The sequence below is a fragment of the Ostrinia furnacalis genome, unplaced genomic scaffold (genome assembly GCF_004193835.3).
Source record: "Ostrinia furnacalis isolate ACB-3 unplaced genomic scaffold, ASM419383v2 OfSCF2422, whole genome shotgun sequence".
Taxonomy (NCBI): domain Eukaryota; kingdom Metazoa; phylum Arthropoda; class Insecta; order Lepidoptera; family Crambidae; genus Ostrinia; species Ostrinia furnacalis.
Window position 1 is genome coordinate 366,847 of NW_021132661.1, and position 144,179 is coordinate 511,025.

At 37.5% G+C, this 144,179-nt stretch overlaps 9 protein-coding genes and 2 non-coding genes across 18 annotated transcripts; 6 read left to right on the top strand and 5 right to left on the bottom strand.

Annotated features, from left to right (window-relative positions):
- The first annotated feature begins 8,865 nt into the window (after positions 1-8,865).
- Positions 8,866-8,937, top strand: TRNAA-CGC (transfer RNA alanine (anticodon CGC)). Its single transcript has one exon. It is a non-coding gene; the product is annotated as a tRNA-Ala (tRNA).
- Positions 8,938-12,891: 3,954 nt separating this feature from the next.
- On the bottom strand, positions 12,892-29,195 carry LOC114355597 (serine/arginine repetitive matrix protein 1). The gene is made up of 7 exons (XM_028308542.1): positions 29,118-29,195; positions 19,662-19,945; positions 17,519-17,763; positions 15,951-16,282; positions 15,279-15,487; positions 13,788-14,003; positions 12,892-13,012 (listed from the first exon to the last, which is right to left on the bottom strand). Exons 2-7 carry the CDS (start codon positions 19,929-19,931, stop codon positions 12,923-12,925), a joined length of 1,362 nt encoding a protein of 453 aa, XP_028164343.1. The 5' UTR covers positions 19,932-19,945; positions 29,118-29,195; the 3' UTR covers positions 12,892-12,922.
- LOC114355602 (U4atac minor spliceosomal RNA) lies at positions 18,258-18,390 on the bottom strand. The gene has a single exon (XR_003656121.1). It is a non-coding gene; the product is annotated as a U4atac minor spliceosomal RNA (small nuclear RNA).
- A 2,833-nt stretch (positions 29,196-32,028) lies between the features above and the next one.
- On the top strand, positions 32,029-48,400 carry Shc (SHC-adaptor protein). The gene is made up of 8 exons (XM_028308527.1): positions 32,029-32,417; positions 32,584-32,654; positions 32,860-33,258; positions 34,481-34,654; positions 37,527-37,627; positions 39,151-39,317; positions 45,005-45,127; positions 46,119-48,400. The coding sequence occupies exons 1-8, from the start codon at positions 32,322-32,324 to the stop codon at positions 46,242-46,244; spliced, it is 1,257 nt and encodes a 418-aa protein (XP_028164328.1). The 5' UTR covers positions 32,029-32,321; the 3' UTR covers positions 46,245-48,400.
- An 882-nt stretch (positions 48,401-49,282) lies between these two features.
- On the bottom strand, positions 49,283-87,262 carry Utx (Utx histone demethylase). Of its 3 annotated transcripts, none has more exons than XM_028308525.1 (12): positions 87,019-87,262; positions 86,350-86,455; positions 85,910-86,018; positions 84,659-84,767; positions 59,394-59,701; positions 57,869-58,094; positions 56,800-57,057; positions 55,684-55,879; positions 55,155-55,214; positions 54,919-55,039; positions 52,332-52,488; positions 49,283-52,206 (listed from the first exon to the last, which is right to left on the bottom strand). In XM_028308525.1, exons 1-12 carry the CDS (start codon positions 87,081-87,083, stop codon positions 50,685-50,687), a joined length of 3,237 nt encoding a protein of 1,078 aa, XP_028164326.1. In that variant the 5' UTR covers positions 87,084-87,262; the 3' UTR covers positions 49,283-50,684. The 3 variants fall into 3 exon arrangements, with proteins under 3 accessions (XP_028164326.1, XP_028164324.1, XP_028164327.1); XM_028308523.1 differs by having other exon boundaries at positions 52,332-52,491; positions 87,019-87,261; XM_028308526.1 differs by lacking the exons at positions 84,659-84,767; positions 85,910-86,018; positions 86,350-86,455; positions 87,019-87,262 and adding an exon at positions 76,561-76,856 and having other exon boundaries at positions 52,332-52,491.
- Positions 87,263-87,669: 407 nt separating this feature from the next.
- Positions 87,670-94,894, top strand: LOC114355578 (dual specificity protein phosphatase 13). Of its 2 annotated transcripts, XM_028308514.1 has the most exons (5): positions 87,670-87,825; positions 90,852-90,929; positions 92,229-92,359; positions 92,830-93,056; positions 93,555-94,894. In XM_028308514.1, the coding sequence occupies exons 1-5, from the start codon at positions 87,808-87,810 to the stop codon at positions 93,752-93,754; spliced, it is 654 nt and encodes a 217-aa protein (XP_028164315.1). In that variant the 5' UTR covers positions 87,670-87,807; the 3' UTR covers positions 93,755-94,894. The 2 variants fall into 2 exon arrangements, with proteins under 2 accessions (XP_028164315.1, XP_028164316.1); XM_028308515.1 differs by lacking the exon at positions 90,852-90,929.
- Positions 94,895-100,210: 5,316 nt separating this feature from the next.
- LOC114355587 (zinc finger protein 532) lies at positions 100,211-105,186 on the top strand. Of its 4 annotated transcripts, none has more exons than XM_028308529.1 (3): positions 100,211-100,365; positions 101,034-101,205; positions 102,976-105,186. In XM_028308529.1, the coding sequence occupies exons 2-3, from the start codon at positions 101,042-101,044 to the stop codon at positions 104,819-104,821; spliced, it is 2,010 nt and encodes a 669-aa protein (XP_028164330.1). In that variant the 5' UTR covers positions 100,211-100,365; positions 101,034-101,041; the 3' UTR covers positions 104,822-105,186. The 4 variants fall into 4 exon arrangements, with proteins under 4 accessions (XP_028164330.1, XP_028164332.1, XP_028164333.1 ...); XM_028308531.1 differs by lacking the exon at positions 100,211-100,365 and adding an exon at positions 100,693-100,725; XM_028308532.1 differs by lacking the exon at positions 100,211-100,365 and adding an exon at positions 100,746-100,831.
- A 1,440-nt stretch (positions 105,187-106,626) lies between these two features.
- LOC114355582 (mitochondrial ribosomal protein L42) lies at positions 106,627-107,114 on the bottom strand. Its single transcript, XM_028308521.1, has one exon. The coding sequence runs from the start codon at positions 107,029-107,031 to the stop codon at positions 106,699-106,701; it is 333 nt and encodes a 110-aa protein (XP_028164322.1). The 5' UTR covers positions 107,032-107,114; the 3' UTR covers positions 106,627-106,698.
- A 1,063-nt stretch (positions 107,115-108,177) lies between these two features.
- Positions 108,178-125,340, top strand: Rcd5 (microspherule protein Rcd5). Of its 2 annotated transcripts, XM_028308516.1 has the most exons (8): positions 108,178-108,385; positions 108,452-108,779; positions 108,958-109,176; positions 109,528-109,684; positions 109,800-109,911; positions 110,453-110,606; positions 123,354-123,569; positions 125,212-125,340. In XM_028308516.1, the coding sequence occupies exons 1-8, from the start codon at positions 108,282-108,284 to the stop codon at positions 125,299-125,301; spliced, it is 1,380 nt and encodes a 459-aa protein (XP_028164317.1). In that variant the 5' UTR covers positions 108,178-108,281; the 3' UTR covers positions 125,302-125,340. The 2 variants fall into 2 exon arrangements, with proteins under 2 accessions (XP_028164317.1, XP_028164318.1); XM_028308517.1 differs by lacking the exon at positions 125,212-125,340 and having other exon boundaries at positions 110,453-110,767; positions 123,354-123,526.
- Positions 125,341-127,247: 1,907 nt separating this feature from the next.
- LOC114355572 (protein PFC0760c) lies at positions 127,248-136,513 on the bottom strand. The gene is made up of 2 exons (XM_028308506.1): positions 136,424-136,513; positions 127,248-136,294 (listed from the first exon to the last, which is right to left on the bottom strand). Exon 2 carries the CDS (start codon positions 136,182-136,184, stop codon positions 128,268-128,270), a length of 7,917 nt encoding a protein of 2,638 aa, XP_028164307.1. The 5' UTR covers positions 136,185-136,294; positions 136,424-136,513; the 3' UTR covers positions 127,248-128,267.
- Positions 136,514-137,975: 1,462 nt separating this feature from the next.
- LOC114355583 (cleft lip and palate transmembrane protein 1-like protein) lies at positions 137,976-143,963 on the top strand. Its single transcript, XM_028308522.1, has 8 exons — positions 137,976-138,328; positions 138,400-138,589; positions 138,720-138,856; positions 138,942-139,224; positions 139,657-139,845; positions 140,360-140,565; positions 141,262-141,513; positions 141,968-143,963. The coding sequence occupies exons 1-8, from the start codon at positions 138,060-138,062 to the stop codon at positions 142,056-142,058; spliced, it is 1,617 nt and encodes a 538-aa protein (XP_028164323.1). The 5' UTR covers positions 137,976-138,059; the 3' UTR covers positions 142,059-143,963.
- Positions 143,964-144,179: the final 216 nt, after the last annotated feature.

Below are 144,179 nucleotides of genomic sequence, written 5' to 3' on the forward strand. Positions count from 1 at the left end.
TTGTAAGCGGTACATCAAGTATGAGTGATAAGATAAGTATAATCCTGTGGTGCCATTAGCTAATGTCGATTATAAACGAGAATTATCTCTATCCATACTTTTGCCATTTAACTAGAAGAATTCTGAATCACGTACCACACTTCTTATTCCGGACAACTAAATCAAAAGCATTTATAGACAATGGTAGGAATTATTATGAAAAGCGGAACCCGGACTTTTGCAATAATATCCTACAGAACTGAACCATACTGCATTGAACGTTTGTGAAAATTGTAACGGAATTTCTAGTCATGAAAACCACATTCGTTCAAACGGAAAATCCAATACAAATTCAAAGAATTAACGATAAATTACTATTTCATAGTTGGAATGTGCGTTATGCGTACATTGTATGGGTGATTTATAACATAATATTAAAGATCAAAAAATTTGTAAACTGAAAATAAAGTCTCTTAAATAATAATATCATACACGAAATCCTATTATCGGTTTTGTTTAGCAGTTTTCCAGAAAGTGTAATCATCATCAATGAATAATCTTCCACGAAAAGTAACGCACTTTATTATCAACCTTGGCAATTAATTCATATGACATCCTAAAGGGCACTGGAGCCGGCAGTTTCCATAATACATCAAACCCTTCTAGAACGAAAGACGTTCTCAATCCAGTAATGGGCCAGCAAGTGCTCAGGTCCAATTTCGATTAGGCCGCATCGCTGCACAAAGGAAGAGCATCGGGAGTCGGGACGCCCACATCCCTATTATCCCGCCTGCACAATGGCGTCTGTTATAAAACTCGGAATGTTCTGGAGGATCGTACGATCGTTACATCACCCGTTACCGCACGATGATAACGTTTGTCACAGCTATGCGTTATAGTCATATGCTATGTGAGTAATGCGACATTGCCACCTGCCAAAAGTTTGTACTGGAGGAAAATCAATCCTAAACTTCAAAACCCATTTTGTTCTGATTAAATTCGTTATTTACTGGGAGAACTAACTATTCCTTAACTTAACTATATAATTCCTCAGAACTCACTCTCCTTTTACGAGTAAGTTTTATCAAGGGTCAAACTGTACACAAGAGTTACAGTGGTAAGAAAAGTTGGGAATTTATTAGAGGTTGTGGACTTTCATGGGGCATCAGTCTTACTAATAGTGCCTTCTTACTGGAGGGATACAGAACAGCAAGACTTTAGTAGTCTACCGCTTCATTTAAGCTTTCTTATTAAGCTGCTTGATTTCACCGTAACCAATAGGTAGGTAGGTAACTTAGGTAAGTTGCAAGCACGTATCCGTAGGTTTCACACTCAAAAAGGCTACACAAAATAATAGCAAGATTTCCTCGAATTTCGTTACCATGTTAGGTCGTTGTTCGCTATGAACAATCTAAATTATAAGTGTCGTCGACACTACAAACCCTCGGCTTTCAGAGTTCGGTGACCAAATTAACAGCTTGATTAAGTATATCATTAACTAACTGTAATCAGTCGAAACGAATCTCATTAATTATATCAATTATAAATATATTAAATAGGTCCGAAGAAACCGGGCATGAGAATATCAAATTAGTAGGTACTTCCTTACGTACATACAACATCTGCATACCAAGTAGATTTAGGAGTGTAAACTAGTATCGTATTTTAAACACAACATCCTATTTTATATTTCGAAAAAAACCTAGAAAAAAAGCAGAAACCTCTATTACCTGCGTCCGACCAAAAGTTCTATAGCGGTAATAAAATCTTTAAGAATAAATAGGTAACAATGTAAACATGTTAATTAGGCGACATAAATGATCCATTAACGAGAGTAAATATATTTTTACAAAAGGAAAAGAGATCACTAAAGTAGGACTAGGGAAACTAAAATTACCTTTTTATAATTAGTACATTAGCTTTAGCACATCATGTATTTACGCAGAATGGCTAAATATAAACCATCTACTAACACGTTTTGGATAATCCACACCACTGGTCTTCCTTGAACACTGAATCATCTACCATTACCAGCACTAAAGAGAAAGGAACACACGGAGTGTGATATTTATTTTGCTAGTAGGACTTCATGGAAACTTTTCGTAAATCACATGATTTAAAAGAAAATATTAACTAAGTAGGTACTAACTACTAATCCTAAATGTTTTCTTAACCACTTCTCATAGACAGAGTTACTAACTAGGTAATTCAACAAAATGCACACCAAATAGACGTGATTTTTGTTGCAATATCGCAAACAACTACACAAGATGCTTTAGTGTTTAGCTTGGACTAGAATAAATATTATGATAATATAATCTCTGAAATGATTACAAAGTGTTAGGGTGAGTATAGGCTAGGGCATTTCTATATAATATATGTACCTAACGTTCTTACAAATGGTACAATACATGTAAAATGTACTTTAATGTACGACGTTTTGGTCGTCTAGACATATCGTAGAGCGACTCGTTGTTCTGTTACAAGTAAATACTCTATTAGTCTACACTCACCTTAAAACAAATGACGGCCAAAAAACCGTTTCATAGCCCGTGTGCAAATGACGTAACTAACCGAATTATCACATCTATGATTATTGGTACAGCAAATCGCAAATCCATAGATCCTGTGGAAAATTCATTGTCGCAGGTCATAAACGGCCAGAAATAGAAATTACCATACTGATGATTTTGATTCAAGACATTGATGATTTTTGGTGATTATCAAGAATAAAAGAAATGTTTGATAAATCATTAGCATGCAAAAATCTATGTCTTTAGAACTATGGTCTTAATTGCAGATATATGTTTATTGTTCTCAAACTACGATACATACTATTATCTAGTCTACCCATACTGAAAGATTTTTTTAATGAAATAGTATGAAACTTAATATACTTAGAAAGGTCAACACAAGCAGTCTGAGCGTATATAAATTTTGTTTTATTAGGCAATACTTTGTTTTTGTCATTTTAAATATTCGATTTAACTAAAATTTGAAATAAAGAAAGAAACATTTATTACGATGAACATTACTTAGTTAAGGACAGAGAACGTATACAGAAAAAAAGACTGAAATAGCACATAATACAAGGAAATAAAAATTTCTCACTTGAGCTGACCCAAACTTGGACGCTTCCTACATTTTATTATTTTTAACACTGTATTTTGTCGTAAGTGGGCACTTNACATCGAAAATTTTGCCTCCGAAGAAATACCCAAGTGTAAAGTAGACTCCAAAATTACTATCCCTTTCTGTCGGTCAAGGCCCACCACTTAACAATGGTTAGGTTAGATTGCTGAAAGTAAGTAGGTACGTACTGTACTGTACTATGAAACCGGATATTGCAGTGCGCTACATTGCAACCACTGTTAAATAATGGAGAATGAACGAACTTACTAGAAAAATTACAGCACTCATTACTGCAGTTAAACAATCTCATTTCAGATTCCAACAGAACCAAGAACGTTTGTGTATGCTTTAAATTTTACCGCAAAACTTGAGTTACCGTTGGTAGTTAGAGTAATATGTAATATTACACTATGTAGTAAATAGTAATTGACTCGAGATTATGAATAAATTAGGAAGTGTGTTGAGAAAATTCACATGACATTTCTCAACACACTTCATATACATACCTAATTAATTAATTATACAGTTTTGTGGTCCGAAAGTACGAATATAGCTATGCGATAAATGATATCACTTACGTTACTTACATTACATAAGTGGTGTAACTGCAACAAAAATACCAGTGCGAGTATGTATGCGGCCAGTTCATCAGATCTGACACAGTTCTCATGACAAAGCTGACTTTAGGTGGCAATACTACAACAATCGGTATACACGGCATTTACTCACGCTGCCACATATTGCTTAGTACATTTTGTAGAACAAACATTAATGATCTATTCATGCCTAAATAATTAATTACATTAAAGCGGAACGTTTATATTGAACACAGAAAAATCCAAGGATTACTGCTGCTAGAATGCATCGTCATGATGTTTGCAAATCCAGTTAAAATCGAGTTATACTAATCTGATAGTAAATATTACACTCCATTAATATTAATCTGACCGACCGGCTGTCAAACTGGTTGTGTTTGAAAATAAACAAATTATTAGACTACATCAAATTTTACCTATTTTCAAAAATTATAATTTGATTTTGTGGAAGACAAAGACGATGCAATATCACAGTCTAGTCGTAGACAAGGTCGTGGCAAAAGATTATTTTTTGTTCAAGTGACGAGTGTAGTTAAAGTGCTGCATCGATTGACTGCGAGTTCGGTAAGGGTACCCATACGTTAAGCAAGGAAAAAAATTATATGTATTTCAGTACTATCTAAAATGATGCTATAGTACGAGTATGAGTCTTGTGAAACATACCTGCCTAGTAGGGTGCCTTTTTAGTTTAAGTCCAACTAACTCCTGTTTTCAAAATAATTATCCGGGCTTATGGTTTTAAGTTGTTCATTTTGGTCTAATATTGATTAATAAATTACACTTGAACTGCTAAAACATTCCACACTGTAGGAAATCATCATCATCATCATCAACAGCCCTTTACAGTCCACTGCTGGACTATGAGCCTCCTCCACTATGGTGGAGGGATTTGCCTTAATCTCCACGCTTGGCAGGCGGGTTGGAGATCGCAGTTTAAAAGATTGATGTTTTTCAGAGAGCGCTGCTGCCCATTCTCTGTTTGTTGTGTAGTCCCTAAGTCGCCTCTTACGACACCCGCGGGAAGAGTAGGGAATAATGATGATATTTTATGCTAAGTACTGAGATACATAGTTTGCGTTCTTTCGCGATCATGTGAATGGCACTCGTTATCCAGTCGAGTCGAGAGTCGTTGTTTGTCTTTTTATACACAAAACTGGTTCCACTTGGCCACCCTACTCTATACGGACAAAGTCCACGACAAGGCATAGAACCAAAACAATGGATTCGCATGCATAAGCAAGCGGGGTCGGGTCAGTATTAGCTTTGAATGGCAGATGTGTAACTTCATAGTGCTAATTCTCCCGTTTCCTGATTTTAAAATATGTTTATTATGAAATTTCGAATTGAAATAACAACTGCATTAACAACATTCTTTGCCGAGTTCAAGCGGTCACGAGGATTTGTTGTTATTTACTGAAATTATAACCGCAAATAAATATATTGGCTTTCAAATGTGGATATTAGGTTCGTATTAACCTATTAGGCACTATTGTTTTGAAAATACGTAAGTCCTAGGTCAATTATTAAGAAAGACAAGTTAGTTAGTTAGTGAGTTTATACAAATTGAATGCCAAAGTACTATACCACAGTTTTAACAAACATTTTACAATATCTACCTAGGCACAGCTTTTACCAAACATTTTACTTACATGATAGACTCTATTTTGCTTTAAAAGCTAATCGCTGATGTTTTTCCCATCGTCATCATGATGGTCTAATTCGAGATACGACAAGGGAGAGCTCTATACGAGATCACTTACCTCTCTAAAAATACATAACCTTGTCTCTAAGCAGGATTATCAGCTTTAAAATAGTGATTACGTAAAAGAACCATTAGTGCTATTTATTGGCGCGATCATTTTCAAAAATCTTTGAATACAGTTCTAATTCTTTTCAAAAATAAAGGAATGTTTTCTTTGAGAAAAAAAATCTATCTACCATAATAAGAGTAGGTACTTTCCCTCCAGGTGGCATTACTAAAATTCCACCCTGTATATCTTGTTAAGTCGCAGAAAAGTTACAGTTACAGTAGGTAGGGCATTAGATTGTCTCTGGTATTTAAACATATTAAACATAGCCCTCGTAAAGTACTCGAAATCACTTAAAAGTAAAACTAATTAATGCAATTTTGTAGAGCTTCAGTTAAACCAAAAGAGCAACAACTGTAAAACTTTCATTAATAAAAGCTTTCTAAAAGCAAATAATTAAATTCTCACTTATCTTTACATTAACATGACAAACAATAAATTGTTTAAAATGTAATGTTACCTACATAGTAAGGGTCGGGAACTTTAAATAAATTAATGTACATAAAAATTAGGTTGAACGACCTGAAGTTACAGTAAACAAAGCAGTTTAAGCAAATGATTTCGATGAAATACCTGCCATAACATAACAGGCATAAAAAATCTAGTGTCAGGCAAAGTACACACTTGCATCGTAATATTTGTCAAGTTGATTAGATATTCTCTAGGCTAGTAGTTAGACCTGATTAGTAGATATTCTGAAGACCTAATTATTTACAAATTAACCTAGAAAATGTATTATGCAATAGATTAGATGTCCGAATCTCCTGCTATGCACTGTCGTATCATTTATTTGATTAAAATTGCTAAATATTAATTAATTTCAAATTATAATGAGTATGTAGTATATAGTGAGTCCGTATTTAAAAGAGATCTATTATAATAGATATTTTATAAAATACTGTAAAATTTTATGTAGTAATAGGTGCGATTTTGCAAGGAAAATGAACAGTCGGATGTGCTGTCGACTGTACAGTACCTACGTATGCTATGGCCTGTTATTGTAAAATGACTTGCTTACATCTTATTATAATAATTAAATATGAAACATTCTGACAATTCATTCCACTGACACACTTCCTGCACGGTCATTTTATGAATTTAACGTGACTCTACATTCATGCTTGGTTGTAACACCTTCCTTTACTTACCATATTTTATTAGTAAAAAAGATTTAAAAATGTTTGTTTTCGCTTATAACTACTCTAGTATGAGTCTATACCCCTTCTATGATCTGAGGTCTATACCTACCTATATCTCATTTCATAGTGATATCTTCATGTTTATTTTTTTAAGTGATAAAAATGAGATCTAGAAACAAATAAATATTGAATGCTTCAGCGGTTACGCAACTAGCAGTCGGTCGTATGGAGACAATTGATTTTTATTGTGTTTGCAGCTACGTCCAGCCTGCTATGGTATTATGCACTGCAGTCCGCAGGCGAGTGTCGAAGAATTCAATATTATCCTAACGAGCTGATTATTATGAAGATAAAGGCTTTAATTAGATCACCGTTTACTGCAATTAATCAAGATATGAGTTAATCATGATAATATTATATGAGCTAAAGTGTTATCTAAAGCCTGATAACGGAACGGATTCTTCAAAACTCTAGAATAAACTGTGTTTTTAATTACAGTAAGCCATCTCTACAATTACATAGGTAGGTGCTCAAATGCTTAGAGACCATGACAATTGGCATTTTGTTAGGCCTATACATATTTCATACCTTTTGTTAGGCCTATAGGTGACTAACCTCGTAGTTACGTCAACACATCAAAATTGATGTTCATAAAGCAGCTCTTCTGACCCACCGACCAACTGGAAGACAGCAACTCCTCTGCAAAATCTTTACCCACTTAATGCAGTTTCAAACGTAAGTGTTGAAAGTGGTGATTAAGCAACTGAAACGGAAACTGAAACAAGATTCACTGCACTGATCACAATTAAAATTCACTCTCGGTGTTGGAGAGTCGCCTACTAACCCATTTAGTTACGCGGCATTTGGCGTGGGTTTAGTACAGACTTCGGCATATCAGGATAAATACTGAAGCATCTTATGTACTTTTAAAAGGTGCTTTAATGCAATAAAGGTGGTGGGGTGGTGGACTGTACCCGGGTGTACCCGGCGATAATTACATGACAANGATGACAAATTATTCCTAGATCAAAAGCGACCGATATCGTTTTAGATCAAAAGTAAAAAATAATTCAACATGCTACTAAATACTTACCGAGGAGGCTGTAAACAATTTTCATTTTGGCACATTGTGTCATCATCATCATCTATACAGGGTGTTAGGTAAATGGATATATGAGCCGACACTAGCCCATGTTAACATACATATTTTCATACAAAATATTTTTTTTAAAATCCGATTTGTATGAAAAATAAAATAATTAAAATGAAGATATCAATTTTCTGACTTCACCATACCATTTATATGACCATGTTAACATGGGCTAGTGTCAGTTCATATACCCATTTACCTAAAACCCTGTAGATTTCGATGCGATAATATGTGTTGTGTTGTGATGATTCACTTTTTTTATTAGTAGCTTGTGGACGATGTAGTGGCGCGACCACAATCTCAAATCTTCTAAACTTTTAGCTCCTAGTTAAAAAAATAACCTACATACTTATATCGTGATAAAAAACCAGTAAGACGTAAGTAGGTATAGCGATCGTATGTAGCAGCGTAAGTATGTATACCTACTAATAACTAATATCTATAAAATCAGTAAAAATGTTGTCAAATTTAGTACGTACGAGTACTTACGCTCAATAAATAAATAAATAAAAACCTATTGACCTGATTTTATTGAAAATATACAATAGGTTAGTACCTACTTAAATTATAGAAACTACCGGTATATTAAATTTAAGATCAATAAGTGGAAACAAGTAATTAATATTTCATTTTATTTATTGTTCCTTGTTTCCTTTATCCATTAGTACCTAATTCATTACTATGTTTTTCTAAATTAACTGCGTAGCGAATCTTAAATTATTGCCTGTAACTTTTTATCTCTAAACATGCGTTATTTTACGTAGTAAGTGGTACCGACAACAGCACATCCAGTCTCTTATTTATTTTTATTGGCTATTTTGCAACAAAATGTATAAGTAGACTAATATAATACGTACGATTGTATGTTGATGCACGCATGACCCGATTTCGTCGTTCGGTCATATCACGCAGTAACACGCCCATAATACATGACCGCTCCACGTGAAATCATTCATTGAGGACAACCAACTCCGAAACTGTGTCCGAAATAGATTGTGGCGTGATCTTCTCTACGTCATAGCTCGGAGAACCGGTTAGCTAATTTCGTCGAGTCAGGTATCGGGGGTGTAACTCAGTGGTAGAGTGTCTGCTTCGCATGCTGAAAGTCCTGGGTTCAAATCCCAGCTCCTCCACTATTCACTTTTGTTTTTTTTTACATTTAAAAATAATTGAATAACGCTGCGTCTACAAAATACTAACCAGTTACATATTAATTATTCTTTATTCTCTTCTAAAAATTACGTTAGTTAATCCTTTTAACTTTAATAAAACCTTTTTAATGACTAAAGTTCGATTAATATAAAATTTCATTCTGCCTAACTGAAAAAGAATCATTTTTCTGTACGACAAAAAGCATAAATAAAATGTAGAGCTAGGATATTGGAACTTAGAAAGTTATCGTCCACGTATTGTAGAGCGTGGGTGCATTTTGTTGTACATTATGCGATCAATACTCTCTGAGCACGAGTAGCGCCATCTATTGGTTGTGCTCAGTAATACATACCATCACAAACATTTGCTAAATGTAGAGCGGACATGATGATTAAACCAATGAAAGTTACCAGGCAAAAGTTTACCGTGTAATGTAGCAGAAATAAAATTATGAAGCTTTAAATATTTTTATTTATCAAAGACTGATGGATATGACTTAGATTTTAATACTTATTTATGCCCCAGGGAGCGAATGTGGATGCGGTAGGGCATTCCGTCCTTAAACAAGGTTTTAACTCTAAAATGTATCAAGGTTGAATAAAGTATTCTGAAATCTTAGTCTCATTGCAACATTATTCAACTAAATAAATATACCAATAAATATTAGAATCACCCTAGGTAGCACTGTATGATTTCAAAAACAATGTAGAGACGACTCAAATCAATAAAATAAAACTCAATTTCCGTATAATATTTTAATGAAAATTCAACTAAACGTATAAATCTTATTTATACTTACAGTAAACAGTTAATTGGATAAATATTTACATTATTCAGCTGGGGGCGTGTGGTACACTCCGGCCCCCAAAATTGCACTAACAAAAATATTGGACCCACGGGGTCCGGGCGACCCACCGGCATTTGGAACGGTTATTAAATTCTTCACAAAACCCTTCTTTCATTTTAGAAAATATAAACATTATCAACATTATTTAAGTTAAAAAATGCGAAAACAGTAAAATGTATGTAGTTTACCCACTTGGAAAACGCGTAAAATACTCAAATATTGTAACGATAATTCTTAATACGAATTTAACATTAAAACCTGAAGTAGCGCGCGTGAGTATTTATTTAGTTTTAATTTTCAAAATGGGTAAAGTTATACATTGATTTTCCTTAAATACTTAATAAATATCAAATGGTGACACGTTGACTTAGCTTACAATAAGTGATAAGTCAAGCATTAAAATAGCTTTGGTCTTTCTCTACCATAGAGTTGGAGAACTCCACAGTATACACACATCTATAGTACGCGACAAAGCAGTAATGCGGTTGGAACCGTACATTTCGACCGCACTTATACTTTGTCACGTACTGTATTTTAGCGACTTTTCCCAACTATAGTCCCAAACACCGGTAGATCGCACAATTATAATAACGAGTATTACAGTGTATACGCAGTCTTTACTAGCGCCTCACCTCTAGCTAGAGACCGCTCTACTACTACGGTATCTATGTATAAATCCGCCACACTACATTTGACCTTTTTATTGCACATGGAAATTGATGGAATATGTAAAAGCAACTAGAGCGAATGAACAAGAAAATAGTATTTATTGTCTATCAGAACCACTAGGTTCCTGTAAAGATGAAAATTAGCACAATGCAAGGGAATATCAAGTATTAATTTGTTTGAAATTCAAACCTCATAAATCACCTACCTAATCCCACAGTCATAGGCGAATGTATGAACTTATAATAGAGACGCATAACAATCATAACATAGGTAGATTTATTTCTTAGGAAATAAGAGCGGCTTTTACAGGACAAATGCCCCACTGTATGTACTCTAGAAAGTACAATGAATATACGGAAAAACAAATTGAAATTTTACACAATTTGCGTGTAAATCCTATCATACTCCATCAATTTTGAGTTTCGGTCAAATGTTACATTCGGCGCTAGGTACGCTACATGATACACGCTACCAACCTCTAACCTGTATGCGTGGGCTGCTTGTCTGTCTGGGTATTCGGAAAATTGGAAACTGTCTTTACATCCGTTTCATTACTACAATCGAAAGCTTGCCAATCTTCCACAATTTTTATTAATAGATATTTTGATTAATATGAAACATAATCAAATGTTGAAAATCCATCGGAGATTAATGTGTAGTGTAGGGTAGATTGACCTGCCGTTCTATGTACGAGTATAAGTTCTTTGAAGAAATCAAAGACAATGAAATTGAAAACACATAATAAATATAGCATTATTATGACCTCTTTTGCAAATGAGATAGGATTCAAAACTTTAACTAATCGAATGAAAGACCACGACATCCTGTTCCTCATTCCCGCGACAAACGCACAGCCTTACCGACTATACTAACTACGATAATAAAATGACGCTACGAATATTACTGGAAGATGTAAAGTGGCCTCGCCTATAATAAGTAATAACGGTAACAACTACAGACACATTATCCACTAGACGAGATCTGTGGAGATAAGTCACACGGAGATGATAAGAAGGAAACCGGTACATAAGAAGGTAGATAACCACAATTTTCCCATTCAAGTCAATCCATTTGGAGTCGTAGGTATTAAGATATTAATTGAAAGAAACTAAAGGTAACTTCAGTCTTCACCCAAAATCGAAGACATAAGATCCTTATCTATGTTCGATGTTTTTTTAGTTCTGATTTCAGTCAGAATTATCATTTTTTGTACCTAATCTGAACTCTAAACCCAATATTTCCCATTTTCTAAAAACATGTTGATAAAAAGTAACTAGGGGTGCCAATCTTTTATTCTTTCGATTTGAGTTAGTGTGTCATATCATGGCACGTAGCTCGTCTAGTAGTTAATTCACATTCACTACACTAAACTAACGGGATTCTAGGACAATGGAGGGACTAGACATAGTGGAAGAACTACTGGCCGTTGCACCCGCTGGGAACTCGCAAAAGAACCCCCACTTTTTATTTCAACAGCTTACCACGTTTTGTTACTCTTAATTTCCCTTTATAGAAAAGGAAAAGGGTAACTGCTGGATGATTTAATTAAATGCGACATGCTGGGTTCAAAAATACGACTAGTTGATGTGTTTAATTTTTTAGAATAAAGTCAACCAACTCTACAAAACTGATATTCAATAGTTTACGTTAAATGTTTCCAAGAACAATAAAATTCAAGTTAACTTTTAACAAGAAGGTACTTCCACATTTTCAACTTTCCTAAAAGATTACAATACTATTCAAAATATCGCAAATGTTACAGCATAGAAAGATTGTAAATATTAGAAAGTTTCTCAAAACTCATTTTGAAGAATTTGAAAGAGTAGAAAATCTAAAGTTTATAAGTGGAGTATAAAAAGTTGAGCTACAAGATCCACAAGAACATTCATCGTAGACATTTCATGATATAAATGAAGTAGATACTTTCCTCAGTACCAATATCTTTGTTAGGTAAATATTTTATCAAAAACAACTTAACTTATCAGAAAAAACTGGAATAATTGACTAACCTATTTGGCAAGTGTAACGGCCGCTACTTTGGACTAGGGTCTAGGAACAAACGAAACGGGTCTAAGCTAAGGTTTGGCAGGGACGGGAGGCGATAGTGCTGCCGACAGCCACAACTATCGATAACCCATCGACATCGATGGGGTAACATAGTTGGAAACTTTAAGAAACTTCAATATAACCAATGCTCTCAAATCATTATCGGAAGCATAGCGAAATATTGTCAGTTTTACATGGTTTAACAACGCCACCACTATCAATAATACTGAAGTTGATCCTGAAATGCAGCAGATAAACAAATATAACGTGAATGTCCGCGTTACAGAATCATCGTCAATATTATAATAAGTTCATGTTGCAACATCGACAAGTCTTTTCAAAGATGCTTTCCTTGTTGAAATATCCCCCTGCATCGAAATTCGATAGATGATGGCCAGAGGCAGCTATAGGGAGTCGAGTCGCGTGCGCTGCACAGCCAACAACGCTGACTGTTGCTGGAGACTCTTGCGCAGCCCTTCTAACGTTTGCAACACCTGGAAAAAAAAAGTTTTAGTCGCATCTCTTGAAACAGAAGAATATCGACTTACGTTAGGGAAAATCATGTACAAATTGCTACAATAAATCGTTTAGCATTATGTAAGAAATTAGAACTACCGTCATTAGTTTTCCCATTACTTCGTCAAAAAACATTAATTTCATCATGACTCTTTCTTGACCTCTATTAAATGAGATTTAACGATCTGTTGATTAACTAGGTATTATGTTGATTAAACATCCTTTGTTAATTGACTTTTAACGACATAAGCAATTTAAATTGCGTCTGATATTAGAAGAATGTGGAAATATTTGATGACGTTTGATGATTGCGTAATACAAGAGGTAAAGACTGATGTCAAGGATATTCCTCGTTCCTGTTTTTTTTTGGTCATCGTTTGTACCTACCTATGTAAGTATTTAGGTAGGTAACTTCTAATGTTATAACTAGCTGTTTACATTCATATTTGTGACATTTTCTGTCCAATAGACGTTATGGCAATGTGTCGCAAGCAGAAGGAAGTATCTTGAGACTTTTGTCCCTTAGTGAATGGATCTTTTCAGTCAAATGACGTCTACTGCTAGACAAAGGCCTCTCCCAAAGATTTCTACAACGATTTGTTCTGCGCTGCTCGCATCCAGATACTTCCTGCGGCCTTCACCAGATCTTTGGGACACCACGTCTCCCAGCCTCGTGGTCGCCCCTCGAGAACTTTTCTGCCCCAGCGGTCATCATCTCTACGAGCTACGTCCCCTAAATACGTTAGCGCTTACCTCATCTCTGGCATACGCCTTTCTTTTCGGTGGTTCCGAGTGCGGCCGATCCGTAGGCGAGGGGGGGTGCACCCGGGGGGCCACGGGCGGGGGGGCGGGCGCGGCGAGGGGGGAGCGGCGGGCGACGGGAGACATGGTCCTCCTCGGTTCGGGGGAGTTGGCCCTCATGAAGTTTGTGATATGTGTGCGCTCTGGACTCCGGCGGGGAGCTTCCACCTTGGGTAGGGAAATGGGTTATGATTAGTGCTGGGTTTCTATGTTTGGTGGAATAAAAATGAATAGGTAAGTCAAAAAAAATAAAATTATTTATCTTAAGCAGCTGCACAAGTTCAAAAATATTGTACCGTCTCTTCTCTCAGTCATCATAACTTTTTTTTTTTATTAACAACGAGGCAGCTCTTGGCCTGTATCTCACCTGATGGTAAGTGATGATCACTTAGAAGACGCAAATCGTTTTACTTTAATACTCATTGTTTATTACAAGCTTTTTATTACATTCACATGTTTCATTATACTTATCTGTTTTATTTCATTATATCTGTAGGTCTAATAATTGGGATGATTAATGTATAAAAATAAATATAAAAATGAAAACCATAACGTGGAAAACAATAACCAACGCCCAACCAATATGAACTAAATAAAAACACCAACTTCCGGAAACACTACTTCAACGGCCTCGTTAATTAACAATAGACATTGTGATGCGCGTAATTATTATGATAATGTGTGGCAGTAGACACAACAATGAAGGAACAAAAGGCTTTTCATGCAATACCAATTTCACTTATCAGTCATCCATAATAATTATGCAACGCCAGGGACTGAAACCAATTAGTGGAATTCAAGTACGTAGTTAGTTACACACACATTATCTAGTATTTAAAATTCATTTGAAGAAAAATCTTCTTTACCTAGATCAGGTAGGTACTAAAACTTTAGGTACTTTAATTCCTAAAACCCGGAGATTCTCCACTACTTAGACTTATACATCAATAGGCGCAGAATGTAGGCGGTAACGTATGCAAACTCATGCAACCTCACGGCCCAAAATTATGGTCATCATCATCATCAGATCATTTATTCTTCAACGCAGGAGGACGACCCTATTTAATTGACCACATGCAAAAGAAGGAAATGCATGGTGTATTAAATCATCATCATCATTCCCATCATTTCAGTCATAGGACGTCCACTTCTGAACATAGGCCTGCCCCAATGGTTTCCATATTAATTGGTAGCGGCCTGCATCCAGCGCCCTCCTGCTACCTTTATGAGATCGTCAGTCCACCTGATGTATATGTCACCGTAAAATTGTGAATTACGTTAGATTATAATTTGACGTAGTTAGATTACAATCTAACCTAACCTTACCCACTGTTAGTTTACAATCTCACGCGTTATATTATAAACGGAGTTCCCAATTTCACGTTGACATATTATATATTATAATACATCAGGTGGACAAACTAACCATAAAATATAGCTTACCTCAGTAGCCCTCAGCTCCCTCACCCGAGGGTTGTGAGGCGGCTCCAGCGGCGCCCTGGAGACGGTGACGAGCAGCTTCTCGGCCTCCCTGATCAGCTCCCGGTACTTCCTCTCGGCCTCCCGGTCGGCTTCTAACAGCGGGTCCCGCTCCCGCACGGGAGGGGCGGAGGGAGCGTGGTTGCGCCGGCGCACGCGAGGTGGTGTCGCCCCTGAAGTAATACGAAACAAATTATGTATTAATTTACATGCTTATCTATCTTATTTTCTTAGATATTTTGACTTTAGAATTGAGGACTATCGACACAAGTTACCTACCTAAGTTTCAAAAGCTTCATTTGTTGTAATAGCAATTGAATTAGATAAAAAAAAAATAGGACGAGCGTATAGTTTTGTTATGATGATCCTTACGTTTTGAATGTGACACATACAAGAAAAAGATCGTGGGGTCAATACAACAATATGACCCATGAACCCACCAGCTTTACGTTTCATCCAAAGCACAGAATCATTTATAACTTATGGTGGTTGTAAATTGATGCAAGACTACATTATCCTTAACAAACTGAAAGCAGGCAGAATCAGACAAAGCGTACCTAGAACTTTTAGTTCGGAATTTAACTTTGAATAATAGACCATGGAAATTTTCTCAAATAAAAAATAAGCATTATCCACCTGCTGAACGAGGCGGTCGCCTCGGCGGCGGCCTACGTCGCCTCGCCCTCCTCCTGCCAGGCGAGGCGGTCTCATCCGGCTCATCCTCATCCCCTCCATCCAATCCCGTGTCTCCGTCCGAATCTATATCAGCATCCGATAGTATCGCAGTCTCCCGGCCCCGGGGCCTCAGGCCCCTGCATTCCTCGTCGCTGGAGGCCCCGCCTCGGTAGTACGGAGACCGGTGGGGCTCCGGAGACCGGCGGGGTGAGGGACGGGGCGAGAGACGCGGCGAGAGGTGCGGAGATAGATGCGGGGACAAATGCGGGGATAGGTGTGGAGATCTGGGTGACCTTAAACCAAAAATACACAGCAATTAAAAAAAGAATAAATTATACACACAATGCACATCTTTATCATCATCAAGTCATTTATTTCAAGCCTCCCCTAAGATGATGACGGTGTCTAATTTACCAGAGACAAATGGAGTGTTTGGCCTACACTTCAAGCCAGTGAGACCAGTTGGGGGCCCTATGGTATCCGCATATTTTTCTCTCAATCACCACTTACATTCACGAGAAGGTGGAAAATTTTGCACATCCCTAGAAAAATACGGCTTCAACTGTAATCGGACTAAACACACATCGCAAAGCCTCCTCCGCTTTACACAACCTATTGACCCAAATCTTGCTTCTTTCACACGCGGCATTCGCGATGCCATTCATAATAGGTAGCTACCTCGACGGTACAATTCTACTGAAAATAAACAACTCACTAATCTATTGTCCAAGTAAGGATTCACACGTTCCGTAAATCTTATGTACCCAATTAATCAATGCCATTGTTGTTAGTCAGGTAACTAAACTTAGGATAACGAGTAGGTATTAGTAACTAGATACATTTAAGCTTAATGATACTCGTAGATTTACTCGTAAATATTTAAATTCAATCGAAGGTTTGAATCTATGATCGAATTTGGTTCCAGTTTTGTACTTCGTTTCATAATTCATCATCATCATCATTTCAGCCATAGGACGTCCACCACTGGACATAGGCCTCCCCCAATGATTTCTATAATGGCCGGTTGTAAGCCTACGACGATGGACGTAGGCCTACAACCGGCTTCATAAATCAATGAATAGATGTACCTAGACCCGTATCTCGCAGGGTAAGAATCTAGCGAGTACGGCGCATGGTGTAACTGCGGCGGCTGAGCCTGGGGGCACTGCAGGGACTGCTGGTGCAGCAAGTGGGGGGCCCGCCGGCGGCTGGGCGACGTGGCCCCCAGCCAGGGGTAATTTTGCTGCTACAATGCTTTTCCATTACCTTAACCCTTATCTCGCAGGGTACTAGTCTAGCGAGTACGAACTACGGCGCATGGAACCTGGGGGCACTGTAGAGACTGCTAGTGCAGCAAGTGGGGGACCCACCGGCGGTTGGGCGTCGTGGCCCCCAGCCAGGAGTTGGTCTTGATGCGGCAGCGCGGCCGCGGCGAGAAGTCACGCACAGAATATAGGTACCAGTCGAGCGAATACAGTGCGTGTTACAGCTCAGATTTTTGTTTTCGCTGCTACAACGCTTTTTCATACCTTGACCCATATCTCGCAGGGTAGGAATCCAGCGAGTACGGTGCATGATGCAACTGCGGCGGCTGAGCCTGGGGGCACTGCAGCGACTGCTGGTGCAGCAAGTGGGGGGCCCGCCGGCGGCTGGGTGACGTGGCCCCCAGCCAGGGGTTGGTCTTGATGCGGCAGCGCGGCCGTGGCGAGGGGGTCGCGCAGACCGGAGCCGGCTCTGGCGCGCACCGACGGGAGTTGACGGTGGAGCGGCGTTGCTGGAATGATAAAGATTTTGATTGGACACTTATGGAAATAAATAAAACCACGCAATATAAATCACAACAACCAATAGAAGTGCAACAAAAATAAGAATTCATTTTAAATAGATTATTTTAATTAAGTTTTATTTAATTTATTAGCTTTCAGTGGAATGCAATCATTTTAACTGGAACCTTTTCACATTTTTTTAAATTAATAGATAGGTAAATAAACGGAAACGTAATTTCTGACTAATCAATTTATTGTTCTATTTTATAATACACCTTAATGGCGTCGACAACCCTATTTTCTGAATTAAATTTATTGTTCTCTGAACAAATAAATAAATACCAATACTGTGTAAATACCTATGTAAGTAATCACATTAACATCGTTTTATTATTGCCCTCGCCTCAATACTCCATTTTACAATCGAGAATTTCATTTTTGTACTTGTACTATTTTCATTTGTGTTTCCAATTTCTTTCAAGCCCTCTGTAAAGTAAGAAGGCCTTTCAAAAATTGCGCTCGGACTCCCTGACGGCAGCCGGGCGCGGGCGTTAAACAAGATAACTTGCGGGTGTCAGCATCAGTGCTCTCACTTTACGATCACTGCGCACTATGCTCCCCGAGACAAGGAAGTGTTGGCCGACAGCTTGGCAGAAACTAAATAAACGGGAAAAAAACAAATCGAACCGCGATTCAGGGTACACCCAGCGCCATCTATTGATAGTTGTTGACATTAACAATTTGTGCTTTCATGGTAAGCAACCGTGGTTTTTAAATGCTAAAAAAATAGTTTCTGCTAAATTAATAAATAAATAAGGAGTAGAAGATGTGTTTTTTAATATCTTTATTTTACAGCTACTGAAAAAGTTCAATTTTAACTAGGAGAATACCGAACCGAAGTATTAAAGTTTAAAAGTAGGATTTATATTATTCATTAAATATGTAATGAATTAATTTTGATTTAAAATACGATATTATTTTTAAACATGACCCGAACAAAAACAAAATGGATTAAACAACAAACTCGTAACAATTAGAAGCGGACCTACATCAAAACGCTTAAAAACCAAAACGAGGTGGGTTATTGTGTTTCGGAGCCATTTTAAATCCACATAATTCTTCCTATGTATAGCGGGCAACGGCTTAACAGACAATGGGCGATCAGCAGGCTTTATTTAGCTCGGACAAAGGTCCACCCCATCAATTTATACGGTCTAGTTAATTAATAAAGTAAAGCCGGGCCACATGAACGCCGGTCGGCTATTGTTAGCACAAACGAAACGCAATTATGAAACCGAGTTTTAATGAATTTCACGAAACGTGATTTGCAATAATGTTGATCGAATAATCGAATAAGACCTCCGAAAAGTTTACGTCCGAATGTTGGAAACAAAGCGTCACCGTACGCACGCACCAGTTAATGAATTCCGAAAGTTTAACTGTGCGATAGGCGATCATGACGCGTTTCCTCTATTAATAATCGACTACATTACCGCGGATAAGGGCATCCGATTTAATTCGTCGAATAAATTATCGGCTAACATTTATGAAAAAAACAAATATTCTTGAGCAAAACCGCCGATTTAGTGCAAACTTAAGTACTTTCTTGTTATTCTAATAGAATAGAGACTCTATCGAGTCGATTGTACCAGTAATAGATGAGTTCAAGCTTGGCGTGGGACTTTATTACTAGCAGTCTTCACGAATTGGCTTTATTGTCCCAAATGGGAATCGAACCCAGAACTTCTGGAGTCTAGAAAGTTTATCCAATTAGAATTTGCATTAACAAAATTTGAAAAAGTCGATAGTGACCGACGAGTAGTGCCCCAGCGAGGAGGTTCATGGAAAAGTGGCTTTGCGGTAATCCAGCATTGACTGAATTTGACTGTTTATGAAGCTGCCTTACCTTTGCAGGTTCATGGTAGAGATGTGTCGTTGGCGGCGCGGGCGGCGGTGGTGGAGCGACCAGAGGCGCTGCAAGAGGCGCTACCGGCGCTCCTGGTGATGTCCCATCGGTAGAATAGCCAGTGCTGTATGCACTCTCCGGCGAAGAAAGGTGCGGGGGTGGTAACGGGCTGGTCGCTGGCGCTGCTGGGAGCCGGCATTGCTTCTGCTTACGCTTCTTCGCCCGGCCCAGCTGAGCTTCCATCCATGACTTCAGCCGCGCCCCCAACATGCCGCTGGCGGCAGCTGTGGGATAAAAACTATAGTTAAGCAATGCACAATTAACACTTTTTTAGCTATGCCTGACTGGGTCGACATCAATCTATATTTCTCTATCTACTATTACATAATACGACTTTTATTTTATTAATTATGCAATAAAATATTAAGTTGAACTTGAAAGTATTTGGCTGGTTTCACAAAAATGTATTTTAAAAATCATAAGAGATCCCAAAACAACGGTATTCCATCGCTCCCATCTTGAATATTTCGTTGGAGTCTAAAACAACAACAAAAGACAAGCAAGAGGCAAAAATTCAAGTGGGAAAAACGCTCCTGTCGAGTGTCTGCGGCGGCACAATCCTACCTACGTAAATATTCATACGCGAGCTTCCCACCCTCATACACACAAAAGGCTGTTCATTATAATATCACGTGCGTAAACAAAAGATTTCGCGAACTGCGTTAAATGTGTGACAGAATTGCTACGGCTGCATCACGTTTTCCTGTCGTCAAAACTCGCGCTTTGAAGTAAACAAAAGTGTGACATAAAATGTTTTATCGCGTTGTCATTTCGTCGCGGCGAAAGGCGGCCGTTCTGCCACAATGCGACCGTCTGCCAGTGGCCCTCGCGGTGTCGCCTTTCAAGTAACTCTAGATGCCCGTAAAAGGGAAGAGCTCCCCTAGCTTCATTTCCATCACGAGAAACTCTCGCAAACGCATTACGACTTTCATTAGCGTAATATTGTACATTGAATCCAAATCAGACATTCATTTTGATACTTTGAATTGAGATAAGTTTCAATTGAAAAAGTTTCTCGGCCCGTCTTGTAGAGTTACGCCGAAGAAGCGTTAAGTATTCAAATAAGAACAATTCGTCATAGAAGTGCTTTAAAATGGAATTTATGAGAGATATAAGTATGAAAATATTCTCCGACTTCTAAAAAGTTAGAGCCGTATTATAAAACTTGCAAGTTATGTACAGCATCAGTTCCTTTTCAGAGAAACAAAAATGTAAGTAACTTTATTTATGTATCGTCATCCATCAAATAGTTTTCCTGGTGCGCAGCTGTTTCTCACAGCCGGAAAGCAGCGTAAAAATTAACTGATCTCATAACGGAGCTACTCTATCATTTACAACTCATCATGTTCCTCAGCCTCTCAGCTCAGCAATAATAAATAGAGCGGTCCAATACAAATTGTTCGTACAATTTGTGCATACTGCAGGTATTTTCACCATCGTCCTTTGAGAATTCTACCATAGCAAATTTCAACTCGAAACTGGTTATTATTCAGTGGAAATTGACACTGCATCGCTTCACTCCCGTTCGATAACTTCATTATTACTCGGAGATTGCACTTGACCCAACCCAATCAACTATCAATCACAACGCCCAGTATCCCTCGGATTAGGTTTAGCGTTACCCTAACTGTACATGTAGCACTTCACAGTTTCAACACCCCACCCTCCTCCGGGCCTGTGGGAAACGTATAGCTGCAGAAAAGACGGATGAAACGGGCTTATCCAGTGGGGAGGGGCGAACTTACGAGATTTAGCTAATATTAGCAATCCATTACCGAGCGTCTTGCAGCGAGCTTCCCGGAGCGATCTAAAATTCAGGACGCCTGACTTATTGATGAAGTGGCTAGATCGACCACTTTACCTACCCCAAGACTAAGTGCCGTCTTGTGAAAATTTAAAGCGTGTTTAAGGTCTTACTGACATCAATTGATTATAGAGGATGTCCTGAATACAGGTTTAGTTTGGTTCTGATAAGACAGGCATCCAGATTGAACTTTTGATCGAACTTTACGGTCCACTTATAGGTACGAGTATTACGGTTTCACAATCGTAAAAATTGTCTTACATTATATTTATGATCGCATGTTCCTGACTATGAAGTGAAGCCAAAATAGAAGCCCATTTCAAGGTTTGGTACTAACCATTCGCAATTTCTATTGCAGAAAAGCTATAAATTTACTATATTACCTGCTACGCGAGCGACTGGTAGAACCGATCAACGTTTATCCCACTCCCTTTTATCGTAAGCATGTTCGTTCGTTGGTTTAACAAAATGGGCACGCATTAAAACAGCGGCATAGCAAAGGGCTATACGTTATCCTCGTTTGTGATCCGCCTGCGCTTCATCTCACCCTTTTCACGAAACGGTGCCATTAAAGAACAGCGTGAAGTTTTGCAAATTGGCTTTTATAAGAGCAATCTGTCTGACACAGATATTCTTTGGAGCGAAAAGCGTATTTCGTGTTGTATGATCTTGCTAATATATTTTAATATGGACTTCATTTCTACCTACTTACTTAGCTATACTGTTGTAGATATAATTCTCATAGAAAAGTCAACTATTCTAAACGTGATTAAATTACAGTCAATAGAATCATATTGACAATAAATCTAGTTCTTTCCTAATCTCTTTTCGTTCTTTCATAATCTGTAAGTAACGTAACAAAACTTTACGTCAACATAAAAAGTGGACAATAAAATCGTCCCCCCCGGTAAGCCTTTCTAGGAGTAATGAATTGAAGGCAAAGTAATAAATTGTGGTTTCGGGACAAACGATCCTACTTTCGTGGTCGGGCTGAGCTATTGAGTTAGGCTGCCAACGGTTCCACATTATACAGGGACTCTCCTGTATTTGACATCCTACTTTCGATGTAACATCAAATGTTTTATTTATTTTATTTGCTGGAATGTCTGAATGTATGAATTTTAGTTGCTAGAATTGTCAAAATTATTGTAGTATATTCAATAGCTTTACAAAGAAATGTTAAAATACTATCTAAGAAATATCCTTTGTAAAACAGCGTGTGCTTCGAGACAAGATAGTGTGACGTGACCCACAAATCCTTCAAAAATAAGCACGTGGACATAATAAGCTGTGCATTCTAAGTTTCAGGAGGACTTTGCCCGTCAGCAAATTCCGCATTTTTGGATCAAATTATCTCTACTTGCAGTTGATTGTTACATGAATATTGCGAACTCGTATCTCATGTAAAGACCACGTTTACGTTTACTTCTGAGAAACCGTAGCGTAGTCCTGAAGTTTCCGTAAGAAAAGTCAACCCTTGTATTGACACCGGGAATGAGTGCGACATAAACAAATGTGGAGGGTGGGCGTTATCAATAAAACTGCCGAGTTGCGGGCACACTTACCGCGTTGTTTGGCACCGAAGTCGTCAACAAGGAAACTTTGGGTTGCATGTCAGAAAATTTGAACGTACAAAAAGTATTGGTTAACTTAAATTGCCGCAAAGTTTTGTTACGAAGTTGGTAACGAGCAGTAAAAATTACTTTGATGTTCTCGAAGCGTTTTGACTTTTTCATAATTTTGTTTTATGCGAGCGCTATTATAGGAGCCTACCCTTGTATTCTAATCAATCTAAAGGAATGACTTTAGAAATTAACCAAATAATTTTAATACGCCTGAAAACGTTTTGAATAGTTCAGGAATTAGACACTGTCTGTTTGAATATTTCTAAGACACGCAAAACTGAAAAGAACTGGTACAAAAAACTCCCTCCAAAAACTCAACATCATTTCAACCAATACACATTCATCAAAATAACGCGCGAGTATATCTAAATGGATCGTTTGATAATAATAATAACATTTGATCGTTTTATTGGGGGAGGCTCGCCAGTTTGTGTAGCCATAATCTTATTTTGCAAACCTATTATATTTATCTTAATGGAAAATAAATACTTTGGCTTCTTATTGCTCGCTAACTGCTACTTGCTTACATTTTAAAGATAATAGAGGCACTAAATTCAAGAATTGAGTAACATCAAAAGATAACATCAAAGCTTTTGATGCAAAAAGGAGAGCATTGCTTGGTTGGTTCAAAACATTTACTCATTTCCTATCTTTTACAACTTATCAAAAACATGATTAGGACAAAGCTGAAAACAGAAACTTCATTGTTACCGCTAAATTGTTATTCTTCGGGTTGCTGACGTTAATAGAGAGTCAGCAAAACGTTTATCCGCACAAATAGACACGAAGAAAGGTGAAAAAGCCACGCGCGCTGACGCGGCTTAATTAATAAATCAAATATTCATTTATGCGGGTTGTTAGGGGAGAAAAATAACATGAACCGACGGGATAGGTAGCTTAATGTTGCTCACCTGTGCTTCCTTATTTTAAGATTATATTCATGAATGGGAGAATAATTTTATGTTCCATTAAATGACGAAAAGTAACATTATTGAAGTAAAAATATCAAGCTTGAAAACAGTTTGAATGTTTTTGGTGTACTAACTAGAGTAGTAGAAAAGTAGAAATTACAATACTGTAAGATATTTTCCCATACATCTACCGTTTTGCGATCACGAAAACGAATTTACTACGCCAATCAACAGTAATTTCGCCTTTCTTCAACCCAAGTAAGCAATAAATGAAATTATTGTCTTATTTGCCTGACTACCTGAAAAATATGAAAAAGCTCTCTTCATTTAAGAATTTCGAAAATAAACGCTTTTCCCAGTCTAATCTGGCTTATGGAGCAAATAATTGAATCAATGTCCAAGAGGGTCTTAATTCTGTATATCAAATTTTGAAAGCATTTTGTTTACAAAATCCATCCCCGACGGTTCTGCCCTCACTTGTATTTTATTTTTAATCACTCCGCTTTGCTCAGAGAAATATCTTTTGAGCAAGCTTAACAAGTTATCAGCGTTCTTTACAGGAACAAGGTAAAATGAGAATTTTCTGCTCCCCTCGTCTCGACATAATTACGTTAATCTTAACATTAATCATGTAATTAAGATGGAAACGTTGAACGAAGTTTGACATCATAGGAACTTTGTTGGAGCCTACGCGCGCCTACGAAATGTTTCCTATTAATCCAAAGCCAAAGTCATTATTATGGAAATCGCACATAATTAACTTAGATGAAGTAATTTATGCTTAACTCGTATTTAAGCTAGGTATGTTGTACATACTAATTAAATACAATCTCTATTAATCAAAGCACATCATCGCCGTATAAATGTAAATTTAATTAATTTATATTATATTGAAATAATATCGTTTCAGTCGCTTCATAAAACAGTAGTGCCTACGTGTAGTTATCACTACAATAAAAATCTACGACCAGAGTGGGTTACCGAATAGTTCTTCGAAAACGCTAAGAAATTAGCACACAACACTCAGTTCCCTAGAGAAAATTGAGAACAATTTTCTTTCCATTAACAAAAACAACAATACACGTAAGCGTTTAACATTTCAGCCGTCCGTCGTGGGTGTGGATTAAAACTAAAACAACTATCTCTTTGAAACGTCCACAGAGCGCAGACGAACTATTCCCAAGTGATTTAAAAATTGCTCCGCTAGACGACAGCGGAGAGCGGGCTAATTGCGGGCGCTTTCAAGCGCTGCCAGCGCTGGCTGGAATTGCGGAAAAACGAAACTTTGAAAGGCGAGCTTCCCAGTTTCCCAGACGGCGATTGTGCCTCGTGCGCCGACTCGCTTGCTCTAAATGAACAGCTTGCCACAACCATACTGTAGCTGAACATTCAGCATTTTCTTAATTGTGAAGAACCTGAATTGACCAATATCGATGAATAGATAGCGATTTGATCGAGAATCACTAAATTGAATGAAAGTAACTCAAGATGGTATAGATAGAGGAATTGACATTTCGAACTTTAGACCAATCACAGGCTTGGTACTATTCTGGATTTATATTCAGCTGGTTTTCAGAATACGGGAACAAGTTTAGTCACATCACATACCTTCATACAACATTGCTTTGTAGTCAAAAATTAACTTCTATAGAATTCAGTAATAATTAACCTGTCGGCACCAAGCAATTTCAGTCACAATAGCTATTGTTGTTACTCTAATTGGAACTTGTGGGCTTCAAAACGTTTAAAGCCAGTTCAGCTGAACACATCTAAAAACAAAAAGGTCCAACCAAATTGAAAATGGAATGAGATTTGCCTGAACCCGTGGAGTGCACATATGAATACATCATAGCGTACCATAGCCGCACGTCCTCATAAATCCAATAAGTATGACGTAGACTGGCGTACCAAGTTTGTTTTTCCTCGAAATATGAAGTTCTTCTTCGAAGACGAAATAAAAGAGAGGTTACAAGGTAGAATTTGATACATGAATATAAAGCAAGGTGCAATTTGAATGTTGAAGTGGAAGAAACCTGTCTGAAAGCGTACGCCTTACGCCTCTGTTTCTATATGCCACGTCACTTGCCGTAAATGAACTGTACCTCTAGCATGAACAACTTTCGTCTTCGAATCGTTTGCGTATTCGATAAAATTCGATACTCAATCTTCGAATTAAACGATAACCTGACAATTTTGATTCTCAAAATAAGTTTCGTGCAACCACATCTCATACTAAGTTCACTTTACGACACGTTCACAAGGGCGCTGTTGTAGTTTTCTTACTAAATCTTTTGATGGCGATTCGAGTACGCAAACGATTTGAATTCGATAGTTTTTCGTGCTAGCCGTACTGTCTGCGACAGAGGCGTGAGCAAACTCTGCCGCGATGTAACAAAAGCTCCACATTTGCCAATTATTTTTTATTCACAGAAGTATAACGATGTTCCTCACAATCACAGTACNGACAGTACAATATGCACCTACTCTGTATGTTGTTACCACTGTTGTTACTTAATCGTACTTAGTAATTTTGATAAGTACCTATACGAATTGTAACTATGACCTATGCTATGACTATCAAGTCTTAAACCTTTTAGTATAGAACATTTCAGTATAGACGGGATCGGAGAAGGACTAACCTTTGTCCGCAGAAATAAATCTTACAGAGGATAATAGGGAATGAAAGATTGCATGGGCAACCAATTATTTCTCAAGTAAGGGTTCTGGAAAAAATATATATATAACAAGATAGAAATTGGATTTGACCGCGTGACGTGAAAACCATAATTTCGTGAATAAACGTCAACAACTGACATAGGTAAACTTGCTATAAAGGCTCTGAAATGGGTAAGTATAATTACGTTTTCAGAGGCCTTTCCTAAACATTATGTCCTTTTAATCCTAAAACAACATTAAACAATACGGGATTCGTGTCACTGTCGCAAACTACGGCAAACTTTGCGCCGTGTTATCGCAAATGACATTCAAGCGACGTCTGAGGCCTGTGTGCTCGCTAGCGACTGCGTAAAAAAATGACATTGATTGTATGACATATTGTGCAGCGCCCCTAACGGCTACTTTCAAGAAACAAAATCTTCATTGTCGGCCGTTTGGCGTAGTGGTTCGAAACGAACTACTATTCCGGAGGTTGCGGGTTCGATTCCCGCACAGTACAAACATTTGTGTGCATGAACATATTTGTTTGTATTGGACTGGGTGTTTTCTATTTATAATATGTATGTATTTACAAAAAAAAAAAGTATTTAAGTATGTTTATATCCGTTGTCTAGTACCCATAGTACAAGCTTTGCTTAGTTTGGGACTAGAAGCGCAGTGTAAAATGTCCAAAGATATTTATTTATTTATTATTTATTATTTATTATTATTATAGAGATTTTTGACGTATTCGCTAGCGAGCACACCTAACGTAAACTCATGGTAGGTACACTGATCTTAGGTACACCTTTGGGTAAGTAGGTACGTGTCTGGAGACTGTCGTGTCGCGAATATCAAATTATACACTTGTGTCTGTTGCACAACCCTATTCGCTATTATTTAAGGCTCTACGTGAACACAAAATTGTATCGGACGATGTGATGTGAATGTTTAGAAGGTCGGGTAATTTATTGGCAGTATGTTACTGAAATTAATGAAGTAGAACATTGAGAACTGTTTACCAAATAGCTACATATAATAATCAAATTGTCTAGAATAGTAGGTACGTAAATATGCAGACATATTAAGTAGTGTTTTTTATACTAGCATTTTAACGCGAAAGATTATTAGGACAAATGGATGTTACAGACTTCTGGAAGCAAAAGATACTGAATGGGTATTTGTGAAACTTCAAACATCTCAAACATTAGTCGTATCTTGAAAACTTTTTTTTTCAAGTGATATCTAATTTAATACTGACTCTACTTAATTCAGAATCATTAATCCGTGTCACTCAGGACACTTCAGCGCTTATTCAGGATCGGTGACATACAAGTGGCACTCTATTTTGCAAGGTTTCTTTGATTTCAATTTTGAAGCCCTAAAAATGTGAATATTTATTCGCGATCCCCTCTGTTATTAGTCGACCCTTATTTGAAAACGCTGATTGTGAAAAAATACGGGATTGGATTTTTCAGGATTAATGAGAGGATTTTATTTGAATGCGATGAACGTGTGTTTTTTATCTAATGTTTGCTATGTTCGCTGAAAAGTATACATAGTTCATCCAACTAACCAAGAATTATTTGTTCCTTGTTTCCTAAATGATTTAGTAGCAAAAACCTTTTAGCACTCAGAACAAAAATAGGAAATCCAAAAAACATAAAACGCATTCTTTCTTTTCCTCAATAAGGAACACGACTATAAATTACTTCCGGTCACTAGCAACAACCATTCGTCTTGGCATGACCAGCGCTTTAAGAAGTAGATTTTATGCCAGTTACAAATGAACGACTTATTTACTACTTACTCTACAAACATAGAGAAGGATACTTAACCTAATAAAACGTACAAAGTGACATCAAAAGGGACGAAACTAAGAGATAAGTCAGAGAAAATCCGGCTTAACTAGATTTATTGGGTTTACGTGATCTCCTGAAATAAGTCCCTACGAGTATAAGCACGTGTCATGCTCCTGTCCCATTGGGTCTAACCTCCTTAGCGTTAGTAAACACACAATAAATATGTAACCAAGGAAAACCCGCATGTAGAAAATAGTATTATCTATTCGTCAGAACCTTCATAAAATCCCTACAAAACAGCATGTTACGAGAGAACGGGCAGTTCACATCACATCTCTCCTTATTCAATACACGCTTATTAATTTGAATTCAACACAACCCTTCAGGAGGGATCACTCGGGAGCATCTTACAGGGGCAGTGGGCTATCGAACGAACCGCTCATTTGTTACTGTGCGTTGAGAGAGCGCCGGCAAATATGGATCCACGTGCGGAAGTGTTCAGTACAGATTCTACGAATGTTGAATAAAAAAGGCTGATTTTAATTTTGAGTTGACTTTGAGTTTTTAATTGAGAATAGTGATGGGATGTGTGTACTTACAGGGGCGCGCGATGGTGCGTAGCGGTGGAGGAAATGCTCGAGGCGCCGCGACGCATGCCGGGCGTGGTGCGGCGACGCGCGGCGGCCGCCGACTGACGCACGCGCGCCGCCCTGACGCTACGCGCTACGGCGCTACGATGGGCGCGTTTTGCCGTAGCCGCGTAGCAAATCATCCCCTTCTGTTACTGCCGATCAAGATAAATGTTTTTTTTTAATTAATTTTATTTTTTCCTTGTTGCAAATTTTTCATACGTTTTATTTATATTTAAAAAATAAGAAAACACATAAAGTAAATAACATAACCATTTCCTTATTTACTTTAAGTAAATATACTAGTGACATAGGTTTTGAACGAACTGCAGGATGCATAAAATCGATCATAACATAGAGTGACAGTCAATAGGGTATTTGACACCACCAATCAATTAAAGTACTTTTTAAAACTGTCAAAACGACACTCTCCCATAGATTTTGTACGGCAATACTAGCATGTGACGTCACAATTTTATGAACTCAATGAAAATACTTTTTTCAATTATAATGCAACCAAAAATCGTAATTTACAGGTAATTAAAAATTAACTAAGTTTTTAAGACCAGAAAGAAGTGTCTTTTTAAAAAAGTTGTGCTTTAGAATTATTGGGAAATGGTGTCAAATACCCAATTCCAGCACATATCAAGACTCGTAGCCTACCTTACTATTATACTAACTAACTTCTACGAAACTAAACCAACTTCCACACTGCTACGAAAATAATTTTTACCTGTTTGTCACGTAATTGTCTAATTGTTGTTATCAATCAAGAACGATAATTGCCTCCGTGTGTAATGTTACGCAACAGTCCGCAACCCTTACGTGTTAAGCTGTAGCTCAACTCTCCTGGCAGCTATTAGCCTAATGTGCGGGTTGGATGGGCGGTAAAAATAAACGTGCCCACCGCACGGGCCGCGGCGACAGGAGTCTAAACGGGCGAACTTTGTTATTCATGTTGCGTTATTAAAAACAAACAGCTCCCGGCGACCTTTACAACTCGGCCGCGCCCATAAATCACACTTGAATCTCAAATTTTTGTCTATTTCTTTGCGAAAGTTTGACGTTATTGAGGAAACTCCGACGGCGGCATAATTGCCCGAGGGATCGACAGAATTAAGTTACGGAAGAGGTATTTATTTTCTCAAAGCTTTGACTTAATACGAAGATTACGAAGGTATACAGTTAGCGTAAGTAATTCATTAAAATTACGATAAAATATTCCCTTCGAACCTTATACCTTAAAAGTTTCCTCCTTGTTATTATTTTATTATTTATCGATAAATAAACAAAAATATTTAGTTAACTTATGATTGTGCCGATAAACTAATTATAAGTTACCAACAAAAAAATGATACTCGGTTCTTGAAAGATAACCGTAAAACATAACAGGCAAAATTATCGAGGACTCTACATTATTTTTATAGTAACTCTAATTATTCAACCCTGTCCCAAGAGGCTTGCTTGAACGGATCTTATTTTTAAAGACATTTTTTTTTATTTATTTAATGGGAAAGATAAATAAATAAAAAATGTACTTACCTTATTTAACCTTAGATTTGACTAAAATAAAATAAGTATTTAAAACGTGATTTAATATGTTTTTAAGAATATCGAATAACCCTATGAAATGTTCTGTCACATGAAAAGTTCCGAGTTTTCTAATGGCATTTTTTTTCTCTTAACCCCAATGCAAAAAGAAAAGCGTTGTTACTGTGATAATAGCTTCTTGTGGTTGCAGAAATAGAGGTCAACTGCCTTACTGCACAGAAATGAATTGATGGCTTCTTATGTTGAACTTTATTGTGAGTAAAATAAGGTTAACTTCTACAATGCTTTGCAACTGACTGAACTGTGAAAACGGGGTATATGCGATTCCTTTTTTTGTGAATTCGGTATACTCTCATAGTGAAATATCCATCAGTAATGTGAAAACTAATTGGTAAGTAACGTACCTAAGTAGGTACCTAATAATAAACTGCATGGGCATTGGAAAAGTGACTTTCTGTCGTTAGAAACAAGATTGATAATGTTACTTATGAGTAGGTATGAGAGAGTATTTATCAGTTCCCGGGAATCCCGGGGGTTGAGCGATAAGTGAATAAAACCGCGGGAAAATTCTGATTTATTTAAGTATCTACCTACTTAGGGCAACTGTAAGTGGGGAACAAATTACAAAATAACACTCCTTATAGAACAAAAACAGAATATGCTCAACTGAACACAAAACAGCATTGTTTACAAAAAACTTACCAGGTATGGCACCGCGAATTTATAATAAATTACCACATACCATAAGAAATAAAGAAGACTTATTTATTTTTAAAAAAATCCTACACGACTTTTTAATTGATAAAGCATACTACTCAGTTAGCGAATTCCTCCTGGATAGATCCATTTAAAGACATTATTCTACATAAATTGTTTGTTTGACCTTGTTATTATCAAATCTATGTGACAAATTGACATACTAATGTAATATTAAATTCTATCTACTAAATTTGACATTGTTAATTATTATTGTGACATTTAATTTAATTCTTTTGTATAATTTCTTGAATCACGAAAAATTGATTCTGTTGCATGCCGATATGGTATGATGTAGCTGAACAATATATTTTTTTATGTGACCTATAATATGNATTCTAAAAATGTGTTTAATTTTGCTTTACCAATCCAAAAACTAATACTAGGTATTAATTCTAAATCTATAACAAAGATGGCGTTTATGTTTACAAAGGAAGAGAGAGTAAAAGACAGGTTCATCTTTTTTAACTGTTATTTACTCTAGTATTCAATAGATGTCACTGTTTGATGACAGCGACAACACAAAATACATTCATTCATTCAATCTTTCTTTCTTTCATTCATTCATTAGTAAAGTGTCAAAAAGTTGTGATTTAAGTTTGCACGAATATTTTTTATTAAATTTATTGTTTAAACCGTGATATTTCACACAATCTTACGGCTTTCTGTTGTTGAGTTTACGTTTCAATATTATAGGCTGTTAAACTTTGAAGAAAATTTTATATCGTGTATGTTTACATAAACCAAGCACCAAGATCGAATAATGATTTGAATCACAATGAAAGCGCATATAAAATAGCTAGAACTAAGCGAAGTGTGAAGAATATCGGGAGTGCACAGTAGTAGTTTAAGTGTGGTGGTGCGGATATGGCAGACAGCGGTTCTTTTGTCGCGAAACCGGTGCGAGGTTGGCTTCACCCAGATGCTGTGCTCGCCACCGACGGGGTGACATATGCGGTCCGGGTAACTATCGCATAATAAATATTTAAGATTCCCGTAGAAAATTCTGGACTGAATTAGGATTCGACCCTATATAATTCGTCATAGAGTTAAGCCTCTTACTGGCTGGAAAAGTTACATCTTTCCTTTTCAAGACAATTGCAATTGTTTAATTATTCGTTATTTTCAGTACATCGGTTGCATGGAGGTGCTGACTTCCATGAAGAAATTAGACTTTGAAACAAGGTCCCAAGTTGCCAAGTAAGTGATTGATTAGCACAAGCATTATTGTGTGTTCCTCTAATCAAAAGCATTTGTGTTAATTGGTGTTATTATCTTTTGGTTATTTGAAATGATTTATCACTATTATGGATCATTTAATTTGAAGCATTTACTCATTTTTAGTTCCTTGAACTAAATAACCTAGATTTATGTTTAAAAANTTATGAAATATTTAATTTTACAGAGAATGTATAGCTCGAGTGTGTGCAGCAGCAGGTCTGCGATCAGCGGATAAAAAGAGAAGAGTTTGTCAAGCGGCAGCCCGGGCCCTGGCACAAAGGCCTCGCATGTCCCACTCCGGAGCCAACGTCGCGCTCACAGTATCCTCCAAAGCCATAACACTATCAGAATTGGAAGGCGGAGAGACAGTAGCTAGACACGACATGCCCAGAGTGTCCTTTGCATCAGGAGGAGATTCCGACTCATTAGACTTTGTAGCATACGTAGCTAAATCTGCACCACCAACGGAATGGAGAGCATGCTATGTACTAGAATGTGGTGGGCGGTTGGCACAGGATGTAATTGCAACAATAGGACAAGCATTTGAATTGCGTTATAAAGAATTTTTGACGAAACCTTCAACGTAAGTATGATTAATACATAATCTATTATCAAATTCTTACTCATGAATTCTATTGGAATCTTTATGACAGTAACTGTTGATGATCAGCATTTTGTATGCCAATATTAAGCTTATTAACCCTAGAGTAGTCGCGCCTTTCCGTGAAACGCGAGTGCTCGCGTATGAGCATTTTGCCGCCCATACTTAAAAGTCGTGGTTGGGTTTCAAATTATATTTTAAAAATATGAAAATCAATTTAAAAGGATATAATAAAACATATACTTTTAGAAAATAGTATTTATCAAAGATTTGTAGTTAGAATATTTAAAAAAAAAAAATGTTTTTGGAAATGTTAGGAAATGTTTGTTAAAATTTTAGAAACGTCATTGACTTTACCTACCTATATCATGAAAAATTACTTATTAGCACACTTAAATGTTTTCTTCATTTGAAACATGTGCATAAGCAGAACAGTTCTGTCACTTGTGTAATCATTGTGCATAATAATGCATGTTGCACAGTAATTTTGCACAGCCATTGCACCCTTGGCACATCATGGTCAGATTCTGCCGCTGATTGTACTGTATAAGTATTATCCTGACTTTGTTCACTTTCTCTATAACTTTATTATAGTATTTTTCACAATGTTTGTGCACCAGCTTCTTTGAAATCCGACTCCTCTTCCTTGTTTATTCTTTTTATCTATTTTATGTGAATCTTACCGAAAAAGATATGAAATCAATTATCACCAATACTAAACATCAATGTTATGACGTTATTTATGTCAAAACAACATTATACGCAATGGAAACTAATAATATTTCAACTACACTAAAAACCAGTCACACAATTTTTACTTACGTCAGTAGTCGCGCAGTGAGCAATTTGCCGCAAAACGTGACATACGTTCAATAATCGTTCTCTATTGCGGTCACCTGCGCACTAAATTTCTTCTAATTTCTAACACATGTAGGTGAAGTATAGAGTAGAGGGGCAGCGACTGAAAAGCTTGACCTTGACGAAAGCATCGTGTAGAAAATAACCCGATTTTTTTGCCGAGGGCGGCAAAATGCTCATAGCGCGAGCACTCAAGTTAAATTCTTGTATGTATACCTAAGAAATCAATTATAACTTGTATCAGAAATGGTAATCACAATATTTATTTATTTATTGCACATAATAGATACATTGTATATTGTTAGGTATATTATAGGTACTTTATATTAGTTAATATTTAAAATAGGTTGAATATAAATGGATCTCGAGGGGCTTGCTCCGGGGACGAAGCGTCGTCGTCGGTGCCGCTGGACGACCGCGACTACTACAACGACATGCCCGACAAGATGCCGCCGGACGCCGCGCCCGCGCATCGCCACCCGCCGCCGCCGCCCCTCGCCGCGCTGGCACCCCTGTCCTCGTGAGTAATAACATGCCTGTTCATCTCCGCGAGTTTACATCGAAAACAAAACACGCACGATGGCCCACCTACAGGATACTATTCGACAAGGCCTCACATACGAGCGAACATTGTCTCACGCACGCGTATTCTTGTGTATGATGAAAGAAAATAAACAAAATGGTGTACTATACAGGGTGTTAGGTAAATGGGTATATGAGCCGACACTAGCCCATGTTAACATGGGCATATAAATGGTATGGTGAAGTCAGAAACTTGATATCATCATTTTATTTTTTTTAATTTTCATACAAAATAAATTTTATAAAATCCGATTTGTATGAAAATTAAAATGATTAAAATTAAGATATCAATTTTCTGACTTCACCATACCATTTATATGCCCATGTTANATATTCGCATCATTTCCTGCAAATAAAACTATAGTAAAGAACATAATTATTGTATCGTGTTCAATTTTAATTTGCAATAAGTATCAAAAGCCCCCAGACTCGTACTAATACTTTTGACTATACTTACTGTAATTTGTCCGTTCACTGCACAAACATAAAAATGTGGCTTTTTTTTCATTCTAAAAATGTGTTTAATTTTGCTTTACCAATCCAAAAACTAATACTAGGTATTAATTCTAAATCTATAACAAAGATGGCGTTTATGTTTACAAAGNAGTCAGAAACTTGATATCATCATTTTATTTTTTTTAATTTTCATACAAAATAAATTTTATAAAATCCGATTTGTATGAAAATTAAAATGATTAAAATTAAGATATCAATTTTCTGACTTCACCATACCATTTATATGCCCATGTTAACATGGGCTAGTGTCGGCTCATATACCCATTTACCTAACACCCTGTATACTGTAAAGTATTTAACTGCCTAAATAATAATAAAAACACAGAATGTACTTTTTTAAGTTGCCTCAAGACACTGAGAGGTAAATAAGTAGTTAATATTTTTCATGAGAATTCATGCTAAATCATGAATTTCCTCCGCCATTTTCCGCAGTTTGGCACCTCACGTCACATCATTTTACCGAAGTCAGCCCTATAGCTTCGGCGCAGTGCCGATCACTGACGTTTGTCAACAAAATGGTGCTTGACTCTTGAGACAGGCTAAATTACACCATATTGTTAATGACATTGAGCATACATTTTTTTAAATACCTTCGCCAAGTAAAACTTCTGTACGTAGTACTTATTATTATTCTGTGGTAATATCTACAGGGTGGAAACCATAAGTGAATCTCACTCGATTATTTCTAAACTATACAAAATATCAAAAAAGCTAGTTACTGACCCTGAAAGTGCTGCATGAGCTCTTTCAAATGGTATCAATAATAAGAAATATAAGAAGCTAGAAACATTGAATTTTCGAATAGTTCCAGTTTATTCTGTAACTTATTATTAGTACCATTTGAAAGAGCTTGTGAAGCACTTTCAGGATCAGTAACCAGTTTTTCGATGTCTTGTATAGTTTAGAAATAATCGAGTGAGATCACTTATCGTTTCCACCCTGTATACTAATATTATAAATGCGAAAGTAACTCTTCTGTCTGTCTGTCTCGCTTTCACGCCTAAACCACTGAACTGATTTTGTTGAAATTTGGCAGGGAGATAGTTTAAATCCCGGGAAAGGACATAGGATAGTTTTTATCCCGGTTTTTAAAACGGGGACGCGCGCGATAAAGTTTTTCTGTGACAGACATAATTCCACGCGGGCGAAGCCGCGGGCGGAAAGCTAGCATAATCAATATCTGAGATAGACTGCTGATAGATTGTGTTGGTGGACAATAAGCATGCCCGACAAGATGCCGCTGGAGGCTGAGACCTGATGATTCAAGACTATAATCCGGGCCTTTTTAAGGCGAGACTGAATAGGCACTTACAAGGCAGATATAGTTCCAAAATACTGGACTGTCCTATCGATGACATTGACAGTGGGGCGCCACCGTCAATACCAGATCGCTGGTTCCGATTTTTGCCATGTTGGAAACCATATAGTTGAACGATGGTAGCGCCCCCCTGTCATTGAGTTTGGTGGGACAGTTCAGCGTGGGTCATCTATATGTACCATCCTAGAGTTATATTGACATATTATTATGTCAAGTGTTAATTATGGAAGAAAGATTATATTTCTATTTGTTTATAAAATACATACATCCATAACTGTACCCAAATCATTCTGCACTATTCATCTTTGCATGTCGGTTTCGATTTATTGATCCATGAGTCATAGATTTACAAACAATGGACAACTAAGTAACTTGTCCTCCCGTATCTTCGTTTGCACAAGTTTAATTATGAGAGAGATACAGTTTCTAGTTCTATACCATTGTTATAAGTGCTTTTTTCCTGTGATGAGGATCTGGTCCTCACGCTACTAGTTGCACGCGTGTAGCCCGAGTAATAGAAAAACCATTTATTAAATACATAAATGCGGGTCTGTCCGCACGCATGCAGAAATCCGCATCACACGAAAAAGGCACTAAGATGATAATATATTTATATTTTCGTATATTCGACCGCTACGTCTTCCAGCCCGCGGTCGCCACTCGAGAACTTTTCTGCCCCAACGGCCATCGTCTCTACGAGCTATGTGCCCCGCCCACTGCCACTTAAACTTAAGACGATCTCGTAAAGGTCGCGGGAAGAGCCTGGATGCGGGCAGCGCAGTACCGTGCATTGTGGAAAACCTTGGAGGAGGCCTTTGTCCAGCAGTGGACGTCATTTGGCTGAAACGAACGAACGATATTCGACCGCAGTCTGTGGAGGAAAACTATCTGTGGTCGCGATCCTCATCAGTGAGGGACCAAGTAAGAAGCAGACGTGGGATTTCTATCAATACAATGATCATTTTATGATTTCTAGGTGCGAGGAGAGCGTCAGGCACTACGTGAACCAAACGCCGCCGCCGCGGACCCCGCCCACTGCCCTGTTACCGAACCATCACACCGACATCTTCGATATGCGTGAGTCATCGTACTTTAATAATCAAGAAAGCAAACAAATTAATGCTCCTATCAATATCTAAACTAACTAAAGCATTACTGACGTAGTAATAGTAGGGTCGATTCTGCAACAAAAATGATGGTCGAATGTGCTGTAAAAAAAGAGTATATTTATTTATTATTATGCTGAACTATCCCAGATACCTTTAACTATACCTGTCACAGGCCAAAATCTCTTTAAGAGAAATATTTTTTTATAACAGCTACTGTATTCTGAAACCCCATAAAACATTCATGTCTATATTAAACATTCATAGTACCACATTACCTGTATTGCGGATGATTATCCTGTATCCTGTTTTAAGTCACAAATACCTTTTCCTGATGTGTGCCATACGCTATTAAAATTACAGTAGAATCTCGATTATCCTGACTTCGATTATCCGGATATCCGATTATCCGGACTCATTCTTCACGGTTCTTATTACCGATTTAATGTCTGGACCCATCAAAACGGCAAGGCGCCGCCACCGTAACACGGTACAAACGTCGTCTTGGTTCATTGTTATAAGAAATGGATTCATCCAATGGTCTAAAATGATGTATTGAAAACTCGTTCTATTGTAAAAAGTTAATTATTGTTTGATTTTACTTTGAAATCGATTATCCGGAACACCCGGGTTTTAATTGATCGGGATTCTACTGTATATTTAAATTCAATTTTGATCATCATATTCTCATAATATTGCATAATACAGAGTTAATTAAGCAATGGAAATGTGTAACACAAAAGTAGAAAAGTTTCTTAACAAAAATTTATACCTCTAAATTGATAAATTACAAAGAGTTTTGTTCAAAAGACTAAATATAACATACAAATTCTACCCTAATTTTGGATAACGTTTGTTTGTGTAAATCCAACCTTTCCTCAAGACAACTGTTTGCAACTTCTCAAATTTTTCCTGATAAGTACAAATTATCATGTAACAAATGAAGCCTGGAAAACGTTGACTGACCTATAAAGTCTAAAGCGATTTTGCAAATCTTTTAAGCTTTGTTTCAAAACCCGCAAACTGTTACGTCGTGTAGCAACGACCGACTCGGAGTTGTTTTGTTTACAAACATTTTTCTTTCTTAACTGGAGGTGTGGCAATTATGTAATACTAAGTTATGGCATTAATAAAATGTTTTTGAGAATGTAACACAGATTACAATTTCAATTTTGTGTGTAACATTTGCAGTTTAGTCATAGGACCATAGGGCCTTAGGACCTCATTTTTAGCAGTTCAGAACTCTTAAATTCAATTCCCAATAACAAAAAATAAAATAGCTTCATGTGTTCCATATTATACAGTTAAAAATGGTCAGTAGCATACAAAATTTGACATAATATTCCTAATTGTGGCTCATTGATTGAGCCCTTCCATTTCCCTCCATTTTTCTGTCGTCTCTCGCCTCGTCAATTTATTGTAAAACTTCTTCATTTAAATACCTGAGATGCGTTTGTTTTACAAACATGACATTCTTTTATTTTATTCACCCAGAACCGTTCACCGCGACCCCCGTGACGTCATCGGCGCCGTCATCGTCCACGGCATCGGTGTCGTCACCTGCTGCTGACGCCGAGCCGCTGTCGCCGCAGGCGCAGGCCGCGCTGCTGGCTAAGGAGCCCTGGTTCCATGGACCTATCTCCAGGTCTAGAGCTGAGAAGGTATTTATCCCTTTACACACGAGAATAAAAAAGTGTCAATATTTTAATAAAACTTTACTTAGGGGTTATTTTAGAGTTTAAATAAGATTAGAAAAATACTTTAAAAAAATTTGAATTTTCAGTTTTCCTGAAAGTATGCCCTCACGATAGNTTTTAGACGTTGTTTGTTGTTAAACTAAGATGGTGCAACCCACCTTAGGACTGTTTTGACAAATCCGTATCGCGATGTCGTTTTGACAGCTAATTTGACAGCGAAGCATTGACGTAAACAGAGAGCAGAAAGAAGGAAGAAACTAATTTAAAAAAAAAAAGCTAAAAAAAGGAAAAACAATCGCAAAGTCATAGACATTTTTTAACTTTTATTCGATTTTGAATGAACTTTTATGTCGCCGCGTCGTTGGTGGTTCAATGTGCATTTTGGCTGCCATTTTTCGATCGAATCGAATTACTGGTGACGTGGCGACTGACATTAGTGAAAACTTCCTATTGGTTTGCGATGGCATTTTGACTAGACCCACTGGACTGTCCTGTCATCGACAGGACAGTCCAAGCAAAGAAGCAAACATCTGTGCACAACAACTACTGTGACTCATTTTTGTGCTACCACGTTGTATAGTCTAGTTATTTCCAAATTGTAAACGGCTATTAAACCAGCCCTATCGAAATACAGTCCACTCTTTTATTTAAGTTCCCAGTAGGACCCTTTTCATGCGATTAATTAATGATATTAAAATGTATTATGTAGAATCGCTTTGCCATTGACAGATACATCTGATGACAGAGCTTACATTATTTCTATAGATGACCCTTCTATAAATTGACAGTGGGGCGCCACCGTCAATACCGGATCGCTGGTTCAGATTTTTGCCATGTTGGAAACCATATAGTTGAACGATGGTAGCGCCCCCCTGTCATTGAGTTTGGTGGGACAGTTCAGCGTGGGTCATCTATACATGGAACGCATGCAAGCTTCGCTACTGCAGTGGCGAACGTTCTTTTTCAACATTAAAACGTATTAAAAACTAGCGGCCGCCCGCGACTTTGTACGCGTGGATCCCGTTTTACCCCCTTCATCTACGCGGTTTAGATTTTTTCATCTACGCGGTTTAGATTTTTTCCCGCTAACTCCCGTTCCCGTGTGAATGTTGTAATATCCTGTTGTAACTAAGCTTTAAGTTTACTAAGGTACCTGCATGCCAAATTTCAAGCGTCTAACTTAAGCGGTTTAGATTTTTCATACAAAATGATTTTCCCGCTAATTCCTGTTCCCGTGGGAATTCCTAAGTATACTATAACCTGCCCAGGAGTATGAAGAATAATTGTATCAAGTTTCGTTAAAATCCGTCGAGCAGTTTTTGTTTTTATAAGGAACATACAGACAGACAGACAAAAATTTTACTGATTGAATTTTTGGCATCAGTATCGATCACTAATCACCCCCTGATAGTTATTTTGAAAATATGTATATTTCATGTACAGAATTGACCTCTCTACAGATTTATTATAAGTATAGAATATACAGGGTGGAAACGATAAGTGATCTCACTCGATTATTTCTAAACTATACAAGATATCTAAAAATTGGTTACTGATCCTGAAAGTGCTCCACGAGCTCTATCCAACGGTATTAATAATAGGTTACAAAATAAACTGGATCTATCCGAATATTCAATGTTTCCAGCTTCCATACATTTAATAAAACCACATAATATTAAAATCTATACAAGATATATAAAAACTGGTTACTGATCCTGAAAGTGCTTCACGAGCTCTATCCAACGGTACCAATAACAAGTTACAAAATAGACTGGATCTATCCGAAAATTCAATGTTTCCAGCTTCCATACATTTAGTACTGCCACAGTCATGGCACTCATGTCTTGATGAATTATAGCAAGTAAAGCCTAAAACCAATATTTTCCATGATTAATTGTAAATTAGAATGCAATTAACGAGTTCAATTTAAGTGTTTATTATTTAATAAAAAAATTAACACTTCTAATATTGTGTGGCTGGCATACATTTAGTATGGAGACTGAAAACATTGAATTTTCGGATAGATCCAGTTAATTCTGTAACCTGTTACTTATACTATTGGAAAGAGCTCGTGAAGCACTTTCAGGATCAGTAACCAGTTTTTCGATATCTCGTATAGTTTAGAAATAATCGCGTGAGATCACTTATCGTTTCCACCCTGTAGATAGATGAATTAAGGAACACGATTGGACAAGAACGTCTTAATCATCTTACTTTGTTGAATATAGAGCATGATTTGCTTAAAGAAGTTGATATTGAAAGTGTTATCTCTAAATTTGCACACATTAAATCAAGAAAAGTTCATTTGTAACAGTTTTGTTTCATTTAATACCCTAAACTTGAGAACCTAATGCCCGTTTTCACCATTAATCCCTAATTTTTAAGTGACCCCTATGGTAACAAATAACAGGAATTTTGTTTACATAGGGGTTACTTATAAATTAGAGATTAATGGTGAAAATGGGCATGAAGCAAACCAAGGGCCCCTTGATAGAAATTTGCTACAGGCCCCGCGCTGGCTTAATCCGGCACTGACCATCCTAGAGTTATATTGACATATTATTATGTCAAGTGTTAATTTTATGGAAGAAAGATTATATTTCTATTTGTTTATAATACATACATCCATAACTGTACCCAAAAACATTCTGCACCATTCATCTTTCCATGTCGGTTTCCATTTGTTGATCCATGAGTCATAGATTTACAAACAATGGACAACTAAGTAACTTGTCCTCCCGTATCTTCGTTTGCACAAGTTTAATTGTGAGAGAGATACAGTCTCTAGTTCTATACCCTTGTTATAAGTGCTTTTTTCCTGTGATGAGGATCTGGTCCTTACGCTACTAGTTGCACGCGTGTAGCCCGAGTAATAGAAAAAACATTTATTAAATACATAAATGCGGGTCTGTCCACACGCGTGCAGAAATCCGCATCACACGAAAAAGGCACTAAGATGATAATATGTTTATATTTTCGTATATTATGTGGGCGGGAGTTTGCATCGTGCGGTCCACACAGCTTATGACCGCAGTCTGTGGAGGAAAACTATCTGTGGTCGCGATCCTCAACAGTGAGGGACCGAGGAAGAAGAAGACGTGGGATTTCTATAAATACAATGATCATTTTATGGTTTCTAGGTGCGAGGAGAGCGTCAGGCACTACGTGAACCAAACGCCGCCGCCGCGGACCCCGCCCACTGCCCTGTTACCGAACCATCACACCGACATCTTCGATATGCGTGAGTCATCGTACTTTAATAATCAAGAAAGCAAACAAATTAATGCTCCTATCAATGTCTAAACTAGCTAAAGCATTACTATTACGTAGTGATAATAGGAACGATTCTTCAACAAAAATGATGGTTGGATGTACTGTACAATAAAGAGTATATTTATTTTTTATGATGGACTATACCTGTCACAGACCAAAATCTCTTTTCAAGATAAATTGTCATAACAGCTACTGTATCTGTAAACCCCATAAAACGTTCATATCTGTATTAAACATTCATAGTACCACATTACCTGTATTGTGGATGATTATCCTGTATCCTGTTTTAAGTCACAAATAACTTTTCCTGATCTGTGCCATACGCTATTAAAATTATATTTAAATACAAATTTGATCATCATGTTCTCATAATATTGCATAATACAGAGTTAATTAAGCAATGGAAATGTGTAACACAAAAGTAGAAAAGTTTCTTAACAAAAATTAATACCCCTTACTTGATAAATTACAAAGAGTTTTGTTCAAAAGACTAAATATAACATAAAAATTCTACCCTAATTTTGGATAACGTTTGTTTGTGTAATTCCAACCTTTCCTCAAGACAACTGTTTGCAACTTCTCAAATTTTTCCTGATAAGTACAAATTATCATGTAACAAATGAAGCCTGGAAAACGCCGACTGACCTATAAAGTCTTAAGTGATTTTGCAAATCTTTTAAGCTTTGTTTCAAAACCCGCAAACTGTTACGTCGTGTAGCAACGACCGACTCGGAGTTGTTTTGTTTACAAACATTTTTCTTTCTTATCTGGAGGTGTGGCAATTATGTAATACAAAGTTATGGCATTAATAAAATGTTTTTGAGAATGTAAGACAGATCACAATTTCAATTTTGTGTGTAACATTTTGCAGTTTAGTCATAACTTTTTCCCTTAGGACCTCATTTTTAGCAGTTCAGAACCCTCAAATTCAATTATAGATGACCCAAGCTGAACTGTCCCACCAAACTCAATGACAGGGGGGCGCTACCATCGTTCAACTATATGGTTTCAAACATGGCAAAAATCGAAACCAGCCATCCGGTATTGACGGTGGCGACCCACTGTCAATGTCATGCATAGGACAGTTCAGTATTTTGGAACTATACCAATAACAAAAAATAGAATAGCTTTATGTGTTCCATATTATACAGTTATGGTCAGTAGCATACAAATTTTGACATAACATTCCTAATTGTGGCTCATTGATTGAGCCCTTCCATTTCGCTCCATTTTTTCCTGTCTTAGCCTAGTCTCTCCTCGTCAATGTATTGTAAAACTTCTTTATTTAAATATCTAAGAAGCTTTTGTTTTACAAACATGACATTCTTTTATTTTATTCACCCAGAACCGTTCACCGCGACCCCCGTGACGTCATCGGCGCCGTCATCGTCCACGGCATCTGTGTCGTCGCCCGCCGCGGACGCCGAGCCGCTGTCGCCGCAGGCGCAGGCCTCGCTGCTGGCTAAGGAGCCCTGGTTCCATGGACCTATCTCCAGGTCTAGAGCTGAGAAGGTATTGAACTTTACACTCATGATCTCAGTCACAGGACGTCCACTGCTAATAGGCCTCCCTTAATGATTTCCACATCGCCCGGTTGGTAGCGGCCTGCATTCAGCGCCTTCCTGCTACTTTTATAAACATTACACTATGACGTCATTGTGTCGCTATGATATGCCAAAGAAATGCCGCCAGAGCTATCAATAAAACCAGAGCTACGTAAAAAGTATTTCACCCTTTGAAAAGTGATGACATTATTGGTGTAGATTGGTGAAGATACAATTGGTCGTAAGACTTGTGGCGTACACAGTATGAAATCGTCTCTAATCCGGATGGGGATGATTTTTGTGCTCAAATGAAAAAAAAAGTTGTAACAATTGACCATTTAATTAATACTAGCTTTTGCCCGCGACTTCACCCGCGTGAAATTTAGGCTTGATTTCCTTTTGGGCTGACATCGGTGACCGACGTCAGCGGCGCGCACGATTACACTAGTTCTATGTAATCATCTGCCACTGACGACGGCGTTGCAGTGCGGTGCTTCATAGAACATTGTGTTTCTTCGTACGCTCGACCGATGTACGCGACCGACGTCAGCGTAGGAGGAAATCAAGCCTTAGTGCCACAGATTCGCATAAATTATAGCCTATACTATATGTTAATCTGGGTTACAATAATAATACTGTAACAAACATCCACACAAACTTTCACCTTTATAATATTAGTAGGATTTAGATCTACGTGAAAAGTCTACTTAACCCTCCATCAGACAATAAAAATATAACCACATTATTATGAACTTTCTTTACCTGTTTTAAGGTCCAATACCAATGTAAAAAACGAACTTTTCACTCGACTATACTATTTAATATCTTTTGCAGCTAGTGGTCGAGGACGGCGAGTTTTTGGTCCGCGAGAGCACGGGTTGCGCCGGGCAGTTCGTGCTGACGGGCGCGCGCCGCGGCGTGCACAAACATCTGCTGCTCGTCGACCCCAACGGAGTGGTGAGTGGGTCGATTGTGAACACCCCAGTTGGGGATATAAAGCCCAGTTTCCACCAAGGCGGCGCGGAGTACGGCCCGATCGCGAACGTCGGTCTGCGACGGACGCAGACGAGTCTGGGCTTCGCTTTGCGAAGCTCACACTCTGCCTCGTCGGCACGCGCACCGACGATCGCCAAACGGCTAGAGTACCTTCTGTACTCGCCACTGCCCGGGCCACTCGCTACCAGCGCGCGTCCCTTAAAAAAAAGGGCGCGGAGACGAGAGGTGTGCGGCGAAGCCGGCAGGCTATTTCCACCAAAGCGGAGCAGAGAGGAGGCGAGACGAGAAATGTGTGAACTGTCAACTGTCAGTCTATTGCTGTCTATGAAACGCCGCAAAGCACAACTCCACTCAGCACCGCGCCGCCGCCGCTGTCAAATTCTATAGAAAAACAACTGCGCTTCTCCGCTCGATCCATTTCCACCGAAGCGGAGCGGAGTGGAGATATGAAAATAATGAAATATGATTGGTTTGTTTAAAACACTTCTTTGCTCCGCTCTGCCTTGGTGAAGGTTATCCGGGGTGGAATCAGTTCCTGTTAGTTTCCCTGAGAAGTTCTTCTTTAACTTTGGTGTAAAATGTACCCCAAGTCTTCTTTTAAATAATATGTTAAACTGTAAAATGTGATGATTTTTAGCTAAAAAAAAGTCATAGGTAACGTCTTAATTAGTTTTGAATGTACATCCCGATCGAGCTAACTGCGCACCTCGCTGAAATGCGACTCTCCTTAGTTAGTACACCATCCCGCGTTCGCCCCGTCCAGTACCGAGCATCAATGTGACGTCATGGGCGCTAGGTGCGCAGTTAACTCGAACGGGTTGTGTGTGATTTTATTTTATTTGAAACACATTACCTCAACTTTTAGCCACATTACCTAAAAAGTTGTTGACAGCGTCAAATCACAATTTTTAATGCCAAGCCTTGGATTTAACTTGATAATTCTGTCCACCAGGTGCGAACAAAAGACAGCGTGTTCGAGAGTGTACCGCACCTGATCAAGTACCACTGCAGCAACGAGCTGCCCATCGTATCGGCTGAATCCGAGCTGCTTCTACGCAAGCCTGTGCCGCGCGTATAAGCCCCGCCTCCCACGCCGGACCATCCGATGACGTCACGCCGCTTGCCGCCGCCGGAACATCCGATGACGTTGAATAGGTAACCACTATATTTTACCGATAGTAGCCATCTTATTTTCTGATAGTGGTCATCATGTATGTCAAACATACATAATGACCAAAATTCTTACCAACAACACCAACATACTTCTCTTTTAACAAGAGCTGTTCTCTTGTTGCTCCTTAACGCCGCGGTATCTCGACTTCATTTTAATTGTCGGTGTCGTGAACCTACCTATTCGAATCGGTAATTTGACATCTGAACACATACAACCAAAAAGTGACGGAAGAACTTGCACCAAAAATTTATTGCCCTCATTGGCCCCATTTATGTATAACAAGGGCATTCACTAATTTCATTTGTCAAATTAATAAGATTAAGACATAAATATCTATTTTAATATTGTAATCCTTGTCTCTATTGAATTGACTGTATCGCAATAATTCACACCATGCTTTCAGTGCCAGCCAAATATTTTTGATGTGTATCCGAAGAGGCGAGGTTTACATCTACGGTGCGACCAAGCTATCTTTGAAATTATTTGTTACAAAAATAATAGACAATCTCCTACTTGACTCTAATCATCTGTGAGTAAAGTCGCTCTATTGTGAGAGAGGCTGTTGTACTGTAGCATTCACCTTTATTTGTTACCAATCATTCCACTTGGTCGCGCCGAGTTTTATTTTAAGATGTCACCATTAAAATTAAAAGTTTAGCCATTCATAACACTTCTTTAGCTTTGCAACAGTATATTTAAATACATCAATCAAATATTTAAAAGCAATACAGGCTAAAACCTTTAATTCCATTTTAACGCTGAACTTTTAAATTTAAAGGTCGATAGGTGAACGCCTACTCATCATGTCGACCTTAACGTAATTGAGAAATATCACTAAAGTCATGGGAATTATTTTATCCAGCATACTTTGTACTGGCATTAAATCGCATGGTCCCGTTTTTGTATTGTACTTCACATCATACCTGAATTTTAGTGATATTTCGCCGACATTGAGTGCTAGTGTGAGCAATTGGCCCCAAATTTTTTGGTACCATGTGTATTTGTGTCACCATGATACAATTTGAAAAATAATTAGCTAGGCTCTTATTTTAATCAATCTCTCGTTGAATATAAAATAAAATTATTTCGTAGTTCTTTATGTGTCAAATATTTTAAATAGACAGATAATGCATCTGCTAAATAAATGAAATATCAGTTGTTATGATAGATGCACTTATATTATTCGCAAATAGATCACAAGAGTATATCGTCGTTTCATAAAACAAAATATTAAAATTGTTATCTTGCACTCATGTACTTGAAGTGACGACGCGATGCGTAGTCGTGCGCTGCGCGTCCAAGCGTCCACGCACCGCGCGCTCTTGACACCCACTTGTATGATGTTGAAATATTGTCTAGCTAGTGCGTAGTTCTATGCAAATTATATTCCAATAAAATGTATTTATAATTATATTTTTTGATTATTTACTAAATGTATGTTATGGAATTCTAAGTTGTTTACCAAAGCCACTACGGACTTGATATGAAATGTGATTTATGGTAATGTATACAATTAGTTGAAGCACTTCAACAATGCACATTGTTGTAAAGTTTTATGTTAGTTAACTGCGAAAAATGCAATATTTGTTACTGTGCAATTACCAATACCAAACTAGGTATATGATGCTTATTCAGGAAATTAACTAATATTTTGCTATGAATTCTTTTACCGAGCCCACTCTAATGTAACCAATTTAAGATTTTATATTGCGCTCTCTCAGATTGTTATTGTTATTTTTACCGTGTTTTATTTTATATTTATACTCTTTTATACGCACACATCTGATTTAATACAATACCATACACAATACATACACTGATTTAATACAATATAGGTGCTATAATGCTAATTACAGTAGAACGCCGATTATCCGACTTATTTGGGACCGGGGTCGATTCGGATAATCGAAAATTCGGATAATCGGACTTAGACTGGTAATAGAGAAAAACGAACTTTCGCACATAGAACAAACTTTAATAAGTTTAACAAACAGACATATTTCTATTGAGCGATATTGTAGAACTGCTACAATAACGCTCAGTTGAAATATATCTGAGTTCCAACAAAATAAATTATCAAAAATTACTTGGTTTTAATTTTTTATATTAGGCTTAGAACCGATTCGGATAATTGGCGATTCGGTTAATCGGCGTTCTACTGTACTTACTTAAATATATTAATTATAAATGTTATATTATTTTATTGTACATAATATCATCACAAGTCGGTATGAGAATTAGTATGTTTTATTTTAAGACTGTTCGAAATTAGACTCCAAGTATATTACTTTGTAAGTGATGAAAAATAGTGTCATTTTAGTGCTTTAAATTCTCTCAAAAATGAATTTCTTTAGTTTTTATTGTGTAACCTAATCTTTAGTGACAAGTTGATGATGTTTTATCTTGTATCTTAAGTTATTATTATGCATTTTATCTAAGACGAATGCAATGATTATGTACTGCTTCCGTTGTAAATGCACATCCAATGTATGTTTATCGAAACTAATGTTGAGTCGTACCTCAACTAAATAAATGCTCTGCAACCAAATGTTGTTTTTGCTTACACAACCAAGTTTCCTCGTCTCGTTCTTATATTTTCCAACAACATCTACTACTCATGTAATATTCAGAGTCCGAGTTTTCCGACATCTGGGCCGGTCATGTATTTGGAATTCAAATTGGAACAAAAATGTCCCAATACTGTCGTTTTAATGCGAAACCTCTCAACCTATTTGTGTGATACTGAATAAGTGTTTTGCTATTTCTGTATAAGTTCTAGAAAAAACGATGGCCCATTTCATCAAAGTAAATAAATAAAAGCCGTTTTGTAATACAAAAAGTATTATTTGTGTGCCTAGTATGACAGCAAAGTAAAAGTAGACCTACAGACAGTTTGATGGAATTATTCAGAAGTTTGAAGGAAAAGTAAATAAAAAATAAGCTCCGTACTCAATTTTGTTTATTAAAATGTAATATTACAGTATAAACAGTAAGGTCATACATGGCAGTGATGTTATAATTACTTATAAATTATCGGCATTCGCTATACAAAATCCGACTATACTTCCTCTTTGCAAACCTTCGCTGACCGCCGCGACACCTTGGAACGCAAATACTTAACATTGAAATCTCACTAACACATCAATAAAACTTCAAGAGAAACAACAAACGACGGTGTCGCGGCGGCCGTCCCGCGTACTGCCAACCCTGAGCTTACTCGCCCTAATCCATTCTAATATACGCCAATCCTTGAAACGAGTTTAATTATGACTAATTTATATTCGAATTCAGACGAAAGAACAGTCAATTTAGTTAACAAACCTAATTTTAATGTCGAATCCCAAACATGACAAAACAGGCAGCAATAATAATGAGATTATGAGCCCGATTCCAGGTTGCTTAATTTAAACTAATAGTCAGCGTTTGTTTTCCCTAATATTAAATTAAAATAACCACCAAATTAGAACAATGAAATTAAGTTTAATATTATGTATGTAGGTCTCCATTTGTTTTATCGATCTTCAAGCAGAAATTCTTCTTGAGCAAAGACTTTATGCAAGTCAAATTGGTCCCTATTGAATGAACGTTAATAAGGCATAAATAAGCTTGAGTTCAATCTTTGCTCAGCAAGAAATCATGCTTGAAAACAGACATACAATATGGGGATTAGTTTTAGAGACAATAACAATCTCAGAATCGGGCCCAGTCAAATAAACCGTTTCATACAATTTTCCTTTAGTCACTTGCCTATACGAGTATAACATTCTTTGGGACATCGCAGCACTATTCTCCAGACCCTGCTAAAACGCAAAGTCCCTCACCGTGCAGTACACTTACAAACTACTAATTCACTATGAGACTGTACTATAAAATCAAACTAACGCAGTCACAGTACGATAAAAATAAATAAATATGCCTCTATACAAAAATAACACATTTATATCGCGGTGAACACCTAAGCGCCGAGACTCGGCGGGCCGTCCTCTCCCGTGCGGCCGGCGGCTCTCACGCCCGCCTCTGGCCCACACTCTACCCGTCTAGTGTCGCTAGCACTAGCACTACTCGCTACTCGCCCGAGGCCCCGCCATACGTCTCGTGCGCAACAAAAGCCGGCCACCGTCGCCAGGAATTGACTCTGTACATTATCTTATCTCGCACAATTACAAAAGTGATCGAGGAGCGTGTAAACGGCTACGTGTGTAAACATTTTCGCATTACAAAATTACAATTTATCACCAAAATACTCTATCGCGACCGAAAACGGGTCGCGCGGGATCGACACACGCACACGGAACGATCGAGGCGGTCGGCGTCTAATACTGGGGGGCGCCACGCGCGCGGCGCTCAGTCCGGCGTCAGCGGCGGCGGCGCGGGCGCGGGCGGCGGCGGCGCGGGCCGGTGCAGCGCGAACGCGTCGTACACCTGCGCCAGCTCGTCCACGTGGTGCTCCTCCAGGCACAGGAAGCCCGCCAGCGCCGGCGACGCGCGCCGCGCGCACGCCAGGCAGTGCACCACGTGCCGGCGCTCGTGCTCGCGCACCAGCAGCGCGTGCCACACCTCGCGCTCGCACGCGCCGCAGTAGTGCGACGCCTCGCCGCGCGCGCGCCCGTGGAAGCGCACCGCCACGCCGCGCGCGCGCACCGCCGCCAGCGTGCCGGCCGCCGCGCGCAGCGTCTGCGCCAGGCACGTGCGCATGGCGCGGTGCAGGCGCGGGTCCGACACGCGGATGTTGCGCGCCAGGTTCCACGTGAGGTGCACCATGGGCACGATCGACTTGAAGTTCTGCACCTTGTTCCACTCGTAGCGCTCGAGCGCGAGCGCGTACTGGCGCGCCGTGAGCGGGCCGACGTTCCAGGCGATGTTGTTGCACCAGCCGGTGGCCTGCACCCAGTGCACGCAGCCGGCGTTGACCCACACGAGGTCGCCCGGGCGCTGCGTGAAGCGGAACACGGGCACGCCGTGCGCGCGCAGCTCGTCGGGGTCCGGCCACCACGAGCCGTGCAGGTACGACAGCCCGTGCCGCTCGCACAGCTCGCGCACGCCGCCCCAGTAGGCGTCGGGCACGCCGAACCACTCGCAGTCGCCGGGCCCGATGTTGATGTTGATCGAGCAGAAGTTGTTGTTCTCCTGGTGGCCGGGCGTGCGGCTGCCGGGCACCTTCATGTACAGCTGCACGGTGTTCATGCCGAGGATCACGTGGCCGACGTGCGACAGCATGTTGGCGGCGGAGGCCACGCGCGCGAAGGCCGGCAGCTTCTGCAGCTCGGTCAGCTGCGGCCGCCACTTGCGCTCGTCGGACAGGTCGACGTTGGTGCCGAAGCGCAGCATGCGCGCGCCGCGGCGGCGCTTGGCCGGGCCGGAGCCGGACTCGCGGCCGTCGGAGTCGGACAGCGCGCCGGCCGCGGCGCCGGCGCCGCCGCGCTCGCGCTCGTCGCGCAGCGAGTCCTGGAAGGAGCCGGCCTGGTACTGCGCGTACTTGCGCACGGTGGTGTGCGAGCGGTGCGAGGCGCAGGCCCACACGCGGCGGCGGCCGGTGGGGTCCCAGTTCTCGTCGGCGGACTGCATGAGCTGCGTGCGCACCTCGACGGCGTGGTCGGGCCAGGCCTCCACGAGCGTCTTGGTGGAGAACAGGCCGAGGTCCAGCTTGAGCGCGGCCGTGAGCCCGCGCACGACGGCGATGGGGTGCTTGAGGCAGAAGTCCTGCAGCTGCGGCGAGAAGGCGTCGCGCTTGGACTCCACGTACACGAAGGGCGCGGGCGGCGCCAGCTGCTCGGGCGACAGGCGCGGCGGCGGCACGGCGGGCGGCTCCGGCGGCCCGCAGCCGTCGCCCAGCACCGACCACGCTGTGGGGGGGCCCGCGTTTTCCCTGGAAGTAATTAATATTCGTTATTTTCCATCACCAAATCGAGTGGCTCAAAGTAACTAACTGATATAAGTCAAATCAAATGACACTAATTAACTATGAAACAAACAGAAGTAATGAATACTGACTTGCAGGCGTCGAGTATCTGCTTCGCAGTCATGCCGCTGTGGAAGGCGACGGGCTTGAGCGGGTCGGTCTTGAGCGGCTCGAGCTTGACGACCGGCTGCCGCCCGCCCAGCACCACGTCGCCGCCCGCCCCCACGCACGCGCCCGCGCTGCCGCTCTCTGCTGGCAACACAACACCAGCTGTTAATATGTGCACTACCAGACACGCTAGACAGCTAGCTAAGGTGACTAAAGCCTGGTCCGTGAGCACGTAGAATTTTGTCCAATGACCCCTAGCTACCCATCCTTATNTATTGCTGTCGCGACTGTGTGACTGGCACCCGCAGTGAGTGTGCGAGCGCTATAAAAACATAATTACGCGCGAGCGATAAGGATGGGTAGCTTGGGGTCATTGGACAAAATTCTACGTGCTCACGGACCAGACTATAGTATAAATATTAGCAGTGCTGCCGTACTGATACGAAAGACAAATTATAATGTATTTCGAAAAGATACAGGATATAAGGATTCCTATCGCAGAATGATGGGCGAGGGCGAATAAACTATACGCAAATTCAAAATGTAATTTGACCAATCATTATTAGTTACTTTATCAATTTTCATCCCCAATTAGCGTACACAGACACGAGGAAAATCGTTTCCAGCTGGCGGCTTCACAACCGTTGAATGGTTGAGACTGAAAACCTACATACACGGCACGTGTATTTGACAATGTATGAGAATAAGTTCATACGGCTCGTTAACATTGAGGCAATACCGGGCCGGTGTTGGCGCCATATTGACCCTGATACCGCCAGCTGTTGGAAAATACGAGTCTAATTTTCATTTTCGTTTAACATAAATTAAATATTTAAATGAACGCATCATACATTCAATTCAGTTCCTTTCTTATGACATCAATGAAAATCATTCGACAATATTTGTAGCCTTTATTTGACAGAAAAGAAGGATAAATAAATATGTACCGTTAAATATATGGTCAGTATAGAACGTGAATAACAAAGGTATACAAAAATAACGAGAATACGTAATGTAACTTGTTGCACAATGAAATAAGACACGTAAGAAGATAAAGTCCTCATACACGAGTAGGAATCCACGCTCACGCACATAAAATGTATATGGAAATGCAAAGTATTTTGAATGCGTTACTCACTTCTATTACGCATCGTTACAAATAAAGATTACGTTATCATTGCACTTTTGCGGCTAAACTATTGCGGTTTTGTTGCATTTTGATTGATGACTTATTAGACAGCCACTTTGTCAATAAATCAAATGTGATTGACGGGTTATTACGAAAAAGGCACACCAAAAAGGTAATTAATAGTTTTTTTAATGAACTAATAAACTGATGTTACAGGGCAAAAGAAATATTAATTTATCTTATACAGGGTGTTAGGTAAATGGGTATATGAGCGTACATTAGCCCATGTTAACATGGTCATATAAATGGTATGGTGAAGTCAGAAAATTGATATCTTCATTTTAACTATTTTAATTTTCATACAAATCGGATTTTGTAAAATTTATTTTGTATGAAAATTAAAAAAATTAAAATCATGATATCAAATTTCTGACTTCACCATACCATTTATATGCCAATGTTAACATGGGCTAGTGTCGGCTCATATACCCATTTACCTAACACCCTGTATATATAAAAGAAAGTCGTGTTAGTTACTCCACTTATAACTCAAGAACGGCTGAACCGATTTAGCTGAAAATTGTCAGGGAGGTAGTTTAGAGCCAGGAGAAGGACATAGGATACTTTTTATCCCGTTCGAAATTTTAAAAAAAGTCTGCTTATTTATTGCCATTAAGGCGGAACAAAGTTCGCCGGGTCAGCAAGTATTTTATAAATGTTCAGTTCATGCAAACGATACAAGTCTGTTGCTTGTATAACACAAACTTACGCGGAAACCGACTTAACAATCTTATAAATTAATGCGAAAGAAACATTGTTTTGTCTTTCTTTTACGCCAAGAAAAGATTACTTTATGAGCGCCTGATTTTTTGTTTTGTTCACGTTTGAAGAATATCTAAAAAAAGTGTAAAGCAAAGCTATCATTATCCAAAACGGTACTGTATTGGGCAACAACAATAAAACTTGTTTACTCATCTTGAAACAATTTCCAAAGGGTTAACAATAAAGTTATATTTGGACCGTTTTATTTTTATTTATGGGTTTATGACGTAGGAGGACAAAGCGAACAACCGATTGAATATGGTCATGGACAGACGCCTAAATTACATCGTATATGAGCACGACACGGCCAGACGAGTCATATTATCATAAGGAATGATGCCCGCGAATTAAATTAATACGCATTGGAATTTGTATTGTACTATAAGTTCCAAGTATCTCAATTATTAAATCTGTGTAGCTGCATTTTGATTGGTAAATTCAGTAGCTGTTTCATGATGTTTTTGAGAGCTAATGATTTGATACATCGAACATTTGGTGCAACAAAGGGACATGTACAAAAAACATTACATTCAGCTGCTGTCTTTCATTTGTCGAAACGAACGTCATAAAGGTTCCTATGAAATAAATAACTATCTTTATTATTTTAAATAAATACTTACTTGTGACAGGTTCCTTCTTGATATCAGGCTGCGAGTCTGAGAATCGTTTCAACAGATCTTCGGCGAGCGACTCGGCGTTGTCGCCGGTCGACGCACTACTGCTACCTTCGCTTTTGGTCACCTGCAAGATAGACAAAAATATGTCACAAAATTGGAATGATATTAAGATGTTCTTATAAATATAGCCCTAAAAACCTGCCGCCGTAAGGAAGGGAGGGGTAAGGAAAGGTACAAACCGTACGCGCCCGCGCTGCCTGCGCGAGACGATACTGTGATAACAGTTGCTGCATCAACGCCTGTGAACAATCACAACATACTTTATTATTCTATTGGTTTACACAATTTGTAAAAATGATAAAAAACCAACCCGAAACGAGCAATCGCACCTAAGTGATAAATACAAAATATACCGAAATGGGAATTCCATCAGTAATAAATTATGGGTATTTTTGTCATTGATATCGGTAAATTAATTATTATAATCCATTTCCTCTTACGGAAATACATAATTTGCATTTATACGGAAAAATTAATACGAAAATACAAATTAATCACGGGGATTCTCTTCGATTTGATATTAATTCTGAGAACCATTTGTATTGGATGGGAATCGCGGGGCCCCAACAGGATAAGGAAGAAAGGAAGAAAAAAAAGTCAAACACGTGTTTCAAATTTGGAAGAGCAAAATATTTCGTATAATACGTCGAGTAGGAAAGGGAGGCGAAGTAGGTATTGCCAGTTTTAGACATTGAAACTTGTATGTACTTGTTGGTGCGGCGAGAGGTTGTGCGAGTTCCTTTGCAGGTACTGCAGCGTCTGCAGCTGGTGGTGCGTGAGCGGCGGCGGCTCGTCGGGCCGCTTGCCGGGGTACGGCGGCGGCGCCGACTTGGGCGCGCGCGACGACATCTCGGCAGAGATCGGCAGGTTCCACGCCTCCTCGATAGATGGCAGCTGCCGCCGTCTGCGGAGAAATGGTTAAACTTAGGCCCAGAACAGACGGTGAAACGCAACTGCAATGAAACTGCAACTTTCTGATGATTCTGATGAATGAAACTGAAACTGAAAGCTTCAAACTGGTCGCGTCATGTGTGGGCTCTCAACGGACGCTTTGGCAGAAACTTAGATGCATTTCAAAAGTAACTAGCAGTTGCAGTTTCGTTGCAGTTGCGTTTCACTATCTGTTCTGGGCCTTACACTATTTTCTAACTAATAAAAAGTTTCATGCGTGTTTACGATCTAAGAGTGGATTCGACCAAACAAGAGTAACTATTAATCTCAGAATAAATCGTCAGTTATTCGTCATTTTGACACATTTCCCATACTGAAACTGTCAATGTGCCAGACCAGGAGTCATTCTCGGATAAAAGTTTGGTCGAATCGGGCCTAAACATGCTGCTTGTTTGTACTGATAAAATGCTAAGAAATACCGTGTCATATCTGATACTATTAAAGTTTCGCACGATAAAGTCATTACCTTGTTGATGATATCACACAACACAGATTCAACAACGACGTATTGAAATCAACCAGTTTGTGAGTCACGTTGCAGTTTGGAGAATTAACAGTTTTCATCATAAAGACACGAATAAGATTCCTAATGGCAACTCGTATGTACCGTAAAACAACAGAACTATGAGACATTTCGAAGAAGTCCTCGATGTTGCTTAGTTCCCAGTAATTGAAGGCATCATAACGTGTTTCCCGCCGTAGCCGTTTAAATTACTCGTAAAGTGGTCCCATACCAGCTATTAGGCATTATTTTCGTAATACATATTAGAAATGCCCTTATCTAGTCTCAGCATTGGAGACCGTGACCGCCTAAGTACCACTTCGCAGTTAAATACTCCAAATTCCCACAAGAAATGCATAGTATGTACTCACTTCCCGGTGACAGATGGCATCGGCGCGTGCGCCAGATGCGCTCTTAAAAAGGCCAGCCTCTGCCTCAACGCCGCATTGGAGGCGGTAGCCGCCGTGCCTCCATTGGTGTAACACGCGAAGGCATCCCTGGGCATCTGGCAGCTCTCGTATAAACTTCCTAAGTTGGTCCACGCGGCCGAGTGGCCCTTGTCCAATTGCACCGCACAGATGTACGCCTGCAACGCGTCCATCGGCTGATTCTGCTGCTGATACAGCACCCTGTTGAATAATTAACGGTAATCACATTATGGTAAGCGACGGGGTCATTGTAAGTAAATTGCATAATTATGGGTTACCGTATATGGACACCGCGATTTGGCTTTTAGATTCTTGTTACTTATGTAAAAGTCAAGTTATTATTGAAAGAACCGTATTGCAATTGAATAAGACCTCGATTCGCAATTTTTATTCAATGCTTAAACCCAGGTCATGTTTGGTAAATAAAAACGGAGCGCAGATTCGTTCGGTCTCGTTTTTTCACTTGTACCGGAGATTGAACTCTGGGAAACCAGTTATTAAGTCATTGGACCAGCGAGGCGTCAATAAATGAGGACGATAAAATTGTTGAAATTTTAATCTACAGCTGTTTTTTTACATTGACTCTGAGAGGAGAGTGGATAACAATGCGGTGACTGCTGGTAATGACACCCATGTTGCAGATATTGATGATAAGATAATGGATAATTTACACCATTCTTTAATTTATAACATTGTTACAATATAACTTAATTGAAACGTAGATACATATTATGCAGTTTTCATGTCGTCGCGCGCTTGCATTTTAATTAATGAATTATTAAAAAATGTAAATCACTCATTACTCTTTGTTTTTTATGCAAAAACATTACAGTGCACTTGTGCACCGTGCTTTTTTCACATTTACAAACACACTTTTGCATAAAATGCATTACGAGTGATCAAAACAACAAGGTGATTATAATAAAACATCTAAGTAATCATACATACAATGTTGTACAACGTGCCACCTTGAGAGTTGGCTGCGCATGAGTATTATTATTGAAATTCTCACCCTATCGAGCACCAGGTGTCGGCGTTCCCCTCAGATTTCTCCACGGAGTTTCTGTAGACTATGAACGCGTCGTGCACCTTGCCCTGCGCGGCGAAGCAGCGGCCGAGGAGGTACAGGCCTGCGCCCGAGTCGGGCTCCGCGTTGACCGCGCGCTGAAGGCACCATATGGCGGCGCGCGCGCGGGCGGCAGGCTCGCCAAGGGACGCGCAGCGGTGGTACAGCCACCCTGATCAGATGGTTTACATGATACACACATTCATTTACATTTTTAACCCTCGATGCAGAGGGGCGTTAGAGTTTGATGTGTTTGTACCTTAGCTACATAAGGGTACTATTTTCATAAAGTTTTTTTAAAGGAATCTCGTTGGTTTGATATTTGGAAATACATATGTAAGTACACCTACGTCTGTCATAAGAAATTTGCAAGTATCTACTGCATACTGGCCAAACTAAACTGTCTGTCTAAACATAAATTGCTAAAATAAATACAGTAAACTTGTTGAATAATGTTTGATGCAATGTTAGAGTAGAGAGCGTGTAACACGCAAACAAATATCTTCCCAATTCTATTGGTTGGCAGGAAGCTCCAAATGTTTTAAGGACACGATTTAGCATAATATTATTCTTCAAGGTTCCCGTCTGGAAGCAGCTTGTGCACAAAAACCTTGACATCAATGACACGGGTCCTTGTCAATTGGAGCACAATGTATGGCTTTCGTGGTGCATATATTTACAGGCAGGTGCAATGTTCTGATATAGGTCCTTTATGTTTTATGGATATGGAACTGAATGTAAATTTCTTCATTATTGAAGCTAAATCTTAATTACATTTCAATTTAAATGTAATTCCAGAATGCATTACGTAAGTCCAAGAGACATTTACATTTTATGTCTCCAGTATGGGTTAAGCCAAAACCGGTATAGCAACCGAATAGAGTGAATTTATTTATACAACTAATTCTACAATACTCTCTGCATAGCCGTACGCTATTACTGGCCTCGGCTCTCTCATTTCCGATAGACTTCATTGCGAAATGACATTACAAATGCAAGATCGAGAAAATCTAGTTTCTGTTCAACTATGCAATAGAAACATCTAGTAATTTATCTGTATTTATGTATGTAATTAAAAGCTTTTTATAAGCTTCAACAGTCCACAACTACGATACCGGATGAATTGATTTACATTTACATGATGTGAAGTGAATGAATTGACGTCATGATGTAGGTTGTTGTTTTATTCAGTCTATACAGAAAATATTCTAATGTAGGGATAGCGACCTTATTTGTTAACGTGACATTTGTTTTGGAAATAAATTCAGTAAATTATACCATGACGCTATCGTCGATTATTTACTCAAATAAATTGGTAAATTTTATTGGCGTGCCTGTATTATTAATCGCGGGCCACACTACTACTGGCATTTGCCATTCCTAATTTAGTGCTTGGAGCAGTGAGACAGGGAAGTTAAACTTCTCGAGAACTTAGTGCTGCTATTGCTAAACAAAAGAAATTCATAGTTACCTAATTGCCTGCAGACGTCGGCCTTCAGCGCCGAGGACAGTTGCGGCTCCTTGAGCAGGCGCTCGTAGGCGTCCCTGGCCAGCTTGCGGAGCCCCTTCGCCTCGAGGAGATGAGCGGCGTGGAAGCTGAGCTCCAGCCGCGTGAAGGTGGCGTCCTGGTGCGGCGCGAGGCGAGCGCGCCGGAAGTGCGCCGCCGCCGCCGCCCAGTGCCGGCGCGCCTTGAACATCAGCGCCAGCCGCAGGTGCGCGTCTGCCGCCCGAGAGAAACCCGGCGACACGTACAGAGCCATTTGCAACGCCTTCGTCGCCCTAACACCAAACAAACCCACGTTACACCCGCCCCATTGTTCTGACACAATGAAACCAATAAAACGATTCGACGAATGCCTCATATTCTAGTGATGTCTAGAACAATGTCAGAATGAAGGTTGCATTCGTATCGCTTGCAAGGTCGTCTTTGAAATTGTCCCCGCTTAATTGCATTTCCAGGGTAAATTACTTTTGAAAAAAGTTGGAGCGAATACAAACAGAGCGCAATAAAATAAAGAAGCGGTAGTAAAAACTCTATTTCTTTAAACGTATCCCTATAGAATTGAACAATGCAGAAACGAAAGGTTTTTGAATTCACTCCACCTATCCCGTCCGAAAATCTAAACCGGTCTGCCTTTGTTGAGAAGCTTTGTAGTTTTGAACATATTGCATTACGCTTAGTGAATTTAATCGTATAAAAACATCTTCAGATTTTGTTGTGGATTTGTACATATAAATCCGTCCAAATTGTTGAGAAAAAAAAGATGAAGACGATTCAGGTAGGAATTTTTATAAAATGGGTCGAGCCTATGACGAATTTCTTTTAATTCTATCTTATAGGCACAATGTCGAAGCTTGATATTTCATTCTATCAGAATTCCGAAGAATGCGGCGAAGACGTCAAGGTGCGTAAGTTACACAAAAGACGAATCGAAGCGTCCATAATACCGGTAAGGTTATTGAGGAGCGCATCACCGAAGCGTAACGTCACCGATGCGCCCGCGGGGTCGATGACCGTCTGAGGTTCGTTCGTGCAATCGATCGGACGATGCAACGCAAGTAACGTCTAGACAGTGATCGCGATCGCGGTCCGAATCGGACGCCTACCACCTTTATTTAGATGACCTCCTCTGACATTTGCAAACCGAAACAAAGGAGCGAGACAGGTGGTGTCCGATGCTCACCTCGATAGTAGCGACGACTAAAATTAAATGATTACACGCACACACGCACCGTCTGCGGCGAGCCGAAGAGAGCTTTCACCCACAACGTCGCCCGAGGCATTGCTCGACATACATAATATCCTCACTCAACATTGCTTTTTATTCACATTCATTGTTCCACGGAGCTATGATTGCCAGCTGACACGCAATATTCAAAAGTATGATCGGAATCGAAGCGCTACATTCAGTGTACGGTCTACCCTTATTATGCCATATGACTTCCCCATTACGATTTGCTCCGAGTGGCCAGTTATTACATTTTTATTGTCAATGCTCAACCGAGGGAGTAACAGAAGTCGCCTTATCCAGAATTTCCTATTTTGTTCATTGAATATGCAGGAAGTTGTTTATTGAATGTTGGCAAGTCGTCATGTTATCAAAGTGGCTGCCAAAGGCGTCGTGGATCGCACGGTGAACTGCGGCGTAGAGTGCTTTGGTCTGATAGGCGGGGTGATTAGATTCGCCGTCCACACCCGCCCACGCGCTGATAACGCTCGGACATTCATTCTGATAACATAATGGCATCATCGATTGTAACAACACGGTCACACATTGTACACTAAAATACACTACGCTACGATGATATCAATGACTTACACAAAACGCATGAGCTTACATAAGCATAAGAAACAGCGAACAATGAAAACAAAACTTATTAATATGTATGAAACACCTTTTTAAATGTGAAGAAGACTCGTGTAAAAGCAGCACGAGTAAACATTTACATTGAGTTAAACCTACACGAAAGGACATTGNTTTAAAATATGTTTAACAATGTTTTTATTGCCACGTAGTCAGTTAATACAAGCAACATGATATTAAAACCGCGCAAGCATCGAAGGCCGCGAGGATTATCTTAGAATTCATTCTCACTTGTGTATGTTTACGACGAACCGAAACGTATACACATAAGAGAAAATAAATATGTATAATGTACCCAGAACCCCGATCGATTATATCCGCTCGCCGACCCAAGGCGCATTATCAGTTGGCTCAGGTAACCAAATTCCCTTATTTTCCTGTGTACCCTTGGCTGTTCCCTTGATGGTACAGTGGAAAATAAATTTTAACCGCTGTACCCTTGGCCGTAAAACCCAACCAACTTAAATTGTACACGTGACCAGGAGGACTAGCTTTTCTTGAATTTGGCCAAAAGACAAAAACAAATGAACATCGATAAAAACAAATGAAGTAACATGGATGTAGATAAAAGTAAAACCTAATTATAATTAATTAAGTACATGGAATAAAGACAATATTACGCCATTTTTAACCGACTTCAAAGAAGGGTACACATTTTTTTTCTATTTATGTTCACCGATTACTCCGTTAATTGTGGACCGATTTTAAAAATTCTTTTTTTTGTTCGATAGGGTACACTTCTGAGGTGGTCCCACTGTCACCCAGTCAGGATCTGATAATGGGATCCTAGGGAAATATTCAAGTATATGCATCTGGTAGTCATCATCTAATGTTGATGAGGTGATGATGGAAGGTAAAACTCCTTAACGATTAGGAGTTGGAGAATAATTATTTAAATATTTTAGGTACGTATGTACATACAGTTGTATTACTTCAGGTTTTTTAGGTGAGCTGATGATGAAAGGTCAAACTTCGTAAGTTAGGAGTTAGATGATACTTTTTAGTTGCCCATATTTAAAGTAGGTAGCCTGTATTTGTAGGGAAGATTATTTACACTTAAAATGGAAAACTATAGTCTCAATCTCATTAAACATAGGTACTGTCCATCTTCAGTGAGAATAACAAGGACTAATCAACTAAAAAACCTGAATTAAATTAATTTTACCAAAAAAATTAAAACCGACTCAAAAAAACCTGCACTAAAAAGTAGAAAATAATTACATTATTTATTTATTAGCACAATTTTGTTGTGAAATTTATCATGGAAGCTAATTGCACTGACGATGATATACCTTGTTTTATTGAGAGGAATGGCGGTATTGTTTTATTACATGACGGTTGATAGTACTACAATTTTGACATTTCAGAAGTGGTACAGGAAAATGGCGTAATATTGTCTTTATTCTATGTACTTAATTAATTATAATTAGGTTTTACTTTTATCTACATCCATGTTACTTCATTTGTTTTTATCGATGTTCATTTGTTTTTGTTTTTTGGCCAAATTCAAGAAAAGCTAGTCCTCCTGGTCACGTGTACAATTTAAGTTGGTTGGGTTTTACGGCCAAGGGTACAGCGGTTAAAATTTATTTTCCACTGTACCATCAAGGGAACAGCCAAGGGTACACAGGAAAATAAGGGACCAAATTTACGTACCGGCAAACATCTACGAACCCCTAATATTTATACAATTAAAACCCCGTTTGCTTATAGCTATTTAAATCCATAGCGAAAAATAATTGATTTGAAAAGCGTTGAATAAATGAACATCTGGTTTATCGCTAACCAACCAAGGAATTTAAACTATTCGCGAAATCGAATTTTGTACATGAATATACATTGCAATGAATACAATTCAGGTCAACATGAAAGAGTATTCCAACGTCTCGTTACGTATGGCACATAAACTTTGTAGATGACATATTACCAAATATTGTCCAATACAACAAAGGCTTATCACCAAGGCAAGCGTCTCAGAAGAAAGCAATACTGGCATTTGGTTTGTTTGTTTTTTTAAACTGACTCAAAACGATTAGAGGAAAACAAAGTAAAATAGTTTGGTCTGATGACGGATGCGGCAATAAAACGAGTAGAGCGCGACTCAAGAAGCCAGGATTAGACGAGGAAGTGTTTTCGTGGAATGTGGGCATCAGAGTGGCGTCGAGCGGCGTGGCGGTGTACGCGGCGACGGAGGGGAGCAGGCATGAGGCAGCTCGGCCTGACCTAGTTCTGCACTCGGCTCAAGGACGGATCGCCCGCTATAAATAGAGTTCATTCGTCGGTCGTCATAGCATCGGCATCGCACTCACTTTACATAACTGAAGCGAGTCGCTAGGTGCGTCCGCGGCACGTGATTCGCTGCCGGCACACCTAATGAACGAAGTCGTTCCCACGGAGCCAACAGCCGGCCAAGGGGAATGAAATACACGTTAATAATTCATTTACATATCGTGGCATGGGATTAGACGTTCCTCAATCGAGTGGTAACTACTTCAAAATTCTCAGCTAGCCCGATTCATAATGAACAGTTGTGAACCGGGTACCTATAAGCAAGCAGTAATAAATACCAACATTCTTGTATACAATTTTATGACTCAACGGGCATTTGTACTTGATAAGTACCTACATATTAGACAGCTAGTCGTGTGCTCGTGACGGCGTGATGCAATCAAGCGGTGCATTCAACATAAACCTGCAATTCACCTGACCGTATTGCATCACGACCTTGGTTTCATGGCAACATAATGCAACTAACTGCAGTCGCACGCACCACATAACAAGGTGCTGCTAACGCTCGCTATTGATTCCCAAACTACTTCACTATAATTAATATCGTTTCCGTACGATATCGGCAATTATGAAAGTAATTAAGAAGACACGCTTCATGACTTGGAACAGATCCAAAATCAGACAAAACAAAACATTCTTCATAACGAGCAAGACAATAGGAACATTCAAAAACACGTCAGGAATTATGATGAAACGTGACGTGAAATCTAAATAGTTACAGAACCAAAGAAACACAGTTCAAAATAGTAATGCAGAAATCGATAAGGACAACCTAGCCCCTTATTCATAAAGTTTATTTGATTTTTACTCTAAATTCGTAATTAATGTAGAAAGCGCAATTCGCATAGCAAATAGCAGCTGCAATATCGAAGGTCAACCCACAGCTGCCTTTAAGTTTAGATAGATATTAAACATTTCTATCCATAAAATTAGAAGCATAGACTGCATTGCGCTTTCCTAAACTAATAACCTTCAATGCACCATAGAACCCTTTACAGTCAGATGCACCGTGACCATGTATTCTAAAGCTCAAAGGAGTTCCCACATCCGTGCCTGGAATAATGAAACTAGAATAGGAGTTCGTCCACATAACAAAGAAAATGTTCTATAAACGCTGCAATATCTTCCGAGGAGTTCAAACAATCGGTACAACAAAAGTAAAGTAGCCTCGTGTTTTACAAAATTGATAATGTACGAGGGCTCATTTATCGCGCGCTGGCGTCATGCTAGTTGACCCACTTTCGGCCCATTCGATACCACTTATAGAGTAACCTACACGCGAATGATCTCACAAACGATAATACTAATTTATGCCAAGTATTTCAGTTCGCAGAGCTATTTGAGATTGGAATGAAATGCACACAAAATACAACAACACAATGCAACCAACCAACAGTTAACTACAACATTATTTACATTATCTTGGTTGTTGTTATTTAAATTTTCTTTGGGATTCGGCTCAGGAGCAATTTCACTAATTTAGTTAATTATTTGAAAGCTACGCGCTCGCAACAATAATTGCAATGCCTGTGGCAACCTGGACAAAGACTATGGTTGGAAACGATAGTAATCATATCGATAACAATCTTCATTAGTGCGTTGATGAGACATCATGACATCATGCGAAAATTAGTATAAAAAGTTTTAGTAGGTAGCGTGTAGGCTCGATAATCGTGTTGGTGTGCTGACGAACACTGAGGGACCGCATAATGCTCGCTGGCTGCAATATCTTTTGTGCAAAAAAAACGCCTCATTAGTTTGCCTTTGATCGGTAACACGGTTGCATGTTGTTACTCGAGATTTTTCTTCCCTGCGTAAGACAAGAGAACCAATTAATATTGTTAAGAAACGTAATCGTCTTGAAAACATATTACATTGAACCGATAAATCAAATAGTTTATCGTGTATTATGAAAAGTTCGTTCATTATTATTTGCAATAAGTTTTATTAATGCTCTTTCCGGTTTATAATAACGAATGTATTATTTAACCTGTTGAAGAACTGCACCACAAAATAACTAAGAGAAAATTCTCTCTGTACTTCGTGAAGTGTAAAAAGAATTATTTATTGATGAAGTGCCCTGGGAAACTGCATTTCTAAGAAATAGCTAGGTATGTTCGTTATTCATAAAACGTTGCATGTTACGCAGTGTTCGCTATGACGATATTATTTTAACCTTAAGTATCCTACCTATACCTGACCTTCGTGACGTGTCGTTGTTTTCTTATCAACCTCTGCATTATGCACTTGTCTACGTGCTATGAATGTTAAAAAATAACACTTCAAATTTCTGTGGTAAATTAGATATGTACATAAATACACAATATGTAAGTAGATAAACTTTGTCTAGAGGACGTCTCGCCCTTGGCTCGGCAAAGTCATCAAACAAAGGTAAAAAGTTCGTCACCCCCGAGAAAGTAGTGCCTACGTCAGTTATTTATTCAATGAGACTAAAGCTGAGTTGCACCAACTTCGACCAACTTACTTTAACCGAAACTACAACAATAACCGTTTTTTGTATGGAGTTTGACAGATTTTTGACATTTGTTAAAGTTAAAGTAAGATGGTGCAACTTCTTTGTAAATAAAAATCATTATTTTTTATTTATTTCTTTANCTTCTTTCTTCTTCTTTACTACAAACAAATGCTGCAAGTTGTTAGTTTAACATGTGGTATAAACAAGAGCAAGGCATGCTATGCGGAAGTGAGCGGCTGTCAGCTGCACTGCGCTGCACTCGCGCTGCATGCACAACACGACGCCAACAAAAACGATGCGCTCGCGCACACAGCGAGTTTATGCGACTCCATTACTGAACAGGTTCGCCTTGGGCACACTGCACTGCCCATCCGACTTATTTGCACTTTGTACTTGCAAAGGCCTAAGCATTGTTTATCCAGTTTAATGGACAGATTTGATAAAATATTTAAATGATAATATTTTATCAGAGAAATTCAAGAACTTGATGATACCATTGAAGGTGAAAGTCGTACTCTTAAAATAATTAGGTCATGGCTATGCTAAAATAATGTAAACAAACCGAAACACGCTAACTGCGCAAAAAGCTCCCCCTTCGCTTAAAGAATGGAACATTTGCACTATTATTACATTACAAGCGAGCGAGTGCCCTTGATAACTACCCCATACGATTCCGCCTCACAAGTGTCCTGACAAGTTCTATACTTATTTACATGCAGCGAAATTAAAAACTCTGCCCCATCCCTAACATTAGTGTTTAGAAGGGTTGAACCCTTTGTGAACGTTTTTTAGTTTCATTGAACAGTCGACGCACAGTGTTGCCGGTTCATAATAGGTAACGGACAAAATTATTTTCGATTTGAAATTACTACCTGTTGTCAGATTTGTATAGAATATAACTATATATAATATAAAAATACATTTTTTAGTTTTGAAATTGGTACATATTTTAGCACAAACTTGGAACAAAAATGAATGCAAAATATCATCTAACTTCAGCTTAATGATTAGGGTTTGTGGCTTTCCATAGCTCGATAGGCTTATATCATCCAAATGTATTTCTTGGTGCACCTTTGTAATGACGTTAAGTATGTTACCATGTGTAATTGACCGCTTGTTTACAGGAACTTGATCCAATTCTCAAACAGCGCCTCGGAAAAATTCTTAGTTTCGAGAATCGCTAAAAACTGCGCGGGTAGTATGTCGTAGCAAAATTTGTTTTTACAACATGAAAATTTAATATCTGAGGATAATTTCTATCAATATTTCGTTACGGAAAGTAATGGAAAGTACGTACTTTCAGCCATGTGAGTATAATTTTTAAGGTAGTTTTCAATCACTGATTTTGTTATTTTTTATTAAATAAATAGGCTTAAGTTATATAAACACTAATACATTTTCTAAAAGACAGTACCTTGAACTCTAGAACCCATATTTTTAATCGTGTAAATATTGTCAATTGACAAAACAGTGCCTAAATGAATAAAGCTACATTTTTGTTCCAAGGAAACCTTGTTATCGGACGTCCTACTTTGACCAGTCATATTTTCATTTCTGTTAGCAATCTATCCTCAATATTTTGCATTTTCACGACACACATATTCAGTTTGAATAATAGTTAATCAATTTTCGTTTACGCTCAGTTTCCAAAATTTGGTTTTTGTCCGGCCGTGGCAACACTGTGCGACGGCATGGATTGTACGCCAGACAATGGAGCTCTATGCGCACATACGCGCAAGTTACTTCACACGCATCCCATCATGCGTCGAAGTTGTACTCTGCAGGGCTGAGGGCCGAGGGGGGCGCGGGAGTAATCGCTCAATAGTGACGTAACAGCATCTCGCAAGCTTCGGGCCCTTTCCACTGCTCCCTTTTTGCGGTCACCGGCCGCTTTCTAATGCCCATTGTGCGTACAAACTGACAGCATGATCGTTACTATGCCGCGATTCGACATCCGTGAGAAGATTTCTTGTACGCTAATAACAGGCGCCTGTTAATTAACGGTAACGAGTTCATCGTCTGTGCGATATTATTAACGTACCCAACTCATTAATGAATTATTTATTACTATTATGTTTATTATTATCGTAATCAACGGAAGTGCGCCTTCGATCACCCACAACGTTTGTTTCACGAAACCGAAATCGCCAATCGAATTATAGTGCTAAAAAAATAAAACCGACTCCAAAAAACCTACACTAAAACGTAGAAAAATAACTACTAATTACCTACTTATTTATTAGGACGAATTATTCATATTTATGTAGAAATACCATGATTGATACTTCTGGAGTCGGTGCCAAGATTATGAAACATGTAAAGTTTGCCTGCACCGACTCCAAAAGTATCAATCATGGTATACCTACATAAATATTAATAATTCGTCCTAATAAATAAGTAGGTAATTAGTAGTTATTTTTCTACGTTTTAGTGTAGGTTTTTTGGAGTCGGTTTTATTTTTTTATATAAAATTTTACTTATTTCTTGCTTTTTAGTTAACTTATTATTACCTTGATGTTACCACTGAAGGTAGGCAGTAGGTACACTGAGACCAAAAGAAATTGGTTCATAATCGGCGGAGATATTGCGTATAAAAAAGTTCATCCCCAATTTTCCACCCTTGGGGGTGAAATATTTTCTTCAAATTCGCATGAAACCACCCTTTTGATAATACCTATTCAACAAAAAAATAATAGTTCAAATTGATTTATAATCGGCGGAGATATTGCGTATAAAAAAGTTCATCCCCAATTTTCCACCCTTGGGGGTTGTTTTTTTTATTATTAAATTTAAATGGGACCACCCTTGAGGTATTAGTAATACTAATTATTAGCGTTGCCAGACGTCCCGATTTTGGCGGGACGTCCCCTGTCCCGCTTTTCGGAGAGAGACACTCACTTCACCAGACTATTGTTTGAAACGCCATATTATTCTAAAGAATGATTTTTTTATTTCGATTTTTGTTTTTTTTTTTCTTTTTTTATTCTAAACACTGATTTAACGATAGAGTAAATCTGATTTAAAATATTATTTTTTTGTTAAAATACATTTTCTATGGCTAGTTTTGCTATCCATTGTCACGTAAACGTAATTTTAAGTCAAATAAAAAGATAAATATTTGAAAAACCTTTGATTACATACGTTTTTTTACTATGTCCCGCTTCTGACGGAAGAATCCCGCTATTTTCACTCAAAAAGTACTAAAGTCCCGACTTGGGGAAAAAAAAACTGGCAACGCTGGGTATTACCTATACGCCGAAAAAAGATTTGTTCAAATCGGTTCATAATTGGCGGAGTTATCGCGTAACAAACAGAAAAAAAAAAAAAAAACATACGGGTCGAATTGAGAACCTCCTCCTTTTTTGAAGTCGGTTGAAAATTAGGTAATCGTTTCCTCTTACAAGTATAAATGAACGATATCTACACTAATATTATAAAGAGGAATCAGTAATAAGAATGTTAAAGTAGGTAAGAATTAATATTAGAACCTTAAAAATTACAGTCTAATTTTTTAGAAATCAGCAGAAATGTCATCAAACATGGCCAACTGACATAAAAATATTTTTAGTCTGTGAACTAGTGATGCGACAAAACCTCTCGTTAATCGCGAAGTGAAATTATTGTAGTACTTGCGTATCATCGCCGAGTGATCGTCAAAATCATAAAAATATGCAACAAAGTCGCAACATTGAATGTGAACTGATTATGAAATTTTCGAGAACAGGAAACAAACTGTATGCACAGATGTAATAAAAAAACACACTGTGGACAGTAAAACAATCAATGATATCCGTAAAGTTATTAAACTTCAAATAGTTGCAAAAAGTTCTGTTTGACAGTGTTGCTACTAGTGACATCTCGCTCGCTCAGTCCTTTGTTGCTCTATTCCGTTAGGGAGGTATAGCCTGACCAGGAACATAAAAACCCTGGCATAGAGGCGCGTCAATTGCATTTGATAGTGCAACACTGAGTACAGTCGTACCTGTGTTAAATTAATAGGCTCACTTTATGTATCAGGATTCAGGATTACGGGCTAATTTGATATTTCCATAAATTAACGAAAAAATATTATTATAGGTAACCTGATTTAAATAAATTAAATAAAACCATCAATCGAGCTAGTAGATTTATTTTATTATTCATCAATAATCAAATTNTGATTTTAAACGTCAAGTCAGTTTGACAAGTCTCACAAATTATCATCGTCCACGTATTTTGCTAAAATAATTTGTTTCAAAGATTGATTTCAAACTTGTATAAACGTGAAAATAAAGTTGGTTTCATGGGCTTGTTAAATAATGTGTATGATATTATGAACACGTAAGTGATTATGGTGTAATTGTGTATGAAAGTGTTTGTTTACATCTCTGCTGGATTCTAAAAAATCAAGGTATACAATAATCACGTTTATGGTTGTCTTGTGATCCATGTTCGCCATTGTGCGTCAACAGCGATCTACTTGCTAAATAACGCCTCCTACCTACCATTATCACTAATCACTAAACATGTTACTGTGACGCACGTGTCAATTAAAGATAAATAATAACTCGGTTATGTAAGTATGTTATTGGTTATCTTTTAGATAAATCAAAACTCGCGCCATTTTGGTTTACTAATAAATTCTAACATCGTTTACTAACAATTGAAATTTATTCACTGGAAAATAGACAATGGAGTTTTAGAAGTTAGAAACAAGTAGGTACAGTCGACAGCACATCAGGCTATACATTTTTCAAGAAAGTTGGATTCCATTTCGCTAGCGATAGATACAACAGCTGGTAAAAGGCATTAAGGAGACCAGCGAGCTTGCATGGGTTGTGATGGGAAAGTGGCACAATATGCCGTAATAGGCTCGCTGCTGAGTGAGGAGCACCGGCCTTGGAGCGTGACGTCGCCCGCCCCTGGTGACGCGCCGCGGCCGCGACTCGTGACGTGCGATTTTTTCGCGGAATTTCTGACGCGGACATTGCTACCGGACAGCGCCGCGCACCTCAGGCGTGAGATCGGAGCGTAGATATCGATAAATATGTAATTGAATTTGCTGTATGTTTATTAGTACATACCCCAAGAAATCCTGATATTTAAACTATGACCCGAATAACACGTTTTTATTAACCTAAGGAATGCAAACGCGGAAAAGTAAGAGAGCTAGCTCAGAAGAAGCCTTTCCGCAAAAACAGAGCGCTTATTGCGAATATTTGGTGAGTCAACGGTTGGTGGTGCGTTTAATAATTTAACTTTAAGATACGAATCCGTGTTAAGCTGTGGTTAAGCTTTTGAGCTCGAGAGGACATCCAAATGTAAATAGATACAGTAGTGTAAATAGATAGATATTCATTTTTATACCAGATAGCTTAGTACGTGTACACATCACAATACACAATAGGACCTAACTAAAGTGCGCTGCGGTAGAAAGATTATGCAAACAAAAACTGCAGCTGCATCTTTCTTTGCACGTGTAAACAAAAACTCTAGTTAGTGTAAAAACTAGGGCATGCTGCTTGACACAGTTCATGCCCTACGTGGGTGGCTATCCTACAGATGTGGGCGGTTTACTTACGTAACACAAACAAAAGCCGAAGGGCACCCGCTTGCCACAGAACCTTTCGCAACGATGCCCTACGACTCGGGGAGTTAGATAGGCTCGAACATTTGAATTTGTAAGAGCAATATTATTGTTAGGTTTGGAAAACGTTTCGTGGAAGTGTCTCCTAAACGGGGAGGAGGTCATTGACAGGGTGGAGGCGTGTAGCGCGGATGCAGCGAGCGAGTGCACCGAGCGAGTTCCGGTGCACTACGCGGCAGGTATAAATAGCGATCCGTTAGTGTCGACGACCGCGCACCGTCACCACTCGCCCTGCTCTTAGCGCTCAAAGCCGTGACCCAGTTATTACAAAAAGGAAATATTACGTCACGGGATTCTGCTGGCGGCGAATTCAAAAAGTTCGCCCCCGACGGGGTGCAAGATCAATTCGATGGGAAAACGGGACAGAGGGTGAGGAGAGGCACGGGGAGGGTCAGGGGAGAGGAGAGAGCTAATAATGCATACGCCCTTCTCCGGGAACTCGATACAGGCTGCCGGAGCGGCTCGGGCTCGGCGCGGTGCGCAGGGCCCGTGCGTGAGGGCTCGCCCGTGCGTACGTGACGAGGCGGGGGCGGCCCCGCCCGCGCCCGGGCCCTGCCACAAAATATAACAGAAGGTAAACTCATGTATGTACCTCGCTTTGCATACCTCTCTCGCTGCACGCTCGGCCGTCGCGCTAGGGTTGCCTTGTCATGTGTTGCGTTTATTTCGTTATGATAGAAAAATGAAACTTTTAATACTATGGAAGAAAGACAATAATAACAGATATCCACATTATCCACGTATAATTACGTAGTTATGTTTAGTACGTTATTATTATAGTAATAGTTTGCAAACAAATACACGAGAAGGAAGTAGTATGACGTAGTATAGTAGGTATGTAGTTGGGTGGTTGACACTATTATCCAATAATTCCTAAAACCTCTTTAAAACACTTCGATATTCCTAATAATTGAGTTGGATTTCAATTTGTCAGCGTTAAACGAACTATTGAAATACAAATAAATACCTACCCGGAATCAATTAGTAGTTTAAAAAACGAAAATTTAGTTTTTAATGTTGTGTGCAAGCAACCATCTACTTAACAAATGTTATAATACCCCTTTTTTGTTGTTCACTCATTTTCGCACAAAAATAATAATTTCATAAACGCGTGAGCAGCGTCACTCAAGCGAACGCAGTCGCGCCTCGCATTCGTCCGAAACAGTCTTGATAACGCGTACGTGAGCGGTGTCTATGTGTGCGTGGCTCGAGCGCGCTTAGTATGGAGTTTACCTTCTGTTATATTTTGTGGCCCTGCTTAGATGCACTCTTCGGGTAGGGTCGTGGACCGCGTCCTCCGCTGCGCACTACGCGTCTACGCCACTCGACCGTCCTGTCGTAGGCTAATTTACATCGACGAGATTAAACGCAAGTACCGCTAGCCGTCGCTATAACTTCGCATAATAGAGCTAGGTAGGTGAAGCAATGCCGGATTCCGGTTATACTATTATGCTCCGCTATTCTGTTGTTGCTATGTAGCGTTGGCCGCGCAGCCAGACTCGCTTGTAATAATCTCGAACCTATTGTGACGTAACATACTATACCATACAATCATAGATCACCTATAAGTACTAACTTATTTACTAAAGTCATAAAGGTAGTTATTATAAATACATCAATTGAGGCTGCTAACTATAATGTCAATATGCATCTTTTTACTGTTAGTAAGACGGTAAGTTAAGGTGACAGAATTACCAGCTGCGTAGCAATGTGAAACCGTCACATTTCTGTGACATAAGACTAGATAATATCGCAAAAAAATATGTTTATAAAGGTGGTAAATACATAAATGTTATTCTTAAAAGTCAACCTGCCATTTAGTAGCATCTGCTAAGGTAACTAGATAATTGCATACTTTTCCTTGCGCTACAAGTAAGGTCTAAATATAAAAAGACAGCACACGCCATCCAAGGTGCATAATGCCATATAAATAACCGGTCGTCATAAACTCTCAATCGCAAAACTTGGAACTTTGCGGTTTAACGGAGGATGTTTAGTAGAAGACACTGCTCTATTAAGAGAAAACTGAACAAAATGAGAGCAGGGAGACGGTCCCGGTGCCGGAAAAGTTTGCCGGATGGTGAAATTAACTACCGAATGCAATTATCGCAGCTACGAGCGGACACGTCGGGAAATTTTATCGCTTTCTACGCGCTGTTTATTTACTACGAAACACGTAGTAAATAAAGCGCACAGCGATATCAAGTGATATGCGGCTTGTGAATGTTGCTGCACGCACTGCAAGGCAATACAATTACACACGATAACCAATAGAACCAATCATGCACACTTGTATTATTCAAATTTTCATTTCGACAATACTGATGTTCACATGAACTTACACGTGCGTTACGTTTCGAATTCAGCCACGTTCAAGTTTTTAATGAACCCATAAAAATTTAACTTAAACTTAATGATATCCCATTATCGTGGTCTTTACATTAGAAGTGATGTTCCTTTTAGAGCGATAGAAGCAGGCAACACATTGCGTTTTGAAAAAGTATAGGTAATAATGAACACAAGTGCATCCATAAATGGCAACCGGCCAAGGTGTTTTTAGACTTCCTTCACATTGATAGCGGGTGTGTAATGGCGTATATTTAGACGATATCCTTAGAGACAAAGGAAGCTAGCTCAAGGAGCAGCTGATGGCGAGACAGGTGTGGTGGCAGCCGGCGGACACCTGCCTGCCACGCGCCACGAGCAAGCTGCTCTAACAATTACACATTATTCATTACAACATTGCAATCGATATTCAACGACGTAAATTATCTAGGCACTAAAAGTCCTTTCATTACAAGCAGCTGCTAACTTGTTAAGCTGCAGAATAGATACCTACGTGTTCTTTGTAACAGAAATTGTTACTATATAATATTACCAAAGTAAATTATCGTGTACGTACATTTCTCTTGTGTAAAGACATGGCAACAACGTAGAACACACTGGGTGAGCGACTGAAAGCTTATTGCATGATCCAATCCAATGTTGTAGTAAACAAAGGATTACATATTAGATTAGTATCGAATTGTTATAATTCCAGAAAACATACGCAAAGAACACCAACCTCGGTAGAAACCAGTCAATTAATTATTCTTCAAAGCTTTCGAGTTACACCTTGAATAACAAGGAGTTACCGAGAAACGATGCTACATTATTACTACATTTTGGCAATACGTAACTATAAAACATCTGGCATCCTGGAGCAATCGACGCATAAATAGAATAAATGAATGACAAATATTGGGACGAAGTCAGGCAAAATTTATTATGAATTAATTTTGTTTTCCTGCGACAATGTCACATTTTTGGAAAAACAACTACGCAAATTGAGGGAATATGCTAATACGAACATGAAGCGAGCTATTTTGAATTCAGATTCTGCACGATGCGTTGGAAACACAATTTCCGGCTCGGAAAGCCAAGAAAGGACTAGGCGAGCATACTAACGAACAAGTTTGCGAAACAGGCCAGGCAAGTCTAGCCACTGGAGGGTTCCAGAGAGAATACCGTTACCGAGGTGGCTTGCTGTTGCGTAGATAATGCGCGGACCGGTCCACCTGATGCCAACCTCGTCGTGATAGCCAGGCCTGATCGACTGATAACGGTGATAAACTCCATCACAAAGAAGCAGACATGCCTACACGTGTCGCGTAATTCGAAGGCCAACTACCGAATAATGTTCGTTTTCTGGTAAACCCAATCTTATCGGTATTGTTGAATGAAGGACGTGACACCGATATTTTATTCAACTNTCGGTTTTATTTTTTTTTAAAGTTAATTTTATTCAACATAATATACCTACATTGAAGATGTCATGTTGACGTTGGGTTTTAAAATACGGAAAAGTGCGCGAAACCTCTATCGCTACGGGTATTCCGTGACGCATTAATTTTCCTGTACTCGCTCATATGTAACACGATAGTAGTGAGTGACTAACCACGCCAAGTTACTCATCACGTGAAATTTACGTTCATAGATAGGTAGGTCCGGTCCACACCGAATAAGTCGAGCACGTCTACGGTCTAAGCTCTACGTGAGTTCAACAAGCTACGCGTTTTAGCGTTACTTACTTTCTACTCAAAGCAAAGGGCCAAAATGATGTCGGCTGTCGATCATTTTTAAAAAGTTTGCCGACTTTCTAATTTCTTGTCTCGATATTGTCACCGATTGTATTGTGCAGTGTGCACCAACATAACGATCTTCATAATTAGATTACAAAGGGACTCGAGAAGGTCTAATCTAATTAGCCGAATGTTAAGGTTTAGATGAAATCCGGTTTAAAAACTTGTAGATATAGGCAACTACTACAGGCTAGGCAAGTATTAAGATTGTACCGTTATGTTAGTAGGTACTCGCAAGGTAAGTAGGTACGTGGTTGATTTAACAACGAGTCTATGCAACAGACATTAGCGGTGCATGAAATGCGCTAGCCATGGCTAGCGAAGGGAGAGGCGAGGGGCATCGCGTGCGCCGCGGCCGCGACCACACTCCACCGACCTACATTTTATGCGGCGACGAGCTCATTAGTAGGTACTAGCAGCCGCACACGCACCGTCCGCCCTCGCCCACACTACCCCCATGTCGACCATGTCATAATAACTTCCTTTTGAATTCGCGCGGTGAATGGGACGGGCCGCGATCGCCGACTACCTGCGAAAACACTGCAAAAAACATGCATGCACAAATAAAAACGCAACCTCTCGACGGGACCAGCCACGGAGTCCGGAGTCGTCGACATAGGTGTCTGCATTTCGGAAACAAAACACAATAGAAAGAGTCGCGTGCGAACGCGATGCAGGGATACGGGCGGCAGGTTGATAGAGAGAGGCGGCACGAGGGCCGACGTAAACAAACCGCGATCGGGAGCTTCGACCGCACTCACCATTTCGGGGATCCTCAGCTCCGAGGGTAAAACTGGCCGCCCGTCGAGCGGCCCACGTAGTGAAGAGCGGGGACGTCGTTACAGAAAACAGCACAAGCACTCAAAATTCACAGGTTGGTCCAGAGCAAACACTCCGCACGACACACGACAGATCCCGTCCTACACTACGTTCGCGGCTCGCGCCGATGCAGTTTACGTCACCGCATCCCGCTCCCGACTGGCTGAGCGCGGCGCGAGCGAGCGACGACCTCGCGCTGCAGCGTGCACCGTCCCGCGCCCCCCGCGTGCCCTGCGGCCCTACCGCGCCCCGCCCCCCGCTCGTCCTACGTCCGGTGAATCACGAATGTCGACACGACGACCCACGAAACGAACGCTTTCGGCCCAACTCCGACCAAAATTATTTAACTGAGGTAAGGTACCTCCCATACCAAGAGACGATCCGTCCGGTGTGCGACGATGACGAAACACGGAAAGCTCGTTAACATTCCTATTTGTACCTATTTACATAACGCGGATTTTATTTTTAAACTTGTGACACTAGGTAATTACACATGACTATTGTCTACAAAATAAATGACAAGTTTTTAGTAATAATAACGATTATATTGAATGTTAAATTAAGTTTTATGAAATTTAATAATTAATTAATCGTAATTAAGATAACTAACAAAAAATCATTTTATTACAAAAAAAAACATAAATTAAGCAAACTGATCAAATAAAAATAATAATGAAAAAAAAGTGGACGCCGACTGTGGCTGATCATTTCGCGTGAAATTCATTAATTATTATTATGTTCAATAAACATAGGTTTCGGAATAGGAAATCCAAATTCGTTCAGTAGGTATTTTTTCAGAATAACAAAAATAAAATACAATGTTTAACGTCATCATCAACCATGCTGACATACATACACAAGACAAAATACAATATCATTTGGGAAGTGAAATAAAAAATATATTAACTGGGAACCCTACTACTCAACAAACAAGATCCTCAAAGAAAGAAGATACCTAGATGTGAAAGAAAAAAAAAGGAATATGGAAATAAAGAAATGTCAATAAATAAGCCACCACCTTATTACATCTTGAAGAGTAAAATATGTTTGAAAAACTATCGGGAAAAAAAGTAACAGACAATAAAAGGAGTTTATAAAATACAGAAGTTACAAATATTAAAATAATAATAGAGAAAAAGGAGTTCCACAGCTATTACATTATTATGTAGTAAGTAAGACTGACTGACTGATTGATACTGAAATAATAGAATGAGACCCAGCCTAAACCCTAATTTTTTTGGCTTTTTGATAAAAACCTAATTTTTAGGTATATTTATTTAGCAGCCATATTTCGATAGTCAACCTATAGTAGATTTTTCTAATCATAATAAAATTGGTTTTAGCAAAAACTTGATTAGCGCTCTGATGTTGCGGCCAGTGCCGTATTATCCATAAGGCACTTTAGGCCAGTGCCTAGGGGCCCACTATGGCCAGGGGCCCACTATGACCAGGGGCCCAGCACTCCCGATAAAAAAAAGAAAAAAAAATGTTAAAGATTATTTTTATGCAACAAAACTCAAACCACCTCAAAACTTCGCCTTATTTTGGTTTACACATTCAATCGTCATATTTCGATATTGTGGAACCTAATAAAATTCATTTTCGTGACGTTGGCATTACTGCTTTGGTTTACATAACAGGTCGACGGTCGACGCCCTTCAGAGGCTAAAAAGACTCACTGCGGAGGCTAGGGAGAGGGCTGAGGGTGTGTTGGCTGTATCATTCGATATAGCCAACGCTTTCAATACCATCCCTCATTCCACTATACTCTAGGCACTTCAACATCACAGAGTGCCTCAGTACCTTCGAGCGCTGCTGGCCGATTACTTACGGGACCGCGAAGTCCTGTTTGTTAACAGAGACGGCCAGCTCAAACGGCGCGGTGTAGCCAGCAGGGTTCCGCAGGGTTCGGTGCTCGGTCCCCTCTTGTGGAACCTAGGCTTCAACTGGCTCCTCCGGGGCGTCCTTCTCGCGGGCATTAGTGTCATATTATGCTATGCGGATGACACTCTGGTCACTGCCCGGGGAAGACATTTGGGGCCGCGGCATGGCTGGCGTTAGCGGGCGGCATATTAGTTGCTCGCAGAATACGACTCTTCGGCCTGAAAGTCGCGCTGGAGTAGACTGAGACCCTCTTCTTTCCGGGGCCTCGCCAGCGCGCCCCTCCCGACGCGTTGAGGACGTTAGGGTTGACGTCAAAGGCCAGATGAGATATCTGGGCCTCACGATTTACGGGAGGTGGCATTTTAGCCCGCACTTAAACGGGCTAGCTAGCGCCACGCCTCCTCAAGGCAGCCGGCGCACTGAGTTGGCTCCTCCCGAATTTGGGAGGGCCACAAACGAGGAGCCGTCGACTTTATGCCTGCGTTCTGAGGAGCATGGCGCTGTATGGTGCCCCAGTCTGGGTGGACGCACTCAACAAGAGGGAGAATGCTGCCCTTCTGCGCAGACCCCAGCGGGCCATAGCGCAGAGGGTCGCAAGGACCTACCGCACGGTAGGGCACTCTGCGGCGTGCGTCCTCGCTGGTACTCCTCCTTGGGAGCTAGAAGCTGGGGTCTTGTCTGTCATCTATCACTGGATGGCAGACCAAAAGGCGCGTAGAAGGCGCCCGGCCCCGGAGCGGTGCCGCGCCGTCACGAAGACATGACTCGCGCGCAGTTTAGCCGCCGGACTCTGGACGCTATTGGTCCTGTTCTGGACCAATGGTTGGAACGACCGCACGGGTCCCTCAGGTTCCGTCTGGCGCAGGTGCTGACCGGGCATGGCTTCGGTTCGTACCTGCATATAATCGGGCGAGAGGAATCCCCGTGTGCCACAAATGCGGCGCGGCGGGTGACACGGTGCAGCACACCCTCGCGGTCTGCACAGGCTGGGAAGAGCAGCGCCGTGTCCTCACTGTGGTCGTGGGCCGGGATCTTTCGCTTCCGAGCCTGGTCATTGCCATGCTGGGAAGTGAAGGATGCTGGAAGGCGATCGCCTCCATTTGCGAAGAGGTCATTCTTCAGAAGGAGGCAGTGGAGCGCGAGCGGGAGAACGATCCTCTCGTCTCATCGCTCCGCAGGCGGAGAAGGGGGTAGAGAAGGCGGTTGTACGACCGTTCTACTCTGCCCCCAGGTGGCTGCCAGCAGGCCGGGGGTGCGGGGGCACCCTTGTCACCTTCGTCTGACGGGAACGACTTGGCGTTTTGGGCATTTCCGTCGGACCCCCTCAAGGGGGGCGTGTAGGGTCCGCCGTGTAGGCGAGCTGTCGCTGTAGCGTGGTGTCTCGGAAGTCTAAGGCTACAGCCGAATATTCACGACACCCCCACTCGGCCTACGACGGAACGCCGCGGAGGTTTTAGTGGGTATACCGCGTCCTTTTCCCTTTTTAGGGCGCCGGGAGTCCCACATACCACCCTGTCCCCCGGCAGTAGCAGTCAGCAGAACTGTATCATAGGGACAAGGACGGGACTATTCCCACCTCTCGTTCCCACCACTGCAACTCCTGTGTAGCCAGGATCTACAGCTTGACCGCCACAAAAACCCAACCAATGAAGGTCAAGTTTGTCCCGGGGGAAAGTTAAACTGTCATTGGACCCGCAACGAAATTAATCAGAAGAAAATAGGAGGAGTTCGAAATTAAGGTTCGACTTCCCTCCATTGCAAAGCGGATGACAGGTGACAAACAAAGGTTTAAAACCTTTAAGAANGTTTTGCTTAGATGTAACACCTTAAACTAGAATAACTATACAACCCATGAACATTTTAACCCAGTATTACATCCGTATCCTTACCGAAAAATCAAATTAAAAACCTTAAAAACCAAAATAATTCCCATACCTACTTGTGAAAAACATAAACTTTACCATAAACAATTACAATACGACTTTCCTTTAAAAACATATTATATCTACATGAATACAATTATTTTTCCGTTTCCAAAGTTCACAACTTGGAAACCGATCCCTCAAAAAAATACATTTTTTGCTCTAAGAGTGATAACCCTCGTGATTCCGTTAACTATAGACGTTTACCTATTAACCAACGTACTAACCAGATTGCTCCACAAACTTTGTAATATCTTTTGTCTACCCAACGAGATCTTAAATTTAAAAAAAATGTACTTACAAAATATAAAAACCAAAGTTGTAAACCAAGCTCGTTCCGCCAAACTAAACTACGGAAAGTCGCGATAAAACCTGTGCAGTGAGATCAATTTTAGTGTCTCCAAAAGAACTGCATTAGTACCCAGCCCGCTACTGTAAGTAACCCATTCTTTATTTACATCAGCAAGAACTTGTTCGTACCAATCTAAACCCGTTAACCTAAATAATCGAACAGTCTTGCCTGTGATAATATTTTCCTTTTTGTTACAGATTCCCTTAGCTCCGAGAGATTCACCGATTATCAAAATCATCTTGTTCCCGATCCCAGGTAAGTCCGTCCCTGTCCCATCGCTATTTCATTTAAAACTTCATCTTTTTTCTACTTCTACATTTTCTTGATACAAATCCTCCTTTCATTAGTATTTCATTCATTCCCTTGTAAATTTCTACCGCTTCTTCTAATTTGTCACAATCTGTCATACGATCATCTAGAAATACTGAATCTTTCATCATCATATCATTTATTGTTATCCCATCCTTTCCTTTACATGAACTGTCGCACATAACCCGTACTCGTGTGCTGTCCCTATCTTCCTGTCTTTTTACCGTGTTCCTATACAACTCTTCACATTTCATTTCTTCCTCATTCATCCACCTTTCATTCCTTTTCTTTTGCGCATTCTTCAATTTCCAAACTCTCTTCAAAGTCTCATTACCCTCAATCAGTGAATGCATCACTACCATGCTATTCGACTGCTTCCTTAAATCAGTTACCGTACCCGAAATTATCCATCCTAAACTGGTAGCTTGTGCAATTATTCCACCCGGTATACTCTTCCTAAACCCCTCTTGCAGAACCTGNTTTAACCTTACACTATGACGTAGACGTAGACTATTCCATGAACCTATGTACAAATGCATAGCCGAAAAGGTATTATTAAATACAGCCAGTTTTGCCAAATAGAACGTGTACATTGCGCGCGCTAGAACGTTAGCCTGACCGCGCTATATCGCCGATTGTGTCGGTCGAATGTGGATAGCTTCATGTCATATAACGCCGGCGCTAACAGTACCCAAAACTCTAACTCTATAACACGGCGATAGGTACACGTTCTATTTGGGAAAGCCCTTAAAAAAGTATGTCAATAGACATGTTGACACCACAGTCAATTGACGTACTTTTTAAAACTGTCAAAACGAAACTCTCCCATAGATTTTGTATGGCACTACAAGCAAGTGACGTCACTATTTTGTCAACTCAATTAAACTACTTTTTTCTTTTACAATGCGACCAAAAATCGTAATTTAATCAATTGACTGGTGATTCAACTTACACTCTCTTACTTTCTTGTCTAAATCCAGTTCCTCAACCTGGATGAGACTATTATAATAACTCTTTTGGCAAATGTGAAGTTTAATTGGTAACTCTTATGTGTGTTATAGAATGCTGTTTGTTTTCCTAACAATAAAATAAAAATAAATACGTTCATTTTGTAGCTGGTGGTCGAGGACGGCGAGTTCCTAGTCCGCGAGAGCACGGGATGCGCCGGGCAATTCGTGCTGACGGGCGCGCGCCGCGGCGTGCACAAACATCTGCTGCTCGTCGACCCCAACGGAGTGGTGAGTGGGATTGATTACGCCTTTGTCTGAGTAGTGTAGTGTCGAAGTAAAGTCGTGTCGATATTCAGTAGTGTCGGAGTAACGTAATGTCAAAGTAACGTTTGTCGAAGTTTATTTAGGTAGCCTTATCTAGGGTGGAATTAGTTAAATGTAGGGACTGATTATCACCTCGGTTGGGGATATAAGAGGTGGTATTTATTGCACTTCGGTGAAGGTTATCTGGGGTGGAATTCGTTCGTATTAAAGTTTCCCTGGGAAGTTCTTGTTTGTTTAAGGCCGGCAATACACGGACCGCTTGAAGCAGTCAGGGTCTACAGCTTCAAGCTGTCGACCGCCCGAATCAGTTGCAACTGCTCGAGCGGTTCGTGTATGTGCGTCCATAGAACTCTGCAGTTCACTGTGCAGTCAACAGCTTGAAGCTGTCGACCCTGACTGCTTCAAGCGGTCCGTGTATTGCCGCTCCTAACTTTGAGGTAAAAAAGACAATGCCGGAAATTGGCGTCTTTTTTTTTTCGCGCGGCCATCGACCAAACTTTGTTTTTTGATTACAAAATAGTGTAATAAATCAAACTTACTATGACATGTATACCTCTAAACTCAGTCTGAACTGAGTTACGAGCATTAGAAGTTTGATGATTTTCATACTAGATTTGGTTTTTGCGCGCAAAGTTTTGTAAGAAATTGCAACAAAATAGTGAGATTGTATGTGTAAACAAACAATNCGTTACAAACGTTATGAAATAGCGTTGCCGCGTTACAAATGTCAATAAATAATACCACCTTATTACATCTTGAAGAGTAAAATATGTTTGAAAAACTATCGGAAAAGAGTAACAGACAAAAAAAAGGAGTTTATAAAATACAGAAGTTACAAATCCCAACTAATCCCAACTAATATTATAAATGCGAAAGTAACTCTGTCTGTCTGTCTGTCTGTTACGCTTTCCCGCTTAAACCTCGCAACCGATTTTGATGAAATTTGGCATAGAGATAGTTTGAGTCCCGGGAAAGAACATAGGATAGTTTTTATCCCGGTTTTTGAAACAGGGACGCGCGCGATAAAGTTTTTCTGTGACAGACAAAATTCCACGCGGGCGAAGCCGCGGGCGGAAAGCTAGTATTAAAATAATAATAGAGAAAAGGGAGTTCCACAGCTATTACATATTATGTAGTAAGTAAGACTGACTGAGTGATTGATACTGAAATAATAGAATGAGACCCGGCCTATAACCTAATTTTTAGGTATATTTTTCTAATCATAAATAAAATTGATTTTCAGCAAAACCTTGATTAGCGCTCTGATGTTGCGGCCGGATCTTAGACTATATCAGCTATAATCAGTAATTGATTTGAAAATATTTTCATGAGCTTTTGAACCGCATAATTGCAAACTTATTTTTAGGCGATTTCGGTTTTCAAGAGTCACTTGTTTGATTCACGTAGACCGGTGGACTATTGTGGTTGAGATTGTGGTGGTGAACGCACTCCTTAGGATGTAAAAAAATATCTTAATGATAATACCTTCAATCGAAAGGTTTAGTTATGAAATGCCGTAATATCACCGCTTTTTGGTAGGAAACCAAATAAATCGAAAACAATACCATGAAGTTTCTTTTCTAAAGTATACTGAAGGGGAAAGTTGTATAATGTGACATAATATTTTCTGTATTCAAAGGAACAAAGTTTCCCGATCTATTTTCGTGTTCTTTTATTGCTTTTTCCCAACTTCCAAATTACCGACTCTAAATCTGATTGGCCCATAGGTTATGTGGGAGACCACGCAAGTATTAAGCAAGATTCGCAATATCAGACAAAATAATAATTAAACTATGTCGTATGCGGACCTTAGCCATCGCAAACAAAAGGAACGAACAAAAGTATGTCTTCCAACTTAGATAAAGTGAAATAAGATATTGGTCCTATAAAAAAATCAACTAGAGCCAAAATTATACATAACGTAACAAACACACAACTGGGGCATTCTGTTATGTTATGTATAATTTTAATTTCAATACTTTAAGTATAATAAGAATGCAACCTTCTCACTGACTGACCACTTCAAATCATATAATTGAGTGGTAAAACTTAACTTGTATACGGCCAATGCGTCATACAGCAAAGCAAATTGAGAAATCAATTGAAAAAGCCGGCGGTCTTGTGATCCTTGACGGAAAATCGGTATTAAAATGGCGCCACCGCCGGCGGTCTTATAGATATTCAAGGGGTTAATAAGTTCCTCATTATCTACATCCCCCTGTATACTTTCAACCTAACAAATTGTAAAAACAGGTTACTAACTTTCATTAAGAAAATTCTTGTATAGTTAAAGACTCACCATTCGAAGGCATTGTAGTGGTAATAACAGAGACCAAGTCCGTACAGAAACAGAGGATCCTTCCAGTTGTCTTGCTCCAGTGCGTAGAACTTCTGGTATGCTGACATAGCTGTGAAACAAATAATCCGTAAGACATGGTTTTTACATTCATAAATACCTACTTACAAATATTATTTCAGAGTGAAGTTAAAGAATTAATAGACATGCCTGTTTTCAGATGGATGACATTCAATAGTAAACTGAAAGTAACATGCTAACATTTTTAGGTGTGTACTGACCAGCGTTGCCAGACGTCCCGATTTTGGCGGGACGTCCCGATTTTTAAATAAAATTTATATGTCCCGCGCGGGACAGGCTCGGTCCCGCTTTTCGGAGAGAGACATTCACTTCACCAGACTATTGTTTGAAACGCCATATTATTCTGAAGAATTTTTTTTTTTCGATTTTGGTTTATTTTTTCTTTTTTTATTCTAAAGACGAATTTAACGATAGAGTAAATCGGATTTAAAATTATTTTTTTGTTAAAATACATTTTTTATGGCTACTTTTGCTATCTATTGTCACGTAAACGTAATTTTAAGTCAAATAAAAAGATAAATATTTGAAAACCTTTGATTGTATACGTTTTTTTACTATGTCCCGCTTTTGACGGAAGAATCCCGCTATTTTCACTCAAAAAGTACCAAAGTCCCGACTTGGCGAAAAAAAAAAACTGGCAAAGCTGGTACTGACAGCAAAACTTAAATAAGTCTTTGTTTTCACTAACTGAACACTGAAGTTTAAAAATGTTAGTTCAGTTAATTTAATACATAATTTCCTCTTTGTAAAAATACTTTGTACCTACATTGAATTACAGTTTTGAATTTGTTCTATGTTTGCATAAAACCTAATAGTTTTAGTGAACATTCATGTCCAGAACATAAAGCCTACATCAATCTGCTGAGAATTTGAATTCACTTGTTCATTAAGCTGTACAATTGGAAAAATAATGTATGTGGATCCAAAACATATGCAGCAAGTAGTCAAAAATCATTACTAAAGTAATAAATAAATGCTTCTTAATTACATTACAGCAAAGTTGAGTTTCATTAATCAAGAACTGAAAGTAACAGAAAAGTGTTGTATTTAAAATTATGATTGTTTCAAATACATAGGTAATTTGTTCATTTTAGGTATTATTACATGTCAGTCAACTGCAACACTTTTGTTAGAGTGTGTAGTATTGTTAAGTCAAGAAAATAAAAAAGACACCTTTAGCATAATCTTCCAGTAGAAGATGGAAGTGTCCCAGTTTGCAATAAGTCTTAGGATCAATGCAGATGTCCCGCCTGGCTCCTGGGGAACATGCTCGCTCTTCTTCCTGAAAAAATAAAGTACACACTGTATTAAGGAAAGCATTTAGATATTATCTTTAGAAAAACAGTAGTAGGTTGTATTGGATTGGAGTATTTATGCAAATTAAAAATAAATTTTTTGGTTAAAAATAAAAATACATTTATATGATGAAATGATCTCATTTAGGTACCACTTTTAAGTAAAAAAGTTATATATTCGTGTATTTCTTTTTATCTACAATGAATGATAGGACATGTATATTGTATACAGAGTTTTAGTTTGAAGTGGTACAAAACCGAATCACCATCTTTCAAGATCTTTCATTTATTATTATAATTGAATACAAAACTAAATACCTTGACTTGAACAAGCATGCCTTCCAGATACTTGACTGCTTTAAGCACCAGAGCTCGAGTGCGGCCATGTTCATTCCCACGGAGTTTCAGGAACCCAAATTGGCGGCTGTAATCAAGTAAAATTGTGAATGAGAAATAATGAGAATTTGTCATCATTAGGTTCAGTTGACAACACATCAAACTATACATGTTTGCTGGAAAATTTAAAAAACAACATAAACACCAGTGTTTAGCTTAATGAATTCTACAGGGTGTTAGGTATAATGCTACTGTATTATCTCATTAATACTACTTGTGAATCCCTACTTAGTTATGGAAGTATTTGTTGATGTAGGAGCAATGTCAAAGTCAGGTCATGCGTGAAGTCATAGCCTTTTTAATAATACGTAAGGCAACTGAAGCTTTACTTTATCACACTTACACAAGTCAGATAAACAATTTAACTCTTTACTCCGGCATTCCACCTAGTAATTATTATTACTGGCTACTAACTAGACGCCTTTTTGATGCAGTTACAAGGGCCCAGGCTAACTACTGTCTTCAGGCATGAACACATTAGAAACTATCTATACATCTGTTGAATTAAGAAGAACACGGAATGATAGTTTAATTAACTTCGGTATGTGTTTGAAGATTTAATAAAAGTTATTGCCTGTATTTTCAACGTACCTGTCAAGTTCCGACAAAACTTGCAATTCTTGCGAGGTTAGATGCAACTCTTCTTTCTCATCCATGATTGAGAGATACAACAGATTAATACCGATAATTATCAGACACTTAAATAAGGCATATTTGAATAATTTGGAGCTCTATGTATTTAGTAACATTTCTTATTTTCTATGTTTGTAACTTGTAAAACAAAATGACAACTGACGACAACACTCCCACCATGTCATTTTTCTTGACATTTGACCACAGTCAAGATAGACAAATTTAACTCTATGCCATCCGAGCTTGCACAGATAAAATAATAGGGGCAAAATCAAGCACTCGATTTAAAAGGAAAGGCGCTAGTGGATCTTTGAAATTATTGTCTTTCGGCTTCGTTCGAGGGCTAGGAAGAAACCCAAAACTTTTGGCAGAAGCATGCTCTTTTATTTAATGTACGGGGTCACACACAGATCTAATTTAATTTGTTTTAACCTAAAACAAATATCCAACAGGAGGATCTTACTCGCTCAGTATGCGCTCAGTGCTGCAGTGGCGCTAACTGGTAAGCGTAATATGATAACCCCTAAATACTCAGAATCGACACGGTTCGATTTAAATTTAATTTGGTAGTAGCTGTAACATCACTAGTCTTGTCATTTCAGGCTGGTGGACTGTCATGGTGGCGCGTAGTTTGTTAAATTTTTAGCGGCTGTGTACAGTGTCGACATTAATATTTTGAAATAATTAATTAAATATACTTGTTTTTCTTTAAAGTCTGAGTGTTAATAAAAACACCAATCAAACAAAATGAGTTACAGGGATTCTGTAAGTAGATAAAGACGCTTTCTTAATTTTAGAGCATTTAATTTTGTTATTTTTTCATTTATATTAGTTCTTGAAAATACTTTTGTTAATTTTTGCCTAAATTTGGCATTCGCGTTCATAATGTAATATTACTGAGTAATATTTATAGAACAGTATCGAATTTGCAAAAGTTATTTTCGTTGAATATTATTCATAGGCTCAAGGTCATTCGTTTGTTCCACCTACACATTATTTACTACGACGTAAGAAAAGTAAAGAAAATATGTGTCGTACGTATTATGTACGTTCGCATTGATTTCATGAAAAAGTTAAATGGGTGTTTCTCTGCTATTTGGAAAATCGTCCATACAAGACTGTCCTGAAGTAATTGTTATTAAATGTTGAGAAATTTTGTTAACGAAATTCAGGGCAATAGTAATTTAAATACATATCTAAAAAAAGCCCACACATTTTCCCCTTAGTTTTTGAGTTATTGGCGATTTTTCGCAAAATTGCGACAGGGGACTGTTGCAACCACCCAGGGGAATGTATTATGGACAAAAACAATTAGTATTTTTCTTTGAGTAAACAAACTCTTTATTTTTCTTTGCCATTATAAAAATATGTAAGTTTTTGAAACAAAAAATATTATTATTAAAACAAATATTACTAATTTATAATGACTTTTCTTAAGCCTAATAACAGTAGCATTAAACTTAACTAACAATTAAGTTTTAAGACTTAAATTGTATGACACTAAAGTCAGTCTTTATAATAATCAAAAATGTAGTATCCTGCCTTTTAAAACAGAACCAAAAAATACAAAAAGTAATAAACTAAAAACATTATTACTGCTAATTTTTGTTTTTTGACCCCGTTTCTGGTAAATGTAATATTGAAACGCTATTCTTGTTATTTCGTGTTGGGTCAGATGATCTTAAAGGCGCCTGATGTTCTTCTGCGAAATCTTCTGAATCAGATGTAGGTATTTTCCCTTCCGAAATTATTTGTTCATTATCATCATCATCATTTCAGTCATAGGACGTCCACTGCTGAACATAGGCCTCCCTCAAAGACTTCCATGTTGATCGATTCGTAGCGGCCTGCGTCCAGCGCCTTCCTACTACCTTTATAATGTCGTCGGTCCACCTTGTGTACCGTAAAACGCAGCGTGGGACGTCCACGCGGCCTCCACTACAGAACCTTGCTGCCGATGGGCCATCAGTTCTGCGTACTATGTGCCTTCCTATTGCCACTTCAGCTTGCTAATCCGTCGGGCTAAGTCACCGACTTTAGTTCGTTTACGGATCTCCTCATTTCTGATTCGATCTCGTAAAGAAACACAAATTATTTGTTATGTCTTCATGACTTTCTTTTTTGCACGAAACTTAGCACAGTGCTCCCTCCAAACCTTTTTTACAGCCTTATGCTCACGACAACTCATATCTTTAACTGATTTTATTTAAAGTTTTTCTTTTTTCTTCTTTTTTTCAATTTTTCTTTTAGGGTAATGTTTCAAGTCGATGATATCATAATTGCACAGCTATACGTTTTTGTTCTAGAAATTCTTCTCATGTTTCGCGTAGCTTCTTTTTCGGTGAAATTTTGAGATAATACCTACTAAAAAGACGTTATTTTAGTGGTCAAAACCTAGGAAAACAGTAGTATGAACAGTCCCCTGTGGTATGAACAGTACCCTGTGCTATGAAATGACAGGGGAATGTTCGCCAGGGGAATGTTATTTTTACGTGAATACTTCATAAAACAATATCATTTAAAAACATTAAAATAAACGCAACTTATGTGGCTACATACTAGAAGATTAATTAATTTAAACAAATTGTCGTTATTAAAACTCTTAAAATAGTAAAAAAAAGGCTCACCAGGGGAATGTTTTCACTGACGGCCGAGACGCGTGGTTCACCAGATGACGCAGTAGTAGCATTAAACAAAATAGCGGCTGCCCACTAGCTACACAACTGAACAACCTTAACACCTATTGCGTTCCGTTTTGCGATCTAAGTGCTTTGCGCCAAAACTAAATATGACTTTAAACCGGTTTTAAAATTTTAACAGGGGAATGTTTTAATAATTTGAGGACAGCATTCTCAGAAGGATATTTTGATTAAAATTATATTGTAAACATTGTTTGTGATGTATTAAGATGCTAACTGTTATTGTTAATGTATTTGGATATTTTTTATTCAAATATCAACAGCAATATAATAAACATTTGTAACAATATGTGTAATTCTGGAAAAGGGACGTACCAGGGGACTGTGATTTGAGACGTTTGAGGTTATTTATTCGAAATATTCCATGATTAAATTACTAAATATGCTATGTCATGCTAAGAATACCTAATTCTATGTCGGTATTGATACAAAAACCTGAGAAATTTTAAGGTTTACTACATAAATTTAGCTTGGGACAGCGATTTTCCATTTAGTGGAGAAATGCCCAAATACAGTCTCTAGTAAATATTTTCTTTGAGATCTAATTAATAATTCATTTAACTACTTTTTTAATAATTTTATTAATTAATCTGTAATCAACCGCATTCAGGCACCGAAATCTTTGAAGCCTTGTAATATAATTATCTATTCACCAGGTCAATGGTATTTTTTGGTTGATTGCCAAAACATCAAGGCATCTTGTAAGAGTTAATGTAAACTTTTACTTTTTGTATTACATTGATTAAAAATATTGTTGTATTAATAATTATTCATTTCATTTATGTAATAATTATTTAGGTTTGATCACCAGTAAAATAATAATAATACCTATTTCATGTTTATTATTGAAATAAGTCGAATGAATTTTCGCTATCTGCTTTTCATTGAGCTTATTCTAACTAGCATATTTTTTTTGCGTATGATGCTTAAACTTTTCAATGGATGACAACATTTGTCCTGTTGTGGCTTCTATTAATGGGGTGTGACTGGAATAATGAATGGGATAATTAATTAAATGTATGAAAATAAAACGAATAACTTCGTAATCATGTTGAAGCTTCTGACTACATCTAATCAATGTCTTATCTGCAGTACTCACTATTCCCAAGATCCTATTCATACTGCGCAGCTAATGAGCAGCGCGTAGGATCTTACCTAAGGACCCTAATGGTATTTATCACATTCACGGTGCTGTAATTTTTGCTTGAGCTGTATGTAAACCCATACTAACCCAAATCTCATAAATGTACGTACATATTTAGTGCTTAACTTTTCGTAAAATTATATGTATAAATAAAAATTTCTTGTTTCTCTCAGAGCAATCACTTGAAATACCCAATTATATATGGTCCTCCATGCCGTGATTATCAACAGGAGAGATAAAAATAATCTTAATATTTCCACCACAATAATTATTGGTTTAGTTAAACAGTGTTGTCAGATAACAGGCTCAATTAGCAAATCTTAATAATAAGATTATATTTTAAAGTAGCAATTAATACAACGAAAACAACACTTGTTTCATATCATTGTGGACTATTATCAGTTAGGTACTTGAAAGTCTTGTATATTCTTTAAAGTGCACATACTTGCAGCACAGATAATAATTCTGAACCTTGTTTAAAATAAAAAATATGTTTTTATTTTTTGAGGCATAGTTCATGTAAAGCAATGAAACGTCCCTTTATCAAACAATTTTCCGTTCTAATGCACAGCCTGTTCAGTGGCCGAGTTTTACCACAGCCGGCTGTTTAAGAATTTGAATTAGCCAAGCTCTGTAGGGTGTAGGCTTTCCAAGCCATCAGTCACGATTGGACCGTTTTTCCAGAAACGTATACAACCTACGCTACTTCTGTGTACCATTTAAAGCATAGAGTTATTAATAACTCTATGGTTTAAAGAGATAAATCAGCGATATTTATTCAGAGCTGCAGTTAAAAAGACGCCAAAGACAGAAACCTATCGTACCTACCTACATCATGCTAAAGTTGCACCTTTACTAAACTAAGCTGGTAGTGGTGATACTCGGCGCGACTAGTAATCAAAAGTAAATCGCAGCACTTAGTGCGTCTATTCTGTCAATAGGGGGCTTCTATTAACGGAAGCAGCACATAATAAAAATAGATGGACAAGTCTCACGAAATAAATCGATTTCTTAAATATTATGTCGATGATAAATTAACTTTGTACTATAGTATAATTGCACAGATTTGCCTATTTGCATTGGAACTAATACCATACTGGCAAATGTAATTATATTGTAAATGATTCTTATCATAAACTAACAACCACTTATCTATTTGCACTTTTGCAGTGATATTTGTAGAATTATTTGTAAAATGACACCCAGTAGTACTCTGAGAATCACTGGTGTTATAGCATGTACTAACTGTCTGGTTTTTGTGCATTGTCTTTTGGAGAATGGGTCAAGGATTGTGTGGTTGCCTGACGTGTAGACCGCGTTCGCAGAGTTTCGGGTCGACGCCTTCTTCGGTGCTGAGCTCATTGTCGTCGTTCCGGTCGAGGCCCTTCGCTGACATCTCATACAACCCGACGCCCGACGTGAATGAGGTCTACCCGGGTTTATATGTCGGCGATGCGTAAGTATGCTATTTGAATACTTACCTACCTGCATGAGATTTACAAGCGAGATTCAATGACATGGTCGCAATAATTGAGTTAGCTGGCATTTTTCTTACATGTCGCGGTTACAATTCCAACGCCTAATAGAATGTTTAATACCAATTAAAATAGGGCCCAACTATTTGGCACAGGCTAAGGGTGCCCTAGCCAACATTCGATTAAAGCTTAATAGGGTTTGTTAACATCCAAACAATTTGAATTTATGTCAAGGTTTATGTTAAATAGTACTCGTATTTTCATTATTTTATGGTTAAGCTTAATTGTATGATGAAGGTTTTAGATTAGTTTAAAAGTTAGCCTACCATTTTTATTTTCTGCTATTTATCTAGACAAAGCGAAGCATGTAACGCGTAGTAAGTCTTTGAATACACCCGTAAGCTTTTAAAATTGTGCCACCATAATTTGCAAAAGTTTCTCTGTCATACAGAGTGGCGGCCAAAGATAAGGCATTTTTGCGCCGAATGCGGATCAACTACGTGCTCAACACGGCCGAGGGGAAGCGCTACACGCAGGTGGACACCGACCACCTGTACTACCGCGACTGCCCCGGCCTCCGGTACAAAGGCTTCCAGCTCATGGATCTGCCCACGACCGATATATCGAAATACTTCCATATCGCCGCCAACTTTATCGACGAAGGGGTCTCTAGCGGAGGTACGTTCATCGTTCATCATCATCATCATCATCATCATCATCATCTCAGCCATAGGACGTCCACTGCTGAACATTGGCCTCCTCCAATGCTTTCCATGTTGATCGATTGGTAGCGGCCTGCGTCCAGCGCTTCCCTGCTACCTTTACGATGTCGTCGGTCCACCTTGTAGGTGGACGTCACACGCTGCGTTTTCCGGTACGCGGCCTCCATTCCAGAACCCTTCTGCCCCATTGGCCGTCAGTTCTACGTACTATGTGCCCTGCCCATTGCAACTTCAGCTTGCTAATCCGTCGGGCTATGTCGGCGACTTTATCGTTCCAATAAACTAAAAAAACTTCAATGTTTCCAGTATTTTATACTCGTTTAGTTTTCTTCCATCAAGTTATATTTGAATTTTATACGTTACACTGAAAAGTTTACGACAATCGTGCAACACGCGATGCTGTGCTGCATAATATTTTTCTACTTTGTCAGGGCAACGTAACGTTCGCTTTCAGGTCGCGTTCTGGTTCACTGCCTGATGGGGGTGTCCCGGTCGGCCACGTGCGCGCTGGCCTTCCTGATGATCAAGCGCGGCATGTCGCTGACCGAGGCGCTGGCCACGGTGCGCTCGCGGCGCGACATCCACCCCAACGAGGGCTTCCTCCGCCAGCTGCAGCTGCTGGACCGAGAACTCCGCGTGTCCCGCATCCGCTGACCTCACACCCCCCTGCAGCCCCGCTACAGTTTCTCCTTCGAAATTGGATACGGTCGGAATCGGGTGCGCAGTCTGGATCGCGCGTACTCGAGTCGCTACTGACCGGTGCGGTGACTCATTCTCTTTTGACCGCGTCTAATTTTAACATAACTGTTGGGCTCCAATGAAAGAACGTTATTTCGATGACTTTTTAACATAACCTTGGCCATAAACCTAGTGGACGATATTTCGTGTTTATGTCCAAAGATTATTTTTAAATATTTACGAATAAATTGGATATAGGCAAATATTGATTAATATAAATAATATTCTGAACAAATACATATATTTTATGAAATATTTGAAACAAATAATTTACAATATACCGACAAACACGTAACTGTCTTCAAATGAGTTGTCTAAGAATGTGTATTTTTAAACATAGAAAATTGGATACTTACTGATAGTTCTGAATGAATTCTATATTCTCGTGTGCCATTTTGTTTTGTTGAATTCTATATTCTTGTAAGACAAAACGGGTGTTTATCTTGAACTTGTTAGTAATAGTATTAAGCGAAGTTAAGTCCATTTAATAGGTAATTTAAGATGTTAAAGCTTTTAGTGGATAATTGAAATCTCTTAACTATAGTACAATTCTCTAGCCTTATAGTCATGTGATGACTTGTATCATGTTTCTGTCTGTAATCTTCGGTCAAGGTGTGTAGAGTAGAATTGTTTTAAGTTGTTTTACGAAGACTGGTACGATAATGGTTATGGCACTTGTTAGCTGTTTCGTTCGGTAGTGGTACGCTTAGCATTTGTGTCATTGCCGCGCACGTGTGGCGAGTGCGCGGGCGCACGCCTGGTCTGGCGTCTGCCAACATGTGATATTTGGCTGCACATTTGTGTCACTATTCAAAATATTTCATTGTGAGAATATACTTTAATATCATTTCTCTCACCACGAATCAAACAATTACCCTGTCTGTTAATACATAGTAAGAAACTTGGCAGAGAACATTTATTAAATATGTTAAATCAAATCAGAAGATAAAACTTTGAATCATTATTTTTTTATAGTGATACTGTGATCATTAAAAGCTAGTCTGCGTGTAAGTGCAATATTTAGATGTGATAAGTACCAAAGGAAGCAAATATTGTGATATAAATGNTATAGCTAAATGGATGATTAGGTCAACATATTAGAAGGTTTATTAACGATTATTTGATGTGATCATGCTTTTATTGAATGCTATATTTTTCAAAGATATTTATTAAATGCAATAGATATTAAGCTAAATCATATTTTATTTATACATGTTACAGTAGATTAAGTAAGGTGTGTCCTAGATAATTACTTACCTATGTTTCGATAAAATAGTTTAAACCGATCAGTTGTTAATATCATAAACTTTGTTGTAGAAATCGATGAGAAAGAAATAAACATATAATAGTATTTTTTTTTAAATTATGTGATAATTTTCGGTAATATCTGTTTATGGAACTAAAAAATATAATTATCTACTTATCAATACAGTGTGAGTCACGTTAAAGTGTACATATGAAAATAGATGAAACTAGACCTATTTTTATCGACAAAAAAGAGGTCGAAAAATTTTTGAGATTTTTTTTTTAATTTTTTATAGAATTTTTTTTCTTCCAATTTCTTATTGTAAAGAAAACGTAATAACTTTTTAACTAAGCGGTATATCCTGATAAAATAAAAACAGTAATAATGCTAAATAACAGGCGATCCTAAAAAAATACATAAAATACACAAAAAATGCCAAAAAATAATATAAAACGAAACTTTTTGAAAAAAATCTGCTTAAAAATTCGTGTTTTTTTGGTTATTTGATAAATTTCTCCAAAAAATGTCCCTATAACAGGTGGTTTTTATTACTTTGTATTATTCTCTATCGTATTATCTTTGTAAACCAAAAATCGCATGTCTCTATCCCTAGCACAACATTTGCTAGGATCGTTTGAACAAACGCCTGCCACAACATTATTCTCCGCTACAGGTAGAGACAATTTTAATTTTAACTAAAATGCTTATTTTACTTCGAAATCTTTTGTTTTTATTTGAAATCTAACTTGTCTTTATCAAAATTACAAATCTAGAGCTATTTTCAGTTTCGTTGTTAACGAAGCGTTGAATGGTGCGCTCGGAGAGGCTTAGTTCAAACGATCATTGCAAACGTTGTGATCGGGATAGAGACATGCGATTTTTGTATTTACGAAGGTTATACGAAAGAGAATAATACAAAGTAATAAAAACCACCGGTTATAGGGGCATTTTTTGGAGAAATTTATCAAATAACCAAAAAAACACGAATTTAAAAGCAATTTTTTTTCAAAAAGTATCATTTTTTATTATTTGTTGGCGTTTTTTGTGTATTTTATGTACTTTTTTAATATCACCTGTTATTTAGCATTATTACTGTTTTTATTTTATCAGGTTATACCGCTTAGTTTAAAAGTTATTACCTTTTCTTTACAATAAGTAATTGGAAGAAAAAAAAAATCTATAAAAAATTAAAAAAATCTCAAAAAAATTTTGACCTCTTTTTTGTCGATAAAAATAGGTCTAGTTTCATCAATTTTCATATGTACACTTTAACGTGACTCACACTGTATATGTTTATTACCTTCACCATGCTTTGCATTATTTTCTGTCCATGAAGTTACGTAAAGTAAATAAGAGAGATATATTATTTCAAAAGTTACTTGGACTCTAAAGTGAATAATTGTATGGACTTCTGAAACAACTTAGGAAGGTTATGACTGTATGATCGTGACAACATTATTAATCTGGCACCTAGAATTTTTGGTGTAAGTTTGAATCATTGTGCCAACTAAAATGAAACAATGTTACCACAAAATAGACTTCGAATTTTCGGGAAACTTAAAACCAACAAATCGCAAAAATGTCATAAACTCAGGTTTTAGTTTCTTAAAAATTCGCTGGCTATGAGATCTTGATGGGACTTGTAAAGGGAAGAAAAGGCATCTGTGGATAAAAATTATATTGTTGTAAGATACCTTTGATGGCTACGTAGATGATTATCATAGTTGTGTAGGTATAAGTTGTATCCTTTAACCTTTAATAAACTGCTAATAATTTAATCCAAATATGTTTAAGATTATAACACCATCCAATAAAATGATATTTACAAATTTGTTGTTCTTTTTTATGATTTTAAGTAAACTCCATTGTGCCTTCGTGATTAGTGTACAGACAGCGCCATCTAGTTTTGTAGGAAATTGAACAACAAGTGTTGAACTATTTTTTTTTTTGGCTTAGTTTTATTAGACCACTGATTTAGATAAAAGGTATAGAGATAATAAAATTTGAGTTGAGACCCAGGGAAAATCATAAGTTTTTATCCCGGTTTTAGGAAGGAGCGAGGTGATATTATTATAAACAGACTAACAGATCGAGATGTACACACGGCCACACTGTTAACTATCCATTTCCGTTTTTGCTCTCGATCTCATCAAATGGTGATTATTTGCGATAGAACGAGACTACATGACAGGTAATGGATAGTTAACACTGTTGCCGATGGTACATTGGCGGACGAAGATGCAGGCTGAAGTTCGTAAAAAGTAGGTTGAAAGAGAAAATCTATCAGAAATAATAAATATTGTAAATTTTCGTTGCAAAATAGCACCATTAAAAAAAGTGTTGAAGTGCGTCGCGTTGTGATCGTGTAACGATCTCCCTCTATCCTACTATTAATGTATAGCGTCGTCCTGTTCTTTCCTACTACAGATTAAAAATGCACCTGACTATAATCGAGACATAGAATAAAAAATATTCGAGTTGTAAATTCGATTCTGCAAATGTCATTTCCGATATTGTCATTTTCCATAGATCCATCTGTGTCATTTTCCATGGTGCCTCCAAAATAGGGGTGCTCGTCTTCTTCCTATCAATTTACTGTTAGGAAGAAGACGAGAGATTAGGTAGGTTAGGTACTGTGTATTTCTAAAATTATTCGGATTTTGGGAAATTCCATGTTTCAGTTAATTAACAGATGGATTTTTTTTTCGTAGAAATAACCAGAGAAAGCCGTAATGGCATCGACTGTGGCCAAACTGCTACAAAAATCTTTCTTTGAAATCTATTTTAGTTGGTTACAAACTTACAGTTAGTTTTTACATCCGGATAATGACATGTCAGATCGTTTAATCGATTTGTTCCGGATCAAAGGGTACTTTGCAAAGCCAGCTCGATAAAGGATGATGGGCACTTTTCTATGGAATTTGGGCGTAAAACCAACAGAAATGTAACTATAGCCTGACCAGGAACATAAAAACCCTCGCCATGTTGCGGAAAACTAATGGTACTATAGCCTGACCAGGAACATAAAAACCCTGGCATAGAGGCGCTTCAATTGCATTTGATAGTGCAACACTGAGTACAGTCGTACATGTGTTAAATTAATAGGCTAAATTTATGTATCAGGATTCAGGATTACGGGCTAATTTGATATTTTCATAAATTAACGAAAAATATTACTAAAGGTAACCTGGTTTAAATAAATTAAATGAAACCATCAATCGAGCTAGTAGGATTTATTTTATTATTCATCAATAATCAAATTCAGAACTTGAATATTCAACTGCAATGTCTGCTCATGAACGCTTCAAACTCGGTACTTCTTTCCCAATTCCATAAAATTCAAAACTTAGAAAGTGACAAAAAACTTTAAAATAGGTAGTTGAAACAGACTACAGCTAATTTTCATAGTGGACTGTACTATACGATAAACATGTCAGTCAATTTGACAACCTTTGTCGGAAACATTATTCAATGAAAATATTGTCCGAACCCTTAGTATTTCTCTTCGACAAATACATTAANCCCGTTGAACGCTAAGACTATGACTACCGGGGACGTTGAAACACTTTTTCCCATCCACCCCGTTGACGGGGCAGATCCACCGGGGCCGTTGGGACTAACCCAAAGAAAAGTGGTTCACGGTGTGTTAATGTATTTGTCGAAGAGAAATACTAAGGGTTCGGACAATATTTTCATTGAATAATGTTTCCGACAAAGGTTGTCAAATTGACTGACATGTTTATCGTATAGTACAGTCCACTATGAAAATTAGCTGTAGTCTGTTTCAACTACCCATTTTAAAGTTTTTTGTTACTTTCTAAGTTTTGAATTTCATGGAATTGGGAAAGAAGTACCGAGTTTGAAGCGTTCATGAGCAGACATTGCAGTTGAATATTCAAGTTCTGAATTTGATTATTGATGAATAATAAAATAAATCCTACTAGCTCGATTGATGGTTTCATTTAATTTATTTAAACCAGGTTACCTTTAATAATATTTTTCGTTCATTAATGAAAATATCAAATTAGGCCGTAATCCTGAATCCTGATACAATAAATTTAGCCTATTAATTTAACACATGTACGACTGTACTCAGTGTTGCACTATCAAATGCAATTGAAGCGCCTCTATGCCAGGGTTTTTATGTTCGTGGTCAGGCTATACTATTATTTGTTAGGACTTGATATCAGAAATATATTTTCATATAAATAACTACCAAAAACTCCCGGGTTTGCTTGGAAATTGACATAATGTGTAATAGTAATAGGTGCTTTATTGCGCAAACAAAAAATATTATTAATTAATATACTTATCTACTTACATTTTAAATACATTAAGTTATTTATCCATTATTATGTCCAACAGTTCAGGAGTGGGGCCAACAAATAGTATATTTAAACCATGTTCTACATTATAAGCGTAGGACCATACCTAGGTACCATTTAGAGAAATGACATGAAAACAGTCATGTTTCAATGGGATTTCTACCAGTTAAGTTGTAGTGTTGTCGCATAATCGATCACGGATCGATTATTAATCGATATTGCCAAATAACGATTTATTGATTAACAATTCGATTAATCGATTTTATTGATTTCCATCATTAATATCATTTGATTGTTAATTCAATTCCTTATTTTCAGCAATATAATCGATAATTGCAATCGAATAATCGATTATGATTTATTCGGTATACATACTTACCAAATCGATAGAATCGATAGTAAGGTATGATACAATACTCTCAATATGATCGATAAAAGCAATCTATAACTATTTTTATTACCCTAATGTGATGTAAAATACTATGGAAACCTTGCACGTTCAATGACCTCTATCTCCGTATCCCCGCGTATTTCAGGATTGTTGTCATACTATGAAATAAAGTACTAGTATTATGCTTTAATTTAGTATACTTTTTGTTTCTGTTGGTTTAACGCCCAATATGCCCATCATCCTTTAAAAGTGGTTTTAAAATTTTGAATCCCCACAATTTTTTCTAACTTTGGCACTAGATTGAGAATCCATATTCCATACATAATTTATATATCGATTTTAAATTACATTAAACAATATTCTGTGAAATGGTAATACTAAATATTTTTTTTATCTTGGCAATACATAATTCGACGTCCATGTTTTCCTAAAAAGACGACGTTTTAGAAATTTTGTCTTCTGTCATTAAATTTATTTCCGTCATTCAATCGAACTCTCAGAAATTGTTGAAATGGAATAAATACCGAATTGCTTGCCTACAAAAACCAACGTATCATATTCAAAGGTATGTATGTATCAATAAACTTCTTCAACAATGTCTATTGAACTGTGTTGCCTAAGGTGTTGCCATATAAATAATATCTAATAAGTATCACCAATGCAATGTTCTATTAATTTAATAATAAAAGAAGTAAAATAATACCTACTAATTATGTGATTAGGTACTAAAATATTTCCACTATTTGTTAAACCAAATCTGAAAAGATTATGCTTTTAATTTAAAAGGTGCTCTTGAGCTGGGTAAATTAAGGTTTAAGCAAGNTGTGCAAGGCAAGTGTGGTCAAGGGACTGGTGGGGGGCGGGGAGGGTGGGGGGTTATGAGGGTATGAGTATGAGATTATCTTTTGAAGAAATTGAAATTTGTGTGGGTTTTATTTTATTTTATTAGGTCCTTGTATACTTAGTTTATAATTTAATGTAAAAATTAGAGCAATACAGTTTGTTCTAAGGAACTAAAACTAATTACTTAGGTACCTATTATATTCTTTATGATCAATTTGAATTTGAACAGAGCTTCTTCTCTCTTGATTGTTGTAATAAAGTAACTAGGTACCTAGGACCTACGAAATAGGTTTCCCTCCTTCATTAATTGTTAATAAACAAGCGATTATCTGATTATTTTTGTGTGTTTATCAAGAGATCATTATAAAAGTTATACCAATCCATTTTCAGATAAATAGATGGAAGGGTCATCCACTGACCAGAGCTGTGAAGCTCTCGCAGAAGAAGCTTCAAAGAAATACAGTATCAAAAATCTATTATTTTATCGAGCAATTCCCAACTATCAGATACCAGTGAATACAAATGGCTACAATGTTTACAGTTGTAAAGATTGTGGAGATGGGTAAGCAATAAAAACTTTTAGTTAATTGATTTTGTCAATGGTGCATATTTTATTACTATATGATGCAAACTGGTTTCACGGATGGCAAGTGAGTAGCTATATCACGGTGGATTTTGATAAGTCTTGCCTGGTAATTTGACTTTCTTAATTGGTCCTAACTCACAGGCCCTTTTCCCACAAAAAATATGTTAAATAAGTTTAGTGGGGAAGTCCCTGTTTATCATACAATTTCTAACACTTAGGTAGCCTACCTACTTACAAGACTTGAGACTTCCACAAATAAATATTTTTGACTCTGAATGTCTAAGGCCTATAAAAAAATCCTGTTTTTTTATTACACAGGATATTTTATAAAGTTAACATTATAAGCCATTAACTTGGAGAGCTGTTGTTCTTTTGTGAATTTAAGGAATTGAGTTAGTTTCTTTATTTGTTCCAAGTAGAAATGTAATGTTTCACTTCGAATTTAAAAACCTACTTATCGCCAATACTTTAGTGCGGTACTATGGCGGTACATAATAGTTACAGTTCTGAAAATCTGCCTTCATAAACTTGTGGCACTGGCAAAACGTGACAGATAGGTAAAGGTATAGGTAATACCCTAATACCGAAATCCTTTCACTCCAGCGCATGGGGGAAGTCGCTGTGAAGGAGCTAAAGGTTCAGCTAAACCAACCAATGCCATCAGCCTGCATGCGCGATGGCGATGGCGATCAATCGCCATGGTGCACGCCGCGCTGCACGCGTTCGTTTGGCTGAACCTTAGTCAAACTATCTGACTTAAAAAAATGTGTTTTATAATTAATTATTGTTAAATTACCTACATCTGTCACGTTTTGCCACTTGTCTATGAGGCTGGTAATTCCGAAATCTCTTCGCTTCCGGCTGTTTTTTTAAGTAGGTAGGTACTTACCTACTCCTTACTTACTCGATCTTAATTGTACGGAAATTTTCAAGTAATTTTTATATTTAATATTTTTTATACGTTTGAATTACGAAATATTGATTTTTTTTTATTCACATCATGACAAGTAGGTATAAATCAACGTATGAGGCAGTGAAAATGTTTTTTGAGACAGCGTCGTTCGCGACTAAGTACAGTACGGCTAGCATGAAAAACTTTCGAGTTCGAATCGTTTGCGTATTCGAATCGCCATCAAAAGATTTAGTACGAAAACTACAACAGCGCCCTTGTGCGTGTCGTAAAGTGAACTTAGTATGAGAAATGGTTGCATGAAACTTATTTTGAGAATTAAAATTGTCACGTTATCGTTTAATTCGAAAGTTGAGTATCGAATTTTGTCGAATACGCAAACGATTCGAAGAGGAAAGTTGTTCATGCATGCTAGAGTAACTACAGCTTTCAAAACTAGTGTAACGCAGTAGAAACGAAATTCGCTACAGCGTTCGTTGCAACAGCGGTATTCGAAACTACGTAGACAGGGGACCCGAATACGATCACAATGAGACGGTCATTCGCACTTAGGACTCTGATCTACTTTATTAAGTTAGGTACATAGTTTTATTTTAATGAATGATGACTTCTAAAACTGCATTAACTAATTCTAAACTATAGATGTTAGGGATTCAAATAAAAACGCATTTCGCCTTAAACAATTCAAATTTTGTCAACTTTCTTTAAACTTTAATTTTCTTTTTTATTTCGAAAGTTTATATTGTGTATCTTCTTACTTGAAAGGTACTCCAGGGTTTAACAATGACCTTATTATTTTCCGCATGTTGTGTTATTGTTTCTTTTTTTTATTACAGGTTCCTACTGGAATCGAGCTACAGAAACCACATTCAGAGAAAATCCGTTCTGATTAATTATCAATGTCGCATTTGTGTAAGCTCACGACGTCATTTAATATTCTATAATCGATGCAATTTGTTGTCACATATAAGATCTCATACAGTGAAGACAGCAACTATTAACGTCTCAGATTTATCGGTCGATCCCCTGCCATCAAATTTTTTCAAAACCAAGAAAAATAACACAAACCCCCCGATGCCACCAGCTGTACAAATTACTTCAGCACCTTCAGATAAATCACAAACAGATAATCAAATGAAAAAGATTTCTCAGAGTGGTACCATTTGCAGTGATTGTGGACAAAACATAACTATGACTACTGGCGTTTTATATAAAGACCGTGCCAGTCATTATATGCAATATACAAATCAAGTGTATTCTTGTCCCATTTGCTTATTTAATTTACCCACAGCTTGTGGACTTAAGGCTCATTTACGTCTACACCTCAAAAAGCCACCATTTATTTGTCCAGAGTGTGGCATAGGATTGAATAATAAAAGCGTAATTTATCCTTACAATCATGGGTGTGAAGGCTTTAATATGATGAGAGCTACTGCTCGATGTCAGTGCCCTGCTGAGAAATGTAAAATTTTTCATCCCAATTACTTTAAGAATCATATGACAGCAAACCACTTTAAAGTAATATATAAATGCTCTAGTTGTGCAGTTGCTTGTTTCAGTGAGTCTACTATTATCAAACATGCAGTATCCCAAAAGCATGATATAAGCCCTAATCGGTTTTATCAATGCGATTTGTGCCCTGGAAGACTTGTTATGGTAAATCAAACTAACAGACATATTAAGAGCCACAATCAAACCACTATCTACCCATGTTGGACTAAAACTTGCATGAATATTCACTTTAAAACAGTTAACGACCTCATTATCCATTACATCGACAGACATTGTCAAAATAACTGTGAACTCAGAAGATTGTTACTCAGTAGTTTACCACCTGAAGAGGGTTCTCTGCAACAAGACACAAGAATGTATCGTATTTTGAAAAGATGTGATCAGTGCATGCGAAGTTTTACTTATAAATGCCAATACGGAGTTATAAATGCTTTACCAAATACATGTCCATTTAAATGTGTAGCTGGTGCCAAGTCTTCATCGAATAAAGTAACGATTAGATGTCCCTTGTGCTCGATGAATATTGACCAGTCTTGGGAAGTTATAAAAGATCATTTTGCATTACACCATCAAGAACATCGTTGTCTCGATGCTAAAATATCAATTACTAAATTATCAAATGCTAAAATATCAGCTACACTGAATAAAAAACATCCTGTGGGTAATAAAAATAAGGTTATTAACAGGGCTATTAATAAACGTTCCACTAGAAGAGCTAGACGAAAGGCCCCAAAAAGTCGGATTGACGTTGGAACTATTATACTTAACGAAATAACAGGTAGATCGAATAATTACGTTTGTGGCAAATGTCAACATGAAAGTGAAACTAAAGAATTGCTAGAAAAACACATTTTAACCCACAGAGATCAATGTATGGCATATCAGTGTATGGAATGTGGAGAATGTTTTGTTGTGAAACAATCATTTTCAACTCATTTACTTTTGAATCATGCCATATTCAACGTCGAGGAATACATAAATAAAAAGAAATGCTTTAACGAAAACGCTCTTACCAAATGTGTCAAAACTGTTGTTGAAGAACCTCTCAAAGAAAACCAGTGCAAAATTTGTAGAGAACAATTCGAATGTTCTGAAGATTTGGAAAAGCACTTTAGAACTCATGGCATGGCTTTCTTGATCAAAAACTCTTCTAGTAAATCTAATTCATAAGTTATAAGTAGGTAGGTAATTCTAAAGAGCCTCTGACTGACAATGTTACATGTTTAGTACATGCGTGGGTGGGACGTGGGACATTAAAATAGTTAAATCGTTATCTTGCGCTGCACTCATTTCTCGCGTTTCCTCTTTTGACCTTAGTTGATTTTGAGTTTTTCACTATCTTAAAAAAATGCTTGAGTTTGTAGTTTAATTGTAAGTAGGTAGTTTTAAAAAATGACCATTCACTTTTGCGACATCCATAAGATTGTCAAAATAAATAGGTAGGTACTTTGCTTCTCTGTTACCACCACTGTTTTTATTGTTAAGTTTTGACCAATTACTTAGTCCTTAAAATAAAAAATGAAACGTAAGAGTTGGTAGACTGAGCGAAAATGAACCAGAAAATTATAAATTTTTAAACTGCATGCATCCGCAATAATAACGCTGGACGGAGATTTAATAAGACAATTTACTGTGTAATAAATGCTATTTTTTAATTCTTGCAATAAGTAGTAGGTACTTAGTTAAGTTTTTACGAATTTTGCCTACCTTTCATGTCCTTATTGAAGTCCCTCTAGACTAGATAAGTGGCAAAACGTGTAGTTCTAATTTCGATATGCCTTCGCTTCGGCGTTTTTTATGTCCTACCCACTTAGTTAAGTAGGTACTTCACTCTCTGAAGGGATTCGAATTTGGGAGCGATCAAAAAGTGCCACTTGTCTAGGGGGGCATTAGTTAATTTAATATAAAATGTAACCTAATACAATGTATTTCGTAAATATAATAAAAAGTATATTTAAGAGGTGTTTCATTCTTTAAACCCGAAAATTAAGGGATTACTTAAAGTAAGTACAGTTCATTTTTGCAACCTAATCAATAGATAGATACTTTATGTAGGTAATGCCTGGGGAAAAATGAACCGTTATTACCTACTTATTTTTGAAATAATTTATACAGGTTTTAACGCGATACGCGGACAATAAATAATATTGAAATATTTACCTGCTAAGTGCACATTTAAATCTCAAACCAGTAGAAAGTTGTAGCTATGGTAACCTCCTCCTCCAAATCTGGTAGATCCGCAGAGAATAGCGTATACATTACTGGACCTAGCACAGACCCTTGCGGGACGCCTTTGATGTCATGGAAGTTGGATGTTTGTTTCTCCCGATTCCTTAGCCTGAAAAAATCTCTCTGTTAGGTAGGAGTGAAGAACTTCTTAGTAGCTGTGAGGGAGACTATTTTTTATTTTGATAAGCAGGCCTTTGTGCTTGTCAAAAGCCTCTTGGATGTCCAAAAAGGCTGCAGAACAATACTTCATCTTCTTGACTTGTTTTCTTTTGTCGTCTTTTTCTTCTCCTCTCCTTCTTCTTTGAGAGATTTCAAGAAAATGAGAAGAAACTGAAGAGGAGATGAAGAAAAGAGATAAGAAGAAGACAAATAAAGAAGAAACGATAGAGTAGTAGAATAGAAGACGAGAAGAAAAGTGTTTAATTTTGTAAGGATCTATTCAATTTTAGGTATGATTCATGGGAAGAATAGATTTCCGTGCAAATCATCTGCTGTAGTCAAGAGAAAACTGTGGGCATCTTAAAACAAATATGTGTCGCGTTTTGAGCAGAGGGCATACCTACCTAGCCTAACAAGTTACAAAACGTGATTCTGAAATTGCTTCACTCCAACGTTTTTACTTCGCTCTGTGAAGCAGGTTTTCCAGTTGCCCCTGGAGCCAACTGGGAAAGTTCTTAGTAATACTTACAAGTGTCCCCTAGTCTCCAGTCCAGGTATTATAAAAATGGAAAAATAAAATACCTATATACCATTAAGCTATTTATTTTACACTAGTTACTAACAGAGTAAGTATTCCTAATTAACAAAAATACGAAAGTTTATAAGTATGTTCTGTTCATCTCAGTTTTTTTGGCTTTCTTGTCACGAGCCCTCGGGAACCAACGGTGTTGCGTGGTCAAGGTTAGGGTTGATAATTGTTTACGCGCTATTTCTGGTTTCATATCTTTGAAAACTCGTCGAACTTCTTCTAGATCACTCATTTTTAATAGCGAATTATCTTGAATTTCCTCTGGAAGCGGTTTTGAATGCTCATATGGAAAATTTTGTTCACGATGTAGTGAGACGATGGTGGAGCCATCGTTAGTAATGACAATTTTAGAGAAATTTCTTGAAATATTTACTGGTTTAAAAGTGCGTAAAAGTAATGCCATTTTCTTCGATTATCTGAGTAATTTAATTACAAAATCTGATTAGAAAAGCAACTTCCTGCCTGCACTTTGTTGACGTTCATTTGACACTGACAGTTCTTTTTTCTTTACTTTTTTCCTAAATTGCTAGTGCTTCCGAAACTGTCTGAATCGAATTAAAATTACGGTTTTTGGATAAGTAGATGAACACTAGCGCTGTCATAATTGTTGGCAAAAGACTTATCTTCAAACAATAGAAACCACAAAAAAAGTAAAAAGTCATGATGAAAGAAACAAAAAAAAATTGTTTGATGGCACAGTGGGTCTAGACAAAGTGCAAATTATAATCGCAAACCAGTCGAAAAGTGGTCGAAAAGCCCCTTTTTTGTATGGAGTTTTGACGGATTCGATTTTCGATTCGATCAAAAAGTGCGTTTTGTCTAGGGGGGCAGATATGGATAGATGCAGCATGTGTCAAAAATTGTATGAAGACGAGCGTGCCAATTTTTAAACGTCATTAGTGTCATTTTTGCGAATTTTAGTGATTGCCGCAGCGTAAAAGTAATCGTATTATCGTACTGCATTTGCAAAGTCATCGAATGATATCGTGTGACTCGATTCGAAAATTAATTAATTCCGATAAAACTGATAATTTGTTAAATACAAAACCAAAAACATCTTTATTTACCTTTTTAAAATAAATTAATTCTTACAAATCGTCAAATCTCGTTATTTTTTTTACCCTACCAGCGTTTCAAGACATAAATTTGTCAAGTGCATGAATGTCATGGATCAGTGTGTGTCTTATTGTTATGAGTAAGTACGGTTCCTTGGGATCGGTATGAGTGCACCACATACACGGACCATAGTTTTAACTCTTAAGAGTACATCTCAGGATAATATGTATTAAAAACAATGCTACTTTATACTTCTACTGCTACTTTATTCTAATTAATTATTTGTTACTTGTGCTATTAATTACATTTCTCAATCCGTAAAAATAATTTCTTCTTTCTACCGTGTACGTACTACTGTCCTCGTAAAATCATCGTGACCGATTGTTGTAATCGGATTACATGAACATCACTCGACCATGTATGTCCATTTGGACATATCGGAATGGCACGCTTTGACGATCAACTTGCTGTATCTACTCTAATCCATATCTGTGTTTGATGGTGATTTGGTGATTACAGATTTTGCAAAAAGAAAAAGTTATTAAAAGAAGAAGATTAATTAATTGAAACGGGAAAGATTGCCAGTACCTTTATAATATGGATTTCCCAGCTACTCCATCTAATGCCTCAGATAGCAATGAGTATCCCGGAACTACAGTTTCTCCTACTGATACGCCTCAAGATAATAACAAACGACGCAGGTTGGTATGAATAGATCGCTCTTTGGATAAAATTAAGGCTTTTTATTAAGTTTTGTTTATGTACAGTTCAAACAGATCGATAAAACGTCGTCGCTTTGACGATGAACTGGTGGAGTACAGTTTGGGTTTGCCTGGTGCGTCGTTGGGTAAAGGAGATAAGAGAGTGCGTACGCAATCCTACACAAGCCAGTTGCCAGAATTTCCCATTAGCACTCCTACTCCAGTGGCAGCTGCGGGTCCCGCTCAGGAAAGAAGGCGAACGTCAAGTAAAATATCGTATGGAAGTGTTGCACGGAAGTCGCGTCGTAAAGGACAGCTTACCCAACTTTCGACAAAAGATCTTGGACGATGGAAACCTACTGATGATTTGGCTTTAATTTTAGGAGTACAACAGGTTAGTAGATCTTATTTGGCTGTTGTAATCTTATAAGACTAAACCTGCTTGTTGGGAAATTCACTCAGCAATTATTGTATTTGTGGTTTACTAAAATCATTGATCAGTCAAAGGGGAATGAAAACATACAGGTAAATATTACATATAAATATTTATGATCTGCAAAAAAATATTACAGACGAATGATCTGCGCATTGTTCACCGCGGTGTAAAGTTCTCGTGCCGCTTCACTGTGGGTGAGCTACAGTCACGTTGGTATGCACTGCTGTACAACACTGAGATATCCAGGGTGGCTGTGGCTGCAATGCGCAACTTGCACCCCGACCTGATTGCCGCTGTCCAACAACAGGCATTGTACTCTACAGCAGAAGAAGAGCTGCTAGGAACGTTAAGTAGTGTAAGTATATAATTTTATTTCCATTGAGATATTAGTGCAAGCCTACATGAACTATGGTTTTTAGCATAATAAAAAAAGTTATCAGCCTATTATAATTTTTAATTTTCATACAAAATAAATTTTATAAAATCCGATTTGTATGAAAATTAAAATAATTAAAATGAAGATATCAATTTTCTGACTTCACCATACCATTTCTATGACCATGTTAACATGGGCTAGTGTCGGCTCATATACCCATTTACCTAACACCCTGTATACTAGTTTTCCATGCTGGAATCATACTCCTTTTTAAGGATTTTTTAATAAATGAAACATTTACCTTATGTTTTTCTTACATTTTACTTTCAGACATCACACCCGACGATTGAGAAGTTCCAAGAGTTGCTTGACCAGAATCCGCATGTATTCTACCCTTTACGTACAGCTAAGACCCTAATGACACATTGGCAGCTATTGAAGCAGTATCAACTATTACCAGACCAAACAGTACAGCCTCTGCCGAAAGGTGAGTTTTATGGTAGATGACGTAAAGGGCCAATTTTTAAATGATCAAAAACATAGAATAATAGTGTTTTTATAAAATTGAATCATAAAACTCCTAAGACTTTTTTGTTTTTCAGTTCTAGGCGATAAAATAACATCATTTTCTGATGCTGAGGAAACTATCAATGATGCAGACATACCAGATTTGAAAGAAGATGGTATTGATGCTGAAATGCAATTTGCTGACAGGTATTTTGTTTTGCTGCTTTATTATTTATGTAGATATTAATCAAGTATCTATCTGTTGTATGTTTGGATTAATGTATTTACTGTTGTTCTGAATGTGTTTCTTCCATTTATGACTGCTAAGGCCCGGTCTGTGAGCTCGTAGAATTTAGTCCAATGACCCCAAGCTACCCATCCTTATCGCTCGCGCGTAATTATGTTACTGTCGCGCTCGCACACTCACTGCGGGCGCCCGTCGCACAGTCGCGACAGCAATATAATTACGCGCGAGCGATAAGGATGGGTGGGCGATAAGGAAGACTATAACTCAAGTAATGTAGAAAGTCATGGAAAAGATTTTTAATAATTTGTTTATATCCATTATGTAATTATTTGTGATGTATCAGAACCCATATCACTATAAACAGACCAAACTGCAGATTACCATATAAAAAAGGATTTTTTGTTCCCTAGTGGTGTAATAATTTACCACAAAAGTATACTTGGGGTCTTATGAAAAAGTTTCTGTCATACAGGATAGAACGAACTTTTTGCTATATTACAGGGTGGAGAAGAAAAACATTAGGTTGTTGGAGACCTCCTTGTCGCGATGGCAGGTGCTGGTGCAGTCGGTGGCGGGCGGCGGCACCGAGCTGGACAAGAACACGCTGGCGGTGCTGCGCGGCCGCCTCGTGCGCTACCTCATGCGCTCGCGGGAGGTCAGTACTGCCACAGGTTATACATCAGGTTGCTGGAGACCTCCTTGTCGCGATGGCAGGTGCTGGTGCAGTCGGTGGCGGGCGGCGGCACCGAGCTGGACAAGAACACGCTGGCGGTGCTGCGCGGCCGCCTCGTGCGCTACCTCATGCGCTCGCGGGAGGTCAGTACTGCCACAGACAATAAAATATAAAATATCTTGTGCGCTCTTCTTCTTCTTCTTTTTGATGATGTTGGCAATGCACGTCGAGGTCGACTTGATTTGTGCCATTTTCAAGTATTTATGTGATACGAGTTACAAAATGAGATCAAGTAATGATATAATGAAGGATGATAGATGATACCCCTTCCCACCCTTTGAGTCTCAGTAAAGTTGTGGTGCTTTACTACCAGAAGAATCACGATGCACTGCTTTGCTTCACTTGCCCACACTCATGCACGTTCACGAACACTCAATGGTTATCCACCATTATTACACATGAATAGTCGCCCAAACACGAATTTGAGGAAATAAAACAAAACCGCTAACATGACGCTTCAGATTCCCGCCAAGAAGTCCATCTCGCGGGAGGTCAGTACTACCACAGATAATAAATGTAAAGTATCTTGTGCTTTCGCGGGAGTTCAGTACTGCCACATATTATAAGGCCTTGTCCAGGAGGGTGAATTCGCCACGAATGTCTTCGCACGTAGAATCATACGCCGTTGGCGAGATACTAGCAGACAATACATTGCATCCACAAGACACGCGCGAGTCGAATTTTCAACGTAGGATTCGCGGCGAATTCGCCCTCCTGGACAAGGCCTAATACATCTTATGCATTCGCTGGAGGTCAGTACTACCACAGATAATATAATATAAAATATCTTGTGCGTTTGCGGGAGGTCAGTACTGCCAAAGATAATAAGTACAGCTACAGACTATACATTTTTGTTTCAAAATAGCCTGTATTACAACAAAATAAGATGATACAGTGTTTAGCTTGATGTGCTGTTGTATGTCCTATTTCCTACTATCTAATTATATTAAAAAGGCGAAAGTTTGGATATCTGGATGTTTGTTACTCTTTCACGCAAAAACTACTGAACGGATTTTGTAGAAAATTTACAGTATTATTGTTTATAACCCAGATTAACATATAGGCTATAATTTATGACGATATATGACAAAGGACAATGGGCAAAATGGTACCCGGCTCCAATAGATATGCTTCTATCTAGTATATCATAAGTGCTCGCGGGAGATCAGTTCTATCACAGATCTTATGCGTTATCGGGAGGTCAGTACCATAGATAACATAATATACTAGTGCAGGGATTCCCAAACATTTTTATTGTGACGCCCTTGGGAATTTGCCAATTTTTAATTCTCAGTTTGGGAAGCTTTGTACTAGTGTATTAACTTACATACAGGTAAGGTGGGCTAGAATCAATCCCCGCCACTCCTTTATAGCTAGGATCCATGTTTTTCCATCAATGATTAATCCTAGTCTTCCTGAGCTATGCAGTGTAGGCGTAGTTGCAGTTCTCGGAAACTTACGATACAAAAATTCATGAATAGAAAGAGCAACAAAAGCAGTCTTAGTGATAGTATCAATCAGATAAAACTTGTATGCGGAAGTGAAAATCAGAATCAGAGAGGTTATTTTTTACATATTAAAACTTGAAACGTAATGGAAACACGGTCGGCATATTATTTTGTATCAATAAAAGGAATCAACCTTTGAAATCTCTCAACAGATGGCGCCATCCGTCTCAAAAATGACAAAAGTGACTTATTTCTTTTAAAATCGGGGATTGCGCACATTATCGGGACGGCACGGCAAGGGATTTTAGATGATGAAAAATAATTTACCTTATAGTTTTAATGCTACGGTTGAATTTGCACTCCTACTCTGTTTATTAAATGAGAGCCAAACTTGGGTGTATCAAAATAAAAACAATGCATACTAAAATATTATAATTCATTTGGTATTTTTGGTTCTATCGCGATACATCCATTATATGTAAAAGAAATTAAAGTCATTCAACACAACTACAAATTACATAGAATTACAAATGAGTCTATTTCTGTCAACCTGAAGATTAATGGTAAAATACTTGTCAATTTAAAGAGCCATTAATTTGTTTGGGTTAGTGATGGTATTTACTTAATTATAAAATGAGTTTGACCATATCAATCACTAATGATATTATGTTATTTTTTCCTGATTAGCGTTCTGTTTCTCAAGAAGTAGTTGTCTGTGTCTCTGCCGTGAACCTTGTGCTAAGGTTCGTTCGTTTCAGCCGAAAGACGTCCACTGCTGGACAAAGGCCTCCCCCAAGGGTTTCCACGAAGACCGGTCCTGCGCCGCTCGCATCCAGGCACCTCCCACGACCTTTACCAGATCGTCGGTCCACCTGGTTGCAACAAGTGGGTCTTAAATTGAACATGGACAAGACAAAAATCATGTCAAATGCCCGTGTTGTGCCCACTCCTCTGAAGGTTGAAGACACTACACTCGAAGTTGTTGACAATTATGTATACCTGGGACAAACAGTCCAGTTAGGTAGGTCCAACTTCGAGAAAGAGGTCAATCGTCGAATCCAACTCGGCTGGGCAGCGTTCGGGAAGCTATATATATTCTCACATCCGAAATACCGCAGTGTGCCACTATTGATACAATGATATCTATATGCATGAATGTAATAATACCCATCACCCAAGTTCTGCTGTATTAATGTCCAAGAATTAAAAAAATATATGGGCGATAGATTGAGCGCGTTTTAAAATTATTCCCATCGGACCAAATTGACAAAATCAAATGACTTTCTAAGGATAGTAAAATAATATCGTTTAGTTTTACATTAATCATATTCGATCAATACCAAACCTATNAGACCTATCAAAGCTCTACACTGAACACTTTTGAGTTGTCTTTCAATGTTGTTCAATTTTTTTTCTACTTTGTGCATTTTATTCGATTTTTTTTACCAAAGATTGTGTCGCTCTGCAAAAAAAACCTATCGATGATAACTAATTAACTATCGACATTTCCTTACAACATGAGTACCCTATCATTTAAAAAATTGGTTGAATCGGATCTCATACTAATGTTCAAGCGTGCTGCGACCTCTGGCTCTCTAAGTGTGTGTCCAATGCGTGACCAAATACTATTGTCACAGAACAGTTTAAGTGACGAATATCTAACTTTAAATAAGACAGACCTATTCCAACACCCACAAAATTCAAGGTTCTGCTATGAATAAAATGAGAATACATACCTGAATAATAATCGAAAAATACTTTTGTCATTTCTACTATCCGCGTCATGTATATTATTAACGCAAGCTCTTTTTAATATTAATAAACTGTCTGGTTTTAGTTTTTAGTATTTACGTCACCGTGGTAGGTACAGTCAGCATCAATTATTGTATGTGCATTTCAGTGAAAATTGCGCTAACTTTGAGTAGGTACCTTCGACATCCAAATTTCGTCGACACGCAACTTGCTGTAGAAAGAAACTAAGAAAAAATGGAAACTTATTCCGTGTTTTCCGTCAATAGTTTAGAATTGCCTAGCGATTCTTCGGGTAGCAATTTTATCATACCGATAACTATACATTTCCCTCAAATTGTGTTAAAATTACTACACAAACAAACAACCATCAACTTTATTTATACTTTTTATTGTTACTCTAAGTCCATCGATTTACTGCGGTTGACTGTACCGTTACTGCGATCTCATTTTAAAATGCCAAAGGCTTTGTTACAAGTTACAACTGGGCCAAGTGGAACCCCTAATATTTGTAAAATCTACAAATGCGATATTTTTCATTTTATACTCAGCTTTAAACGTAACGGAACGCGAAAGTCTAAAATCTTTAAAAAACATTGCGTCATGGAATTTTTGCCGTAATTGTTACCTACGTTCAAATAAAAGGCTAACGATTTATTAATTTTCTCATTTAACTAACCAAGGTTACTACTATTTCATTGAAATCATATCAACGTTGCCGATCGTTATCTATAATGTAGATATGTTTACCAGAACAAGCCATAGTATTAAAAGCAAAAAGTTTTCACGATAATTCGGAATTCGTTTTTCATAGTAAAATAGACGTTGCTTCGTTTTAACTCACAATTTGTTAGAGGGGCGTTGTCAATTAGTTAATTTGTTTGTGGACAAGACAGTCTTCAACAATATTATGTACGACAATATACACTCGGCATCAAATAAATCGCACCTCCCGCGACAAGCACTTATCAAACGTATGCATCCCCACTTCCCACCAACATTAGTACCATTTGAAAGCCTAGTTCTAAACTTCATTTCATTAAAGGAAAGGTTTTTACCCCAAAAATGTGTCTTTACAAGGATCCAGTCACTTCTTCAAAAAATAGGTAGTTACGCTATAGCCATTTTTTATGACTATAAAACTGTTAAGTTGGGATTAATAGCTATACATCTGTTAAAGAGGACACGTGAGATCTTTATTTGGTTTTATAACCATAAAAATTGGTCTAATTGATCCCAGAGGTGAGCCCAAAGTGAGGTCTATTTTCAAGTCACATTTATGGTATATGTTAATCATTTATTTAGAAATGAAATGTATTGTTCTTTAAGGATATTTATTGGGCTTTCAAATAACACCAATAATTGTGGGGGTACCATGATTGTGTCAGAAGAAAATCTTTAAAGTTCGCGTCGCGGAAGGTGCGGTTTATTTGATGTTGAGTGTAGTTTATGATCCATTTCATTACCTCATCTTTCCCGGTAGTGTATGTTGTTTGCAACGTCACCATGGCAATAGAAATATACCAATGAAGCAACATAAACAAAAATGTTTGTGATCGCAGCCAATGTAGCAAGGAAAACATTCGATCCGATCGATTTGTAACGGCAACTCCTAACTGTAAAGTTCTCGCATTATTATTGTCATTATGTACCTTATGCTTTATCAGGGTATTTCTGTTCGGGTCGAACTTTCAATTGCCAGTTCACTTTCAATGATAATGTCTGTTATTATGTACCTATAAATACATCTTAATTGATATAAAGGAAAATACTAGCTGACCTATGAACACTTTCTATAGAAAATATACGACTGTTAAAATTCCATTTTAATTTTTAGATAGGAAATATCGTTATACCATAATGTAATATAATAAGTACTAGCTACGTTGTACAGTTGTACTTATTATTATTCTGTGATATAACTGTGATAGGATACTTACCTATCTTATGAACTGGCGATTGATAAAATTGCTATATTAAAAACTAATTTTATAAAATTTCCTACTAATTTTCCTAATAAGTGGTTCTTCTACAACAGAATCCTATGCCTGAAAGTCATTAAACTAAATTTTATAGACTTTAACTTAAATAATTCATATTTTTAGCCTGTTTATTTAGTCCCATTTCAAGTTATTACAGTTTTGCAATTCATGTAGATTTTTTATGTTTTTCATAAAACCAGCCTTACATTCCGATATGAACAAAACAACGCATCGTCGTCACGTGGCAAATAAATATTGTTTCAAATAAAATTCACTTCGTATAATTTCAAACAGCTGTAAAAATAGGTTTTATTTATGTAGGCACATTTCTCTACATGCACTATTGCATTGAAATACAAAATAGATGCTCGATTGCTGATATCGAGTAGATAGCGTGGATACAGTGGATGTATTGATGTCAGGGACTGCGAGGACCAAGGCCGCGCCACCCCTAATGACACGGTCAGCTAGGCCGCGCTGGTCGCAGCGGAATGATTATAATATTTCATTCACTATCATTCTACACATCGACACTGAATATCGATTGCCCTCGTTACGGCCACATGTCACAGTTGCTTTATAAAACAAACGTTTTTAACATCACCTACTCGGCAACTATCTAATCTTGTTAAGCCCGAGATCATTAAATTATGCTATCTTATCACTTGTTTAATTTTTACATTACCGGTTTTATGTCGTATTGCTAAATAAAAATAGACGTACGAAATGATAAAATGAACTTGAGTTTATCAAGTTGGCAAATATTTTAACATCTAACATAACACTACATGTAAGATTCTACTTCTGATTAGGTTTTGCAATAGTCGATAGCACATCTGTTGCAAAATAGAAACTAAGCGACTAAAATTGTCTAGCTCTATTTGCCGTTGTCCGTAAACGTTAAGTAATCACATTATAGTCTTTTTCACGTAAGATGATCCGTATGACACTTCAAGGTTATCCATATTACGCATACTACATATGCAGAATATTTTTGAAAAAATATTTGTATTTTATTAGCAATATAATAAAAAAAAAATAACTACTTTGTCTTGAAATATATAGTAAAATCTGAGTCTATTGATTATATTTTAATTAAATACGATGTAAAAATATTATTTATTTCATGTACGCAATGTGTGAAACGGAATAGATTTAGTGCTGGGGTATTTCTTGTATAATAAAATCGATTATTTCCGCGGTTCATTAATCGATTGCAGTGAATACTTAGTTATTAAAAACATCACAAAAATCAACCATATTTTTCGATTATTGACTTTAATAAACGCATTAAAAATAAATTAATGGTTTTTAATTTAAAGAAACAGAACCAGTACTTTTTAGGAATCGTTTTTTTGAACATGAACCATGAAATTTGAATATAATCAATAAAAAATTGTTACAATAATATTTGTAAGGATAGTGTCATTTCGCTGTGGATTTGGTAGAACTCTTAAAGATTACAATGACAGAATGGTTAAATTCGGAGTAACTTCATTGCATACTCGTCGCCAGAAAATTGATATTGTATATCTACACAAAATTGTACACTCATTCATTGTCTGTCCCGATTTAGTGACTCAACTGAATTTTAACACCAATTATAGAAGTAGACGTTCTAAACTGTTCCCACTAGAAGTTTACAAAAATAACACCTCTTTTTACAATCCCCTGGTTAGGATGCGCAGACTTTATAATGACATGGCGTTAGAGAATCCGGAATTTGATATATTTCAACAAAAATTACACTCGTTTCGCAGAAGCATTGACACAGTTTTAAATATAGATATTGATAATAATACAAAAAATAATTGATAACTTTTTACTTTTTTCTTTTTTAACACAGTTTATAGGGTTGTGTATTTGAGCATTTTGTATGTGTTTATTAATTGTGCAACGTAAATGAAAATCATCGTAACTTAAATGTACGCTACTTGTAGGTTAGAGTCTAGACAGTGTTCATTTTGTTTATGTATTTTGATATGTAAATGACTGTAACCTGTATGTGTACTTATTAAATAAAAATAAAAAAAAAAATAAAATAAAAATAAAAAATAATTGTAAAAAACATGTTTTTTGTTAAATAACACCTATACAAAATATTTCTCTAAAAGTAGGTTTTACTAACTCTTCGAAAAAAATCGATAGATAAATCGCTATGGTTTAGTTATGTGACATCTCTAAATCTTTCAAACTCGAAACGTCATACGGATCATCTTAGGTGAAAAAGACTATAGTGAAAATAGTTCCAAATAAATAAATATACATTCGATAGCGTTGACCAATACTGTTAATTTTTGTGAACCCGTAGGTCAATTCAATTTTGAAGCAGTAAAATAATATTTAGTGTTCTTAATTAACGTGAATTGTATCATTTGAATAAAAGTAAGCAAGCAGTAATTAATATAGGTAAAATTTAAGGTCACAACGTATCTCTACCACAGTTAAGGGGCATATTTTTGTGCAATAAGCGACGTCAAACGTCAATCAAAATGCTACTCAATACTTAGGGGAAAACCAAGCTATGACGCCATATAGTGCTCATTATCAAAAATATTAGTTTATTTTAAAACTACTTGATTTACAATTAAATACATTTTATGCTAAAACAATACCATTATGTGATCTGAAATTATATGGTTTGCCCGATTGGTCCGACTAAAATGAATATAGTAAGTTCTTGTGAAGTAACTCTTCGGCGCGACGATGTTTTGCGAACCGCCATTGCCCACATTCACATGTTTACACAACATCCCTCAATAACAAGACCATTGTTTTGCATCGTTGCTGCATTCGATATTCAAAACATATCGGTAATGGATCTAATTGAAGACTCACGGAACTCCATCAATGTCCGGTAGATACGGTACCAAGTTTGAGTTCGACGCTGTTCTTTTTCAAACACTTATAGAAAATGTGATCAGTGAAATATCTTGCTACTTCGAAACGAGTTTTCGAACTAAGTTACATGTTTTTCGTTGGCTGCCGTGGTTTGTAGGTACCTATATAACCTGCACATTGTTAACTCATTAGCCATGACCTACTCGGTGACGATATAGTGATGACATGATCATAATTTTACTTAAAAGTTTGAAAAAGTATCCTGGAATACCAGCAAGAGTACAGTTTGCTAAGGGTGGTTTCGACCAAACAAGAGTAAATATTAATCTCAGAATAAATCAGTCAGTTATTCGACATTTTGACATAGTACATATNCATATTTATTTCCCATACTGAAACTGTCAATGTGTCAGTTATACCAATAGTTATTATCGGATAAAAGTTTGGTCGAATCGGACCTAAATGTATTAGTGACAAACTATACTTCGCCCACGTGAGTTTCGGTTTGACACCATTTTTTTTTTTGCGTACGTGTCCCCCTTCCAAAAACAGGGATAAACCTTTACTCACCTGTGCCCTCTCACATCGCTTACTTGGCTGCCTAATATCGATTTATCTTACATCGAACTTCGTTTAATCGATGTTTGTTTCTCAGGTACTTAAACCGTTACTTTGGAAATATTTCTGCCCTTCGATTTTGATTAATGATAAGAGCAAGCATTAGGTATGCTTTGAATGATAGAATCAAACCAACTTACTATGTCATATAAAAAATCATAATTCATGAATATTTAAGAAACGTACAAGGAATTTGCATACCAAATTAAGGCGAAGTGTTAATTTTATAACTAGTGGGCAGTGCCTAGGCAGTAATCACATTCCTAGCGTTAACGCCTAACGCGTAGCTAATCATGTCTTGTCGTACATTATCATTCCATGCCCATACTGCGCATTTCATTTTTAATCGAAATGAGTAATTGAGCGTGTCGGCCGCCCAGTCGTTGAGTGTTTCATAAAAAACTTTATTACACGGTAGGATCTGAATTTGGAGATAAGAAATTTCATAATCGCAATCAGCGGTTCAACATTTCATGATTACCAAATAAGTACACTATAATCATGTTTATAAAGATATTAAGTATTGTTCGCTATTGATGTGCGCGTATTAAAATGTTCTGGGTAATAAAATAAAAAATCATGATGAATATCGATTTCCTACAAGCATTACGAGTGATGACGGTTGCTATAATATGGATATTCGCAGTAATGTATGTTGTCAGAGTTGTACTATACCTAGCTTTTCATTGTAAGTCAAGCGTTCAGTTTTAACGTTCCATGAAGAAGGTATATTTTTCACTAGCCTTTTTCAGCGGCTTCGCCTGCGTGAAATTTAGTTTGTTTCAGATCGTGATAAATTATAGCTTTAGTATACGTTACTCTGATGTATAAACAGTTAGACTGTAAAGTTTCATCAAAATCCAATTAGTAGTTTTTGCGTGAAAGAGTACCGAACAATCTTCATAATTTTATAATATGGGTAGTGATGATGATGATTACCAACAAATTAATAAGTATGTTTTCGGTACGTGCAGACAACAGAACATAAGCTAATTTTGCCAAATAATTAAAATAACTATATTATTTCTTTAACTGACCTCGAATTTTAATACTTATTGTGTATAGACACACGTTATGGAAATCAGACATCTGGTATATCAACGTAATAAACGTATACAAAATAATTATTTTTTATGTAGAGTTTGTAAGTCGTTGAGTAGATTAGTTCATACTTACTTAGTTAAATTAATCATGCATGTAAATTATACCTACCTAATTGAATAACTTACCTTATTATTAGGTACTATTTTCCCTTGCGTCAATAGATCAAAGAACATAAAGCCGTGAAACGTTTTATTGTCTGAAGTCTCGAAAAACATTCAGTCATGTAAAACTTGCCCATCTTTCTTCCTTATCTATGTCGGAATATTATTATGTGGTGGCAATGAACTTCAGTTTAACCGTTTTGACAAATATAAGTAAAGTATACTCTAACGGTGTGACTTGTTAGTATTATATCGTTGGACATACCTTCAGTTAAAGTTGCGGGAGCACTCTAATTAACCAGTTTGTTTTGACGGTACTTTTACTTAGACTCTCCAGAGATTAGGTACAGACTTATCAGATAGTTTGATCGGCTTTCAAAATGGAATCGGCCGATACCAAATCGGTGTAATGTGCGCACTTTCATACATATCCATCTGAGCCCGACTAAATCTGTAGTCGGGGGTGTATTAGATTAGGGTGCAGACCACCGACTTTTAGTTGGCCGATAGTTCGGCCTGATTCTAATTTGTATGAAAAATCGGCAGATATAAAAAATCGGTGTAATGTGCGCACTTACATTTACATGTCCATAGGTACTACAGCCCGATCCAACTATCGGCCAACTAAAAATCGGTGGTCTGCGCCTAGGCTTAGTATTACCGCAGCATTGTACCTTATTACAACGCAGAAACAGCCGAAGTACGAATACAATTACAACAAGGACATCTAGCAGATAAATGAAACTACTAAAAGCAACTGAAAATGTACAATTAACCACTTTAGTAGGTCATTCCGGCTGTTAGTGATACGTGTTAAGCGCTGGTAATGTTACAAACCATATCTTTGGAACTTATGGATTTTCCTCGTTTATATCTAAGTATTCTAAAAATAACCTACTAAACCCAATCCTTCCTCAAAATAAGAGGATGGTGTTTGCCGACAACTCACAACCGTAGTGCGATAGTGATAATAGCATGCGAGTGCGCGCTCTGCAAAACGCAAATGTAGAGAGAATAGCAGGATTATATTGGTAATTTTCTGTATTTTAATACTTGCCTTCTAGAGTTAGCGTTTTGACTCTGGAGTAGCCTGGTGTGAAACGGTGTACCGTAACAAGACTTAGAAGGGTACCAATCTAAATCAAGTCGTAATGATACTATCGGTATACTTACGAAATAAAATTTCGTTTCTAAATGCTGTTGCAGTTTAATATGACTTACTTTCATTCAGGAGACATATATTTTTTTAACTTAGAACACTAATAAGCTGGTATCCTATAAAACCTGGCGGTCCTCACTTTATACATATTATTTTAATTATTCAGTTAATTCATAAATGACGTTAAAAATTTAATTTCTAATTATTAAAACAGAACTTGTAGATTCATAAAAGCGGCGGACGCTGAATGTGTAACTGCGTTCACTATATGTACTTATTTGAGTTTATGTTACATTGATAATACTGATAACCTTATCAGTCAGTACAATTAGTGTGTCAACACCAATATCTCATTTATTATGCCACAATACACATACAGGGTGTTAGGTAAATGGGTATATGAGCCGACACTAGCCCATGTTAACATGGTCATATAAATGGTATGGTGAAGTCAGAAAATTGATATCTTCATTTTAATTATTTTATTTTTCATACAAATCGGATTTTATAAAATTAATTTTGTATGAAAATTAAAAAAATTAAAATGATGATATCAAATTTCTGATTTCACCATACCATTTATATGACCATGTTAACATGGGCTAGTGTCGGTTCATATACCCATTTACCTAACACCCTGTATAAATGGGTGGGTACCACGGTGTACAGCACAAGTATACCTATTACTAATTTATCAACTTCAAACAATTACACGATATTCAGGTTGAATAAGGTAACGCTTTATTGGTTCCTCAAGTACCTAGGCAATTAACCATAGATTAGAACAGGTAGGGTTGTTTATGTAAGTACTACTCACTATTTATGCTCCGACGGCACATCAAGCTTATCACTGGGATCTTATGTAGTTTACGTTCGGTTTTGCAATATAATACTATTTTTATCCGTTGAGTTGACAAATAGAAGGTAGATGAACAAACGTATCTTCTACTCTACATACTCATAGATGGCGCTGTACGAAATTTATAACGCGACTACGATGCGACGCGACGGTTTGTTTTATTCCGGTCTTAATAGTTTGTCATCGCCGATTTATACGATTAAATACTTACTTAATATTAAAATGTATTATGATATTATTTAAAAAAATTAGAGCAATTATTCTTTTATTTTAACTGAAAAATATGATAATATAACACTGTAGCTAAATGTATTGATTTTTTTACAAACGTTGACGAATTGTTACGAATTTCTTGAAATCTTGAGCCTTTAGAAACCAAGTAGGAATGGTAACAGGCATTGATGGAGACGCGCGCTGAGCGCTCTTTCTTTTATGATATTTTGAGTTAAAATAATACTTATTAAGTATTTTGATTCTTCGATAAAGATAGACTACGATAAGTTTTTGATATAAATGTAGTATCTATCTGTACCACCACACCATGACTATAATAAACTTAGGTAAAAGCCATGATCCTGTTCAATGATTCTATACCTACTAATTAAAAATGTCTATTAACAACTGTGTATACGTTTTACGCCAATAATCTTATGCAATAACTGCCGTGATACCGAGATATTAATCGCTCTTACATGTAGGTACTCATTACTTCAAGGCACACGCAGAAAAACATCTTTGCAAATAATCAAGATCCTTGATATAATAATGACGTTGATAACAAGTGATTTAGATTAATATTTTTTTGTAGATCGCTGTTGGGCGCAGCACGCGCGACCACACAATTGACGTGGATCTGAGTCTAGAAGGGCCGGCAGCGAAGGTGTCCAGGAAACAGGCGACGATCCGTCTCCGGAACAGCGGAGACTTCTTCATGTCCTCAGAGGGCAAGAGGCCGATTTTTGTCGACGGTCGCCCGATACTTCAAGGCAACAAAGTGAAACTCAACCACAACAGCGTTATAGAGGTACGTATCTGAAACTCTATTGCTGAATTTTTTCCGCAATTACTTTTGAACATTACAACCGTTAATTTACAAATAAGTAGGTACTTCAATTAAATTAACATGTGGCAACAAATTGTCCTGTTACTGTTGGTTAGTTTCGGGTCGTTGTATCGTTTAGGTAAGAGACAAAAAAGGCAGTTTTAGTCCGATCAATAAAACTATTTTTTTCTACTACGAACCATCGGTGTTTTAGAATCAATTTTTAATAATACCTCAGAAGTGTCTTACCTTAATTCAAAATGCTGTGCGTGATCGTGCACATCAAGCACCAAGTTACTAAAAATACCTATTAAAACGCATTACTCAATTATATGTAAATATATTATGTACAATTTACATAAATATGTTAATTTATTCGGTTTCCAATTGTAAGCAAAAATGCTTTGCAACTAATTTAAACAGTCGATTTTAGTATTAACCCTTAACCACTGACGTGTCATTTTGTTACACTAACACTGACGTACGTACGGCATACGTACGTAACTTTGAAGACCTTCTGATGTATCAATAGAGTGTAACTTTGGTAAAATTTGAATTTATATTATTTACACATGTTTATATTAAACAGAGATAGTAAAAAAATCATAGCAACTTTAATAGAATAGTATGATATTGGTGAAATCCTCCAGATATAATAAAAGTTACATAGGCATTTTTTTTAAATCAACACAAAAATATTCGATAACACTAGGAACTTCTATTTTGGCCATATTAAAGATTAATAACAGTTTTAATCAGGAAAAAATCACAATAGCTATAATTCACAAATTAAGTCACTTTTTAATACGGTTCATTTAGGAAGGCTATTTTCTATAGTCTTTCTTTGTTTGATGACCTGGTCACCAGTTTGCCGTGCTTCAAACTAGCTAGGAAATATGAAAATATGGTATACAATCTTCAGAAGAAGTCAAATCCAAAGCCACGAATTAAAGCTCCTTCACCATCATGATGATTGTCCTCGAAAACCGCAACTAATATAAACATTTTCATCCACTGGATTTTTTGCTAATTTCTTCGTCATTTGTAATAAATTTTTGGCGTAAATAAGGTTCTTTATATGTAGACGGCCAAGTAAATAAATTAGAATGCTAACAATTAATTTTATCTATGGACTAACATACAAAAGCGATGTTGAAAAAGTTACACTAACACTGACGTTACGTACCACATACGTCGGGTGGTCTATCTCAACTACTTAGGAACGTGCTACCCATCTATTTTCTCCCGTCACACACGCATCTCTGGCCACTAGGAAACTACCAAAAAGGACACGCAAAAATTCCCGCACAAAATGAAGTTTTGAACGAAAACCCGTTTGACCGACGTACCACGTACGTACGTCAGTGGTTAAGGGTTAATGATACTCGTACGTTTCAATGTTTTGTGCAGCTTTTATTTCAATATTGTGTTATTTTCGAGTCCTTTTTGTTTTTGTTACTTATAGTTAAATATTTTGTTCGTACACAAGGTGACCGTGTGCACCGATTAAGATCCGTTTATTGCTTTCTTTTACGAACTACGAGAAGTTCTGGTGGTTTAAAGATTTTTGAGTTTAACAACTCGCGTAAGTAAATAAATTAATAGTTTCATGTTATTTACACAGATTGCCGGTCTGCGCTTCGTTTTCCTGATTAATCAAGATCTCATCAGCGCTATTCGTCAAGAAGCCGTGAAAGTTACTATCCCTGTTTAATTGTAGTTGAACATAATGAATAAAATATTGTGAAATAAACAGTTTTTTTTTTATTTAGAACACATTTATTTGGTCAATATTAGAACATTTTTCAAACTAGAACACACAAAAACAATATACCCAACTGTCGACTGATAAACCACCCACTACATACACATTTCGAATATACGTTCGTCACGACGGTGCGTTACTGGCATAAAGATATGCGTTAACATTAAACGAAAAAACAATTATCTAAACATTTTATAGCTATTTATAACGAAGTCCATAAACCCTTAAATTAAATAATAGTGATTAACCACAATTCAAAGTACCTATTCAAAACTCACAAATGGCCAACAAAGTGCAGGAAAATAATAAAAAATAACAATCCACTCATTAGTGCGTAACAACCACACAATGTCCCGAAAAACAAAACATTGGGCAAACAAATCTCAGTCATCTGATCGATATGTACTGAGTGGATAATTACTACTAAGTGGTTATACAATAGTGTGTTTTACGCACATATTTAAATATATATTTGAAGTTTATAACAGGTCAATACTAGACTATGAGGAAAACAATAAACATCTTTGGAAGATACATGGGGCGGCGGCACATATTTATTTGGTTTTAACGGGTAAAGAAAATCATCTAAAACCCATTCGGGATATGTTGCGGATTCTTCATAAAACGAAAAATGATCTAAGATCAGCCTCGACTGCTTAACATAATCATAATAGAACATCTCTCAAATGAATGCCCATTTTTGTACATTTACTATCCACAAGGGATTCTAACCAACGCATAATATACTTCTAACTTACACCTAATATATTACAATAAAAATATTTTTAATAAATAAATCACTTTAACAAATCGCTCAACACTCACACGACCAACATGTCCTATACCACAAAGTTACTTTATACGATTTTATTACACTTATCTACAAAGGCAACACTTGCAAATAATATATTTAAAATGTTGGTCTTAAAAGCATATATTTGGTATATTTATTTAACACCCTGTACACACTATAAAAATAGTAAATTACTTGTATATTAATATAGTAATATTTACTTCTTTAGGCACGATCAGGCAAAAATATGAAATGGCGAAAGTGTTATGAGATCAAATTTCATGTTTTAAACATTTTGATTGGAAGTTTGTTTACAATAAAATAGAAGGCACTGTGTTTGGTAATGAAAATATTTAGTTCAAGTAGTTATTTAAGAGAAATTAATAAGATATTACATTTAAAACTGAAAACAATTTTGTTACTGATCTCACTCAAACGTTATTTATTGCAGTAGTCATTACTACCCCATAATGTCGTATTTGAGACCCGTTCTACTCAGTTTTAAATGTAATGGATGGAATGCATCAGTTTAAAGTCTTATATGATATTACATATACAGGGTGTTAGGTAAATGGGTATATGAGCCGACACTAGCCTATGTTAACATGAGCATATAAATGGTATGGTGAAGTCAGAAATTTGATATCATGATTTTAATTTTTTTAATTTTCATACAAAATAAATTTTATAAATTCCGATTTGTATGAAAATTAAAATAATTAAAATGAAGATTCCGATTATAAATTCCGATTTGTATGAAAATTAAAATAATTAAAATGAAGATATCAATTTTCTGACTTCACCATACCATTTATATGCCCATGTTAACATAGGCTAGTGTCGGCTCATATACCCATTTACCTAACACCCTGTATATTAATTAATAGTGACTATACCTTGATTGAAAAAAAAAATACTAATCAATGGATCTGTGGGAGCTATGTTAATGTGAGTGACCATATTGACCCTTCACCATGGTATCATGGGTCAAAAAATCTTAAGTGTTTCATCAGGGTTTTAAGACGCGAATTTTTCAATAAACTATTACTTTTTGAGTATTGGATGTGGTTATTTCACGCTTTAATTTTATTACTCACATTCACATACGTATGCTTACTCTATACTGTTTCAATGCAACATCACATAACTTTGAACTACTCGACGTATTTACTAGGCTTCTTTGTAGAAGTTCATTTCATTACAATCTATCACGATTAATGTATAAGAAATTTACAATCATTGTACTTCATCCTTTAAAAACACCACATTCATAATTTGCAGTCAAAATATAAACATTATTAAATATAGATAATGTGCTTAAAACTTAGTGAGCAATTCATTGACCGCCACAATTGGTGTGGTCATTTTCATTCTTCTTTCTTAGGTAGGTACAATACAAATTACTTAACCGGCTACCCAGATATACATATTTGGACCAAAGCTAAAAACAAAAGCGGTAAATATTTATACGAGCACCCGCTGTAGGTACAAAAAGACAAGGGACCAAAACATAGCTCACGACGACAATTTTTTCGTCGCCTTTATCAATAACCTTAAAAATATCAACCATATCTTTGTGAATAATGTAGGTACATACATATACAATACAACAAATGTATAATGTAAAATTAATAAATAACTAATATATCTTTTCTTATATTCTATTTTTATACAGGTAATCTAATACTTCTAATGGCTATTGAAGTGCATAAACAGTGCACGATAAAATAATTTTAAACAAAATATTTGGATAGGTACTACTACTACTCAAAATGGAATGACGTTAAAAAAACAAATAACAATATTTTTTTAAGAAATCAACAATAAAAAATTCAGATCAAATTGCACTATCGAAAAACATAAATAAACACATACCTACCCTAAATTAAATTTTCTTCTTTATTATTTTTATATCACACTATAAACAGAATTTGGTATTTATTTAGTGCAAGTAAATAAATCTAGAATATGTGAAGTATATTGGGTAACTATTAAATAAAATCTATGATATCGTAGGAATGCAATTACGAGACCAAAAATTAGGGTGGGATTATTAACTAAATTAGTGCTATAATGGCAAAATTAATAACCAAATTCAAATTAAGCTACAAACAAACTACCTTCAATAACTGTGTTTTAACCTGATAGTATATTTTAGTTTTCCCACTGATGAATCATCTAATTTTGGTTGAGTTATTACGAACTTTGCGCTCGGTATAGATTTATATTTTTTAAACTTATCAGCAAATACAAATGTATTTTTCCTGTGATTAAATACCGCTTTCGTTTTTCTTCTCAAAGCCATTTTATCAATAAAAGCATTTTTTTCTATAAAAACCCAAGGTTGCCATTTTCTTCCTGTCAGGTCGGGGTTAAAACACTCCTTGTTAGTGCTTGCATAGTGCGACCCATTTTCGTTTTTCTTAATTACTACTTTAGGAACAGATTTTTTTGGTTTCTTTCTCTTTTCTTTATGCATTTTAAATTGTATTTCATCAATACTTTTGAGAACATCTTCAAACTTTGGTTTTATTTTCTTTGGAATATCTTTGTTTGGAGAAGATGTATGTTTCTTTCCAATTCTTGACATTTTTAACTGTTGGAATTGCATCAGTCTTTCTTTTGATAAAGGAAGTTTCACTTTAAGATCTTCTACGGTTTCCTTTAGAGGCGGAATATATTTTTGAGCCGCTTTAGTTATCAGAGGTCGAGGTTCTTTTGAATTACTAATAAAATTTGTGTAATTAATATTTTCTGTGAACTTGCAACTATTTGTTTTAGTAAAATTCATATTGTTTAGTTGTGAAGTTCTTGTGCCTTGGTAATTAGTGATTTTTAATAATAACGTAGAAGTATTCCTATCTTCTGATGTAGTTGAAGAAACTTCTGGGGAGCTAAAAGCAGAAGAATTAGCGGAGCTTTCATCCTTTGTGTATGAAAAGACTTCATCGACACTAGATTCACATGAATTTATTTTATTGTCTTGTGATACGTCACACAATGTCGAGGACTTATTTGTTTCAGTTTGATCATGTCTTGTAGTAGGAATATTGTGTCCAGTTTCTGGTAGCTCACTTGTGGGATTAATATTTTCTAAATCATTATCTAATGTGTTATTATAATGCACAAGGTTTGATTCCAAAGTGTTCCCACTATCAGATTTGTGGAGTAACATATTTGGATTAGGTGGTTCAAACTCGTCATCATTATTTACGGGATTTTCTTCGTAATCATCATCATCATCGTCGTTGTCATCAGTGATATGAGATTCTCTATTAACGAGTGTTTTATTTACATCCATTTGTGGTGTTCTATACAATGTTTCGACAAGCTCAGCATCATCGTTGCACATTTTATCGCCATAAATGTATTTAACTTTTTCGGTGTGATCACTGACACTCGCAAAAATGTCAGATTCATCATTTTCTTTTTCATCAATTTCCGTAGGAGATGATGGAGCGCTTAGTTCAATGTCTTCAGCAACGTCATCGCTAACAACAGTTTCTACGCAAGCTACATCATCAACCCAAGACTCTTCTAAAGTTTTTTCTTCAGACATCTCCAAGACAAAAGTTTCGTTATATTCATCAGTACTTTCTTGAGGACAAAGAATGATTTCTGAAGTATGATCTACATCGGCTTCGTCAATGTTTTCAGCATGAATAGCTGTTAAACATTCTTCAGGTATTTCGGTATAGCATATTTTTTCTCCCTCATCGTTTTCTTCAGTAATTATACAGTTATCATCTATAACTATACAAAAGGACATGTTTTCATTATAAACTGAACAAATTGAATTCCTTCTATTATTATGAAAATTAAGGACGTCAGTAGCAGAGTAGTTAGACTCGCAAACATTTAAAAAGTGATTGTTTTTTCTACGTCTTTTTGTTGTAATTAAATTATGCAGTTGAATATCATGTAAACTATCATCTACTTTATCGTTGTCATACAAATTTAAAGCAGAATCTGACAAAGATCTTTTCAGACAACGTCTACCAGGTGCATCTTTTGTACTTGATGCTACCAAAACTTCTGGAAGTTCATCGGTTTGTTTTACTACATCAAGTACTTTCTCTGAATACTGTGCACTGAAAGCGTTTGCTTCATCTAAAACGTCTGTTTCTTCAACTTCTTCACAAATACTAGTTTCTGTTTCTTCAACTCGTTCTTCACAAACACTAGTTTCTGTTTCTTCAACTCGTTCGTTGCAAATACTAGTTTCTGTTTCTATGTCATGTATACCGGAGTCTGATTGTAAACAGTCATAATGATAGACAGCTTCATCTAATATTTCACTTTCATCATTATTGGATTGGGTAAAATTAGAAACGCTAGCATCGAATGACTCATGATTTGGTGAACAAAGAACATCATCAGTTACTATATCTTCTGGTACTTGATTATTATCATATTTGTCTTCGAAATCGGAATCTTTATTTATAAATACTTCAGTATTAGTATCGTTAGATTGTGATTCAAGTTCATCGTTGATGGAATCATTAACAGCGGTTAAATTATCCACATTTCCATCAGAGATATTAAGAGGACTGTGTGTGATAATATTAGTAATATCCTTGAAATTGCTGTGATTATCCTCAGGAGAAATCTCTGAAGATTCGAAATTAGGACAGTCTTTGTTAATTAGTTCTGTTTGAATTTCAGTTTTGGTGAAAGGTTGGATAGTATTAACACTTTCATACTGAGTATTCATAGACAAAAAAGAACAATCCTTATCATCCTTGATATTGTCCACAGGCATTTCAGTGTTTGAGTCACAAACATTTGTAACTTTTGACAGATGCACAGTATTTTTACTGTTTAGTTCATAGATGGGAGCCAAATTTTTAAAATTTGAGACAGAACTAGGAGAGTCGTTTTCGCTAGTTTTCGGTTCTGATAGAAGTTTGTTACTAGCCAAATCTTTATTTGTGAAATCCTCATTTATCGAAGCAGGAATAGGACATTCTTTGAGATTAGCAAATTCAGTAAGATGCTCATTAGTCAAGCTCTGAGTAGTTTCATTACTTTGCGCATGATCCTCAGCAGGAACCTCTACAATTAAATCGGAAGTGGTATGCAAGTTTGATTTAACCTCATAATTAGTAAAATTTTTAACATCCTTGGGGAGATTTTGGGAATTGCCATTGGTATTAACTTGTTCATCATACTCTGAAATAGGATAATCTTTAGAAGATTCTGAATGAAGCAATTTTTTATCAAAACCTTTGATACTATTTGATTCATTATTGGAGATCGTTTCAACGCTGCTTGAGTTATTTACAGTTGAAACCCTATCATACGTGTCATCCAAGCCACTTTCTTCAACATAAGTAGATTTTGACTCTCCTACAGACGTGTCATTATCATCATCAGTAACACTCTTAAGATTATTCATAGTGTTGTCTTCTACAATTGGACAGTCATTATTACACTTTATTTGGAGGTCATTTTCGGTGAAATGTTTGATGGTCCTTATAGTATCTACTTCGGAAATTTCAATATCAGAAATAGGACTTTCTCGAATAGATTTTGATTCAGGTTCAGTACCTAAACAATCTATGACGCTGTTTAGTTTGTCTCCAGTGTTAACTTCATTGACGACGTCAGAAATAGGATCTTTAAGTTCAGTATAATTTGTTTGAAGATTATTATCCGACAAATCTTTAACAGTGCGTACATTATCTACAGGGCAATCCTTAATATCTAACTTGAGTTCTTTAACGTCAGTACATTTTGGTTGAATTTCAGTACTGCTAGAGTCATCAACACTGTTTAAATTTTCTACAGCGGAAACTTCTGTATTTGCATCAAGAATAGAACAGTCCTCAGGTTTAGTGCTTTCTGATTGAAGTTTAGTATTGATTGGATCGATGGTGCTAATCAAATTGTTAACATTTGATATCTCCATATTAGAGTCTGGAACAGGACAGTCATTGAGATCTGCACTCTCTGATTGAAGCTCATCGGTGGAATCCATGGCACTGCCTAAATTGTCTAAAGTGCAATCTTCAACACCTAAATCAGGATTTGGACAGTCTTTAGATGGTGGTTGCTGCTTATAACTTGTAATAAATATCTGATTGTCTACTGTGATGTTCTGTTTATCAGATTGACTGGTGGGGTTATCTTTAATAGGTAATTTGTTAAATATGTTCAAATTGTCTTCAGTGGAAACTGCCACATTTGGATTGGTAATGAAAGATTTTAAACCATTTTGCCCTTCGCTCCAAAGAAGAAGATTTTGTATCCGAGGAGAAAATAATTCTTTATGTATAGATTTTTTCACAACTTTTACCTCTAAATATTTTTTTACTAAAATGTAATTATCATGCGATTCCATAGTATCATTGTGAGATACTCTTTCTAAATACTCTTTATTATCGTATGTGTTTGTACCTTCAATTGCTATGGATTCGCAATGAACTTCGTCATTTTCAATGTTATAATTATTATTATCAAGTGAATGTGGCCTTCCTTCATTGAAGAGGTTTGTGTGGTTATTTTCGCCGTTAAGTCTGTATTTTTTCTTTAATGCTGATATATTTTCAGTAGATAATATCGTATCATTGTCATCAATTACTTTTGTTGTAGATGTAGACATTTGACTATGAATTTTTGACTCTACATTCTGTAAAGAATCGATTTCGTAATCGACAGTATCTTTTGCTTGTACTATTTCATGATCATGAACTGTATTATTTATTTTATTGATATCTGACACATTGTCAGTATTTATACTTTCAGTTTCTTTGTCATCTCTATCTAACAATATTTCAGAGATTTCTTTAGAGTATTCTTCCTTGTCCTCATTATTTTTAATATCATTTTCATGCAATTTAGTGTCATTGGAATCAGACACAGGAAATGCATTAATATCATTAATTTCATCAGACACAGGACTTTTGGTTGTATAATCATTTGAGTTAACAGATGGTGAATTACAACAATTTTTATTTGTATCTTCTACTAATTGCTGGTAGACAGAATTTGATTCACTGCAAGGTGAATTTGATTTTTCTGTATTATACAGTTCACACAAATAATTAGAATCTTTATCATCAAGATTATTTTCATTTTTGCTTAAACTAAAATCAATAGCCATTTCTTCATCATTAGTTACATCATCGTCCATTTCTTTGCTATCATGACAAACAGGTTCATCATTTAACATGTGATGCTTTACGGATAGGCAGTCACTTGTCTTCATCTCACAATGATCATTTGTTTCTGTATTTTTCTCTATGCATTTTGTATTTTCTGGATTTTTAATAATTACACTGTCAGTTCTCAATGATTGAGATGCTGATAATGTTTGCTTGTCTTTACATTCTGTGTCATTCCTCTTAACTTTTCTGTACTTACTCAGTTTCGAAACTTCTTTATCTGATTCTAATATTGGCAATACATTAGATGAGTTTTCTGATTTCGTAGCAAAATCTTCATCTGTCTGATAGGCATCATTATTTGTCATGACATCCATCTCAATTGGAAAATCATTGGCGATAATGACCGATTCTTTGTTGGCATTAATAAATTGTTGATTAACTTCAGGAAAATTCAACTCAATGTCATTATCAAGTCTCGGCAAAGAAGCAAGACATACACCTGCATTACTCTCTAAGTCCTGAAGACTATAATTTGCCTTCATGACATTGACATCTTCATTATTTGAACATTGAGTATTTATCATATTGCAACTTTGAGTTTTGACATTATCATTTAGCATTATCCTGTGTTCTTTTTGACTCATATCACAATGTTTTTCATTCTCACGAGTGCTACTTAATATTGGCGAATTAGCAATCATTGGGTTTGAAACTTTTTCAATAACTCTTTCTTCTCCTAGAACACTTTGAGCAGGTGTTGCCACTTCAACATTTAACATTTCTGGACTGCATGGTTTGATTTCAAAATTGCAACCAACTTCTTTGTGAATGACAGATTGACTTATTTTTGCTTCAACATCAAGTGGCGATAATGGACGAGGTGGCAACATGCCTGCCCCTTGAATTAAAGAACTCTTCATAGACTGGTAGTTCCTGGGTGTTGGTGGTTTGTGATTGAGATGACCTACATTAGATGACTCTATAGCCTCCTCGAAATGTTTAAGCAATTCAATGTTGTTATAGCCTTTTATATTATCAGGCAATTTAGAAATTTTCTGTATATGTTCATATTTGCCCAACTCTTCACTTGGGACATTAACTAAACCAAGAACATAAAGTTGTTCATTATTTTTCATAACTTCATATTGATTGGCTAATTTACTTGACAATAAATCTGATTGCATCACCACTTCTTTTTCCTTGCCACTATGCTCTTCTTCTCCCTCATTCCACATTTGCAGATATTGCCTGACATCAATACCCTTCTTATCCTTAGTGGCTGAACCACTCCCTTCTGGTTTAGATGACAGTGTCGATGCTCTAACCATTGTCTGATATGGATAATTATATCTTCTGTGAAAGTCATTAGGAATCATCCTTCCAAGACCTGAATCAAAACTTCTAACACTAGCAGTGGATGACTGGCTTGCATATCCACAGTCTTCAAGAGAACCCCCATGGGTGTGTGCTGTTTCATTACTTGTATTGGAATCTGATGGGGAAATGGCTATTGAAGTAGGGGAAAATTGGTTTGTGTGTCTGGTCAATAGATTAGGATTCATAGATGGATCTAAATGCCTAAAGTGTGACATGTATTCAAAGTTCTTAGCAGCCAAATTGTCTTTTCGGTAATATGGGTGTGCATGAATAGTTTGCATACTGGCAGCAGGGTAATTTGGGAGTATAGGTTGAGTTTTCCCATGTGAACGAGCAATTTCATTGAAGTACATGCTTTCAGACATAGGGTAACCTTTATTACGGGCATTTTCATACTCTGCATAGAGTTTGTTATCATAAGGTAGTTTGTTTGTAGTTAGAGATTTAACAGAACCATCTGGTGGGTAAGGAAAAACTTTGTTTTGTAAATTACTACCTATCACTGGTCCATATGCTGAATGTATAACTTGATTTCTGTATGGTGGAACATTATAATTTAGTGGTGGTCTTTGATACCCTTCCATAACAGTCTCATTCATCCTGTTCTCCAAATACTTGATAGGAACTTGGGGATAGGATAAATGCGGTGGCAAAGGTTTTTGTAAATCATATTTATGCGAAGGAAAAGTTGGTGGAGGATGAAATGGATTAGCATAATTACTCACATACTCATACCTCGTTTGTGGATACCTGTCTTTGACTGTTGGATAAGGCTTATATCTAATGTTACCTTCAGAATAATATGTTTCACCATATGCAAGGCTGGGATCTTCATTAGCACTCCGATGAGTTCTTGGCATTGGCATCTGTCTTGGACCTGCACAACTGGTGTACTCAGGAAATTGGTAAATTTCTGGAGCACCGTAAGGCCTTGGAGGCCTTATCCCTACACCTCCTGGATGCCACATTTGTGGATAGTTCCGCGAATTATTCATATTACTTAAACACATTTCAGATGATTTTTGGTCACTATTAATAGCATTCACAGAATAAGGCACATCACAGTACTTGGCCTCATGAGGGCCAGGAATTTTTCCATTTTTATTAGTGTTTCTGTCTAGTGGGTAGTTTGCATCATCACTTATTTTGACAGAATTGTAAGTAGGTTGCACCATAATACGTTGCATATTTTCTTGGAATGTTTGTCTAGGTGATATGTTTCTTATTGGACTTTGGTAACTTGGTATTTTATGGGGATACTCCGGTGGCGGATGGTATGTATTGTCCACATGGAGCCATGGGTCATAATGACCTTTTTTAGAGTAAGCTCCATCTCCATTAGATGGTGGCACTATACGGTCTGGGCCTATGACAGCGCACGGACGCGACGTCGGTGCCTCCAATTTGGCCAGCGGGTTAGTTGAAATGTTTTCGTATGTTTCGCTGACGCTGCATGGGGGCGCAGCACTGCCTTGAGCGAACTTGCTGCTGCCATCATTATTGCATTCGCCTATGGTAGTTTCGGTACGTAAATCTTTAGCATCCATGGCCATCTACTGTTGAGCACATATCCTCACTGATAGTTATCATTTTATTAGGCTACTCGCAGGTACTCCGTACTAATACAATGTCCAAGAAACATCAGCTCTTGAATAATTCCAATCTGAAAACAAACAAAATATTAGCTAGGGAATGACAACTGTCAAAACAGTGCCACATACACTAAGATAAACATAATTTTATTAGATATAAACGACGATTTTGCTTTTTATTACATGATAAAATGATATACCTTAGGCATTCTCAGCAGAATAAAACATCAATAATATTTCCTTGGAGACACCGATTTATTACGATCGTACGCTGTCGTCGCCCATTAAAGTTTTTTTTTTAATTTGTTTTCTTTTCTCACGACAGATTAAAAATGCGAAAAAAAAATTTTTTTTTTTTTTTTTTTTTTTTTTTCTAGGTCTTCGAGATAAACACGTCGCATCGTTGCTGTCCTTGCTCTTGCGCGAATATTTCGCGAAGGATTTTGTAGGCCGGTCGTGCGGCGCCGTACATGCCTCGTAGGCGCGCGACCGCGTCGTCCCAGGTGTAGACGGAGTTCTTGACCCCTCGCCACCACACAGCTGCATCATCCACCAGCAGGATGGGGAGGCCGCGCAGCGCGTGCTCGTCGCTCACGCTCAGGCACTCCTTGTATGTAGTGACGGCGTCCAGAAATGCTTCCAACTTGTCGGCGTCGTCCGCTCGCCCATCGAAGCGTGCCGTGCATTTTGCGAACGACCCGCCTCGGAACTGCGACTCGGATGTCGACATCGGTGGCGACTGGGGCGGTACTGCCGGCCCCGTGCACGTCGTGCTCGTGGTGCTCAGCGTCGTCAGTAGGTTCTCGAAGAGGATGCGGTTGGCCTCCTGTTGGGACCGCGCGAAGGCCGACAGGAGGGAGGACACCTGCGACTCGGTCATGAACGGGCCCGCGGCGCTGCCGCCGGGCGCGGTCGGAGCCGCTGTCGCTTGCCGGTCGGCGCCGTGCTGAGCGACCCCCTGGTCGCCCGCGGCTGCCGACGCCGTTGCCGCCGAGTGGTCGTCGTGGTCGTCGCGGTTGCCTGCGACCCCACACTTGGATCGCGTCGCGGAAGCCATCGTCACTCGTAAAGTTCGAGATTGCACTGTTTTCACGCCTAAAAACAGGTTTCGACACGTTGCTGCACTCACGGTAGGTACTTTGCCGGTACTGTTCGTAGGTTAAGGCCTCGAGTTGGGCGTCATTTTAGTCGTGGTTTCACAATATTCATTTATTGAAACTTAAGCTTACGACTAAACAAACTTCGTGGCAAACATTTATAGGAATTTACATATTTCAACATAGGCTAGCTCAAAATCGACCGTTCACGTTGGCGTCGCGCACCGGGAAAAAGGAAACTTCTCGAANCCGCAAAACTTATGGCAAAACTGAACGCAAAAATCAAGAACCCTGTCGTGGCTAAACGCAATCCGCGAGAGCCATAAAGAAAAAAAAAAAGTATTGGAATTTATCGACTGAAGTCGCTGTTTGGAAGCAAGTTTGATCGTAGTATGGAAGTTTCCGTACCCTGGCTGTCGTCGCCCATTAAAGTTTTTTTTTTAATTTGTTTTCTTTTCTCACGACAGATTAAAGATGCGAAAAAAAAATGAAGCGTAGAATTAATGCAACGGCTATGGATACAGTTTTTTTAAGAAAACCGGTTTTACGAATTAGTTGTCAGTGGCACATCACTGACCGACAATGGCGAAACAACGAAAAGCCAAGCAACAAAATCCTTAGAACGTGAAAAAAAAATGTCAAAGTGACATTTCATTTAAAATAAAACATCACGGTTCACGTCTAAAATTTTCGATGAAAATAATTTTATTTCTAACATAGTTACGTAAATTGTTTGGTAATGAAGTATATTTCTGTTAGTCTGATTATTTCTTTAGTTTTTGCAGGGTATATTTTAAATACAATATGGACTTTAGCTGAGATTTTCATTCCACCAAAATGCAGTCGTGGCGAACGATGTTTCTCTTCATATTTGGCTTCAAATCCTGTTCAGCACCTCGTTCTGTATACTTCCGTAAAAGAGTTTCCTTTCACCGAAAACTCTATATCTGAATCTGTCACAAAAGTTCATACAGCGATGAAATTTGACTACAAAAACCCGGCTACTTTGTAAGTTGTTAATTATTATTCATTTGAATATTTTAATTCTTTTGCTGTTGCTGAAACAGATTTTTTTTCAGCGATATTACTGTTAAGATTCCACGTAAGACCCGCAACAATGGCACATTATTTATGCATGCTGTTTTGTTGGATGACAACCGCCTGTACAAAGATTTTGATGAGATCTATCGAACAGAGTCTGTGCACACTATGCCATTAGTTACTCATACGGAACCTCAAGCTGAAACATTCAACCTGTTACAGAAAAATGTAAGTGTAAACTAAGGAAATGTGCATTGAGTATTTAAAAGNCTTAAAAAGAAACATATAGTTGCTTTCCATTATTTATTTATATTATTAAGTTATTCAGTCATAAAAAGTCAATTAATTCGTATTACAGGCGGATGAAACTAAAAAACCAGTCTTGAATGTGAGACCATTTGCTCACATTACAAGTGTAGCCCCATTGTCGATTTTGGCGGATGAACTGATTCTACCTGCTAAAAAAATCCCTGGAGAGCTTTATCCTTACATAAGGTACAGTCAATGCAAGTGTTTTCATATAGAAAATTGGGTTATAATAATTTTATGTTATTATTGATAAGTCTATTATTTTCTGTAGAGTAAGAGGAGGAAAATTCTTGCCGATACTACAACAGAATGTGCTCAAGTTCCGTATGTCAAACCTGAGACTTCTGAACAGCAGCACAACACAAGTGAACATAACTGTGAATGTGTCTCCAACGTCATATGGATCTTTCCGGCTGGCACTCCACGTGAGGTTGGCGTTAGATCAGCTTCTGTCTCTCGGATTTAGCAAGCAAGATGTGGATGATGTGAAAGGGATATTTGCAGATACAAACCTGTACTTGCTATCAGCAACAGTTTTGATAGCTAGTTGTCATGTAAGTTAATTAACTAATTATCTAGATAGTTGATGTTATTGAAGACAGGCAGTTCATAGTCATTGTGGTGTAAACTAAAGTATATATTTCAATGTTATGCACATCTACAAAACTAACAGTTTCTTGTTATTTTACTAGGTTCCTTGTTACTTTTAAAAATCTTATTTACATTAACACTACATACTGTCTGTAGGTTTAACATATACTGTAGGACTGGCTGTCTATGTCCCCTTATTAAGGGTTACTAATGCCCGTTTTCACCATTAATCCCTAATTTATAAGTGACCCCTATGGTAACAAATAACAGGAATTCTGTATTCATAGGGGTCACTTAAAAATTAGGGATTGATGGTGAAAACGGACATAAATTATGTTAAAGTTGTGGGATAGTGTTCAATCAATTTGAAATTAGTTAATTTTATTCCATTCCAGCTGCTATTTGATTTCCTGGCGTTCAAGAATGACGTCTCGTTCTGGCGGCGCAAACGTTCTCTGGCCGGATTGTCTGCGCGCACGGTGTTTTGGCGCGCTTTCTCGCAGTTCATCATATTCTTCTACCTTCTGGATGAAAAATCGTCGCTGTTAATACTTGTGCCGGCTGGCATAAGCCTCCTAATTGAGGTAAGTATCCTCAAAAAGTATTCCAGAGTTTTAATGTTTGTCATATTTAAAAAGGCCAATGCATGTAGTAGCTCTACTGAAGAAGTAGTATCTATATTAATTTTCTTGACTAAGGGAAAACAATTCAATATAATATCTCCATGTTACACAAACAGTAAAAGAGTACACAGTAAGTGCTATTGTAACATAATGTAGAGATAAGCGAGATTTACGATCATAAAACAGTAATTTAATGCTACACGACACGACACTATAGCCGAAGTATTTTTAATGCTCATTAGCATATTACAGGACTTCATTAATGCTAACATGTTAGCCTTAGCCCTCGGTGAATTGAAAGGCGTTGATTTCTCAAGTAACTCAAATAGTATACATGCGATCGAAAAGGATTCCCATTTTGGAAGAGTTTTTACGAGCATAAAGTCGTGTCGCAAAATGTCATTTTCAATTATGGTCACTTTCTCAAAAAGGCACTTTCGCAAGTTCTCACAATAAATACTTATGACTTTTCCAGCTATGGAAAGTGAAGAAGATCCTTCATTTACGCGTGTCGTGGGCTGGCTGGCGTCCTCGCGTGTACCGCGTGGCGTCTGATATTGATGCGGCTGAGCGCAGCACGCAGGCGGCCGATGCGGAAGCCATGCGATACCTGGCGATGCTGCTGTACCCGCTGTGCATTGCTGGAGCTATTTACTCGCTAGTCTACGAGCCGCACAAGAGGTGATTATTGTGTGACACATATAAATACTTTTTAGGTAGTTTTGATTGATGGCGTCCTCGCGTGTACCGCGTGGCGTCTGACACCGACGCGGCGGAGCGCAGCACGCAGGCGGCCGATGCGGAAGCCATGAGATACAAGGTGATGCTGCTGTACCCACTGTGCAACACTGGAGCTGTGTACTCGCTGGTCTACGAGCCGCACAAGAGGTAGTATATGTATACAATGGCATATCAAGCTTCACAGCGTAACATTATACGTAATTGGTGCTATTTTTTGCAACAAACAACCGCTTGAACCCACGATGGTGAGGGTCGCGGGAAGCACAACAAGATCTAGCAAGCACGGTTGTAGTGGAAACCCTTGGGAGAGGCCTTTAACTAGCAGCGGACGTAATTTGGTTGAAACAAACGAACTTTAGCCTAGCTTAGTTTGGACTCATATTGCCTTGTATTTCATTTACACAGAACTAGCGGCCGCCCGCGACTTCGTACGCGTGGATCCTGTTTTACCCCCTTTTCCCGAATTTTCTTTGCTATAAACCTCACGAAGCCCGAGACCTTTCCAACGAATGCAAAACCGTGGAAATCGGTTCGTGCGTTCTGGAGTTATAGCGTCAGGGAGGAAAACCCGACTTATTTTTATATAGTAGATGTAAATATAAATTATTTAATTACATATTTTGTCTCTAATTCCAGCTGGTACTCATGGGCGCTCCACAGCGTAGTAAACGGCGTATACGCGTTCGGTTTCCTATTCATGCTGCCGCAGTTATTTGTAAACTACCGTCTGCGCTCGGTGGCGGCGCTGCCGTGGCGAGCGTTCATGTACAAGGCGTTCAACACGTTCATAGATGACGTGTTTGCGTTCATCATTACAATGCCGACTGCGCATCGAGTGGCCTGCTTCCGCGATGATTTGGTGTTCTTGGTGTATCTGTACCAAAGATGGTGAGTGATTGTTGTTTATGCCTTAAATAACTATTGTATTTTTTTTGTACTGGCAATTTATTGTTTATTTAATTTTAGTGGAAATTAATTAAATAACATTGTGTTCTTCATCTGAGTCATAATGGACTACTATTATAACATGATTTCTAGATCTGAAACCCGCCTTTGACAATGAACTATTGAATTTGACCCTCTTAAAAATTACAACATCTCTTTGTTGAATCTGGTTCTTGCATTCAATTTATTTTCTAGTTTGTTGCTAGGATGAAAGTAAATAATAAAATCGGCATCCCGGCTTCACTGGCTCTGAACTCCCACAGGGTAGTATTCTTGGTCCTACGTATTTACTTATGTTTATGCAATAAATGCTAGCTGTTAATCAATAATAATTAAAAAGATATATTTTTTTCAAAAATTGCTCAGCCAATATAGTTACTGTAATTTTTATTTATAGGTTATATCCAGTGGACAAATCTCGCACCGACACCGCGGCCAGTATGGACGAGAATCCAGAGGAAGAACCGCTGAAACAAAAGGAGGAATAAAAGTAAACTGTTTTTATACTAAGTAGTGTTGTTGTTGGTCGTGTGTTAGTCACAAAAGTCTGGCTTGATGATACTTTTTGTTGATGTCTGGTCTCGTTTGAGAATGAATTGGATGAAGAATGAAATAAAACAGAGGTTTTTTCAAATTAACGAATAACGATTAACGGTTTTTTAAATTAACGTTCGTTAGAAAATGCTGATAAAAATAATGCAGACTAGAAACATCAAAATTATTTTCATTTATTTAAAATCACATAAAACAACATAAGTGTTTACATGATTGTTTTCGCGCAATTGTTGTCACACATAAAACATTATTGATGTGGGTGTAAAATCAAAATCCGGACTGTAGTCTAATTTGCAGAAAGGTTTAATTCAATATTTTTTTATTAGCGAAATATTCCGGCGCATTACAAAATATTTACATATTTTGTAACTTCTGTGTCACACAAGAGATTAGAAGAGATTAGAAGCAAGGGTGACTTGAGAAACTGGGCTTTATTGTGCGAAAAGGGTAGGTTCTATAATTGTTTACAATCCATATATTCTGACAAAATTACGGCGCATTACAAACTATTTTTATATGAGGTAAACGTATTTGTAAGTAAATAATGTAATCTAGCATGTTTAGAGGCTGAAATGTAAACCCATCGCAACGCATAGAGGCTGTATTGGGTGCTATGACAATCGGCGCGGTAAATTATTGGTTAAATAAATTATAATTTAAATAAATGTAGTGCAGTCAATTGGCTTAGTGTAGTATTTAAATTAAAAAGACAAGAGAATTATAATATGAAATTTTTAAGTAATTAAAAATAGGAAACGCTCAACGAAAGTATACTTATACATAAAATAAGTTTTAGTTCTTAAATACCAATATTTAATGGTTTGTTTTAAATGATTTTTACAATATCATATTCAGTCAATAAAATCAAATCATTGGAAATTAGGAGTAACACACATATATTTTATGTTGTTGCATTTAATAAAATATGTTAATCTATGATGAATAAATGAGCTGTTATGTCCAACATAGGGTTGGTCCACAGGTTGGCCCATCAGAGTAATAAGTTTATAACTAAATAGTCATAAAACATTTGTCGCGCTATGGCGCTGCAGTCATTCGCTGCAGCTGTGCGATATAAGAAGATATGAAAAATCAAATAAAATAAAAAAGTCTCAAGTAGTATTTATTTACATGAATTTAGCGCACAATTTAATAATCGGTTAGTACGCTAGAACTTACGCTGTTTTCTAATTTCAATTAATAAAATTCCTCGTGTTTTATACACGCGATCATTAGTAATTTATTTAAATATGTTGTTATTTGTAAATTTACTTATTTATGTTGTTGAATTTGCGGTTAAGCGCTGGGCGGATTAAATAGGTTATTTTCCGTCCCTCTTAGTAAAATATACCAGTATACATATAATATTCTTATGTAATGTGAATTCTGTATCAAACACACAATATTTTAAGGCATTTAATTTATTAATTCGGTGTATTGCAGTGTTATATTTGTATATTACGTGCTACATTTGTATATTTTGAAAGACTGTGAAAAGGGTATGTAGTTTTTTTACAATGGCAATAAAAGATATCTGATGACTAATAAATTAAAAATAATGTTGTAATTATATTTTATTTTGTGTAATATTTGTTTTCTTCCTTATAAGTCGGCTAGATTGACGTTTAAAAAGACTCTTGTGACTACGGATCTCTTAGTTTGCCTTTCCTTTAATGGGACATGTTGTATCACATATTTTATCTAATTTTGCATTTAAAAAAGCTACGAATATGTTATGAAAATATTTTTTTATATTATTATCGTGTATGTAATATGATATTTTTTATTTTGTATTATTTAAATAAGATAACATCACAATAGTTTGTAGTTGTGTGGTGGATATAAAAGGTAAAATTAGTAGACGAATAAAATAAATATTTATATTGCCCCATTTGATAAATTGTACACGAAATGGACTTGCCAATAAATGCATTTGTTTCAAACTTTGTTTTAATACATATTATAATAATTAAGTAGGTACCTACTTGTTGCATGCATACCTACTCCTCAATAAAATATTCGAATAAAAAAAAATATGCAGACCCGTATAATTA

What these genes read in the sequence shown, in the direction of transcription:
- LOC114355597 (XM_028308542.1), bottom strand. Translation starts at nt 19,931, where the DNA reads ATGTTGGGGGCGCGGCTGAAGTCATGGATGGAAGCTCAGCTGGGCCGG. An exon ending in TCTACCATGAACCTGCAAAG is followed by an intron (nt 17,764 to 19,661) that starts GTAAGGCAGCTT and finishes TTATCATTCCAG; the next exon opens with CAACGCCGCTCCACCGTCAA. An exon ending in AGGCGTATGCCAGAGATGAG is followed by an intron (nt 13,013 to 13,787) that starts GTAAGCGCTAAC and finishes TTTTTTTTCCAG; the next exon opens with GTGTTGCAAACGTTAGAAGG.
- Shc (XM_028308527.1), top strand. Translation starts at nt 32,322, where the DNA reads ATGGCAGACAGCGGTTCTTTTGTCGCGAAACCGGTGCGAGGTTGGCTT. An exon ending in TTTTTGACGAAACCTTCAAC is followed by an intron (nt 33,259 to 34,480) that starts GTAAGTATGATT and finishes TATTTAAAATAG; the next exon opens with GTTGAATATAAATGGATCTC. An exon ending in CACCGACATCTTCGATATGC is followed by an intron (nt 37,628 to 39,150) that starts GTGAGTCATCGT and finishes TTATTCACCCAG; the next exon opens with AACCGTTCACCGCGACCCCC.
- Utx (XM_028308523.1), bottom strand. Translation starts at nt 87,083, where the DNA reads ATGGATGAGAAAGAAGAGTTGCATCTAACCTCGCAAGAATTGCAAGTT. An exon ending in ACCTCTCGCCGCACCAACAA is followed by an intron (nt 55,215 to 55,683) that starts GTACATACAAGT and finishes GATTGTTCACAG; the next exon opens with GCGTTGATGCAGCAACTGTT. An exon ending in CAGATACTCGACGCCTGCAA is followed by an intron (nt 52,207 to 52,331) that starts GTCAGTATTCAT and finishes AATTACTTCCAG; the next exon opens with GGAAAACGCGGGCCCCCCCA.
- LOC114355578 (XM_028308514.1), top strand. An exon ending in CTTACCTAAGGACCCTAATG is followed by an intron (nt 90,930 to 92,228) that starts GTATTTATCACA and finishes CCGCGTTCGCAG; the next exon opens with AGTTTCGGGTCGACGCCTTC. An exon ending in GGTTTATATGTCGGCGATGC is followed by an intron (nt 92,360 to 92,829) that starts GTAAGTATGCTA and finishes TCTGTCATACAG; the next exon opens with AGTGGCGGCCAAAGATAAGG.
- LOC114355587 (XM_028308529.1), top strand. Translation starts at nt 101,042, where the DNA reads ATGGAAGGGTCATCCACTGACCAGAGCTGTGAAGCTCTCGCAGAAGAA. An exon ending in TGTAAAGATTGTGGAGATGG is followed by an intron (nt 101,206 to 102,975) that starts GTAAGCAATAAA and finishes TTTTTATTACAG; the next exon opens with GTTCCTACTGGAATCGAGCT.
- LOC114355582 (XM_028308521.1), bottom strand. Translation starts at nt 107,031, where the DNA reads ATGGCATTACTTTTACGCACTTTTAAACCAGTAAATATTTCAAGAAAT.
- Rcd5 (XM_028308516.1), top strand. Translation starts at nt 108,282, where the DNA reads ATGGATTTCCCAGCTACTCCATCTAATGCCTCAGATAGCAATGAGTAT. An exon ending in TAATTTTAGGAGTACAACAG is followed by an intron (nt 108,780 to 108,957) that starts GTTAGTAGATCT and finishes AAAATATTACAG; the next exon opens with ACGAATGATCTGCGCATTGT. An exon ending in ACCACAACAGCGTTATAGAG is followed by an intron (nt 123,570 to 125,211) that starts GTACGTATCTGA and finishes TTATTTACACAG; the next exon opens with ATTGCCGGTCTGCGCTTCGT.
- LOC114355572 (XM_028308506.1), bottom strand. Translation starts at nt 136,184, where the DNA reads ATGGCCATGGATGCTAAAGATTTACGTACCGAAACTACCATAGGCGAA.
- LOC114355583 (XM_028308522.1), top strand. Translation starts at nt 138,060, where the DNA reads ATGAAGTATATTTCTGTTAGTCTGATTATTTCTTTAGTTTTTGCAGGG. An exon ending in GAGCTTTATCCTTACATAAG is followed by an intron (nt 138,857 to 138,941) that starts GTACAGTCAATG and finishes TATTTTCTGTAG; the next exon opens with AGTAAGAGGAGGAAAATTCT. An exon ending in GTGTATCTGTACCAAAGATG is followed by an intron (nt 141,514 to 141,967) that starts GTGAGTGATTGT and finishes TTTTATTTATAG; the next exon opens with GTTATATCCAGTGGACAAAT.